Source organism: Vombatus ursinus, unplaced genomic scaffold (genome assembly GCF_900497805.2).
Source record: "Vombatus ursinus unplaced genomic scaffold, bare-nosed wombat genome assembly UNPS02007284.1, whole genome shotgun sequence".
Taxonomy (NCBI): domain Eukaryota; kingdom Metazoa; phylum Chordata; class Mammalia; order Diprotodontia; family Vombatidae; genus Vombatus; species Vombatus ursinus.
Window position 1 is genome coordinate 27909729 of NW_020947062.1, and position 144179 is coordinate 28053907.

General features: G+C 36.5%; 2 protein-coding genes across 2 annotated transcripts in view; both read left to right on the forward strand.

Annotated features, from left to right (window-relative positions):
• The first annotated feature begins 10736 nt into the window (after positions 1–10736).
• Positions 10737–120454, forward strand: SOS2 (SOS Ras/Rho guanine nucleotide exchange factor 2). The gene is made up of 23 exons (XM_027849159.1): positions 10737–10864; positions 40422–40547; positions 43633–43764; positions 45611–45775; positions 50863–51066; positions 54597–54740; positions 56793–56903; positions 65233–65331; positions 69682–69809; positions 70457–71106; positions 79272–79353; positions 83163–83285; positions 84831–84934; positions 85929–86151; positions 89333–89452; positions 89571–89733; positions 91523–91640; positions 93419–93591; positions 100690–100806; positions 108592–108853; positions 113754–113795; positions 115175–115284; positions 118725–120454. Exons 1-23 carry the CDS (start codon positions 10778–10780, stop codon positions 119229–119231), a joined length of 3990 nt encoding a protein of 1329 aa, XP_027704960.1. The 5' UTR covers positions 10737–10777; the 3' UTR covers positions 119232–120454.
• Positions 120455–135816: 15362 nt separating this feature from the next.
• The window catches only part of VCPKMT (valosin containing protein lysine methyltransferase), a 9526-nt gene continuing 1163 nt past the window's right edge, over positions 135817–144179 (forward strand). The window contains exons 1-5 of the mRNA XM_027849338.1: positions 135817–136100; positions 136493–136603; positions 136774–136846; positions 137914–138033; positions 142375–142478. Of these exons, the coding sequence (XP_027705139.1) occupies positions 135832–136100; positions 136493–136603; positions 136774–136846; positions 137914–138033; positions 142375–142478 (677 nt within the window). The 5' untranslated portion in view covers positions 135817–135831. The remainder of the gene's footprint in view (positions 136101–136492; positions 136604–136773; positions 136847–137913; positions 138034–142374; positions 142479–144179) is intronic.

The window sequence follows — 144179 nt, forward strand, 5'->3', positions numbered from 1 at the left end:
CTCCATTTATACCTATGCTTTCTAGTGTTTTTAATAGGAATGGGTGTTGTATTTTTTCAAAAGCTTTTTCTGCATGTATTGAGATGATCATGTGGTTTCTGTTGGTTTTGGTGTTGATATGATGAATTATGCTGATAATTTTCCTTATATTGAACCAGCCCTGCATTCCTGGTATAAATCTTACCTGGTTATAGTGTATTATTCTTATGATAAGTTGCTGTAATCTATTTGCTAATATTTTGTTTAAAATTTTTGCATCTATATTCATTAGAGAAATTGGTCTATAATTTTCTTCCTCTGTCTTGACCTTAGGTATCAGCACCATATTTGTATCATAAAAAGAATTTGGTAAGATTCCTTCTTCACCTATTTTCCCAAATAGTCTATATAGTATTGGAATTGTTTTTTTAAATGTTTGATAGAATTCGCATGTAAATCCATCTGGCCCTGGAGATTTTTTCCTACGGAGTTCATCAATGGCTTGTTCAATTTCTTTTTCTGAGATGGGGTCACTTAAGTATTTTACTTCCTCTTCTGTTAATCTGGGCAATTTATATTTTTGTGAATATCTATTTCACTAAGATTGTCAAATTTGTTGGCATATAGTTGGGCAAAATAATTCCTAATTGTTGTTTTAATTTCCTCTTCCTTGGTGGTAGCTTCACCCTTTTCATTCTTGATACTAGTAATTTGGTTCTCTTCTTTCTTTTTTTAAATTAGATTAACCAAAGGTTTATCTATTTTATTGTTTTTTTCATAAAACCAGCTCTTAGTTTTATTTATTAGTTCAATAGTTTTATTAATTTCAATTTTATTAATTTTTCCTCTGGTTTTCAATATTTCTAATTTGGTGTTTAATTGGGGATTTTTAATTTGTTCTTTTTCTAGTTTTTTTAGTTGTATGCCCAATTCATTGATCTCCTCTTTTTCTATTTTATTTATGTAAGCATTTAAAGATATAAAACTTCCCCTAAGAACTGCCTTTGCTGCATCCCATAAGTTTTGGTATGTTGTCTCATTATTGTCATTCTCTTGAATGAAATTATTGATTGTTTCTATGATTTGTTGTTTGAACTAATCATTTTTTAGGATTAGATTATTTAGTTTCCAATTATTTTTCAGTCTATCTTTCCATGGCTCTTTATTACATATAATTTTTATTGCATCATGATCTGAAAAGGATGCATTTAATATTTCTGCCTTTCTGCACTGGATTGTGAGGTTTTTTTGCCCTAGTACATGGTCAATTTTTGTGTATGTGCCATGTACCACTGAGAAAAAAGTACATTCCTTTCTGTCCCCATTCAGTTTTCTCCAGAGGTCTATCCTACCTAACTTTTCTAATGTTCTATTCACCTCCTTAACTTCTTTCTTGTTTATTTTGTGGTTAGATTTATCTAGTTCAGAGAGGGGGAGGTTGAAGTCTCCTACTAGTATAGTTTTGCTGTCAATTTCTTCCTGTAACTCCCTGAACTTCTCCTCCAAGAATTTGGATGCTATACCATTTGGTGCATATCTGTTTAGTAATGATATTACTTCATTGTCTATGGTGCCTTTTAGCAGGATGTAGTTTCCTTCCTTATCTCTTTTGATAAGATCTATTTTTGCTTTTGCTTTGTTTGAGATTAGGATTGCTACCTTTGCTTTTTTTACTTCAGCTGAAACATAATATATTTTGCTCCAGCCTTTTACCTTTACCCTGTATGTGTCACTCTTTTTCAAATGTGTTTCCTGTAAACAACATATTGTAGGATTATGGTTTTTAATCTACTCGGCTATATGCTTCCATTTTATGGAAGAGTTCATCCCGTTCACATTCACAGTTATGATTACTATCTGTATCTTTTTCTCCATCCTTTTTCCCCCCTGTTTATGCTTTTCTTTCTCCTTTATCCTTCCCTCCCACTAGTGTTTTGCTTTTGACCACCACCTCCTTCAGTCCCACCTCCCTTCTACTATCCCTTTCCCTTTTCTTCCCCTTTACCCTTACTGCTTCTTTCCTCCTTTTATCCCCCCTCCCTTTTCTTTCCCCTTTTCCCTCCTACTGCCTATAGTGCAAGTTAGATTTCTATACCTAACTGATTATGTTAGTCTCTTCCTGAGCCAAATCTGACGAGAGTAAGGTTCAAACAATGCTCATCCCCCTCCCTTCTTTACGTCTGTTCTAATAGGTTTTCCTGTAATATAATTTACCCTTGTCTGCCTCCTCCTTTCTCAGTACACTTTCTTAGCTCAGAGTAATCCACTTATTTGGATCCATTTAACCCACTTGACTAATTTTTTCTTTATCATTACATCAAAGTCAACTTATATCTACCCCCTTTATGTATACTCCTTTAACGTGGTATAATAAAGGTACAATTCTCAAGAGTTGCGAGTGTCATCTTCCCTTGTAGGGATGTAAACATTTTGCCCTTATTAACAATATATTGTATCTTTCTGTCCCATTTACCTTTTTATGTCTCTCTTGAATCTTGTACTTGAAGATCAAATTTTTTGTTGAGCTCTGGTCTTTTTATCAGGAAGGTTTGGAAGTTCCCTATTTCACTGAATATCCATCTCCTTCCCTGAAAAATCATGCTCATTTTTGCTGGGTAGTTAATCCTTGGCTGCATTCCAAGCTCCTTTGCTTTACGGAATATCATGTTCCATGCTCTAAGGTCTTTTAATGTAGAGGCTGCAAGGTCCTGTGTAATCCTGACTGTGGTTCCATGATATTTAAATTGTTTCTTTCTAGCTGCTTGCAGTAATTTCTCTTTAATCTGGTAATTTTGGAATTTAGCTATTATACTCCTTGGCATTTTCAATTTGGGATCTTTTTCAGGCGGGGAGCGGTGGATTCTTTCTATAGTTATTTTGCTTTCTAGTTCTAGGACTTCAGTGCAGTTTTCCTTTATGATTTCCTGAAGGATACTGTCCAGGCTCTTTTTTTCATCATGATTTTCAGGTAGGCCTATAATTTTTAAATTGTCTCTCCTGGATCAATTTTCTAGGTCAGTTGTTTTACCCATGAGATATTTTATGTTTTCACCTATTCTTTCATTTTTTTGTTTCTGTTTCACTGATTCTTGCTCTTTCATAGAGTCATTAGTTTCCATTTGTTCAATTCTAATTTTTAACATATTGTTTTCTTCTGTTAGATTTTGTACATTCTTCTCCAATTGGTCAATTGTGTTTTTAAGGGATTTATTTTCTTCAGTGTACTTTTTTTTCTAGTTGGCCAATTGTATTTTTAAGGAATTTGTTTTCTTCAGTGTACTTTTTTTCCAGTTGGCCAATTGTGCTTTTTAGGGACTTGTTTTCTTCAGTGTACTTTTTTTCCAATTGGCCAATTGTACTTTTTAAGGACTCCTCTACCTCTCTCATTTGCCTTTTAAAATCCTTCTTGAGCTCTTCTAAGAAGGTTTTTTGGGCTTCAGACCAGTTCATATTCCCTTTTGATGTTGCAGATGTGGGTTTGATGACAATGTTGTCCTCTTCAGAATCTCTGTCTTGATCTTTACTCTTCTCATAATATGAATCTATCCTATATTTCTTTTTACTCATGGTGTTTCTTTATTCCCTGGCCTATAAAGAGATTAAGCTCTCCTGCTGGGGAGCAGAGGGCACTGACCCAAGCTTCTTGTGTTGGGAGCCTCAGTCTTGGTCACTGGCTTTGTGTGCTGGGGCCTCTTACGTTGGCAATTGGAGGCTGTAGGATTCTGGCAGCTTACCTGGTGTTGGGCTGGAATCAGCAAGGCTGGATCGTTCAGGCAAATCTAGGTTGCCTGCTGTTCCTTTCCTTTAGCTTTCTTCAGCTCCTTTTAGATGGGTGCTGTAGGGTATTTATCTGCTTGGGGCCCCTGCAGTGCTGTCTCCCTTAGTTCTGTTGAGACCCTGGGAAACTCCTTTGGTGTAGAATGCCAAGGCACTTGGTGGTTTTCTGAGCTGGTTTCCACCAGTTCCCTGCACTCACTGAGGCACTCAGAGGTCCAGCTGTTGGTGTTTGCCTGCTCGACCACTTAGGCTTTGGGATCTCCTCCTGGTTGGCAGTTGGAAGCTGTAGGTTTCTGATAGCTTATCTGGCGTTGGACTGGAATCAACAAGGCTGGAACTTTCGGGCAATTCTAGGTTGCTTTCTTCAGCTCCTTTCAGACAAATGCTGCAGGGTACTTATCTGCCTGGGGCCCTTTGTAGTGCTGCCTCCTTTATTTTTGCTGAGGCACTGGGAGACCCATTTGCTGTAGAATGCCGAGGCACCAGAATCTCTCCTGGTGTGCTAAAGTGGGTCTTTCCACTAGCTGGCTGGGTGGCTCCTGTTCAGTACTGCTACCCTTCCCCCAGGGAAGAGGGGACTTTCCTGTTAATCCATCTAACTACCTGGGCTACTGCACTGCTGCACCCTGCCTTTCTTCTGGTTCAGCTGTTGCAGGGTTTTTTCTGGGATGATATTTTCTGGGTTTTCAGAGGTTGATAGGGGAGGGTGAGAGTGATTACTTTTTTACTCCTCCATCTTGGTAGAAGTCTCCAATTCTGCTTTTTTAAGGCATTCTTCTCCTCACTGGCTTTTTGGACCTCTTTGCCATTTGGGTTAGTTTATTTTTTAAGGTGTTATTTTCTTCAGTATTTTTTTGGATCTCCCTTAGCAAGCTATTGACTTATTTTTCATGATTTTCTTGTACATCACTCTCATTTCTCTTCCCAATTTTTCCTTTACTTCTCTTGCTTGCAGAAGAGAAGGGGGAAAAAAGTGGTTTTGGAGAAAGACAGGCCCTATGGGAGAATAAGGTGACTATTATGCCTTCCTGTTCACCTGCTCTCTGTTACTACTGACTATCCTTTCTTCCAATAAAAACCCTCTTTTGAACTAATTAATATAGTCAAGGAAAATGAATCAAGACACTGGCCACATCTGAAAATGAATGTTTCATTCTATATCTCTAGTCCATGACTTGTTTGTTAACAGGCATCCTCATTAGTCTTCTGAAGTCATGATTGTAAACTTATTTTTCCCTACCTACTAATGAGAAAATGAATGTAAAACATTTTATAAAATATAAAACATTAAATAAAAGAAGCCCAAGGGTCCAGTGAAGTGCCTGTCATGTAGGAGGAACTTTATTAGTACTTGTTGAATGAATAAAATACCATTGTTTTCTGCAGAGTGCACATGATGGTCTGCTCAGATCTTAATCAGGACAGCTAGACTGAAAGAATTAACATGGTAAGAACTGAGGATGACAGTGAAAGATCAAAAAAGAATGATTTAACTGTGTTTATTATTTCCTTTGGTGTTGCTTTGGTCTGATATGGACCAGCTGCATTTGTAGCTTTGAATAAATTAAGTAAATTTGAGGGTGAAAGGGAGAAATCAAGGTCAGCTGTTTCTTTTAAAGTATCTTTTCAATGAGAGAAACATCATGCCAACATTTTCTGGGCACCTGAACAGAACTTGAATTTCAATGTGTATGTACACACTGCTTGCCACAGAGAAATTTGTGGAGAGGAAAAAAAAAACAAAACATTAATTCACAATTCCTTAGGCAACATTTTAAAGAAATTTGGGCCATCCAGATTCATCACTCCAAAACCTTACTTCATTTTAAGGACCTAAACAAAAATTTTAAGTCTTTAATGTTTGTTATAGTTAGCATAGTTTTGTGTTAAATTTAGAACAAATATTGAGATTTCAATGTATATTTAAAAATACCTTGTAAAATCACAACTTATAGTACATTTATACCCCTTTTATAGAACTGAGAATGTTTCAATTTTAAAATGATTTTATATACTTGTATATATTATATATATTATATATATATATACATACATACACACATGCATACGTACATACACACACATACATACATACACTCACAGACACACAGACACAGACACACACACATATACATACATATATACATATATATATGTGTATATATATATATGGAAAGAGAGAGAGAGAGAGAGCCATAGATAGATACATAGGTATATAGGCTCTGGATGTCTTTATCCCAATTCCTACCATTAGTAGAAGGTTGGGTCCCCAGATGAGGGATACTTCTCCTACCTCAGAGTTCTAGGGGGTAGTTCTGGGAGGTTGGGGATATATTTCTCTAGTACCATTGCTTATGAACCCCATCCAGGGAATTTTCCCCAATATATCATACTCAGTTAATATTTTCCCAATATCATTTAACCAGTAATCACTATCCCAATAACAATTGCCCAGTTGCTCCTCACTATCATTAACCAACTGACCAACTGATTTCCCCTCAATGTCAATTAACCAATTAATATCAATTAGCTTTTACAAAGACTTCAAAAACTTCCCCCCCCCAAACTAGGGTATACTCTCTGCTACATACTCTTATGATCCCTGAAAGAGTAGGCTCAAACTTGAAGTAGTTACAACAAAGCACTGTTCCCCACCAAGTTCACTTCTGAGTATGGCATAATTAGTGGATGAGTAGTTTTTTTGCTTTTCAGATATCATATCTGGTCTGCTGGGTTGATCCATTGTTGGGCTGGGTCAAGCAGGTTACACATGCTTGGCTCCTCACTGGTCTTTGCTGTTGTGGGCAGGCAAAATGACATAGACTGCTGTTGCTGGGTGTCTTGGCCACATAATGGTTTGGGCAGAAAGATAGGGCTTCCATAGCAGCTCCTAGCACATTTCTGTTGACACCAACTCTTCACCCAGGAATCTACAACATTTCTTCCTTCTCACTTGAAATCCATCAAGGTGATAGTTCTTCCCTTTGTTTGAGCCTACACACTCAGTTTTGTCTCAGCAATTAAGGGACTTTTTATCATCAAAGAATAAGCTCTGCAATGCTCTGAATTGAAGAAAAAGCCCCTTCAATATGCATGCCCAGAAGCAGGCTCACCAAGCTTCTGTGTGGATTACTAGGCAAAGCATATTGTGCATCATCCTTTAAGGACTGGGCCTTCACTGGCCAGTCACCTTGTTATATTTGCATAGAGGACAGAATGCTGGACTTGGGAGTCAGAAAGATTTGGGTTTGGTGGAAAGAGTTCCCATCCCAAAGAAATAACAGGTCCTTAATTTATTAATGTAGAGAGCAAGGAACTTGGTAATTAGAAGATGGGTTAGAATCCTGGTTTTACTACAAGCTGTATGTTCATGGATCACTAAATCTGGAAGGGTCCTTAGGGATCTCTTAGTTCACATTTTAGAGACAATGAAGACAAAGCCCAGAAAGGAAAGTGACTTTACCAAAGTCACATGATTAGGCAATAGTTGTATGAAGCAGTGGGTGATCACTTTATTTTTATAAGCCTCAATATCTTCTTCAGAGTAATAGGGATAATAATAGCTGTCTTATTATTATTGGTTTGCTGTGGGGTTCAAATAAGACAATGTACGTGAAACAGCTTTTAAAATAGATAGCACAAGGGGCAGCTGGGTGGTGCAGTGGATAGAGATCCGGCCTTGGAGTCAGGAAGACCTGAGTTCAAATCTGGCCTCAGACACTTGACACTTACTAACTGTGTCACTTAACCCCAATTGCCTCACCAAAAAGCAAAAAAAAAAGAAAAAATGGATAGCACAATACAAAAGTAAAGTGATATAGTTAGGAAACTTTATTCTCAACTTTAGCATTGTACCTATGTAAAACTACATTTACAACTGGTTTCCAAGGAAAGTGGCAAGATCTTTCCCCTCAATTTATGTGAGAATGCAATTCCCATATAAATTTAAAAAAAATAAAAAGGACAGTACTTTTGTATAAAATTAGACATGGCTTTTTAGATGTAGACGTGAGTGAGTAACAATTTCCTCTCCTTTCCTCTCAACAACAAATAAGTTACCACTATATTTGTAGTGTCTCTTCCTATCCAAGAGGCAGTCTGGGATGGTGGATAGAATATTGGATTTGGGGACAGGTTCAATTCTGCTCTGACTTTTAAAAAAAGTATGAAAAAGCATTTACTAAGCACACATTATGTGCCAAGTACTGTGTGAGGTACTGGGGATACAAATACAAAAATGAGACAATCCCTGCCCTCAAGAACCTTAACTTTTTAATAGGGGAAGACAACACATGTTGGTGAGTAGTAGCCAGGGAAGGAAGTTTTTGTCTGGAGAGTTATAGGAATGGTGTGTACAGTCATAGGCCAGTTAATTGTCCTGTCCTTTGATGAAACAATAGCAGTACTGATTACTGTTCTCCAAGCAAAAGGTAGAAATGATGGGAGTAAACCAAGCAGCAGAGGAAAGGGCAAGATGTATGCGGTGGATGGACAATAGTGGATAAGATAGCTCAACCCCAGGGTAGAGTGCCAAAACTTAGGTAGATTAATTCCAGGAGTGGGGTAGATGTGGGGGGGTGCATGATTTCCACTGGCCATTGTTTCAAATCAGACCTTCACAATTTGACAGTAGGTAGGGACCTGAGATAGGTTAGACTACAGACAGACTGACAATGGTTGACTGCCGTCACGTGACAAATAGGATTGTGAGCAGTGGTAACCACACATTTTTTGTGGTATACTTGAAAGGACTGCAAGTGGCCTGCTGGCTATATTTTGTGCAGTCCTGTTCCAAGGACTGGAGAAGAGGAGAACATCAGCTGGGTAGATGGCAAGATATTTAGAGTAGGATATAGCTTGTTTAGGCCTAGGAACTTGAACTCAGTGTTGGTAGCTAGCTGTTTTCTAACTTTCTTGGCTTTGGTTTCTATATATTGAAAACCATTTTGATCTTATCTTCAAAGTTCAAAGATGATTCTTTTTTGTTTTCTCTTGAGGCCTGCATTTTTATTTCAAAGTTCCAAGTCAGTTCTAATGTTTTCATCAAGAATTCTTCAAAGTCCTCTATTTCATTAAAGATTCCTTTTTCCCCCCTTCTTGGCTTATGTTCAGTTTTGTAGGGTAAATTATCCTTGGTTATAAGCCTTTATCTTTTACCTTTCGGCATATCAAATTCCAAGATTTTCCCCCCGATTTATAGTAGTTGCAGCATAGTTTTATGAGATGTTCCCTGTGGTTCCTCCTTGTTCAAACTCTTTCTTTTTGGCTAATTGCAGTAATTTTTCTTGGATTGGCTATAAAATTTCTGACTGTTTTTATTTAGGGGTTTCTTTTAGGAGGTTATAGGTGGATTCTTGCTATTATTCATTTTGTCTTCTGGTTCTAATAGATTTAGGCAGTTTTCTTTATGATTTCTTGAAATATGGTATCTGGGATTTTTTTTTTTAGGGGGCAGTAGTCATGGTTTTCAGGGAATCCAATAATTCTTATACTATCTTAACCTGTTTTCCAGGTCAGTTGTTTTTCAAAGTACCTTACATTTCCTAGCTTATTTTTCTATTTTTTCAATCTTTTGACTTTGTCCTAATACTTTTTGCTGTCTTGTAGAGTAAATTTAATTCTGAATGCTCTATTCTATTTTTTCATAAATCTATTATTTGGATACGGTTTTCTATATTCTTTTCTAAATTATTATTCTATTTTTTTCTTCTAAACCTTTAACTTCATTTTTTATTTCTCATTGTAGAGATAAGGAGTAATAAATGTTCCCAGGTAAAGCACCTCCTCTACTTAGGAAGCCTGCAACATTGGTTTGGGTTGGCTCATATTCTTCCCCTGAAGGTAAGTCTTCTGCCTTTGGGATTCCCAAAATAAAATTAGCCCTTGCAACCTCCGAACCTGGAGGATTGGTCTGGGCAGGGATACAAAGAAGGCGCTGAGTAAGAACTGGGCCAAAAAGTCAACCTAAACTTTCTTTCTCCAAAGGGGAGGTGGGATAGTTAGTGCGTGTGTACATTTAACAGGGCGACAATGCTACCTTGCTCAGCAGGAGGAAGCCCGTTAGGATTTTTGCATCGGGCGCCCGCCGGGGGTCTCGCAGTAGAATTCCGACACACACACAACCCCAGGGGCGCGCGCCGCCGCGATCCGTGGTTCCGGGCAGCGCGCGCGCACACCCGCCCGCCGGCTCGCCCCAGCTTCTGCCGAGGCTCCAGCCTCGCGTCTCTGCCACCGCCTCTTCCTTCCTCGTCAGTGCGCATGCTTAGTGCCCGGCCTCGCCGGGGTGAGGGGGAATAATGAGAACCTGGGCAAGGGGAAGGGAGAGCCTAGGATTTGGAGGAAGAGAAGCTCGTCATCGCTGCCGGAGCGCTCTCCGGGCTGGTCTCCTGGGAAGCTGAAGGGGTCGCCGGTGGGGAGGGGGAGGAAAAGGGAGCGTCCCGTCCTGGTGTCGAAAGAAGCCTGCGCATCCCGGCCCGCTCCGTGTCCTCCGTGCCCTCCTCCACACGGAGATGGCTCCGGGGCTGAGCCGGATCGGACTGCGGGGCGCGGAGCGATGAGGAGAGCCCGGGCACCCCCGGCTCTGCCGCTTTGCGTCCGCAGCCGCGATCGTAGCGGGTAGTGGGGGCCTGGCGGGTGGGATGCGGGGCTGGGGCGAGGCCAGCGGCACCACCGCCGGGCAGCTAACCCAAACAAAGGAGGAAGTGCCAGCGGAGGCCCGGGCCGCGGCCCGCACCGGAGGAGGAGGAGGCGGCTGAGGAGAAGGGAGGAGGAGGAGGAGGACCCCGCCGCCGCCGCCACCGCCGCCGCCGCCGGCCCGGGCTCGGGCTCGGGCTCGGGACGCGGAGCCCCCGGCCCGGGGCCCCACGCGCCTGCGGGGAGTAGCGGCCCCTCCCGGCCCGGGCCGCGCCGCGAGCTGTCAGGGAGGGAGCCGCCCGGACTCGAGAGTCGGGCGGCCGCCGTCGCTGACCCGGCCCTGCCCTCGCTCCCCCACCCCCGATGCGGAGGAGCCGCCGCTGGGGCCATGCAGCCGCCGCAACAGCCCTACGACTTCTTCAGCGAAGAGAACCACCCGAAATGGCGGGGCCTCTTCGTCCCGGCCCTGCGGAAGGTCAGTGAAGGAGGGGGGCTGGTGGCGGCTCTGTCACCTTGCGGGCGGGACGCGGCGGCGCGTTCCTGGAAGCCAGGCTGCGGCCCCCCGGGGACAGGTGCCCCTGCCCCGGCTCCTCCGGAGCCAGGGGGCCGGGGGGGCCGACCCCGTGGGAAGAGGGACCCTGGGCTGGGTTTCTCTCCCTTCTTGGAGGTGTCTGTCGTCTAAGAATCCGTGCTGCTTTCCTCCAGAATGGTGACAAGTTTCTTGGCTTTCCCCTTTCTAACCCAGGTAGGGCAAAACTCATCTCGGCCCGTGGCAACCAAAGGAGCGTTTTGTGAATTTGATTTCTCGATTCTGCAAAGTTTATTTATTTTTTTAAATTTAGGATTCTAAAATTGTCTCCCCCGCTCCCCCAACATCCCTAGTAGATTTTCTTTCTGGCAACTTCTGTTGTCCAATTTGTTATTCGAAGAATGCCTTGACAGTTATTAGAAAATTTCTAAAGCAACACATTTATGGGCAAAATGATAACTTTTAATAATGAAGTTTCTTGAAGCTCTTTCCCAGGCTATTTGCTTCTCGAGAGTATCCACTTATTCTGTGGACCAATATTATTATTGTAATAACATGTATGTGTTTCACAGGTTTGTAGTGTCAGTGAGTCAAGTAAAATTCTCATTATCCACTTCTCAAAGTAAATTTAGAGTGGCCCTTCCCCGCTTTTTTCATGTAGTCGTTCCACTTTTTATAAGGGAAATCCATTGTGTTCATAACAGATTTCTCTTACAAAATTTGTTCACTGACTATTAGGTGTGAGTAAAACTTTGAGTCATTCTGGGGGCAAGATGAACATAAGCAGCCTTTGAACCCTACATAACATTTTCCATGTGAATGATGTCAGGCTGTATTTGTGTTTCTAGGTAGGCTTCAGTACTGAGAAGTTCTCATTAATACTTAAGAGCCCTCTACATCTTCCAGAATAACTTAGATCAATTCAAGACCTAAGATAAATTGAGATATAAATTGACCTATAAATTGAGATAGGATAATAAACTCTAGGGTAGGCTTATATGAAATTTTTATGAGTAATTGTCTTAAAGTTAAATATTAAAGCAGTTCTTGTACAAAAATATTATGAAACACTTGAATTACATACACTATTACTTGATAAGTTCATAGTTTCTGATTTTCAATTATCTTAATCCCAGTTTAGATAGATTCCTAGATCAAATTCTGGTCTCACCTCCCTGATAATTCTTGACCTTTCCCTGAACCACTCCATTCAGTGTGGGGATCTCAGTGCTTAATTCTCCCTTCCCTTTACTCCCCCCTCTCTTCTCTTCTCCGTTTCCCCCTTTCCTTTTTTCTCTTCTCTTTTCCCCTACTCTCTTATTTCCACTTCCCTCTCTCGTCTTCTCTACTCTCTCTCTTCTCCCTTCCCTCTCTCCTCTTCCCCTCCTCCCTCTCCTTCTTTCCCCTCCCTGTCCTTTCCTCCCCTCCCTCTCCTTTCCTCCCTCTCTCCTCTTTCTCCCTTTCTCTTTCCCTCTCCCTCTCTACCTGTTATTCATTTACCCTCTCACCTAGCACCTAAGATGCCAGCAGGTTGGGGATTCCCCAGAGGGCTGCCATTGCTCATTACTTTCAGGGTTCTGAGGGTAACTGGTAAGTTCCTTCTATTAACATATAGGAAAAACTGGCTATATCTTGGCATCTGAGATCATTAATGCCCCTTCTCTTCTTCAGTAAACTTTCAAGGTTCACAAATGGGTGTAACTTTTATGGTGTTGAAATGGTTGGGTTTCTCCATGGAGGGGTAGGATTAATTTCTCAAAGGGTACAGTCTCAGGTAAACAGGTTGATTTGTTGGATTGCTTTGCTGCTAGTCCTTTGCTACACTGGGCTCTTCCTCTGTTGTGCTGGGCGTATTCTTACTCTTTGATGGCATTAGTAGTACTTCCAACTCCAGGTCCAGCTGATGCTCTCAGTTAGTATGAAGTATGATCTTTTAGTAAGGACAGAGACCCTTAGTTTAGGATTCCCAGAAGTCTATGCAGTTCTACTTCTTTGGCTGGGCTCTGAGGTTCTTTCTTCTCCACCTCTGGCAGCAGGTAGTAGGATACCAGAGTATTTTTTCTTTTCTTCACCTTCTGGACAATAGGTGACAGTGCAGAGGATCATCTTCTTTCCTCTTATCTACCTCTTGATGAGTATCTTCTCCCCTCTTGTCCACCTTTTAGGTAGTAGGTGGCATTTAGGAAAGTATCTTTACCTTTCTCCTCTACATCCTGTGGCTAGTAGGTGGCGGTGCAGAAAAGTTTCTTTTTTCAATTTCTCCATTTGTGATTTTGCACAGCTCTGATGTTTCCTTTTTAAACCCAGTTCAGAAAGCTGTAGCTTCTCTTTCATACAACTCTGAAATCTATTCTTTTACCTTGTTACTTGGCCTTATTGTGAAATGTATCTTCATGGATTGTTCAGTCTTGAGAAACACCACTCCAACATAAATAGCCAAATTCTCATCTATGCAGGCTGAACCCAGATCAAGCAGAGTACATTTGTCCAGTAAAAGTTTTGTGTTTCAGAGATTTTCATATATGTGAAAACGAGCAACTAAAGCACAAAACACTTAATCTTACCCCCCATTGTCCCTTAGTTCTTCCCTGTGTCCTATGCAGAAGAGTAGTTGAAGCACAGACCCTTGAGGTGAGCCTTGCCTTAGGTAAATGCTTGGTACTTTCTCTGTTTAAGTCTAGTTAACAAGTATTTATTGTCTATTGTGTATCTGGTACTATGCTAACTGTTTTTTCTTTGCTTTGTCTTTTTCTTTTAATCATCAAAATTATCAAAGTCTGAAAGGAGCATCTCTTTATTCTTGTAAGGCTTTAATCCTTCCTGAGGGTAAATACCTTCCTGACCATGCTGCTTAGTTTCATTCATACAGATTATGGTTCTAGTTGGGGAATCTTAAAGAAGCAGCGTGCCAAAGTGCTAAAAGCTCTTAAAGTAAATTGAAGTACCATAGGTAGCATTCTGGGAGGGGAGAAAGGTACAGAATTTTAGGGGCAAACTCTTTTTTGCTTGGATAGCCCATGGAGAGTGGGGTGCTTACCAGACTAAGAACTACCTGTAGGTATGTTTTTTGAGTATGGTCAAATAGTGTGATACAGAAACATTTCTGTATTTTCCTAGGGTCTCCTGGCCCCCTTTTCTCCCTTGTGTACCTTCCAGTGATGCACAGCTTTGCACATTTTTCCAGGTTTTGTTTTTGCTGCACTTCCCTCATAATCCACTTTCCTCCTGAAACTCTTCCATGTAATCTGTAGAGCAGATTAATTATGACTTTCTTTTATCATTGATCCAAACCATACAGATTTCTAAAATATCTGTGTCACCAAATGTTTTATAGAATTAAAAAAGTTAATTTCTGCTTCTGAATTCTTAATATTTAGATAACAAATATAGATCCTTCAGCATGGTTTGTTCAATTGGATTGTATTCATGTTGTGCAAGTCCTTTAAAATTTTTAATTGAAAATCCATCTTTAAGGGGTTTTACTGGCATTGTCAGGATTTATATGTGAAATGGAAACACAATTTTCAGCAGTTCTTGATGATTTTAGTTAGTTTTAAGGCTCATATCTCAAAATATCTTGATTTCATCAGTCTGTGTATTACTTTCACTGATGCAAATTGAAACTCTTAGTAAATGATTTTATTAGTTACAGTAACAAAATAATTTGTTACCTCATGGCCAACCCTCTGAGTTTAGCTAGTTTGAGCCTTTATTCAAGCCTTGCCAGCTTAGTAGAGCCTGCCAGAACTTGTGTTTCACTGGTATAGCCTTTCAGAACCCAGAATCACTTCTACATCATGATAAGGCATAATAATAATAATAACAACAACAACAATAAAGCTAGCATTTATATAGCACTTTATAAATATTATCTCATTTGATCTTCACAACAATCCTTTGAGCTGCTATTATTATCCCCATTTTATAGATGAGGAAACTGAGGCAGACAGTGGTTAAATGACTTTCCAAAGGTCATACAATTAGTAAATGTCTAAGGGAGGATTTTAACTCAGGTCTTCTTGACTCTTCAGTCCAGTACTACATCCACTATACAATCCATCTGCCTCACAGTAGGGCCTTAGTGAGGGTTTAAAGTTAATACAAATTTGAAAATATGTAATACATAGGAGGTTAGAGGAAATTTCTTTTACAGTGGAAGTTACTGCATTTTTTATGTTTTAAATTCAAATTTTGAAGGATAAAAACATGAATAGAAATGGTGTTTTGCTTCTTCATTTTACCCCTATCTCTTAGATTGAATTCTATCTGGAAATTCATTTATAATTAGACTATCAGGCTATATAGTTCTAATCCTTCTAACTAGTGAGACCCTGTCTAAAAATAATTGGATATATACTTGCTTATAATATTGATCACTATAAAAAATGGAATTCTGTGTAAGAATATAGAATCCCAATCTTGAACCTAGAGAGAAGCAGTCAACTATACACTATCCTTTACCTTTGAATCCCTTGCTCCCTTGTCCTTTTGCTATTCATGCCTTACAAAATTGCAACTCTGGATTACCCCAACCATCTACTTTCTCTGTTCTTACATGGTGTTGGAGATAACACATAATTTTCCTGGCCATGTCTACCATTCCAAGGTAATTCTTTTACTTTTTCCTAATTGACTCTCTATCCTTTTCTTCCCATTAGCTGTTCCAAAACTTTTGTTCTCTTCTCAACCTCCAGTACCACCTCTTTGCCTCTCAACAAAAGACCTTGCCTCACGTATTACTAGAAACTATATCTTACTACTCATTTACATCATTTCCTATACTCTCCTCTTTACTCTAGTCTCTGCCTTTGTCCTCATCAAGGACACTGTTTCTACTTGTATCTCTCTTTCTCTTCCAGTAGCTTGTTCTCTTAACTCTTCCCTCTGATTTCCATTCCCTTCCTATCTAATGAATCTTTCTCTGCTGTATACCTTCCCTTCATTCTTAAACCATAACCTGACCTTACTATGTGCTCAAACTATCATTCTGTTGTCTTCACCCTTTCACACTCTCCTAGAAAAATCTGTTTGCAAAAATGTTTCTTCTTCTTCTCTCTTCTCACTCTTCAACACCTTCAAGTCTGACTTTCTTATCACTCAACTGAAACTGCTTTCTTCAAGCTTATCTGTATTCTCCATTGGATTGCCAGATTCAGTGGTCTTTTCTTACCTTTCATCCTTCATGACCTCTTTACAACACTTGACAATGTTAACCACCTCCTCACCCTGGATATTCTGTCCTCCATGGGTTTTCTCAGCATTCCTCTCTCCTGGTTCTCTTATCTGTCTGACTACTCCCCAGTTGCCTTTTCTGGATTCTCATCCATATCCTGCTCTTATATGTAGGTATACATCAGGGTTTTGTCCTGGCATAAATGTTTCTCAATATTCTCTTTCTTTCTGTGACTTTATTAGTTCCAATGGGTTCAGTTATCTCTGTGCATTTCACTTCCAGGTCTACATGTTCATTCCTTGTCCCATACTCCAATCCAATATCATTATCTATTGGACATTTCCAACATAGCATATCCAAAACAGAACTCAACTTTTCCCCCAAATTCTCCTCTGTTATCTAACTTTCCTATTACTGTTGAGGATACCATTCTTCTTTTTGTCATCCAGGTTCTTAATATATATATATATTTTTTTGGTGAGGCAATCTGGGTTAAGTGACTTGCCCATGGTCACACAGCTAGTGTAAAGTAGCATGTGTCTGAGGCTAGATCTGAACTCAGGTTCTTCTGCTTCCAGGGCCGGTGCTCTGTCCAGTGCACCAACCTAGCTGCCCTTAGGTTCTTAATCTTGAAGTAATTCTCATCTCTTCACTCACCCCCATTTGCAATCAGTTGCCAACTCTTTTCACATATTCCTTTCTCTCTACTTATATGGCAGCCACCCTAGTCCAGGTCCTCATCATCTCTTTCTTAAAGTATTGCAATAGTCTCCTGATTGTTCTCCCTGCAAAACTCTCCTCCCTCAAGTCCAGGTTCTTCACAGCAGCCAAAATAATATGACTAAAGCATAGGTCTGACCATGCTGTCTTCAAGAATCACCAGTGGCTCCCAGACTTTTGTTTGGCATTCAAAGCCCTTTACAGTCTGGCTCTGGCTTACCTTGCCAGACAAATTGCACATTACTCCCCCTCCCCTCTTTTTTTGGTGAGGCAATTGGGGTTAAGTGATTTGCCCAGGGTCACACAGCTAGTAAGTGTCAAGTGCCTGGTCTGAGCCGAATTTGAACTCAGGTCCTCCTGCCTCCAGGCCCAGTGCTCTATCTACTGTACCACCTAGCTGCCCCACTACCCTTCTTTAATTCTGTATACCACTTACACTGCCTTATTTGCTCTTTCCCATCCACAAAATTCTGTTTTCTTCCTTCAGGCCTTTGTGCAGGCTGTCTATCTCATAATATTGAATTTAGAAAGAAACTCCTTCCTCACCTGCATCTCCTGATGCATGAAGTTGCTACTCTCCCCCACCAAATTACTTTATATTTATCTTGTGAATATATAGCATGGAGTAGATGCTTAAGAAATGCTTATTGAGTGAGTGATCCATCTTGCATTCCTCCTGAGGGAATTCAGGTAGTGAAATTTCATAAGATCTTGAGAACTGGATCTTAGATTATCTTCTCCAGCCCTCTCATTTTAATACGCAAGGAGACTGAGAGCCAGAGCCAGAGATGAGAAGTGATGCTTGAAGTCGTATAGGTCAGAAGTGGCAGAGTCAAGATTTGAATCCATCTCCTTCTGCTCTACAATCCAATATTTTTTCCTCTATATTAGCTATTTATCAAGTGACATTGCCCAGTATAAAGTGAGCCCATGGCAGGGAACCTGAAGGTAGTCTTAAGAAAAAAAAAGGTTCTTGAGAATTTAACAAAACAAACAAACAAAAAAACAAAAACCCAAAACCCAGCAGAGACAAATGGTTATAAAACCAGTTAATAACTATGACTGTAAATCTTAGAAATATGTATTTAAGAATAAGAACCTGGGGGCACAATGTTATCTTAAATTATTTCTTGCTGTACCTGGATTTAGGTCATGTGTACATATATTCAGTAAAATGCAGTGCCTATGTATATGTTTTTAATTTGGAAAAAATGGTTTAGCTGATAACCATTATAGACATAAAAATGTATTTAATTTTTTTGAATTTTGCTTTTTATTATTAACGTAACAGACATCAATAAACATGGATATTTCCCCATATACAGAACAGAAAAAGAGTACTACGTGTGAAACTATAAATCTCCATTATGTGTAGCTTGTTTTTAAAAATATATTTTAAATTTAACATGTTCTAACACTGTTTTGCTTTTCTGTTTTCCTTTCTGAACTTCGTTCTGCTCTCTTGTATGTATTTTTAAGTGATTCACTTTTTTTCTTGTATCACTGTCACTGCTCCCCTTGAGCTCTATTCCCAACAACTCTCCCTCTCTCCACTCAAAACAAAATATTTCTCTCTTGTAACAAGCATAGTTAAACAAAACAAATCTACATATTGGCCATGTCTGAAAATATAGATCTCATTCTGTATTTTACCTTTCTGTAAAGAGGTAGGAAATATGATTCATCATATTCATCACCTGGAGTTGTACTGGGTCATTTGATTGATCATACTTTTTAAGTCTTTCACAATTGTTTTCCTTTACACTGTCATAGTAAAAATTGTTTCCTTTGTTCTCACTTCACCTCAGTTTTTACAAATCCTCATAAATTTTTCTGAATGTGTTCCTTTTGTCATTACATAGGGCATTATAACATTGATTTCATTAAGTTTTAAATAATTCATTGCACTACCGATAAATGGTAGACCCAGTTTCTAAAGCAACTTTTTTCAATTTGTGGTTGGGTTTTTTGTTTGTTTGTGTTTAAGCAATATCTGGCCTAATGTATCTCATTTTGGCAACGAAGATGCTAAAACATAGAGAACAATGACATTATAACTATCATTCATGGATAATTAACTTTACTATTAATTTTGTATCATTCTTTAAGAGCCAGAAATAAAAACTTCTTCGCCTCTACATGTGCTACTTTGTAACTATTCTATTTTTTGGACAATAAAACAGACCAAACCATAGGAGCTGTGTGTGAATATGTATCTCTGAAACTATAATTGAGTGCCTCATGTCACTGTGTGTAACTTTGCCACTTATGGGTGTTAATATATAGATAAACCATAATCACTTTAGTATTTGAGAATCATGCCTCTAAAGATAATGAAGAGTATTTTAATCAATATGCATGTTTTTCTGTAAAATTGTTGTACTATAAGCAGCTCTTGATAAACATAGCTAGCTGGAAAAGAGAAAATTTAGGGGCTTATGGTCACAGTCCTCAAGTATCTTCAAGCCTGTAGTGTGATGAATTAAACTTGTTCTTTTTAGACTGAAAGGATAGAACTAGGTGGAATTTAGATTTAGTCTTGAGTATAATAACAATTAAAATTTTCAGAAATGAAATGGGCTGCCTTGGGAGGAAATGGATTATTTCCACATTGGAAATCTTCAAGTAAGAGTTGGATCACCACTTGTTGAGAATGTTGTAGAAGGATTTTTTTTAAAGTTATAGGTTGGACTCGATTACCTGTGAGGTCTTTTCCATCTTTGAAATTCTGTGATCTAAATGCATTAAAAAGTTTTTTAGATTATAAATTTTAACAAACATTTCAGTACAAAAAGAACAGAAAAAGAGGATTGTATATGATTCTGAGAAAATAGGGAGACTTGTATGAACTGATAGTGAAGTGAGCAGAACTAGAAAAATAATTTACACAAAGACCACAGTGAAATAAACAAAGGAAAGCAACTTTGAAAGACTTCAGAACTTTGATCAATGACTCATGATGAATTATACCTCCCAACTCTTAACACATGTGCAGAATGGGAGATGTATTTTCAGAGAGTCAATGTGTTGATTTGTTTTGCTAGACTATACTTATTTGCTACAAGAGTGGTGTTCTCAGAGAGAGGGGAAACAAAAGGGATTAATAAATATTGATAATGAGGCAAAAAAGTTAGAAAAAAAAAAAAAAGAGTGTCCATGAAACATTAAAACAGAAGAGAAGGAAACTCATGAAGGGACACAGATTAGCAGGGCATCTTAAAACATTAGAATGCTGTATGTGAAGTTATGACTTTTAATTATTAATAGTGAAAATAGCTGGGTATCTTTGTGGCCCAGTATATATTGGATTTGGACTCAGAAAAACTTAAGTTCAAATCCTGTCTTAGACACTACCTGGGAAAACTGTGACTTGCTCAATCTCAGGCAGTCAATAAACACTTATTAAGCACCTATTTGTGCCTCAATTTTATCATCTGTAAATTAGAGATAATAATAGCATCTACCTCACAGTATTTTGTGAGGCTCAAATGAAATCATATATGTAAAGTGCTTTGCAAACTTTAAAGTGCTATATAAATGTTATAATAATTGTTATTGAATACTGCTGCAATCAATTTTTAGTTCAACAAACACTTTCTACTACTTATTGGAATTATTATTTGTTCTGAGGAAAAGTGCATGATTTTAACTCATGGATTCAGTCTTTCACTGGAGTCCTACTCTGATGCCTCATCATGATGTGGATGTGACCCTGAATTCTCAAATGATCAAACAAGATGAATGTTAAGTACTTTGCAAACCTTAAAAGTGCTATATGAATGCTATAATTAATTATTGTTATTCTTTGCAAAGCCTTTGCCTTTGAAAGCACAAACCAATTTACTTTTGCCAACCTGGAAGAACTTTAAATATGTTCTCCATGGTACATTCTATAATTGTTATTGGAGGACTTCAACAGCTAAGTTCAGAGCAATTCATTTCCAGGTTAATCACAGGATAGAAAAGTTGTGATCTCTCTTTGGAGAGAGTTCTTAGGCTCATGAAATCATAGATCCTTAAAGTATGTAAAACTAGAATAATATTAAATGTGATGCATTTTAAGTGTGTAAGGATAAGGGTACCTCAGTAGTAATGAGACATTTGGAGGTTTTGGAGGCATTTTTATATGGAAAGATGTAGCTCTACCTGGTAGGCTTGACTTGACCTAGGATAGGTAAACCCAGTTAAAATTTGTTGAGGGAGGCGAGTAGTAAAAGGAAGTGCTCACTGCTCAAAATATCTTCTTCACTCAGTATATTAATGATCATATCATTTTAGTTAGCAAGCTTCTCATTTAAAACAGCTTATTAAGTGAACACAATTCACTCAAAACACAGGAATTTACTGAAATGGCATACTTAGAACAGTGGCAACATACCTCTCTCATAAATTTGGGGTGCCCTTTTTCATAAATATACATAGAATCTGCAAAGAGTGGGCATATAGAGTTCATAAGTGGAGAGGCACAAATATAAGGAGTATCTGTTGCCAAAGAATATTATACTTCTGTTGTTATAGGGCTTCCTCTTCTTTTAGCCATGATGACCTTGTATGACTCCTCCCTGGGAGCTTCATATCTTTTGAGTGAGTCACTCAGCTGGGCACCCTGGGTCAATTCCTGGGTTGAGTGTGTGGCTTTAGTACTTGGCTGTGCTGTCTACCACCTTTAATTTGGGGCTTAGATGAAATCCTTGCTAGGTTATTGCAATGCTCTTTTGGAAAGAACATACCCTAGGGCTACCAGGAATTCTCTGCTCTCAGCACTTTAGGCTCTTCTCCTACCACCATTTACTTATACTGTAAGAGTCCATTGCTGATTGGGGGTGGGTGGGTGAAGTGGTGGGAAGATACTGTCTTCTACAAGCCTAATTTAGTTTAGTTTAGTTTTTTTTTTTTTAAGAAAAAAGGGAAGTGTGTTTTCTCATCTCTTCTTTGGGTCCAAGCTTTGTCATTATAAGTGGTCACCCTTTTATTTGAATTATTGCAATAGCCTTCAAATTGGTCTGTCTTCATCTGCCCTTTGTCTAATTTGTCTTCTCCATAGCTATCAAAGTGATATTACTAAAGTATATATCTTGACCTGTTACACCCCAGCTCAAGAAACTTCAGAGATTCCCTATTGCTTCTAGGATAACATATAAACCCTCCCTTGTCTAGCAGTTAAAGGCCTTCATATCCTGGTTTTGGCTTATTTTAACAGACTGCATTTTGCTTCCCTTCTCACATTCTACATTCCATTCAAACTAGACTACTTGCTGGTTTCTGTATAATCCCTTTCCATTTCCTGAGTCTATGCCTCTGCACAGGCTCTATATCAAAGCTGGAAAATATTCCCTCCTTAACTTTGTGTCTTGGAATTACTAACTTCTTTTAAAACTTAGGTGTCATCCACAGGAAGCCTTTCCTGAACCCACCAGTTTCTAGGGCTCACATCATCCTGAAATTACTTTTTATTTACTCTTATTTCATCTTCATATATATTTATCTACATGCATGTTGTTTTCCACTAGAAGAATGTTAATATTTCAAGGATAGGAACTGTTACATTTTCACTTCTCTAAATGTAGGTGCTTAATAAATTCTTATAGAAATGACTTGACAGAGGGTACTTGCACTGCTCCCAGGATGGTTATCGGTGACTATTGTCATATCTTCTGACCTTTTCTCCACCTTTACCTTTCTGCTGTTGTCGATGCGTCCTTGAAACTCTTCTTCCATGGTTTCTGTGATACTGTGCTGTTATTGGATCTCCTCCTACATTTCTTTTGCCAATTCCTTTTCTTACTCTCTGTTACTCACTGTTGTTCAGTTGTTCAAAGCTTAGTCTTTGTTTTTTTTTTTTGGGGGGGGTTCTCTTTACTTTTGAGTTCTATTGTTCTAGACTAGAGGTTTCATTTGTTGTCTTTATGCAGAGGCCTAGCAGATCAATGTTGTCAAACCCACATAGAAATAGTTCTCTATCATTACTGATTGATTTAGAAAACTACAAATTAACATTATCTATGTCGTATTGTATTCTTATTTATTTTGTTAAACATTTCCTAATTACATTTTAATCTGCTTCAGGCTGGAAATTTAAAACTTCTGTTCTAGTTCCATAGCTAATGTTCCATAGCTAGGCTTGTCTAGTCCAATTCATCTCCAGCTTCTCTGACAATCAGATCTCCTAGGAGGGGGAATTTAGATAAGTAGCCATTTCTACTTATGGATGGCTCTAATTGTCTCTTTGCAACTTCCAGTTGTTGCTACTGGGGTTGTCCTATGTCATCAAACTGAAAAAAAAACTAATCTTTTCCATGGGGAGAGACAGACATTCATGTGTCCTCTTAAGTCTAATATGACCCATGATGATGATGATTATAATAGGATTAAGAGGCCCCATTGTAGTCAATGGAGCAATTAATCAATAAGTATTTATTGAGTCTACTTATGAGCCAGGCACTTTGCTAAGGGTTGGGGATACAAAAAGAGTCAAAAGAGCTTCCAATATAATGGGGAGGCTAAATGCAAACAAAAATAGATAAAGCTATATACAAGACAAATAGGAAATAATTAAAAAAAGGAAGGCATTGGAATTAAGAGGGGTTGAGGAAGACTTCCTATAGAAGATGAGATTTGAGTTGGGACTTAAAAGAAACCAGTAAGCTCAGTAGTCAGAGCAGAGGAGGGAGAATGTTCCAGGTGTGGGGGACAGCCAGAGAAAACGTAGGAGCTGAGAGGTGGAGTGTCTTCTTTGTGGAACAGCCAGGAAGCCAGTGAAAGCGTATGTATCAGGGAATAAGGTATAAGAAGACTGGGAAGGTAAGGGGGGAGAGGTTATGAAGGGCTTTGAATGACAAATAAGAGTGTTTTATATTTGTTCCTGGAGGCAATAGGGAGCCACTGGAGTTTATTGAATAAAGGGATGTGTGTGACATGATTAGCCTGTGTTTTAGAATGTAACGGTTTATTCTAGTTCAGTTCCTTAGGACTGTTTACTTGTGTTTGCGTTTTTCGGTTTCTCTTGACTCCTGTGTTTGCACTTCCAAGTCTGTATGAAGCTACCAGTTGAAACCTATAGTCATTCTTGGCTAGACCCTGTCCCCAGTGTCTTCAGAACTCTATCTCCATGGGTCAGCCTGGGCTGGAAAAATGACTCACTGTCATTTTTTTTTTTTAATTTCCTGATTAGGACTTGGTCTGGTGCATTTCCTAGATCTCTGTGGAGGATTTGTGTGGTAGAGCTCAGTCTGCTATCTTCGTAAGCATATTTTCTTGAAACACCATGCTACAGTGACCTTAACTTTTCCTTTTCTTATCCTGTTTCTTTTCAATAAGGTAATGGTTTTCATTCCACCAGGTCCCAGTAATACCTGAGAGATCAGATTTGCCTCCTTGGATTCAGATGTCTAGTTCTTCTTGCTTGTTGACAACTTTCAGTATTTATGTAAGACTCTTGGGGCCATGAGTTTTACTATTAGTTTCTTTCTTGGGTTTTGTTTTCTGTTAAATAGGATGTCTGGATGTCTCAAGAGCTAGTCTTCATTTTAATTACTCTGTGCCGGGTAGCTTTTCTCCTTGTATCTTTTTAAATTTAAAGATCTCTTGATTAGATTTTCAAGATTACCTTTAAGTGTACTCTTTGTAAACCATTCTTTGTTCTAGGTTTAGAGTTGGAAGGTACCTCAAATGACCTCTAGTCTAACCCCCTCATTTTTTAAGTGAAGAAACTGTAAATGTAAATTTACAGTAGGAGGCTACCCCATCCCTGACTAGAAGTCTGTTATTTTTCCATTTTAAATTATGTTCGTAGAGGTCTAAATCTCATGCTCAGACACTATTTTTTCCAGCTGTTCCCTTTCTGAATCATGTTTTCTTTATCCTTTGCCTTTAGCGGACGGTAGTGAAGAAAATATAATCTGTGCCCCTATGATATTTGGATTTTTTCTGTCCAAGACTTTATAATCTTTGACATTACCTTCTAGACAGTGGGGGTTGAGGGATGGGGGTGTGGCAGCAGCAATGAAGCTTTGTATGCAGAGGAGTTCTATTGTCAGACCTCTGTTTTAGGGATTTCAATTTGGTATCTCTGAGGAGAACAGATTGGAATGGGGTTAGATACAGGGCAAGTAGGATGAGACTATTACAAAAATTTTCAGGTGAAGTGTTGAGGTTCTGGGCAAGGGTCATGATTAGGGAGGGTCATGAGTAGGAAGAAGAGAATGGATTGAAAGATATTGAAAAGATAGAATTGATAAGACTTGGCAAATGGTTTGATATAGGTGAGGTGGGGAGAGTGAGGAAGAATAAATACTAGAAAATTAACCTGAGGTTACAAGGCTGAGTGACTAGAATGATGTTGGTGCCCTCAATAGAAAAAGGGAAGTTTGGAAGAAGAGTGGTATAGGGTGGGAAGTGGTGGTGGTGGGGGAGAGATAATGAGATGCCTATGGGACACCATGTTCAATAGGCAGAAGTGGAGCTCAGGAGAAAACTGGGACTGGATATATAGAACTGCATAGAGATAACTGAGGGGCACCTAGGTGGCACAGTGGATAGTGTGCCAGGCCTGGAATTAGGAAAATTCAACTTTCTGAGTTCAAATCCAGCCTCAGACACTTACTACCTGTGTTACCCTGAACAAACCTTGTTTGTCTTGGTTTCCTCATCTGTAAAAATGAGCTGAAGAAGTAAAGTGGCAAACCACTCCAGTATCTTTGCCAAGAAAACTCCAAATGGGGTAATGAAGAGTGGGACACGACTGAAAAATGACCAAACAACAAAAGAGGTAACTGAACCCATAAGAACTGAGTAATTACCTAGAGAGAGGTCACAGAGAAAAAGGAGAGCCCAGCACAGAGTCTTGAGGTATACCTGGTTAAGGAGCAGAACATGGATAATGATCTAGCAAAGGAAACTGAGGAGTAGCCAGACAGGTAGGAGGAGAACCAGAAGAAACCTGTTTTTGAAGGAAAATGGAGATCAGAAGAGCCAGCATGTTAGTATAAAATGCCATACTGACCTCAAACTTTCCCTTTTACATTTAAACTCCTTCATGATCTGTAATGAGCCAACTACTATAGGTTTATTACATATTGTTCCATAGGATCACAAAATTTAAGAAGCCAACTAGTTCAACCTATACATGAGAGGAATCTCCACTGCATCCCATTCCATTTTAAATAGCCATAATTGTTAGGCAGTTATTCCTGTTATCAAACCTAAAGTAGCTCTTTTGTAATTTGCAGTGATTGCTTTTGGTTTGGTCTCCTGAAGCCAGAACAAATCTAACCCCTCCTCCTTATGACCATCCTGCAAATACTTTGACAGCTATCACATCCTCTTTTAAGTCTTTTTTTTTTCCCCACCAGGTTAAATAGACCTAGTTTCTTGAAGTGATCCTTATGACAGGGACTAAAGGCCCTTCACCATCCTGTTTGCCCTCTTCAGGATATTTGCCAGCTTATTAGTGTCTTTTCATAAATCATAGCACTTAGAACTGAACAAAATACTACAGATGAGGTCTTATGAAGGCACAGTACAGTGTAATGATCACTTCCCTGTTTGTAAAAGTCATGTCTTTCTTAATGCAGCCCAAGATTACATTAGCTTTTTTTTTTTTGGCTACCACATTGTATTATTTACTGTTGTTGAGCTTGCAGTTAACCAAAACCTCAAGTTCTTTTTAAAAATAATTCATTTCTAACCATTTTGTCCTTGTGAGGTGATTTTTTAAAAATATTAATTGTAATACATTATATTTTTCCCTATTGGATTTAATCTTACTAGATTCAGTCCAGTGCTCTAGCCTGTCAGGATATTTTTGGGTCCCAGTTGTATAGCCCAGTGTGTTAGCTTTCTATATCACCTGCAAATTTGAAGAGTTATCTATGTCTTTATCCATGTCATTGATAACAATGTTAAGCAGAACAAACAAATCATAGAGGTTTCTAGCCATGTTGACATTGACCCATTAACAATGGATTCTTTGGAGTGAACTGTCTACTGTCTAGTTTTATTCTCTTCTAATATCTATTTCTCTATTTCCTCCCCAAGAATAGTATGAGATACTTTATCAAAAGTTTTGCTAATAACTAAGTAATCTTTATCTTTAGCATTTCCCTCATCTAGTTTAATAATCCTGTCATAAAAGGAAGCAATATAACTCTGATCTGACTTGTTCTACATGAAATCATAATACCTCTTTGTAATCATCTTTTCTCTTTCTAGATAGTTGATGACTATCCTTACTAATCTATTCTAGAATTTTCCCAGTAATCAAAGTGAAGATTACTGGCTTTTAGTTTACAGACTTTACTCTCTCTCTCTTTTTAATCAGTATGACATTTTACCTTCTCCAGTCCCATGTTCAATAATCTTTTAAAAATCACTTAACAGTGGCTCCAGACCTCTCCTACCATGCCTCAGTCCTTCATTGTGAAGTCTCATTGTAACCCTGGAAGTACCCTTTACCTCGGGATGTACTGGAGCCAGCTCAAACCCGCTTATGAGTAGTATCCAGGATGAAATGAAGTGGGGAAAGAGTAATTGTAGAGAGAACATGTGAGATGCCACTGTGACCATAGACAAGTTACAGGCTTCTTTGGGCCTCAGTTTCTTCATCAATAAAATGAGAAGGTTGAACTGAGAGACCTTTAAGATCCTTTCTAGCTTGAATCTGTGAGAATCTTTTTTTTTCTTACTCATATTGCTATTATGCCACTGCATGGAATCTTTCTTCTTTTCACCTTCCAAATTATCCTTCATTTTAGCTACCAGACTTATTTTCCTTATACATAGATCTGGTAATGTCACAAGTCTGGTCAAAACCATTCATTGGTTTCCTGTTATCTACTATGTGAAGGTTGAACTCCTTTAAAGCTTTTGTAGGTGGAGCTTTAAATTTGTGAACTCTTGATTTAGGCTGTCTGTTAGGATGAAATGAGGCATTTGTGAATTATTGAACAAAGGAAGTTTATTTTGTTCAAACACAGCAAGGATATACAGCAAGGATACAGTGGCACTTAGAGAGGCACCAACTCACAAGGCTGGAACCTTTTATGCCCCCAGGCCAGGAAGCTGTCAGGGAAGCTGGGGCCAGTTAGGTTGTAGGGGAGTAGAAAGTCAGGGACACTGAGTCAAGAAAATGCCTGTCCCAGTCACTTCCTTCAGCCCTCTTCTTTCACAGAATAGGAAACTGCAGATTAGAGAGGTTCAGTGACTTGCCCAATGCTGACCCAGTTTTTATGATTCCATATCCACTATACTTTACATATTTTAGATATTTTCATCTAGTAAAAAACTCCAAATTACCATGGTACTTTGAGGTTTACAAATCACTTTTCTTGTGCAACCCTGCAAGGTGACTAATATAAATATTGTGATCCTTGCATTGTCAGTGGGGAATTTGGGGTCCTAGGTGAAATGATTCACATTGCCAAACAGCTAGTGCAGTGTCAGAGCTAGAATTTGAATCCTTTTCATTCTCTTTACAAGATAAAAGTTGCAGTAGTTCATAAAGAAAGAAGATACCTCCATCTTCTCTCTGCTTTCTCTAGCTATGACAGGAAAAGCAAAACCCCAAAACTCTTTAGTTTCTTTTAAGCTATCACTCTAGAGCAAAAGTGTCCAAATACCAAATGGATACATACACATATGTCCCTACTATGGGTACAATAGTATTATGGATGGAAATATAGATTGTGTCTTTTCTCCAAGGTAAGCCTGAACCAGATCAAAATGTCATTGGGAAATATTTATCAAAATAAGAAATACAATAAATAAATATATAAAGTACAATAAAACATGGATAATATTACATTTTAAAGCTAAATCAATATGCAGTCCATTGGGATCCTTATATGTAGATTAATGCCCCCCATTTCTATTTGAGTTTAACATCACTGCTCTGGAGTTGCTCCCCAGACTCAATTTTCATGAAATCCTTTTAATAATGTTTCTTTGTAAAAAGGTAGTTATGACAGTTCTAACTAGAAAAAAAAAGTTTCTTTTCACTTTATCTCTTAGTCTTCTCAAACTTTTCATAGGTCTTCGTAAGTCAGATTTCTTTAAGAAATCACATTGTCCAACCAGTCTGCAGGTTCGTTCTTTATAACACTTTTTTGGATGTATTTGGTTGTTCCTCAGATTCCAGACAGAGAGTTTTACAGGTTCATTTTTTCTCTTGGTTACCTTTCTGTCTTTTTTTGTATTTGGAATCCCAAGATGTCTGATTTGCACGTTATTCTTTTTTATAGAATCATCTAATTCAGCAGCAGATCTAGCTCTTCATCCAGATGGTCCATAGCTGGTTGCAACGAGGGAGTGATTTTCTAACCAACCTCTGAAAAATATAGGCTGAGGGCATCTTTTTCTATGTCCACTAGTTGGTTTGGCAGCATTAGAGTTCACATCAGAGATTGTCCTTGAGAGCTGTCTCATCTATATGCCCAATTCCTTTCCGTCTTTCATTTTCTTTAGTCTCATCTGTGGGTATCTCTAAAAGAGCTGCTGTCTATACTATTACTCAGTAGCCACATTTAGCCAGAATGATAGAGGCAGTTCTTGAAAGGTACTGATGAGTCACAAGCCACATAGAGGACTGAGATCTATTTACTTTGTGAAGCTTCAATATCCCAGCTCTTTTTCTTCTGCAAAACAAGGCTTTGCAGAGTAACTTACAGAACTAAGGATACTAGAACCTCTCCCCTCTCTGTTTTTTTCTACCTTCATTTTTTGCTTCTCTCAACATCTTAATATCCATCTCAGTTAGAGACAATCTTTCGGGATAATTTCCCCATTCATTGTTTTCTTTATTATAGGTTTCTGCATTGTTTTCTCTTTGTCTGCTACCTGGCTTCAACCTACTTTTGCAATTTTATTACACATTATTCCCTTTCACATTCTTTTTGGTCCAGGCAAACTGAGAGTCTTACTGCTCACTGCCCATCATACAAGACACTCCATCTTCCATTTCTACCTGTCCTCCAGTACAGGAATGTACTCTCTTCCCACGGACTTAGTTCAGGAACCATCTACATGAAATCTTTCTTGATTCCCTCTCTACCTTTCACCCCAGAGCTGCTAGTGATCCTCAAAATTGTCTTTTTTTTTTTTTTTATAAACCAATATTTGTATCATAGGGCAGCTAGGTGGCACAATAACTAGAGCATTGGGCCTGGAGTCAGGAAGTCCTGAGTTCAAATCTGGCCTCAGACACTTACTAGCTGTGTGACCCTGGGCAAATCACTTAACGCTGCCTCAGTTTCTTCATCTATAAAATGAACTGGAGAAAGAAATGGCAAACCACTCTAAGTATTTGCCAGGAAAACCCCAAATGGGGTCATAGAGTCCGATACAATTGAAATGACTGAACACCAAATATGTACATAGTTTCTTCCCTGATACAATGTAAACTTTTTCAGGGAAAAGACTCTTTGACTTTTGTTTTCATATCCCTTGAATATAGTAACATATATATAGTAGATGATTAACAAATACTCATTGATTGATTGTTACCTTCTATCAGCTTGCTGGGTCCACTGCCCTAACTGGCCTATGCCCAGCTGCAGCCCTGGTGGGTCCTGCATACCCTGCTACCTTTATGGACACTCCAGCCCAAGCCTCCTGGGCCCTACTATCCTCTATTCCCTTCATCCTTCCCCCCATCCTCTGCTTCTTGCTTCAGCTGTTCATGCCCCACCCTCCCTCCCTATCAGATCTCTTGCCCTTCATTCAGCCCATATCTACCCTAGAGGAAAAAAGTGACAATCCACCTCTGCCTCAACAGCTTCTTAGAAAATCTGCCTTCCTGAGAAACTGGCCATACTGAGAATAGGAAGGCCCAAGCCTACATTTTCCTTTTGTACTTCTATTGAATGTTTTCTACGATGCATGGGGATACTGGCCCCCACTTTGGAAACCATTGTTTTAATCAACATTAAACACTGTGGATTCTTGTATTAATTCTCTACCTTGCAATCAACTGGGTGACTATAAAGATGTTGTCTGCTATAGAAAGATCATTTGCAAAAGTCTGTTTCTTGTTATATTTTCATTGAATATGTTCAATGTGTATGTGAATTGTTTTCATAAATATTTTATAAAGATGAGAAAGGCACATGAGTTGGTAGCTTTTGATAGTCCCTTGATTGATTTTGGAGGAAGAGTGAGTAATAATATTGTCTGTAAGGGTTGTTTTTTTTTCCCCAGAGGAGGGGGGTATCTTCTTTGAAATTGTTTGTGAAGTGATCTGGCAATGCTTTCCTGATTAGGTTGCATCCAGTATGGTTTTCTTCAATATGCTTGGTCTCTTCTAGCCATTCTCCCTGACTTCATCATCTTAAGCGCAATTTCGATTTCTATTTATAGCATTTCCATTTTGCATTTTTTTTTTGCTCCTGCATTTTGTTTTAATAAGACACCTTGAAGCTGTTATTGTTTCCAGTGAATTTTCATTCAATCTTCATTCTAATTGATAAAGTTTTTGACCCTTACATACTTGATGGTGGAGGACTTAATAAATGTAAATTGGGAAAACATTTCTGGAGTATACCATTTTATTTTTGTTTTGACAATCTAATTTTAGGCAAGGTTGACAACAGTTTTATGCCCAAGATATTTAATGGTCACATCAGGTCAATTTCATGTCCTATCTATCTTGTGTAAGTGAAAGGAAACATTTTATTGTAACTTAAAAATGGAGTGACTAGAATAGAGGTCTAACTTGTTAAATGACCATTAAAATTGTAAATTATTTTAATTGTGCTTTTTTCTGATCAGGTTTTTAGGAAACTGATATGAGTTTGTACTGATGAGATAATGTTTATTTTACTATGTCCCTGGGATACTGAGATGTAGCATGCTTAGAGAAGTAAATTGTGTTGTTATCTATCACTGTCATCTTGATTCCCTGCTGGAGTGGCTTACGGGTGGAATTTTCATATTTTTCATTGGTTTTTATTGTTGAAATATAGCACTTAGGATTTTTAAATTATTTAAAATAAAATTTATATTATTAACATAATATTCTTTAATGTTAAAACAGCTTTGGAAATTATTTACTAAAATAATTCTGGAATCATTTTACAAACCACAGTCTTGGCAATGGAAGAAACCTTGTACTTAGATACAAGGACTTGGAGTTCTGGCTCTGTTATTCACCATGTCAGTGTCCTTGGTCAAGTCACTTAACTTCACTAGACCTTAGTTTGCTCATGTGTTAAAATGACAGGGTTGAACTAAATTATTTTTAAGACCCTTCCTCCCAGTTTTAAATTCTAACTACTTATTTAATTGCTCAAGAAAATTGATTGAGAAAGTGATTTTTTTTGATGTTACTTGCACTTTTAGATGCATAATATTTCCATAGTAGTGACCCACCTACAGCAGGACTATAAACTTAAGTGATTCCAGTGAAAATTTAAGTAGGTCATACATTTTGAACTAAAAAGGACCTTTAGCAGTCATCTAGTCCAATATTCTTATTTTATAGTTGATGGAAGCAAGACCTAGTAACTTAAGTAACTTGTTGAAATTCATACAGGTAAAAACTATTAAAAAGATGAAGTGCTTGTTAAATTTCTGTTGAGTTATATTGCCTGATTTCTTGGTCTTGACATATATAAATAAACACATTCATTTGTACAAGTGTTTAATTTTTTGGAAATTTTAAATGCTTCCATAAACTGGTAAAAGCAAGCAATTTAGTTTGCCTTTACATTAATTTTTTTAAAAAGTTCATTCTAATAATTGTAAAGATATGCATAGTAAGCATTATTTTATTTTTGTTCTATTTATGGAGTATTACAATCATGTTGTAGAAATGCTAAGAATTTCCATATTCTTCCTATTAGAGGAATAGTAGGTGTTTCCTTAAAAGCTAGTTGAATGTCAAAAGAAAAATATAAATTATTTAATCTGTCTATCTTACATACATTTCTGAGCCCAAGTGATTTGCTAGTCAGGATAACATTATTTAGTATTTTAGTAATTACCTAGGTAATAGATTGATTCTAAAGATTGACCATTTGGTGCTAGTACTGAATATTTAATTCATCAGGTATTTGTTAATTCTCTCTGTGCCTAGTGCTGTGTTGGACACGCTTCTTCAATACTTCAGAAGACTGATGGCACTTGCTGCTGAAACAGACTGTGACTCTTCCACATCATAGTGGATAGAGTTATTGTTATGGTTATTATCATTCCTATTTTATAGATGAAGACACTGAAACTTAGGAGAAGTTGTGACTTGCCCATGGTCATACTACTTATAAGTGGTAGAAGCAATGGAAGCAGGATCCAAACCTAGGTCTAGGCTTCCTGACTACAAGTTCAGTGTTCTTTCTACTATTATCTCTATTCTATAAAGCAGGCTTGTGAATTTGAATTCGCTTGCATGCTAATGTGAATGACCATCCTCTAATTTGTAAAAAAAAAAAAAGTTTTAAAAAATGTAGCAAAATTCTCTGGAGCTCACACTCTCACTCCCCACTAACAAGCACTAGCAGGTTTGGTCCCTAGAGGGCTACTGGCTACTTTTCCTTCCAGCATTCTAGGGGTAATCCTGAAGGGTTGGGAGTTAATTTCTTTAATACTATCAATCATAAGCCCTCCAGCATTGTGCTTCTCATTGATTATAAGCTGATATTAATTAACCAATCATCCTTAATTAGCCTTACAAATGAGTATGCTAAGATAGTATAATAAGAATAGTTGATACCAAACATTTCCTCAGACTGGAGGCACACTCTCCCACAAACACATATAGAATCCAGGGGAAAGTATTCTTAAGTTTAGAGACCACAAGTGGCAAAGGGGCAATTCATAGCTCCTGGTTTCTGGTAGCTCTTTTCTCCCTTTTGTGGGGTCCTCATGAACTTCCCTTTAGGTATGGTGTAGCTTTCTTCTGAGCTCCTTGTAGAGTGTTAATTACATAAAATTAAAAAGTTTTTGCAGGAACAAAAGCATTGCAGCTAAAGTTAAAATAGAAGCAAATTAATGAGGAGAACCTCTAGACCCTGAAAATCCCTGGTACTGTTGTCTGACCTACTTATGTAACCTAAGAACCACTTGGCCTTGTGTGCTCCCTTTAGAAATTCCATTTCTTTTCAATGGCCCTGAAAATGAATTTTCTTTTGTATTATTTTCTCTAATTAGATTGTGAGGTCCTTGAAACTAGGGACTATCTGTATTTTTTATGTTTGTATCTCCTCTGCTTAGTATAGTGCTTGGCTATACAAGTAAGTGCTTAATAAATATTTTTTAATTAATTTCATTCATAGAGGGAGTTAAAGAAGACAAACATAAATGGATTTGTTCTGTCTGATGATCCTTAGGGGATAAGAAGGGAGACAGAAGGGGATGGAATTGATTATTGCTCAGGAGGAAGGGGTAGGGATGGAGGAATGACCAGGAACCACATGAACCTTACTCTTGTCTGAATCGGATGAAGGATTGTTGGAACACACACATGCATATATTTGTGTACACATACACATACGTAATTTAGCAGGGAAAAGGGACACAGAAGAGAGGTGTAAGGGACATGTAGTACTGGAAATAGTCATAAGCAAAACAAACTTCAGCTTAGGAGGATAGACCATGGAGCGGGGATTAAAAGAAAAAAAGAGGGGATAAGAACCAGTGATTAAGAGTCTGGGCTAGAGAAAAAAAGGATGGAGCAGGAGCACATCACTTCAATTAAAGACATTAATGTTGATAACATTCCTTCTCTTTTCTTTGCAAAGCGTATGTGGGGAGGATAGAATGAATGGAGAAAAAAATATGTTCTTTATACTCATAACCATGAATGTGAGTGGAATTAGTTCACCCATTAAAGCAAAGAGGATAGGGAATAGGTTAGAAAGCAGAATCTGTCTTGTTTATAAGAAACACACTTGAAACAAAAAGGTTCACACTGAGTTAAAATAAGGTGCTAAAGCAGAATTTGTTATGCCTCAGGTGAACCATCAACAGAAGTAGTAATTATGATCTCAGAGAAGGCAACAGTAAAGGTAGACACAGTTAAAAGATAAACAGACCACATTTTGCTTAAAAGAACCACACGATGAAATAGTATCAATATTTAACATATTATTCCCTGAATGCCACAGCATCTGAATACTTAAAGGAAGTCAATTGAATTGACAGAATGAAAGACAGCAAAACTATAATGATTGGATTACCTCAGCATGCCCCTATCAGATTTAAGCATATAAATCAAATAGATTAGCAAGAATAAAATTTCAGAATAGATATGAGAGCTCTCCAGTGATTACTGAATGTAAATAATAAGAATGATAATAATAATAGCTAGCATTTGTATGGCATGTTAATGTTTGTAAAGCACTTTATCCTCACAACAATCTGGGAGGTAGGTGCTATTTTCTGTCATTTTGCAGATGAGGAAACTGAGGCAGACAGAATTAAGTGTCTTGTCTGGGGTCACACAGATAGTAAGTATCTGAGGTCAGATTTGAACTCTGAAAGATGAGTCTTCCTGTCTCTAGGTCTGGAATTCTATCTACTGTGCCCCTCAGCTGCCCTTCTCTAATGAATATACCCGTAAAATGTTTAAGAACAATTAGCAAAGATGTTATAACAATGTATTTAAAAGATTGTACATTAAGACCAGGTTGTGGGGCAGCTAGGTGGCTCAGTGGATAGACCACTGGCCCTGGATTCAGGAGGACCTGAGTTCAAATCTGGCCTCAGACCAAACACTTGATACTTACTAGCTGTGTGATCCTGGGCAAGTTACTTAACCCCAATTGCCTAAAAAAAAAAAAAGACCAGATTGTATTTATATCAGCAAGGCAGGGTTGGTTCAGTGTTAGGAATACTATATATATCATGTTAATTTTAAAAATAATCAAAATCATTTGATTGTATTAATAGATGTATAAAAAGACTTTAAAAAATAGTACAACATATATTTGTGTTAATAAAAAACAAAAAGCTCAAAAATAAATGCACATTTCTCTATGATAAAACCAATAGCCAGCATTATATGTTATGGAGAAAAGCTGGAAGCTTTTCCATTATGATCAGTAATGTCCATAATCACCACTATTATTTAAAACTTCACTAAGACTTTGGAACACTCTACCCACAGCACATGATGAAATTTCCTTGGCCAGTTTTAAGACTGTCAGAATTGGTCTGGTTCATCCAAGGACTTTTTAAACTCAATCGAAAGTCTGATTAAATAGATATTTAGATATTGTTTATCGTTCTCATTTGATTAATATAATCAAGATGTGTTCTCTCCTGATAAATGCATCCTGGCTAAATGGGGTAGGTTGATTTCAATCCTATCTTTACAATGAACTTGACAAACACCAATAAATTTGAACATTTCAATATAAACACAGTAAGAAGCAACATCAAGGTCCTGTGCTCATGGTTGATGTTGACTTTGGTGGGGAGAATAGGCTGCTGGTACTAGTTCTTTCTCTCTACCCAGAACCTTGTAACAGTTTTCTCTCTTCACTCAAATGCATCCAGACAGAAAAGAGGTTTCCATTTGATGGCTAATTAGTACCCTTTAAACACACAGCCAGTTCTAAGTTAGCAGCCAATTAAAAGTCCTCTTCACCACAGGGTAAATTGATAGTTGTAGAATAACTGTATATACTCTGAAGTGGAGAGCAGGACCCTACCTACATCAAGCACTTCTAGAAGCAGGTTACCAACTTTTTCCATATGATTTGGCAGCAAGCAGAGCTCTTAGGGCCAGGTTCTGATTGGTCAGTCTTCAGTTACATTAAAATAATTAAAAAAATTGAAAATTATTTTTAAGAAAGGTTCAATTCTTTCCCTGGAGGTCACAGTATGTTTTTGTACTTCTGCTGTACTCTTATTTCTTTAAAATGAATGAATAAATAAATAAATAAAATGTCCCACGCCTACTCCAATAAAACAAAAGTCATGTGTAGGATTAAAATGGAGAGAGACTAAAGATAAGTTAGCATGTAGCCTGTTGAAGTAGTTTGGATGTGAAGTTATGAGAGTCCAAACTAGTATGTTTGTGGTGGGAATATGAGAGAGAAAAATTGTCAGTATTTTGTGACAGGTGGGATTTGGAGGTTTTGGGAAAGGGGAAAGAAAACTACAAATCGAGGGGGGAAGAAGAATGGTGTTATAATTGATAGTAACGGAAAAATTTGGAATAGATGCCAGTTTGAGGAAATATGAGGAAAGAATAGTGAATTCTTTTTGTTGAAAAACAGGTAATTGTTTTAGGGTTTTTCATATTTGATTTCCTTGGGGAGAGAGGGGCTAGATTTCATTTTATTGAGTATCTTGGATCCTTCAGATGCTTTTCCTATTTGTGTTTGTGAAAATCATTTCACATTCTTAAGTTTTAGGTGAAGGAATCAGCTTTTCAGGTCCCTCCAGTGGGTCTTGTCCTCCGGAACAATCCAGCCTCCTTATATTGCATATATTAAGTTATCAGTAGATAGTTAATTTTAAATTTAAAAATTTTTTTTGCTATTCTGAACAATACAGACACCAATAAACATGAAAGTTTCCATACACAAAGAACAGACAAAGAGGATTGTATATAAAACCGTCAGTCTTGATTACATATAGCTTGGTTTTTTTAAAAGAATATACTAAGTTTAGCACCTTACTTAGTACTATAGTAGTCCTGATTATTTGTGCTTCCCTCTGAACCTGCTTTGATTCTCTTTGGTGCATTTTTAAAAAATGCTTCATGGATGTACTTTCTCTCAAAAAACAAAACAAAACAAAACAAAACAACCCTAAAACCTTTCTTGCAATAAGTAGCATACGTAAGCAAAACATCCACACATTGGCCATATCTGAAAATGTATGTCTCATTCTGTATCTTTTTTCCCATCATTTCTCTGTTAAGAGGTGGGGAAGTATGTGGGATAATTATTTGTCTTTTGGTCTTAGGGATATTGTGTTCTAAGATTTTGTCATCTTTTTTGTAGATGTTGCCAAGTCATATGTATTCCTGACTGTTGTTCAATCGTACTTCAGTTCATTCTTTTTGCTTGCAGTGTTTTTTTCTTTGACTTGCATATTCTAGGTTTTGGCTATGATATTCTTGGGAATTTTTTATTTTGGAGGTTTTTCCCAATATATTACTGGCATATTCATTATCTTTTCTTTTTTTACACTTTGTCATCTGTTGAATCTGTAGTTGTCGTTGATAATTTATTGGAATATTCTATCCAGACTTTAAAAATTTTTGATTATGGTTTTCAGGGAGTCCAGTGATTCTTACATGTTCTCTCCTTCCTGTTTTCTAGGTGAGTTATTTTTTTTGTGGTAGATTCCTTAAATTATCTTACATTTTTCCAATCAGTTATTTTCTTTTTGATATTTACTGTTGTATCATGGAGTTGCTGAGTTCTGTTTGTCCTGTCCTAATTTTCAGGGAGTCTGTGACATGGGTAAAGTTTTCTATCTTCTTTTCTGAACTGTTCTTCCCATTTTTCCTCCAGAGCTCTTATTTTTTAATCTCTTGATTAATTTTATCTACATGTTTTTGTAGCAAAGACTTTGTGGGTTTTTTTTTTTCCTGAGGCTCTGCTTAGGCTTGTGGTTTTACTCTCTTTGTTTTGGATTTACTTTCTGGATATCTTTTGACCCATATTTCTTCACAGCATTTGGTGTCATTTTCTGTTTACATATCTCTAGCCTCAATTCCTTATTTGGGACTTCGTGCCTGGGCCAGGCTCTTCCCCTCCAACCTGCCTCTTGGATTAGGTGGTTAGACCCTATTTGATCCTGGGCTCCTGCCACTTTCTTCTTGTTTTTTTGTTTTTTTTTTTCTTTTTACTTAGAGCACAGTTTATACCTGCTAACTATCATCCTATATCTCCTCTTCATGGCTCAACTCTTGAGAAAACTTTATAATCAATACCTCCATTTCCTTTCTTCATACTGTGTTTTAAACTCTGCAGTCTGGTTTCTGACCTGATCATTCAACTTAAACTGCTCTCTTCAAAGTTATCAATGATCTTTTAATCATCAACTCTATTGCCTGCCCACCCCCAATATTTATCCTTTGCAGCCTTTGAAACACTGTTTTCTTTGAAGCAAGCACCTTCTTCTCCTTGATACTCTCTTCTCTCTAGGGTTTTGTGACACTGTTCTGTTCTGATTCTTCTACTTATCTGACTACTCTTCAGTTTTCTTTGTTGGGTCTTCATCCAGGCCACATCCACCAGCCATGGATGTCCCCCACAGTTCTATCCTGGACCCTCCTCTCTTGTCTCTCTGTACCAGGCATTGTCAAACTACCTGTATAAAACAAGAATGGTTTTTATATTTTTAAATAAAGTTTTATTGCATTTAAAAATATAAAAAAAGAAAACATTCTTAGCTCACAGGATTTGGCTCTCAGGTAGCTTGCTGACCTCTGCAATACTTTTTTTCTTGGTGATCTCATCAGTTCCCATGGTATCATTTCTATGCAAATGATTCTTGGTATCAATTTTTTTTTTTACTTTTCTTTTTTAGGCAATTGGGGTTAAGTGACTTGCCCAGGGTCACACTGCTAGTAAGTGTCAAGTGTTTGGTCTGAGGCCAGATTTGAACTCAGGTCCTCCTGACTTCAAGGCTGGTGTGCTATCCACTGCGCCACCTAGCTGTCCCCAAAGCTTTTTTTTTTTTTGGTTAGGCAATGGGGTTAAGTGACTTGCTCAGGGTCACGCAGCTAGTAGGTGTTATGTGTCTGAGGCCAGATTTGAATTCAGATCCTCATGACTCCAAGGCTGGAGCTCTATCCACTGCGCCACCTAGCTGCCCCTGCAAATGATTCTTAAGATATGTTTTTTCAACCCTAACCTCCTTCCTATCCTCCTGTCTCATATCACTAACTGCCTATTGGACATTTTGAACTAGCTGGACTATCTGTCCCATAGACATCTTAAGATCATCATTTCAACACTCCTCTCCTCCCTCCCCGCACCCCATTTTCTGAACTTCTCAATTACTGTCAAGGGTACTACATCCTCCCAGTCACCCAGGTTTATAACCTAGGTGTCAACCTCAAATCCTCACTCTCTCTCCCCCCTTTCCCCTTATCCAGTCTGTTGCCAAAGTCTTCTTGATTCTGCCTTCATAATATCTGGTATCCCCTTGAGATCATTGCTAACTATGTAATGGAACCGAACTCCACTCTTATGTTTCATGCCATCATATTTACTTCTAGTTCTTCATATGAATTTAATTAACATTATCACCTCACACCTATTTTACGAAAAAAGGAATTTTGCCAGAAGCAGGCAAAAAATAAAGGATAGTTTATTTCTGAGGAGGGTGTTAAAAATTCCTGAATATTTATAATGCGCTTTAAATTGCATCATCTGTTTCCCTGTGATGTTTATCTCTTCTCTTTTCCTGCCTGGCTATCATTTCCTCAGGGCAATTCTACTGTTGTAAAATAATAACCTTTCCCCAACTGATCCTCCATGACAAGAAAAATACCTTCAAGGAAAAATAAGAAGCAATATATTTTTGTTTCATCCTTTTGTCTTAATTTTTAAATAAGGTATTACAAATTGTATATATCTTGTTCTCTTGACTTTTGTTGAATATCCTTTTATTATTTTTCTTTATCAACAAGTAATAAAGTAATTGTTTTTATAGGTTCAGCATCAAGTTCACCCCAATCTCTCAGCAAAAGAAGATTCTCTATATTATATTGAAGAGTTGATCCTTCAACTGCTAAATAAATTATGCATTGCACAGCCAAGAACTGTTCAAGATGTAGAGGTAAGAAAAATATGTTAATTTTATTTCAAATGCTGTGCTGGCTGATTCACCTTGGAAATCATGATAACAAAACATATTCCAGCCATCATTACTCAAAAAATTAAGCTTAAAAAATCTTCGCTGTAAATTAGGTCAGTGCTTGTTTTAAAATAATTATTTTGGCTATCAGTTCAAAGGAAATTAAATCAGAAGCATTTGCTAATATCAGCTCAGCCTTCAAAAAGAATACTTTGGGCTATATCATTTGTTCCTTTTTTTATTTGTTCTAAAATTAGGAGATAGTTCTAATTTAAAAAACACTTTAATTTTCAAGGAGTTTTTTAAGCTAGTAGGATTTTTAAGAATTCATAAAATTAAATCATTTATTTACCATCTATCTCTGCAATTAGATTTGAATATTAAATCTGTACAATAAAAAGGAGTTTGAAAAAGGCACAGTAGTTTTTACCTCTAGTTTGTTAATTGTTTTTAACATGTTATTTTTCAGTTTGTTAAAAGTTTAGAGAGTAATGTCTTAAAATAGAAGAGCTTGATAAAATACATTAAACTAGTTTGTATATGTTTATAAAAATGTAGTTGTTCATACCATAATGTTAATTGGGAAGCTACTGTATTTTTCTGCATGATAGGTCTTTCAAAGGCTATTTTCACCAATAGCCAGCCTAAATCTACCCCTAAAAAAGTCTTAGGATATCATTCCACATAATTCCCTCCATCACCCTTGTTATTGAATCCCCATTATTATCCCTAAGGCTAGCAAGAGAATCTTATTTTGTGCCTGCTAATATGAATGGAAGCTGTTACATTAAGAACCTCATTATAAAATCATCTAGTATGTAATTTCATATAATATGTATAATACCTTTATCCTCTTTCATTTCCATCTTGCTTATTCCTGATGATCTATGTTCAGAACTTTCTCTCAAAGAATTCTTTATTCTTGTAACACCTGTCTCAGAACCCTTTCCTACAGAGATTATAGTTATTATCTCTAAGAAACAGGAAAAAATATGTGAGGAGTGAGATAGGTGACTGACAAAATTATGTTCCTGTCATGACTGGAGAAGACAGAAGATAGCGAGATCTTACTTTATTAAACTTCTGAAACCTTTCTCTTAAGAAAAACAGAAACAGTATGGTATAGTAGAGATCTGACCTTGAAGCCAGACCTGGGTTTAAGTCTCATCTCTGACAAGTATTGGCTATTGCAATGCAAGTCATTCAATCTTAGTGCTCTAGGTAGCTGTTAGAGGTGCTGACTTGAATTGGTAAAGGGAGTTTCGTCACCTAGGAATTCCTTATATGAGTGAAATCATAGGTCAGTTCCTTATCTTTTTCTTGTGTAGAAAATGAAAATGATTCTATGAAGAAACTTTTTAATTTTTTTTTTATTTTTAGGCAGTTGGGGTTAAGTGATTTGCCCAGGGTCACACAGCTAGTAAGGGTCAAATGTTTGGTCTGAGGCCGGATTTGAACTCAGGTCTGCCTGACTCCAGGGCAAGTGCTCTATCCACTGCACCACTTAGCTGCCCCAGAAGAGACTTTTTAAAAAAAAATATTTATTTTTTTGGTTTTCAACATTTACTTTTATAAGATTATAAGTTCCATTTTTTTTCTTCCTCCCTTGCCTCCTTCCTTTTTCCCCTTCCCAAGACGGCAAGCAATCTGATATAGGTTATACGTGCATAATCATACCAAACATATTTCCACATTAGTCATGTTGTGAAAAAAAGAATCAAAACAAAAGGAAAAAACCATAAGAAAAAAAGTGAAAGTAGTGTGCTTTGATCTGCATTCAGATTCCATATAGTTCTTTCTCTGGATGTGGATAGCATTTTCCATCATGAGTCTTTTGGAATTGTCTTAAAATCTTTGTATTGCTGAAAAGAGCTAAGTCAGTTATAGTGGAGCATTGCACAGTGTTGCTATTACTGCATACAATGTTCTTCTGGCTTTGCTGGCTGAGCATCAGTTATGAAGAGACTTTTTAAGGTATCCTGCTTTTGAATGGTGTGGGACTGTTTTTCCTAAAGCAAATCACTCCCATGTTATAGTCATTTTTGAGGTGACTTGGGCTAGATATTTCCATGGTTAAAACATTGTTGATAATTAAAAGTTCACATGGTCTGTGGTTACTCTCTCAACTCCCCACTCACAAAGAGTGAGGCTGAGTCCCTAGAGGGAGGCTACTTCGTCTCTCTTCAGAAGAGACTTGAGGGTTTGGAGGTGGTTTTCTAATAATATTGCTCATGAAACCCTGTTATGTGTCTCCTTCCTCCTCACCATTGCTACTTTATATAAATGCCTTAGGACTTAAAGAAGTTTCTTCTGCTAAGCCAATACACTTCCTATGTAATGTCATCTCACTCATTCAGTGGCCTTCACTATTTCCAAATTTGACCAAGGATTTTTTTTTACCTACTTAAAATGATTCAAAAAGATTGTCTAAGCCTTATTCCTACCTAATTCATGTCTCTGATTCAATCCAGAAGTCCAGGACCTTTGTAATTATTGAGGTGGGAGTGTAGAACACTCCTCTTATAATTATGTCTTTGTTTTATTATTGACTTAATTGTCAATAAATTGTATGTTCAGTAATTTAAATGTTTATTTCTAGGAGATGAGCAGTTGTAATATATAAGCAGATATGATTAGCTATTTATGAGAAAAGAGATTTCCCCAGTTTATCTAATAAATAATATTTGATGAACTGAAGTGGGACCTTTGAGCTTAGTTGGGATGAAGTATGAGAGGTGTTAAAATTTTTGTAATTAATACAGATATCCAAATAAATCTTTAGGTTACGCTAGCATTTGGGATTATGAAATTAACTACAGAAATGAGACAAATAGACTGAGAAGTTACCTACAAGTTAGGTTGGCAACCTCCTTCTTATCTTACTACACTCCTGCAAAAAACACAAACCTATAAAAAATTAGCATTAGAAAGGCTCAGGACCTAATGAGTAAGTATCTTTTGCAAAGTTAAGGATAATGTTAAAGTTGAGTTTTGTTTTTGGTTTTGTATTTATGCACATCTCTGCAAAAACTTAAGAAGTACAAATATGTTTCTGTAATATGAACAGGAACGTGTTCAAAAGACTTTTCCTCATCCAATTGACAAGTGGGCTATCGCTGATGCACAGTCTGCCATAGAAAAACGAAAACGAAGGACCCCTCTCTTGTTACCTGTGGATAAAATTCATCCTTTATTGAAGGTATTAAAAATTAAAAGGAATATTTTTATTGTAAATAATTCTTTATTTGTATACATATTGTATGTTTATTTTAAAATCATTTCTTTAAAATCATTTTCTATTGACCAGAATGTAGAAGTATTACATTGGTAAGACTTTCCATAAATTCAGATACAACTCTTGTAAACTTTGGTAGAGAATTTCATAATAATACTTAATAAATGATCATTCAGTCAATTCTCTGTGTTGGGGTGTATGAGTGTACCGGGTATCCCAAAAGTCTTAGTACAATTTTAAGCTATTGAAGCTTTTGATTTTTGGGATACTCTGTATTTGTAGAGCAGTACTAGCAATCCATACCATTGAGATATTTTCTGGGAAGTACCATTCCTGATTATGTGTCATGCAAGTAGAACATTTGCAGAAAGAAGTAAGGTGCTCAGAGGCAGAGGGCAGTTGCAGTATTTAGAGTTGGATTTTTAGGGTTAACTCCATCTGTAACAGCAGTAAACAGATCATTAAGACCTTAATTGCCTGCCAAATTATTTTCTTAGCTCTTTTCAAGATTCTCTTCTTCCATGTAACTTTTCCAGATTTCATTAACTTATTCTTAACATTTTAACATCTTTTTCATCCTACTGACTTCCCTGTTTCTTAAATTTAGATTAGTTGTTTTGCAGTTTTAGCAATTTTATTATACATTTATATGTTTTCATTACTTGCTGTTTTTTTTAAATAAATTTTTCCTATTTTCTCTGTTTTATAGCAAGTTCCTTAATAACTAGGACTTGACATTTTTTCTTTCTAACTCCTCATGACACTTAATATAATCTTTTATAAATTTAGTAGATAACCAGAATTATTGACTCATATTATTACTTTTTTAAAGAATTCTTTGTTGCTTCATTGCACTGTGCTTTTAGAGACAACCTTTAATTCAAGACTTTAGTAATTCTTTAAAGTTGATGTTGACTCATTATGATGTATTTAGGAATGCTCTTTTTTCTTTGATATGGGATCTTAAAAATATCTTTTTTGTATCCTATATATATATACATACACACACACACACACGCATATATTTATATATATATATAGATGTTTTGAAAACTTCAATAAAATGTTAATTGTATCCATGTCAATTTCATGTTAATGGAAGGAAGAAAAAAAGCCCACAGGCTTTTACTTATTGAAATAATTGTGCTTTCCATTAAAAAAAAAGCCCTGTTTTTCAAGTAAAGGGATTTCATGGGTATTATGTGAAATTGTTTTATACTGCACTGGGTTTCTAATCCTTTTCTTCAAGAATAAGTTTTTGGTTTTTTTTTAGTAATTATTAGAAGGCAAAAGACTTTGCTTTGGCTGTCTATGACCTTATATCAACTGAAAAGTTGTTAATTAGTTTCTGTAGTTCTTAGACAGTAACACCTATTAATTAAAGCTAACATGATAGGTTTCTGGATCTGAAATCAGAATCACCCAGAGAAATCCAGGTTAGGACTTTTTTTGTTCAGAATGGATTGCCAGGCTAGTTTACCATCAAAGGGTGTTAACATAGGTGTGGTGACTGATTTCTGTGGAACAAAGGAGAGAATCTTTGTCTTGTATTACATGTTTGTGGGATATGTATTCTTTCATTGTTCATTTTATGTTGTAATTTATTCTTTAGCTTTTATAATTAATTTCAGTATACTGAAATTTCAAAGGCCATATCATTTTGGATGGTAAATTCATAAAAAGTTCTATTATATTAAATGATTAATAATCATTTAAATAATGATTTTAATTAATTTGTTACCTAGCAGAATGTTATTTTTTTAAAATGAACAATTGCATCTTTTTTCCTTCTATCATTTTTCCCATACAGGAAGTTTTAGGGTATAAAGTAGATTATCATGTCTCTCTTTATATTGTGGCTGTATTGGAGTATATCTCAGCTGATATTCTGAAATTGGCTGGTAATTATGTTTTTAATATCAGACATTATGAAATATCCCAGCAGGACATTAAAGTATCAATGTGTGCAGATAAGGTAAGAATGAACGATTCTTTAAATTTATTTTTAGCATAATTATTATTTCTTTTAATAAATAATAGTATATTTCATTCTTAAATAACAATTTAAAATTTACAAAGTACTCTCCTTATAATAATCCTTTGAGGTGTTTGCCCAACTGAAAGTTTGGTCCTCAGTGGGCAGCTCCTTTTCTACTCATAGAGGTTGCTGTTTGTCCTTCATTCTCGAAGAGGACCATGACATCAGGGAGGTGATGCTGTGACATGCAAGTGAACTGGATTTAAGTGAAGGAGGGCTTTCTTTCTTTCTTTTTCCTTTCCTTCTTTCCTTCCTTGCTCTCTGTCTCTTTCTCTGTCTGTCTCTCTCTCTCCACATAAGGTATCACACTCTTACCTGCGCGTGTTGTGTCCGAAGGGCATGTAAATCCTAATCTCTGAGGCCCTGTAGTCTAACTTCCTCATCTTACAAATGTATAACTGAAGCCCAGAGAGTTTAAGTGGTTTGTCTAAGACTTCAAAGGCATGAAGTAGCAAAGCTCATGTTATAGAGCTATAGTGGAAAGGGTCAACTCTGAGGGCAGTCATTTTATAGGGGAGGACATTGAATTGAAATGAAGAGACTTGCCTATGGTCACACAAGTTCTGTCAAATCAGGATTTTCTTAGGTCCTCTGATTCCAAAGCCAGCACACTTTCCCATGGTATACTTTCCTTTCTTCCTTATTTTGAAGTTTCTTTTTCTTTTCAAACTTCAAACTTTTTTTAAACAAATTTTTATTTATATCTTTTCCTTTTTACATCACCTACGTTTCACAGTATAACATACCTCCTTCCCTTTTACAAAGAGCCATTCCTCATAACAAAAAATAAAACAGAGAGGAAAAAAATAGTTCAACAAACTAACCAACACATTGAAAAAGTCTGATATTAGATACAGGGTTCCTCAACCATAGTCCCTCACCTCTTCAAAGAGTGAAAGAGAGGTGTACTGACACTGGTGTGCTTTCCAAGAGAATTACCATCTCTTCTTTGGAGTCAAGTTTGGTCATTATAATTTTACAACATTCAGTTTTGATTGTTTTATTGTAGTTATTTCCTTTTACATTATTGTAGTCATTGTGTATATTATTTTTCTGGTTCTGCTTTCTTCAATTTATATCAATTCATATAAGTTTTCCTGTGCTTTTCTGTATTTATCATATTCATTTTGCTAACATACCATAAACTCTATTTAGCCATTCCCAAATTAATGGGCACCTACTTTGTTTACAGTTCAGTGTTTACTTTTAATAACATTTTTAAAAATTAAGTTTTACTTTCCCATCAGATTTTGTTTTTCTGTATCTATGAGGGAATGACCTGGCTTTAAGAAATTTAATTTGAATCTGTAAGTGTAGTGTACTATTAGCTTGAAAGTTCCTTTTAAATTTAAAACTTTTCTGATTTCTAATTGTTCTTTAAAAGTTTAGGGCAACCTTATCATACAATACTTAAAAAGATTATACTTGCATGCTATATCACTACATAGACTTGCTGCATGAAATTAATCTGAGCACTAAGGTTCCTACTTTTCTAATGTGTAGTTAATGTTAATGAGACTTTCTGTTCCATAGTTTGTCCAGATTCATGCAGTAATTATAATAAAGTTCTATTCTATAGTTTCAGAAATGATACAGTTTTGATGGTAATGACTCTTGCCCTTTGTTATTGCCATTTTGATCTTTTAAAAGTGTGATTTCATTGATACCTTATTAGCAGATTTTAGAAGAATGGAAAAGAATGTTGGCTTTGAAGTCATAGAACCTGAGTTCAAATCCCACCTCTGTCATTGTTAGCAAGTCACTAACCTCTATAGGACTCAGTTTCTTAATCTGTAAAATGTGTTTAGGGTAGACTAAATGACTTGTAAGATCTCTTCCACTTATAAATTTATGATCCCATTTCAGCATAAGTCCCAGACTTACTTTTCAGCACCCATTCATAGTGGCAGCCTGGGTCCATAGAGCATAAGTTCTGCATCTGTCCTCAAGTTTTAGGGAACCTTGACGGGCAGGAACATGGTTTTCTAGTACTATAATTTGTATGCCAATACTGCTGTGCTTTCAAGTATGCATATCAGTTAGTCAGTTAATTGGCCATTGGAAACAGATATTTAATATGGTGGTATAGTTGTTACAAAATATCCCCCCCAAAATCTGTGACATACTTTCCCACCAGTATACAGAATCCAGGGGAAAAGAGACTCAGGTTTAAAGCACAGGTGTCAAAATAACTCGCAGCTCATGGAATTCCTTTTTTCTCCCTTATGGGAGGACCCCTTTATAGAGTCTTCAAGATGTGCTCCTTAGGAATAGTGTAACTTTCTGCAGGGCTCCTTATAGAGCCTTGAATCCACTTTTCTACAGTGTATCTAGTTTGTTCTTGGCTCCTGATACAGTCACTGCCACTAGCTGTTACTCTTTCCCAGGAACACTTAGGATTTCAATGAAAAGGGTCCATTCTCTGAAGTCATCAAGTTCCTCCTCTGGCCAAGGGTGTGAGGGGAGAGAGGAGACTAAGGCGGACTCTCCCCTCCTACTTCTCTCACTAGTGATCCCTTCTTAAGGGCTTTACTGGAAGCTTCTACCAATAAGCTAATTCTCTTGGGTTATGAATAATGATTGATACTATAGTTATTTTGCTACAGTTAAAAATGACTTAGTCATAGGAATATATCAACTTCTTCCACTGTATATACCAAGACATGCTCCAAGTGGTTACATGATTTAGATATAAAGAGTGGTATCATAAACAAATTATAGGTGCATGGAAGAAATTACCTGCCATAGGGGAAGTGTTTATGACCAAGAGCTAGAAAGAATACCAGGAGGTATGGAGCTGTGAAGTGTCCAGCTTTTTTGGAAAGCAGTTTGTAACTATGCTTGAAAAGCTATTGAACTGTTCATACCCTTTAAGCTAATGATCTTGCCTAGTAAGTCTGTACCTCGAAGAGATCAAGTAAAGAGGAAAAAGACCCGTGTTTACAAAAAAAATTATGGCTGCTCTTTTCTTGGTGGCAGAGAGTTGGAAATTGAGGGGGTGCTTATGAATTAGGGAATTGCTGAACAAGTTATAGTATACACATTTAATGGACTACTCAATTGTGTTGTAAGAAATGATGAAGGAGATGGTTTCAAAGAAACCTGAGAATACTCATATGAACTGAGGCAGAATAAAGAGAATAGGACTGGGAACAATAAAGCGAAATTAACTTTTAAAGACTTAGGATTCTGATCAATACAGCGACCAGCTAGGATTCTAGAGGATTCATAATGAAACCTGCCATTGACCTCCAGATAGAGAGATGATGGATTCTGTGCAGATTGAGGCATTTATTTTTTGGACATGGTTAATGTGGGAATTTATTTTCCTTTACTATATATGTTTTAGGCAGATTTATTTTTCATGCTTTTTCAATGGGTAGGGGTGAGGGAGGCAGGAAGGATGGAATTCAAGCTGAAAATAAAATTAAAAAACAAAAAAGAATGAGATAAACTAGTAAGTATTTAATAAAGGTATTTTTTTCATTCATCCAAACATGACTTGGTAATATATTTGATTGATTATACAGCTGGGCTCTGTCATCTATCTTCATTGTCAGATTTCATGTTGTGATTATTTGAGAGGTCACATTTTACCTAACTTTTCCTCTGTAAAAATCAAAAGCAACAACATTCTGATGTTGTTCAACAAAAATTAAGTACCTATTGTGTGTAGGCAGCACTATATTAGGCATTGGGAATAGTACAACATTTAGGTGCATTACAGTCCCTGCTCTTGTTTATATTCAGTATGGAGGTAAGACATAAACTTATAATGTACAGTATTTAAAAATACATTAGAGAATTTCTATACAAAGTACTGTGGGTGGGGGAGAATGCTGGGGAAGATCTGGGAAATCAGGTTTTGAGATGGATTCTAATGGGGAAGAGAGTGAGCAGAATTATAGAAGTAGGAGAATGAAGTTTGTTTGAAGATGAGAATAGTTTAGTTTGGCTGGAGCATAGAGTAACTAAAGGGGAGTAAGATGAAATCTTGCCAGAAAGGTAGGTTAGAGCCAGATTTTGTGAGAATCTTTCCATCCAAATTCTCCCCTCTTTCCAACTTTTCCTCTTACTATAGAAGAAACCACCATCTTCTCAGTCATCCAAGTTTGTAATGTTTGTGTTTGATCCTCACAATCATTTTGGTTCTTTTTTTTTTGCATTTAAAGTTTTTCATAACCTAATACCTTTCTACCTTTTCAGTCTTCCTACACTTTACTCTCCTCTCACTACTCTATATTCCAGCAACACTGGCCAACTTGCAGCTCCTTAAATGTGACGCTTTGTCTCTGATCTTCATGTCTTTGCACCAGCTATTCCAAATACTTGTAATATCCTACCCCCTTACACTTACTTTTTAGATTCCCTCATATTCCTTCAAGACTTAACTCACATTCTACTTCTTTTTTTTTTTTCACATTCTACTTATTTTGGGAGGCCCTTTCCAATCCCCCAGCTGCTAATGTCCTCTCTTAGAATACCTTCAATTTACTCTGTGTATATCTTGTTTACATGTTGTTTCCCCCATTAGGATGTAAGCTCCTTGAGGTCAAGGAGTGTGTTTTTGCCTTTGTTTGTATCCCTGGTACTTAGGACAGTGCCTGACACATAGTAAGTGCTTAATAAATGCTTATCATGGAGGTGTATGCACTTGGCAGATCATAGGAAACCATAGAAGATTTTATGAGCAGAAGACTGACTTTTACTAGAAAGATTATTCTGTCATCAGTATTTAAGGAATGAATTGAAGAGGGGAGGGAGTATACAATATCTTGCCACAAAATAAATGCTTAATAAATGTTTATTGAATTGAGAGAATGGAGGCAAGATGACTTGGAAAGAGGATATTGCAATAGTCTTGGCTTATGACTTAACCTTTTACTCTTTATTTTCTCATAACAGTTAACTTATATAATTGTACATTCTTATTGCTTATTCATGTGATGATTATGAAGAACATTGAGCTAATTTAAACCAAATTAGTGATAGGCATTTATAATATGCTATTTTGTATTTATCAGGTTTTAATGGACATGTTTGATCAGGATGACATTGGTTTGGTTTCGCTCTGTGAAGATGAACCCTTTTCTTCAGGTGAACTAAATTACTATGATTTAGTCAGAACTGAAATTGCAGAAGAAAGACAATATCTACGGGAATTAAATCTGATAATAAAAGTATTTCGGGAGGCTTTCCTTTCAAACAAAAAGCTGTTTGCATCTTCTGTAAGTACCATTCCTAGATTTGGGATATTCTGTATCTCAAAATGTGTTACAAAACTTAGAATAATTAAATAGCTTTAAAATCCATGTACATAGAACAAAAATGTTCTTTTGAGTAGTCTTAGTATGATTTTAAAAATAGTTGAATTGTTTCACCAACATATTGAAATGCCGCGTAAGATTAGTGAGGCAACTAAAAAGACTGAAAGCTTTCTCAAATATCTGATGTCTAAAGTGATCAGGGTAATTTCCTGGGAGCCTATGAGAAAATAAAATGTATGTTATGCTAAAGGAATGCCCCAAACATGAGTTCTACAGGAAAGAATCTCATGAATTGAGATGTTTTTCTGGAAAGAATAGGATGTAATAGACTGGGAATGTCTTTGTCTCAGAATAAATGTTATGATGGAAAGGAGAAGTTTTTTTCCCCCTTTACCTTCTGGCACCCATTGTCTTTTTCTTTTAAAGATCTAGTCTTCTACCTTTCTTGTATTCAGTGTCATCCATTGCTTTCTTTGCTGCTCTACCTGTTTATTGTTTCCTTCAAAATATGTATTTCATTTATGAGAAGGGAGTGGTACTTAGATAGTGTTGGCTAAATAAACACTAGAGAATAAAAACTTAAATTTTCTCAGTCTTTTTCTTAAGCTCTAAAATCAAGCAGATGGTATTCTAAGGTGTTTTGGTAGACTTTATTTTTTCTGTAATGCATTTGCTTAGTTTAAGAATGTTTCTATAACTCCCCACCAGATACTATACTGATATTTTACATGCGAAGTTAAAGGATATGACAACCAAAGACAAATTAGTTTAGAGTATAAACTCATTTGTAAAAACTTAGAAGGATAGTAAATCATTGTGAGCAACATTGTCTCATAAAACAAAGAGAAATACTAGAGAGTAAAGCTAGTTTAAAGAAAGATTGACAAACTAAGCATACTTATCCTGCAGGCATTTAAGGATGAAATTGTAAGAAGAAGAAATAAGCAAAAGATGGAAGAGATTTTAAGACATTCTATAACATCCTTTTTACTATCAAGGACAGTGGAATTCTATCTTTACAACCTCAGCTATGCTAATAAAGGAGGTGGAAATGTCACTGAAAAGAACAAAGATAGGAAAAGCAACCAAACTTGACCAATTACTAGAATAGTTCTGTGCTGGAGGTAGCAAAATGGAAAGTGCATTGAGAGAATGATTCTCAACATATCTGAAGCAGGGGAAGACACCAAAGGTGTGGGGAAAGAATCTTGAACTTTGAGAATAATTTGTGTCAGGGCTATCTTGTTGAAGATATTATAAGGAAACAGGCAGACTTTTTCAAGCTATAGATGACATTTTATTATCATACACTTGACTAAATGATGCAAAGAACATCAAATTCCAGCATTTGTTGTTGTTGTTTTCATCAGTATAGGAAATTCCCAGTGAGGAACTAACTCTACCAGGACAGATTGACCCCCGATCTACAATTTATAATCTCACCGAGCTTCTTGGGGGCACTGAGAGGTTAAGTGATTTGCTCTTAGTCACATATCCTGCATGTGTGTCAGTTAAACCCAGGTTTTCCCAACTCCCAATTAGCATTCTTATCCATTTTGCCAGACTGGCTCTTGGCCACTTGTTTGCTGACTGTAAAAAATATTTGATTCAGTAGAGCAAAATGCTGTGTTAAAAGCTGTCTTCTAATGGCTACATCAAAATTATCAAGATTTCTTGAAAAAATTTAACATTAAAAGTTTGATTTTCTGATCATTAATATCAGACAGGACATAAAACAGGGGGGATTTATGCTTGCCAAAGATTTTTTCCGTTGTCAAAGATGGGTTCCAAAACACAATCCAAGTTGTAGACATATTTCCTGTAAATGGTGAGGTCCTCTTCATGTTCCTATTTGCAGAAGACATTGTGCAGATTGTACTGAGTCCTCAAACATTCCGAAGCAGAGGAAGAATGCCTGATGTCCTGACTGTTAGGCAGTTATCTTAGTCAGACACTACAGGCTGGTGGTGAGTCAGGCCCAGAGCTAAATAGGAGGAAAGCAAGCAAGCTGAATTGCCTTTGAGAAATTGAAAACTTCTTTTAATGACCATAAAATTTTCCCAGAAACAAAGGCCTATTTTTAGAACACCAATATTTTATCAGAGTTTTATGATTACAAATTATGGAACACCAGTTTCCAAACAGTGAAAAACGATTATCACTTATATGGCGGTATAGAGGTGCATGGTAGATATGAACAGGCTGCAACACATTAATTATAAACAGGGAACTACAAAGGAGAACTAGAGAAAAAGTTTTCAACAAAAAAATGAACAAAAACAATGATGGGCTGGTTATGTGGTAAGAGCACAGGAAAACTGATAAACAATTTTCAATGTCATGTGAAATTGAGGAAAGCTCTCAGAATGTTGGTTGGATTCTCTGTAGTAAACTTTTCAAAGAGTGTGGACAAGAGTTGCCTAGGTTGCACAGATTACAGTCTACATCATTGGAGGGAATACCCACAACTGTGAAATCACAGCTTCATTTATTATACATACATAATTTATTATAATACATAATAATTATTATACATACAATATTATACATAATTTATTATAATACATAATATTATATTATGTATTTTCAAAATTTCAGAATACTCATATCTATTATTTGCTATGATTTTCATAAAGCAGGTTTTATTTTTATAGATGAAGAACATGAGACATAAAAATTGTGACTTTAAGTTACTGCAAGAGCTTGGACTAGAACCCAGGCCTCTGGATCAAAAGTCTATTATATTTTTTATTTATACAAAATACAATGGATTGTATGTACAATAGTATCTAGGAAAATAAGGAGATAATTTCATTTGCTCAGGTCATCAGTTTTACCTTTTTTTACCATTAGCATTTATAAAGCACTTGATTTTTTTCCCCATAGGTGATGGCATTGATTTGTCATATAAAGGGATTGAAATCTTGAGCAAAATTGATCCCAGTTTGCCATTTTGAGGGTCCTATTTTACCTGGGTAAATGTATTACACTTATGTCTCCAGAGTAAATAGTTTGTCCATTACCTTAATAAATAAAGGTAAATCTTATTTTGTTGTACGGAGACCTTGGGACCAAAAATTTATCTATTCGTTATGAAAGCCAACCATTGGCTCACAATTAAAGCTCTTGATATATAGTACAGTGCGTATTTAAGATGAACTACCTAGAATTTCTATTTTTCTAATCTGCTTTTCTATCTTGTGACCCAGAGTATTATGTTTTCCTTCTTACTGATTGACTTCAGTTTTGTATGTTTTATCGCTACCTTCTCCCCACCCCCCACACTTCTCTCCTTTCTTGTGTTTCTTTAATATAACCTCTTTTATGTAGAATTTCAAGACTTGTCTTGTGGGAACTTTGTTTCTTGTGAAATATTAACATGACTTCTTAGATGTGAATTATTTTTCATCTTTATCTTATGTATGAGTATTTTTAATTCAATAACATTAGCATATTTTTAGCTTCAGATGCTTTCATTTTTATTTCTTTAGGATATTGAAGGGATATTCAGCAACATTTTAGATATTCATGAATTGACTGTAAAGCTTTTAGGCTTGATTGAAGACACAGTTGAAATGACTGATGAAAGCAGTCCTCATCCCTTAGCTGGCAGCTGTTTTGAAGATCTAGCAGAAGTAAGTTTATAAAACTATATTTATATTCTCATTAAAATATTTAAGTTGGTTGCTAAGCTGCATATTATTTGGTTAATTTTTCTGTCAAAACTGAGAAGACATTTTCTACTATAAAGATACTTAGTTTTCTTTAAATCAGTAAGCTGAAATCATTGCATATTTTACTACTGCACTGTGTTCTATATTTCTGCTTAACAGTTTATTTCAAATTACTTCAAATTAATTTTATGTGAATGGCTTTTTGAAGTAATGTGTTCATTGCAGCTATATAGTGTGCTAATAAAGTTATTGGAGTTCATTTCTGGAATCTGTAAAGTATCATATGCTTAATGTAAAAGATATTGCTCAGGTATCTGTCTTCATTCAACATTAGTCTGATAAAATGGATCACTTTCATTTACTCACTTTTTAGTTAAGGAAACTAACACTGTTAATTGTTTGCTGGCTATCTGAAATTCTCAGTCCTGTTCTTATTAGCATATTTGCTTATCTTGAACTCCTGTATATTTATGGCTTAGTTGTCAAACATATTAACAGATTGTAGTTTTAAAAGATATTAATGTAGACTTAAAGTGGTTCAAGTAACCATTTCAGGTGATGAAATTACAAATTGACCAGAAACCATCCTTGAAGTTTGAAAGGAATAAGCATTGAACACTTATCTTAAACCAACATACTTTATTAGGGGACAAAAATTTGGTAATACACTTTTTTTATTTGAATGTAGACTGTCTACGTAGCCTGTCTTATTAATGCTCATTCATATCTACTTGTCTTAACATTTTTGAAAAGTATGTCATAGATAAAGCACTGCTATTTCATGTAACTACTTAAGAAAATTTCTTTCTCCTTTCCTTCTTTCCCTTGTTCCTTCCTTCCTTCCTCCCTCCCTTCCTTCCAAGGGCAATTGGGGTTAAATGACTTGCCTAGGGTCATACAACTAGTAAGTTCTGTAGCCAGACTTTAACTCAAGTCTTCCTGACTTAGGGATGGTGCTCTATCCATTGTGCTACCTAGCTGTCCTTAAGAAAATTTATTCCACCTAAGGGTTAGAATTTAACTTGAAATATAGTATATATATTTTTTAACATCTTCAGACCAAAACTACAAAAGTTACTTTCTTTTTGATTATTGGCACTCACTCCTTTTCATTTGCCTCTCCCTCTAACATAGTTGTGTGTGTGTCTGTGTGTGTGTGTGTGTGTTTATGCACATATACCTACACATGTATACATATGGTATATAGGGGTAGCTAGGTGGTACAGTAGATAGAGCACCTGGCCTGGAGTTGGGAAGACCTGAGTTCAAATTCGGCCTCAGACTCTTACTAATTGTGTGGCCCTGGGCAAGTCACTTAACTCTGTTTGCCTCAAGTTTCCTCATCTGTAAAGTGAGTTGTAAGATGAGAAGGAAATGGCAAACCACTCCAGTATCTTTGCCAAGAAAACTCCAAATGGGTTCACAAAGAGTCAGACACAACTGAACGCCAACTTTCATAGACACATACATATATAAACACATATAAATCACAGTTTGCTATTTGTGGCCACAGTGTTAGTGACTTATTTTGAGATGACAATGGTCAAGACAATGTGAACTCCATGGCTTAAAGGCACTGTATAAATTCCTTTGAAAGTATATACTTGCAGTCACAGGTAAGTTATATTTGGTACTTACCTTTGCATTGTAGAGAGCAAAAAAAATCAAAATCTAGTTGAGGACTTAATAATAGTTAACATTATATAACACCTACTATACTAAGCATATTTATAAATATTGTCTCATTTGATCTTCACAGCAACCCTGGGAGGTAGGTGCTATTATTATCATTATCCCCATTTTACAGATGAAGAAACAGACAAACAGAGGTTAAGTGTGTGAGGCTGGATTTGAACTCAGGTCTTCCTGATTCTAGGCCCAGCACCATTATCTACTGTACCAACTAGTCTGAGGAGCAAATTGTACCTATGTTATACTGAGAATGAAAGTACTTATATCTATGACTATGTAGGCTAAACTTATTTTACTTTCCAAAAACTTTTTTTTTTTAAGGAACAAGCATTTGATCCATATGAAACCTTGTCACAGGATATTCTTTCACCACAATTTCATGAACGTTTCAATACTTTGATGGCCAAACCTGCTGTTTCTCTACATTTTCAGGTAAGTTTAAATTTAAAAACATTACTCTTTTGTACTCAGTGGCATGATAATTGGCCTTCCAAATTCGTTTGATGAGAAAATGAATGAGGTGCACAGTATTCCTATTCTAGAAACTAGTCACATCTAAGAGAGAAAAAGTTGCCATAGTAGTAATGTTGACCTTTTTTAAGTGATTTCCTTGACTATTTTTTATTTGCAAAAAAGTTTCTTAGCCATCTTACTTGTTACAGATGAATATTTCCCAAATTAAGCAAGTAATTTTTCCCCATAGGCTAAAGTTTTTGCTTTCTGTAACATTTGTTTATGTAAGTATTCTAATACTTTTGAAAATTGTATCACTTTAACTTGGCAAATTTGTTGTTCAGAAAATGCTTTTTGATTATGTTTTCCTTGCTGTAGCACACTTTTTAAAATCACTGTCACATTTTATCATTTATTTTTATTATTGTGTAGGTTGACTCTACTTTACATAAAGTGAAAATAAATTTATTTAATTTAAACATCCATTTTCTTTCTTTTTTTCTGTCTTTTTTTTTTTTTTTTTTTGGTGAGGCAATTGGGGTTAAGTGACTTGCCCAGAGTCACACAGCTAGTGAGTGTTATGTGTCTGAGGCCGGATTTGAACTCAGGTCTTCCTGACTCCAGGACTGGTGCTCTATCCATTGTGTCACCTAGCTGCCCACTACACATTCATTTTCATTCTAATGTCAAACATGTATTTTCACAAAAATAATAAATTCACATTATCATTTATTTCAGTGAGAACTCTGCCTTCATCAAAGAATAATCTTTGTGAATATACACATCATAAACGAAAATAGTCAGATGGATAATATGTTATGATCTTGACAGTCATTAAAAATATACAGATAGTGAAAATGCCAACACATTTTCTCTTCTTTTTGTTAAGAATTTTCAACCTTTTTATCTAGCATATTTGAATATTTAAACTTTTTCCACAGATAATACCATTGATATAGTAAAATTTTGTAGCTAGAAGAGATACACATCCAAAACGGAACTTACTGTCTTTCCCCAAAACCCATCCTTCCTCTTAACTTTATTATTTTTGTCTAGGGCACTAGTCCATCCTTTTAGTCATCCAGGTTCCCAACCTTGGAGTCATCCTCAACTTTTCACTTTCTGTAGCTCTCTATGAGCCTGTCAGTTGCCAAGTTTTTTAATTCTGCTTCCACAACATATCTCTTATTTGTCCCTTTCTCACTATTCATATGACTACCACCTTAATTTAGGCCTTTATCACCTATCTGTTTCATCACCCAGACTGTTGCAGTAACTTCTCATTTGGTTTTGCTGTATCTAGCTTTTCCCCTCTCTAGTCCTAATCTTTCACAAAACTGCCAAACTGATATTCCTAAAGCACAGTTCTGTCCATTTCTCTTCCTTGTTCAATAAGAGTCATTGGTGCCCTATTGCATCTAAGGATCAAATACAAACTCCTCTGTTAGGCAGTTAAATATATGACCATTTATCTCTAGCCAGTCTTTCCAGTGTGATAACCTCCCCTCTTCCCCCCACTGCCATGCATTCTTTGATTGAGCCAAACTGAACTACTTCCTGTTCCCCATACATAATGTTCCATTTTCTATGTCCTTGCCTTTGTATGAGCTGTTACTCATGCCTGGGGAATAGCCCATTCATTACTTTCCCTCCTCACCCTCTATCTTTTGGAACCCTTAACTCCTTTTACTGCTAACTGAAAAGCTATGTCCTCCAAGAGATATTTGCTGATTTCCTTAGTTGTTAACACTCTCATCCTTCTGTTACTTATTTTGTATTTATACAAAATTTAGATATGATTTTTTCCCCCTGTAGTAGAATATAAACTCCTTGAGGACAGGGATCCTTCCTTCCTTCCTTCTTTCCTTCATTCCTCCCTTAGTCCCTCCCTCCCTCCCTCCCTTTTTCCAGCACTCAAAAATAGCTATGGTACACAGCTGAATTTAAGTAGCATCATAAAAGAAACACAAAGTATTATAAGACTTCCAAGGAGGAAAAGATCATGTCATGTTCTAACTCCTACTACCTTTTCAATCTTATTTCATTTTATTCCCCTTTCTGTATTCTCATCAAACTGACTTACTAGCTTGCTTCTTTATATAATGTTCCATCTTTTGCTTTTGTGCCTTTGTATCTCTGGGATACATACCCTCTTCACATTTTCTTCTTTGAAATCTTAGTTCCTTGAGGGCAAGTGATGTTTCACTTTTCTTTTTGTAACCTTAACACTTAGATTAGTGCTTTGTCTTTAGGAAGCTCTTAATTAATGTGTATTGAATTTATTTCAATTGAAAATGGAAAGGAGAAGATGTATTTTAGAAGGATTGTGAAGGTAGAATCAATAGGAATTGACTGATCGAATTTGGGGGTCCAAGGTGATGGAGTACCTCAATAAGAAAACGATCTTTCTTTCTCTTCAGATCTCCAATAAAACTTGATGAAGAACAAGTTCAGTACAAATGAAGGAGTGGGAGACTTGGTGGATAAGAGATTTTAATCAGATACGGAAATTTGAGCTCAGGATATTAGAGTAGTTTCTAAAGACGGCGACATCTAATAAACAACAGCACTGCTAGATTGCTATTGTAGAATAGAGATAGAGGTTTGGGGAGTTAAGAAGCCATGAGTGTGGATGTTGATGTCTCTGAGGTTTAGAGCTTATGCAATCTAGTCCAGTTGCTTGATTGTACACTTGAAGGAACTGAGATTCAGAAATGTTAACGATCTGCTCGGGGTCACACGGATCAAAATCAAAGCTGGGATTTGACTCAGGGGCCTCTGACTCCAAATCCAAAGCTCTTTCAGGGAGTAAGCTAGATGCTGAAATCATCGAGAAATGAGAAAGTGTATTCTAGAACAGAGATGTCAAGCAAAAAAAACAAAACACTCCTGAGTATGGCCTGAACATAATTAAAATGCAACTTGAAAATATCTAACAGAATAAAAATGCAATAAAACATAGAAATATTTTAAAACTAAGTCAATATGTGGCCCACAGTGCTATATGTATTGCTTAGTGTCCTGTGTTTCTAATTGAGTTTGATACTACCATTCTATTTTTTGGGGGGGGGAGGGATTTCATTTTTCCCCAATTACACGTAAAGACAATTTTTAACATTCATTTTGAAAAATTTTGAGTTACAAATTTTCTCTCTCCCTCCTTTAGCTCCCTGTAATGGTAAGCTATTTGATATAGGTTATACATGTTCAATCATGCAAAACATATTACCATATTAGTCATGTTGTGAAAGAAGGCACAGACCCAAAGGAAAAAAAAACCACAAGTGAAAAAATAGTATGCTTTGATCTGCATTTAGGCTCCCTCAGTACTTTCTCTCTAAGTGAATAACATTTTTTATCGTGAGTCCTTTAGAATTGTTGGATCATTGTATTACTGAAAATAGCTAAGTCATTCACAGTTGATCATTATACAGTATTACTATTACCGTGTACAATGTTCTCTTGGTTCTGCTTGCTTCACTCTGCCTCAGTTCATATACATCTTTCCAGGTTTTTCTAAAAGCAGCCTGCTAATCATTTCTTTTAGCACACTAATATTCCATTACAATCATATACCACAACTTGTTCAGCATTCCCTAATTGATAAGCATCCCCTCAATTTCCAATTGTTTGCTACTACAAAAAGAGCTGCTATGAATATCTTTGTACAAATTGGTCCTTTCCTTTTTTTCTTTTTATCTTTTTGGGGTACAGACCTAGTAGTGGTATAGCTGGACCAAAGGGTATCACAGTTTAATTGCCCTTTGGGTATGGTTCCAAATTGCTTTCCAGAATCATTGGATCAGTTCATAACTCTACCAACACTGCATTAGTATCCAAATTTTCCAACATTTACTATTTTTTTTTTTTACTATTTTCCTTTTCTGTCATATTAACCAATCTGAAAGGTGTGGCATAGTAACTCAGAGTTATTTTAATTTGCATTTCTCTAATCAATGACTGCTATTCTAGAGGATCATAGACAATGGTAATATAAACAAATAAAGTTAACTTTAAAAGAGGAGGATCTTTTTTGGATGGTGGTATTGGAAGAACAGTACAGTAATGTGAATAGTGAGATGTGATTCAAAAGAGACTAAGGAAAGATTACATAGCACTTAGCTGCTGTAACATTAAAGGATCAGAGGTCATGGAACAAGATCTTCTGGAAGGTAAAGGAGGTAGGACCACAACCAAGAATCACCTACTCAGCAAAATTAAACATAATACTTCAAGGGGAAAAAATGGCCATTCAGTGAAACAGAAGTATTTCAAACTTTCATAAGGAGAAAAAATTGAACAAAATTGAACAAAAAATTTGATCTCCAATATCAAGACCCAATAGAAGCCTAAAAAAGTAAAAAGGGAAAAGAAAACATAAGGGATTCAATAGAGATGAACCATTTAGATCTCTACTTGGGAAGATGATACTTGTAATTCTTAAAGATTGTACCACTAATAGTACAGCTAGAAGGAATACATATAGACAGAAGGTATGAGTATAAGGTGAATTTGAGGGAATGACATAAAAAATAAATAAGGGTTGAGAAAAAGGAGTATACTGTGTGCAGAAGGAAGGGAGAGGTAGAATCAGGTAAATAGGGTAAATTATTTCACATGAAGAGGTGCGAAAAACCTATTACAGTAGAAGGGAGGATGGAAAGGTGGGTGATAGGCATTGCTTGAACCTTACTCTCATTAGAATTGGCTGAAAGGGGGTGTAATATACACGCTCAGTTGAATATAGGAATCTATCTTACCTGACAAGAAAGCAGGAGGGGAAAAGTTTAAGTAAAGGGGGGAGACTGACAGAAAAGAGGGCAGGCTGGAGGAAGTGGTAGACAGAAGCAAAACACTGGTAAGAAGGGAATGGGTGAATGGAGAGAGAGGAAAAACAGGAGGAAAAATAGGATGGAGGGAAATATGCAGTTGGTAATCATAACTGTGAATGTGAATGGGATGAACTCTCCCATAAAATGTATTTAGATAGTGGAGCGGATCAAAAACTAGAATCCTACAATATGTTGTTTACAACAGACACACACAGAGTAAAGGTAAATGACTGGAGCAGAGTCTATTCTTCTTCAGCTGAAGTGAAAAACAAAACAAAACAGGGGTAACGGTCCTGATCTCAGACAAACAAAAGCAAAAGTAGACCTAATTAAAAGAGATAAGGAAGGAAACTAAATTTTGCTAAAAGGTACCATAGACAATGAATCAATACTAAATCATCCAAATTCTTAAAGGAAACGTTAAGTGAGTTATGGGTGCATGACTAAATGAGATAGAAAGCATTATGAAATGTAAAACAGGTAATTTTGATTATGTTAAATTAAAAAGCTTTTGCACAAACAAAACCAACGCAAGCAAGATTAGAAAGAAAGCAGAAACCCGGGAAACAATCTTTACAGCAAGTGTCTCTAATAAAGGCCTCATTTCTCAAATATATAGAGAACTGAATTTATAAGAATATAAGCCATTCCTCAATTTATAAATGGTCAAAGGATATGAAAGGCAGTTTTCAGTTAAAGAAATCAAAGCTATCTATAGGCATTTGAAGAAATGCTCTAAACCACTTTTGATTAGAGAAATGCAAATTAAAACAACTCTGAGGTACCACTTCACACCTATCAGATTGGCTAATATGACAAAAAAGGAAAATGATAAATGTTGGAGAGGATGTGGGAAAATTGTGACAGTAATGCACTATTTGTGTAATTGTGAACTGATCCAGCCATTCTGGAGAACAATTTGGAACTATGCCCAAAGGGCCACCAAACTGCATGTCCTTTGATCCAGCAATAGCACTACTGTCTCAAAGAAATATTATATATCTTATATCTCAAAGAGATCATAGAAAAGGGAAGGAACCTTCATGTACAAAAATATTTATATCAGCCCTTTTTGTGGTGGCAAAATATTGGAATTGAGGGGATGCCTATCAACTGGGGAATGGCTGAGTATATGGCTGTAGCATATGAATGTAATGGAATACTGTTGTGCAATAAGAAATGATGAATAGGCAGCTTTCAGAAAAACCTGGAGAGACATGTACGAACTGAGAACCAGGAAAACACTGTACATAGTATCAGCAACATTGTATGATGATCAACTGTGATAGACTTAGCTCCCCCTTGCTTCCCCGCCTCTTCCCCTCCATTGTAAAAGCTTTTTCTTGCCTCTTTTATGTGAGATAATTCACCCTATTCTACCTCTCCCTTTCTCTTTCTCCCAGTGTATTCCTCTCTCACCCCTTAATTTTATGTTTTTTAGTTGTCATCCCTTCATATTCAACTCACACCTGTGCCCCCTGGCTATATATACTCCTTCTAACTACCCCAATAATGAGTAAGGTCTTATGATTTAGAAATATTATCTTCCCATGGAGGAATATAAACAGTTTGACCTTATTAAGTCCCTTATGATTTCCCTTTTCTGTTTACCTTTTTATGTTCTCTCGAGTCTTGTATTTGAAAGTCAAATTTTCTATTCACTCTGGTCTTTTCATCAAGAATGTTTGAAAGTCCTTTCTTGGTTGTAATCCTAGCTCTTTTGACTTCCAGAATATCATATTCCAAGTCCTCTGATCCTTTAATATAGAAACTGCTAAATCTTCTGTTATTCTGACTGTGGCTCCATCATACTTGAGTTGTTTCTTTCTGACTACTTGGAATACTTTCTTCTTGACCTGGGAGCTCTGGAATTTGTCTATAATATTTCTGGAAGTTTTCATTTTGGGATCTCTTTCAGAAGGTGATTGGTGGATTCTTTCCATTTCTATTTTACCCTCTGGTTCTAGAATATCAGGACAATTTTCCTTGATAATTTCTTGAAAGATGATGTCTAGGCTCTTTTTTTTCATCATGGCTTTCAGGTAGTCCAATAATTTGTAAATTCTCTCTCCTGAATCTATTTTCCATGTCTGTTGTTTTTCCAATGAGATATTTCACATTGTCTTCCATTTTTTCATTCTTTTGTTTTTGTTTTAATTGTTTCTTGATTTCATAAAGTCATTAGTTTTCATTTGCTCCATTTTAATTTTTAAGGAATTATTTTCTTCAGTGAGCCTTTGGACCTTCTTTTCCATTTGGCCAATTCTTCTTTTTAAGGCATTCTTCTGCTCACTGGCTTTTTGGACCTCTTTTACCATTTTTCCTAGTCTATTTTTTAAGGTGTTATTTTCTTCAGTATTTTTTTTTTGGGTTTCCTTTACCAAACTGTTGACTTGTTTTGCATGATTTTCTTTCATCACTCTCATTTCTTTTCCCAACTTTTCCTCCATCTCTCATACTTGATTTTCAAAATCCCTTTTGAGCTCTTCCATGGCCTGAGACCAATTCATATTTTTCTTGGTTCTACTTCACTTTTTATCAGTTCATATAAGTCTTCCCATACTTCTCTCAGTTCTCTATTTTTAATCTTAGGGTTTTTTGTTTCATCTTGCTTGCTTGTTATTTTTGTTGGAAGTCACAATTTATATTTTAAAAACAAAAAAAAATCTATCTAATTTAGAAGTTTCCTTATGAGTTCCCATTAAAATTTGAGTATACTTTGTACACATGAAAATTAAAATGTGCATATAAGTAAAGTTGCTATTATAGTACCTGCTTGTGTTAATAATGGCTCATTTATATAATGCTTTAAAGTTTTATAATATACTTTACTTTATATCTGTGAGATAGGAATGCATGTTTTATTATCTACTTTTTATAGAGGAAGAGCCTGAGGTTAGTGTGTTATCTGACTTAGTCATATGATTATTAAGTGACAAAGCTATGACTTTAACCCAGGTCTTCTAACTCCGAGTCTAAGTACCTGTGTTCTACATTCTGACTGTTCCCACAGGAAGTATTAGATAAAAAATTCTCCACTTTTGAAACTTATTAGAGTTTTATTTTGGTCTCAATATGATTTGGTCCCAACATGACTTGAATGTAGAAAAAAATTAAGTCTTATAGTTTGACTTTAGATAACAATACAGTGTAAAACATTGTAATAAATGTTTAACACTCCACTCTCTTTTTATGAGAAAATGTATTTTTATAGCCCTCAAGATTGTCCATTCCCCTCTTCTTTATAGTGAGAAAAAATGTCAATTTAGGAAATCATTATTTTAAAAAGAATAAAATATTATGTTTGTAGCTACAGAAAATTATTTTGTCCTCAGGAAAACAAAAGTCCATTTTACCTTTTAGATCTTCAGTTTTAATTTTTATTTCTTTTTGATAAGTTTATTTTCTTTTATGGTTTTGCCATATTCTGTACATTTCACACGTGGAAATTCAGATAAATTCTTTTTGCTTTCCAGTCCATTGCTGATGGCTTTAAGGAGGCTGTACGGTATGTTCTTCCACGCCTTATGCTAGTGCCAGTTTACCATTGTTCACACTATTTTGAATTATTAGAGGTAAGAATAAAAGCTTATATAAATAAACCTTTCCTTATTTATTTAAGTTTGAAAATTGATCTTAGTTCTAAATTATATCATTACTGTGAACATTATCGTGATTATTGTTTGAACAAAACAAATAAAAAATGTCTTATGTAAATGACTTCCAGGAGCTCAGAAAAAATTATGTACTGCTTTATTTTGATTTATGTTATTTCTTTAAAGGTAAGTATAGAAAAGTTTATTTTGAAAAGGTTTTTTTTGAGACTGTGTTTCCCTGTTTTGCTCAGCCTAGAGGTAAACCCACCACTCATGGGCTCAATGCCACCACAACTGATCTACATGGGAACTTTGACCTGCTACATTTCAAATGAGGGCAGGTTCACCCCTCCTTAAGTTGACTAGTGGCCCCCCCTCACTCCTGGGGACCTACTTGTGGTGCCAGATTTTAGTGGAGACACACACCTGAAGCCCCACTGCAGCTCAGAACTTCTGAGCTCAAGCAATCTTATTAACCTCAGCCTTCCTGGAAGCAGGCATGTCCCTCTGCTCCAACGTAAAAGTTTATTCTCATCTTAGACTTAGTAATATTGAACCTGAAGTGTCATCTGACTATCTGAATGTTTTTCATACTAAGTTTCTCTTCCAACTCATGTTTAAAGATGTAGTGATCTATAACTTCACTGATATGACTACTTCCTCTGTTAGTACAAATAATAGTTCCTCTATACTGTAGTAAACCCTCTTTTAGAGTTGCTATGGCCAAAACTGGGGCAGCAAGGCAGTGCAGTAGACTGTCTCCAATTGCATCTGAGGTGTCATGGTAGTCAAAGTGGTGGTTTGGTTTGATTTGCGTGGCACATATTGCCTCATATCTCTTCCTCAGGGTGTCTTGCTGCTGAACTAGGCTAAGCAAGCATTTATTAAATGCTTGCTATGTGTTCAGTGCTAAGTACTAGGGACAAGAAAGGTAAAAATGTTCCTTGGCACCAAGGAGCTCACATTCTGGTGGGAGGAAAGGAAATTTGTTTTTGTTTGCAAACAACAGAGTTTATACAAGATATATACAGGGTAAATTGGAGATAATCTCAGAAGGAAAGAAATAGCATTAAGGAGAACTGGGAAGGACCTTTTGCAGAGGTGAGCTAAGACTGGAAGGAGGCCAAGGAAATGAGGAGGGAGCATTCTTGATATGAGAACAACTTAATGAAAATGTACTGAGTTGGTATATGGAGCTTTGTGTATGAGGAACAGTAGAGAGGCAAGTGCTTCTGAATTGTAGAGTACATGGAGGGAAGTAAAGTATAAGAAAACTGGAAAGGTAAAAAGGGAGGAAGTTATGAAGGGCTTTAGAAACCAAACAGTGAATCTTAAGTTTAATTATGGAAGTATTAGGGAGCCACTGGAATATAATTCAGTAGGAGGGCTTACATGGTCATATACCCTCTTTAGGAAGCTAACTTTAGCAGCTCAGAGGAGGATGGTCTGAACTGAGAAGATATTTGGGGCTGGCAGACCACCCAGAAGATTCCTGCTATAGTCCTGTGTGAGGGCTTGTACCTATGTGGCGCAATGTCAGAGAAGAGAAAGGGGACATGTATAAGAGATGTGGCAAAGATAGAATCAACAAGACTTAGCAATAGATTGGATATCAGGGTGAGAGAGTGTGCTTAGCAGTCTGTCTTTATTTTTAATGGATTTTTACTGATGTCTTTTCTTTTTACATTATGTAGATTCTGCCCCCCCCTGCATCCTAACCTATTCCCAGAGAGCTATCTTCCATAACAGTTTTTTTTTTAAATTGGCAAAACCAACATATGACATTATATGTAATGTTGCGTATCTATGACCCGCCCCCCAACTTTTCAATGGAATAGGGGGAGATATCTTTTTATAGCTTGTCTTTGGGATCAAGTTTGAGCTTTATAATTTTATAGCATTCAGTTTTGATTATTTTATTTGTGTTGTTCATTACACTGACATTATAGTGGTTGTATATATTGTTTCCTTACTCTGCTTACTTCACTTTGCTTCTTTGTATTTATTACATTCATCATTTCTTATAGCCAGTAATATTGTATTACATTCATGTACCATGATTTGTCTAGTCATTCCTAAATCTCCTTTGTTTCCAGTTATTTGCTGCCACAATAGTGCTTATTATAATGGTACTTAATCTGGACTTTGTGGTATTGTTTATCAAAGATATTAGAACTGACATGCAGAAAGAGCCATTCCAGTTTGTTATGAACCATAGGACTAAATACATTTCTTGTTGGTATACTTTGTCTCTTGTATTGACAATAACTAGTAGAAATGAATTAATATTGTTTTGTATTTTCTGGCACCTTACTTTAAAAACAACAACACAGCTTTGTGCTTGTGGAAAGTAATATTAAATCTCTCCCACGTTTAGTCTTTTCTCACGATTTTGAATATGAAATATATTTATAGTGGTTGGGCTCAAGAAAGAGGGACTCTAGAAAAGTTGTCTTGTAATAAGTATGTTTGTGTACGTAATTTTTTCTGTTTTCTCTGGAAAGGAGACTGACTTTCATAGTAGAAATGACCATAAAAATGACTAACTGGAACTCAAACCCAAAATAAGTAACGAGATAGTGAAGAGTAGCACTTAGCTACCAAAACACTGGTGCCACATCCTCAGGTTCTGAAAGAACAGGTGGATATATGATTGTTGAGCCATTGTCAGTGATATTTGAAAGTTCATGGAAAACTGGAGGGTTATCATTAGATTGGAGAAGAGCTATGTTCCAATTTTCCAAAAGAAAAAAAGTCTATAAACTACAACTTAGTGAGTTTGGTTCTTGGGAAAATTCTAAAAGTGATTATTAAAGAGATGATTAGCCAACATCTAGAAAGGGAAATAATAATTACAAAGAGCCTACCTGGCTTTATTAAGAACAGGTCATGCCAGACTAACTTCATTTTCTTTTTTGACATGATTGCTAAACTAAAATATGGGGAGAATGCTGTGGTTATGGTTTACCTGGATTTTGGCAATGCTTTTGATAAAGTATCTCCTTCTATTCTTGTGGAGAAACATAGTCTTATGTACTAAATCAGGGTCTGGCAATTCCAGCCCTCTAGCCAAATGCTGTGCTGCCTATTGTTTGTACAACTAGTAAGCGAAGAATGGTATTATATTTCTAAATAAGGTTTTATTGTACTTAAAAATGTAAAAACCATTCTCAGCTCTCTGGTCATACAAAAAAAACAGGCAAAAGACTAGATTTGGCCCTCAGGCCATAATATGCCAACCATGGATTAAATGATAATAAAATTAAATCACTTCAGAATTGATTGAATGAACAGACTCAAATTGTAGCTGTTTAATGTTTTGTGATAAGTCTCCAGTGGAAGGTCTTAGGCCTTTGGTCTCTGTGCTTAGCCTTATGTTGTTTAACATTTTTATCAGTGATTTGGATAAAGGCATAAATCATATGCTCATCTGATCTGGAGACAATGCAATGCTGGGAGGGACAGCTAATACAATATAATATGAGCAGGGAGAGTCATGGATAGAAAGCAGTTATTCTGAAAAAGATCCTTGGGATTTTAGTGGAATGCAAGCTTAATATAAGTCAGCAATGTTGATGTGACAGCCAAAAAAAGATAATGAATTGTGGGGCTATGTTAAGAGATGAACGTATTCCAGGAATAAGAAGGTGATAATCCCACTGTACTCTGCCCTTGTCAGACCTCATTGGGAATATTGTGATTGCATACAGTTGATAAGTTGCATAGAGTGTTCAGATGAGGGCAACCAGGGTGATGAAAGATCTTGAGTCTGTGTCATATAAGAGTCAATTAAAGGAACTGGGTATGTTTAGTCTGGAGAAGAGGAAGCTCAGGGGGATAGCACAGCTGTGTTCAAGTATTTGAAGGACTGTCATGTAGAGGAGAGACTAGACTTGTTCCATTTGGTCCCAGAGGGCAGAATAAGGAGCAGAGGGTGGAAGTTGCAAAAAGGCAAATTTAGGCTTGATGTCAAGAAAAACTTCCTAATGATTAGAGCTATCCAAGAGTGGAATGGTTTACCTTTGAGAATGGATGGGTTCCCCTCCTTGGAAGTCTTTAAAGTTAAGGCTGGATGACTACTTGTCAGGTTTGTTATTTTGGAGTTTCCTTTTGTGTATGGCTTGGGCTGGATGGCTGCTGAGGTCTTTTCCAACTCTTAAATTCTGTATGTTGTGTATATTCTGTTCTCTTGTGGTTTAAAAAAAAATCCCTTTAGTTTGTTGATAGTTTTTTCTTTTGTCTTTGCTTTTTTATGGTTTTGCTATTCTTAAAGTTGAGGATAGAAAACCAAAATACACGTTTTATTTTGGGTTCTCCCATTTTTCTTAGCAATTGCAAGAATGCAGTGAAGAGCAAGAAGACAGAGAATGTTTGAAACAAGCTATTACTGCTCTTCTGAATTTCCGTTGTAGCATGGAACGGATTTGCAACAAGCATTCACCTAGACGGCGACCTGTGTGAGTTCAGATTATAAAAAGCATGAGGGATCCACAAACTATACTTGGATTTAATTTCTAGATTTCTGACCAAGTATGATTAGTAATGATAGTTTTTTTTTTGTTTCAATTCTGATACTGAACATGTATCATTTCCTCAGGTGGTGGTACATATATACAGCAATTTAAAAAATCAGACTGTCATTGTTGAGAATTAAATGCATTGGTATGGCTTATGTTTTTAAACTGACTTTGCATGTCTTTTCCAGATACTGAAAATGATTTAAATATTTGCCTTTAAATTGTACTAGAAAAGCTACATCATTATTCTGTAGGGTATATGTTACAATTTTCTGTAGCTGATGTGTAAGAAGCTCACTGTTCTTTACCTCTTCAATTATGGCATTAGGTATGTGATGCATAATAGGTGATTTTTCTCATCTCACAAATAAGGCATAGTGGAAATGACTTGTTAGAGTTACCTATGAGTTAATGAAATAACTGAAAGGTAATATTGTATTTCATTTTATTTGGTAAATTGAATTAATGTGAATTGATAATGTGTAACTTTTGTAACTTGATATGAGCTCTTATGGTATTAGTTTTTTATTTGTTTTAATTATGATTTAATAATAACTGGAAAAACTTTTTTTGGCTGTGTTTTATAGGGATCCTGTTTGTCGATTTTATAATCGTCAATTACGGAGCAAGCATCTGGCCATAAAGAAAATGAATGAAATTCAAAAAAATATTGATGGATGGGAAGGCAAAGATATTGGCCAATGTTGTAATGAATTTATAATGGAAGGCCCATTGATAAGAATAGGAGCTAAACATGAACGCCATATTTTTCTTTTTGATGGCTTAATGATTAGTTGTAAAACTAATCATGGACAGTCCCGGATTCCAGGTTATAGCAATGCAGAATACAGGTTGAAAGAAAAATTTATCATGAGGAAAATACAAATTTGTGATAAAGATGACACTTCTGAATACAAGCATGCCTTTGAGTTGATTTCCAAAGATGAAAACAGCATTATATTTGCTGCCAAGTCCATTGAAGAGAAAAACAGTTGGATGGCAGCCTTGATTTCTCTTCAGTATCGTAGTACACTAGATCGAATGCTAGATTCAGTATTATTAAAGGAAGAAAATGAGCAACCACTGAGGTTGCCAAGTCCAGAAGTATATCGCTTTGTTGTGAAAGACTCGGAAGAAAACATTGTTTTTGAAGACAATTTGCAAAGTGGAATCCCTGTCATTAAAGGAGGAACTGTGGTGAAATTGATTGAAAGGCTAACATACCACATGTATGCAGGTGTGTGTCTATATTTATAAAAGGAAAGGGAAGGACAGTTGTAATTACAGTACTGGGCCTGGAATCATGAGGATTCATCTTCTATGAATTCAAATCTGGCCTCAGACACTAGCTCTGTGATTGAGGGAAAGTCACTTAACCCTGTTTGCCTCAGTTTCCTCATCTGTAAAATGAGATGGAAAAAGAAATGGCAAACCATTACGGTATCTTTGCCAAGGAAACCCCATATGGGTCACAGAGTAAGACAGGACTGAACAATTGAGCACTGTGCAATGCACTGAATATACAAAACCAAAATAATATGGTTTCTGATCTCAATCACCTTACATTCTATTAGGGGAAACATATATCATATATCAGAATATACAATATATGTGAAAAATAAATGCAAGGTAATTTCGGATAGGGAGACACTGGCAACCAAAGGATTGTGAAAGGCATCTTGTGGTGCTTGAACTGAATTTTGAAAGAGCTAGGGCTTCTAAGAGGTGAAGTTGAGGAGGGGAGTGCATGAGTCTGTGAAGTATGAAGAGGAGTAAAGGTAGGTTTGCTACAGGGCATTTAAATGGTGCAGTGGATGGAGTGCTGGGCCTGAAGTCAGGAAGACTAATCTTTCTGAGTATAAATCTGGCCTTAGTTACTTATTAGCTGTGGAACCCTGGGCAAGTCATTTAATCCTCTCAGTTTCCTCATCTGTAAATGAGTTGGAGAAGGAAATGGTAAACCACTCCAGTATCTTTGCCCAGAAAACCCCAAATAGGGCCACAGAGAGTTGGCTACAGCTGGATAGTGATTAAGCAACAACAGCGAAGACAGGTTGGATTCAAGTTGTAAAGAACTTTAAATGCCAAATAGAGTTTTTTGCATTTTATCCTGTATTTAGCAACTGGAGTTTATTGAACAAGACAGGGACATGGTCAAACATGCTTTAGGAATATCACTTTGGATTTGGAAGATAAATTGAAAAGGCAAAAGACTTGAGAAAGGAAGCTGTTACAGTAGTGTAGGAAAGAGGTAATAAAGGCCTGAGCTACCATGGGAGCCATATGAGTATAACCTATATATCTTTTCCCTTTCTTGGCCCAACTCCTAGAAAAAGCTATCTTTATTCACTGCCTCTACTTCCTCTCTTCTCACTCCTCAACCCTTTGTAGTGTGGCTTCTGATCTCATCGCTACTGAAACTACTCTCTCCAGAGTTACCAATGATTTCCTAATTTCCATACTTGAGAGTCCTTTCTCAGACCTCATTCTTCTCAACCTATCTGCTGCATTTACCACTCTTGACCACTCTCTTCCTGGATACTGTCTCCTTTCTGGGTTTTCATGATACTATTCTCTCCTAGTTTTCTTTCTACCTGTCTGATCGTTCTTTGCTGCCCTCACTGTGGGTGTTCCCAAAGGTTCTATCCTAGTCCCCTTATTCTTCCCTCTTTCTCTTTTTTGGTGACCTTATTAGCTTCATTATCTTCTCTGTCAAGATCTGTATATCTAGCCCATCTTGCTTCTGAGTTTCATTCCCAAATAGCCAACTTCCCATTGGACAGGCATTCAAATTCAATTTTTCTGCCCCTCTTCCGAAACTTTCTAATTTCTGTGAGAGGAACTGCCAGCCTTTGTGTCCCCCAGGTTTATAGCATTGCTGTCATCCTGGACCTCTCATTTTCCCTCACCGCACAACATCTCTCACATCCAACTTCTCTCAACTTCTATAACTTCCACCTTAGTTCAGGCCTCATCATCCCTCATCTGTATTTTTTCAACCTCCTAATTGATCTCCCTGCCTCAAGTTTTTCCTCATTTACATCCTTCACAGTTGCCAAAGTAATTATGTTTAGGCATAGATTTGAATGTGTTATTTCCCTATTTGATAAAACCCAAATTTTCTATTACCTCCAAAATCAATATAAACTCCTGTGTAGTTTTTAAAGCCTCAACTTATCTTTCCAGCCTCATTGTACATTGTTCCCCCCATATTCTGGAGTACAGCTAAATTGACCTTTTCTCTCTTCCTCACACATGACCCTGTCTGTCATCATCATGCCTCTAGTACCACTGTTATCCATTTCTGTAAATGTACTACCTCTTATTTCTGCTTCATACAATCTCTCTTATTTCAGTATCTAGTTCAGGTACTACCTTCTAAATGAAGCATTTCCTAACCCCTTCATGGGCTAGCACCCCCTCTCTCAGATTATGTTGTATTTAACTACTTTGTACTCTCTTTATACAAATTATTCTATTCATTCTTAAATATGTCTTTATTGTTTCTCCCATTACAATATAAGTTCCTTGTAAGTAGTGATTGTTTCATTCATTTTCTTTTTCTCCCCATTGCCTAGTACAGTTCCTGGTCCATAGTAGGTGCTTAATAAATACCTGTTTATTGGTTGATTAGAGAGAAGAAGGATACTGATCAGAAATACTATGGAGGATAAAATCTATAAGACTTGGCAGCTGACTTGATGTGTAGAGTAGGGGTGAGTGAGGACTACTCCAAAGTGTTTGAACCTTGGTAGTAGTACTCCACAGAAATAGGGAAATCCAAAAGAAGGGAAGACTTGGGGTAAAGGATAATGTGTTTTCTTTTGGACATACTGAATTTCAGGTGCCTGTGGGACATCCATTTTGAAATGTCCCATAGGCAGTTTGTGTTAAAATTGTATCTTGATCAGGCCTCCCTGACTACCCTCTCCCTCTTTCTAGTCAGTATATTAAGTAAGTTTATAAGAAACCAGTAGAAAATAGCAATAACAAGGAAGTAAGATTACAAAGGGGCACGTAGACATTACCTACAAACTGTCCCAAAGATCAGAAGAGCATAATTTATCAATTATATCATATATTAACCAAAAATCACATCCAGGGGAAGCCATCTAAACTTTGCTGTCAGGGCCTTTTGGTCCTATGATGTGTAAATCTCAGACAAGTTCTGGACATCCACAGTTAAGACCAGTAGAACACCAGATGTTACTGATAACTTTAAGATGATGTGGATATGTTAACTTCAAAATTTTGCCAACAACTTTTGAGATATGTTAATGAACTAATCCCAAGATGGCATAGATAAAAGTTAATATGTTGCCATCTAAAACATTATAAAAATGAGACCTATTCCTCCACCCCCTCCCCCCCATACCCTTGGCTCCCAAGCATTCTTCCACCTCCATTGAGTCCATGCTTCTGAGTACTCCTAATTCACATGGTTACATGAGTGATACTCTATGCCTCTCTCCTTCCCCATCCTGCTCCCCACTGCTAGCTTTCCTTCACCACCCTCTCCTTTCTCCCCATGCCATCTGCCTCTGTTCTCCTTTTTGCTACATCTCTACCTACTTACTGTGCCATTTGCCCCTATACCCTCCCTCTGTGCCTTATTAGAGTGTGATTACATCCCTGTTTCCTGCTACCATCATGATCTTTCCTGACAAGTACCCAAAGAAGCAGGTATGCCTGTTCCATTTCATAAATTAATAATCAATTCATAGTTGATGACTAGGGAATGGATCTCAGGAGAGCAATCAGGACTAGACATATAGCTTGTTGAAGGAACTGGAAATGTTTAGCCTAGAGAAGACTTAGGTATGACATGATAGCTGTCTTGGGAACAATGGATGAAAATTACAAAAAAGCAAGTTTTTATATAAGGAAAAACTTTAACCTTAAAACTTTCAGTACTTTATAGGAAGCTTGGGCTAGAGACCATCCATTAAGCCATGTTGTGTCACCTCTAAATTTAGCACGTGTAAAGTTCTGGACCTAAATATTATCAGAGAAACTGAAGAATCTACCAGCATATGTCTGTGATGTGATATGCACAGTTACTTCAATCGATGCAGGATCTTACCAGTATGGGCACTCGTAGAGAAAGATCCTCAGTGAAGTGAAGCAATAGGGAAGAGTGATGGACTTGGAGCCAGGAAGACCTGAATTTAAATCCCATCTCAGATACTTATTAGTTGTGTGACCCAGGGCAAGTCACATAACCTCTCTCAGCCTCAATTTCCTTATCTGCAAAATGGGGATAATGGCACCACCTACCTTACAGGATCGTTGTGGGGATCAAATAAGATGATGTGTACAGTGTTTTGTATTTACACTGTATAAATGCAAGCCATTATTATTGTTGTTATTATTATTGTTATAGTATTATTTAGGTAATAAATTTAGAACTAGAAGGAACTTTAGAAATAGAGTTTAGCCCCCTTATTTTGCAAATGAGGAAATTTAGGGAGACCCAGGATCACACATCTAGCAGATCTCTGAGCCAGGACTGAAATTTAGGTTTTGGAGGCTGGGATTGATTCCAACTGGTCATCAACAAAAAGATGGTTATTTAAACCATAGCATGAAATGGATATTCCACAAGGATATGGCATTTTGCTCACTTCCCAGAGGGGTAGGGTGTGGTTACTCTGATGGCCTTGGGATATCTACTAAGTCTGAAGAGGTCCCACCTCCTTGCCTACAGGCCCGTATGTGTCCCTCCGTGACCAGGAAGCCTTATCAATATGGCCACTAGGAAGCTGTGTCAAACAGCTAGGCAGCTTAAACCTAAGCTCCCTGGCCCAATCAAGTCTTGGGGACAACTTCTTGCATTTTATTTTATTTTTTTCCCATTTATTCATTTATTTATTTAAAATTTTAACCAGTTACATATAAAAACAATTTTTAAAACTTTGAATTCCAAATTATCTCACTTCCTCTCTCCCCACACCCCTCATTGAGAAGACAAGCAGTTTGATATAGGTTATACATGTTTAGTCATGTAATACATAATCATAATAGTTATGTTATGAAACAAAACATAGACAAAAAAAACCTCAAGAAAAATAAAGTTAAAAAAAGTATGTTAAGATCTGTATTCTAACACCGTCAGTTCTTTCTCTAGGCATAGATAGTATTTTTCATCACAAGTCCTTCAAAGTTGTCTTGGATCATTGTATTGCTGAGAATAGCTAAGTCATTCACAGCTGATCATCTTACAATAATGCTGTTACTTTGTACACAGTACATTTCACTTTGCATCAGCCCATGCAAGTCTTTTCAGGTTTTTCTGAGAGCATCCTGCTTATCATTTCTTATAGTACAATAGTATTCCATCATAATCACATACTTATTCAGCCGTTCCCCAAATGATGGGCATCCCCTCAATTTCTAATTCTTTGCCCCAGAAATGAACTGCTATAAATACTTTTATACATAAGTCCTTTTTTGTTTTTGTTTTTGTTTTTTTTAATCTCTTTTGGGATTTGAGTAGTGGTATTGCTAGGTCAAATGGTATGCATAGTTTTATAACCCTTTGAGCACAGTTCCAGATTGCTCTATAGAATGGTTGAATCAGTGCACAACTCCACCAGCATCCCCTCTAACATTTGTCATTTACCTTTTCTATCCTATTAGCCAATCTAATAGGTATGAAACAGTATCTCAGAATTGTTTTAATTTGAATTTCTGCGAGTATTTTTTTCCATATGGTTATAGATAGCTTTGATTATTTCACCTGAAAACTGGTTATATCTTTTGATTATTTCTCAATTGGGGAAACAGCTCTTATTTTTATAAATTTGACCCAGTTCTCTATATGTTTGAGAAATGAGACCTTTATCACAGAAACTTGCTTCAAAATTTTTCAGTTTCTATTGCTAACTATTTCCCTCCATCCCATGCCACCCCATCCTCAGTTTATTCTATTCTCTCTCTCCTTTTACCTTGTCCCTCCTTAAAAATGTTTTGCTTCTGTTTTGTAATTTGCCCTCCCTTCTATCATTCCCCTCTTCTCTTATCCCTTTCCCCATCTATTTTCCTGTAGGGTTAGATAGATTTCTATGCCCGATTTATTTTGTTTGAGCCAATTCTGATGAGAGTAAGGTTCACTCACTCCCCCTCAATTCCTCCCCTCCTCCCTGCCTTGCGTTTTAGACAAGAACTAGTTTAACTCACATGATGGGGAAGAGGTGGAAGCCTAGTAGATATTGATCCTATCATAACTGCTCTTCCTGACTCTCAAGTCCAGTGCTTTCTCTTCTTCATCATGTTGCCTCTTCTTTTCAGAACTTATAACTATAAAACTTTAATGTGACTTTTGTTAGTATATTTATGCTAGATAAATATTAGCAAGACACTAGTCTCAAGTACTAAACATTTCACCAAATATTTGCACTTTAAATGCAAAACTAAATTTATATTAACATTTACTTACTTAGAAAGTTATTTTAAAGGTGATAGCATGAATGACAGGAACATACACAGTATCAAGGCATATTAAGATGATTTCACTGAGAATTTTGATTCATTTTTTAATATAAGCATAAAACATTAAATATTCTGGCTTTGGTAGTTTTATAAAAGCCTTAGGCAATGAGTTATAGAATGTGAAGTTGAAAGGGACTTCATAGATCATATAATAGAGGCTTCTTAAACTTTTTCCACTTGCAACCCCTTCATTGCTTCTTAAACTGTGGGTCATGACCCCATATAGGGATAGAACCTATCCTTGAATAGAATTCCCCCCTACAGTAACACAGTTATGGTATAAGTTTTAATAATTCTTAACATTTTAAAAATAACACTTAATCATATATTTCAGATTAAGTGAGACAGCCCCAACTTTTGACTGCTTGTCTTGTATTTGCCCTCATTAGGATCCCAAAATATCAGTTCAAATGTAGGCCACCAGTAAATACAGATTTCCCTCCCCTCTTAAAATAAAAGGAAAAAATGGTATATACCAAAACCCCTCAAATTATCTCCTTACAAATAAAGTTATTCAGTGTTTTTACATTTCTTTCAAATACTTGACTGTTATGATGGATCCTTTGATGTTGGTGCATATTGTAGCTGATCTATGCCTGCCCATTTTGTGCCAATCTTGGCCATGTCTTCCAATAAATCCTTCACAAGGGGTTCATTAGTATGCTAGGGAGTTAGGGGGACTTCCTCTAAAGCTCTTGACATGGCTTAGATATCAGCCCATGTACATTCCCTCAACTATCTTTTTTGACAACCTAGCTCCACTCCACCTTCCTAATCATACTAATAATTTCATTCATTGTATTTGTATCCCTAGCACTCAGCATAGTACCTCGTAACATAGTGAATAATAAACAATTGTTGCTTTATTACATATCACTTTCCTTCCTGCACCAAAAGGTCTAGCTAAAACCATCTTATTACTATTCTTCTACATTCCATTTCATCTCTCGTCTCCATACCTTTGTTCAGGTTATCCCTTATGTTTGGAATGGATTCTCTTCTCACTTCTTCCTCTTATAATCCCTGTTACTCTCCGGGCTTAGCTCAGGCACCATAGACTGCTCTAAGGTTTTGTGCAAGTTAAATGAAAAGAGAAAAATGCCAACTATATGCTGACTATTGTGGAATGGATTTCATATCCACTTTTTCTCCATTCTCTTGGGTTTCATAATAATGAGGTTTTACTATGTTTAATGCACAGTTATTTATAGCTTTTTCTCGCGGCCCCTACATGAGTTTTAAAATGAAGATTAACTATCACATTAGTGAACAAATTGGCTTTAAAATTCTATACCAGATGGAGGAAGAGTTGAAGATGCAAATGGGGCTATTATGGTGAGAGGATTAAATTTTTTTCATAATAATTATCAACAAAGACAACCAACTATATGAAATATGGAATAAAATTGTATGAGTCCCTATAGAATAAACATTAACAACCTCAATTCTTCAAATAATTAAAAAATAAAAAGTATGTATGGTCTTTGTCCTCTTCTAAGTCTGTCTGAAGTTCCACTACCTTTGTTTTTAAGAGAAGTTAAAAACCAATTTTTTTTTTAAGCTGATGGTGGACTAGTGGGAGAAGAAGGGAGAGAAGGGAAAGGGAATAAACATTTATATAGTGTCAACTCAAATGTTATCTCATTTGATCCTTACAATAACTCTGTGAAGTAGGTATTGTTATCCCCATTTTTACAGTAGAGAAAACTGAGGTAAACAGGATAAGTGACTTGCCCAGGGTCACACAGTTATTAAGTGTCAGAGTCTGGATTTAAACTCAGGTCTTTCTGACTCCAGGCCCAGCCCTCTATTCATTGTGCCACCTAACTTCCTCTAGGGGAGACATCATTGTATTCTACTTTTAATTAGACTGGAGAAAATTTATAAATAATCTTTATTTTACCTTTACAGATCCCAATTTTGTGCGTACTTTTCTTACAACCTATCGTTCATTTTGTAAACCACAGGAATTGTTGAAGTTATTGATTGAACGGTAAGAAAAATACATACATTTCATTTACAACATCCACTGAAAAAGTTTAATTCCCATTATATAGATTTTCATATCCATATTTCCTAAGATCTTAGATTTAGAATTAGAAGGGACTTCACAGGTTCTTTCATTCAACCCCCAAGTTTTATAGTATTTTACTTGTGTATATGTTAATTTAATATTAAATATACAGTTAAATAACTAACAATTCATTTTAAGGGGTAGAACTTGTCAAAATTTATAATCTCCAACCCTTTTAAAAACATAAAACAAATAATTTCTCAATAGATAAATGGTTAAAGGACATGAACAGTTCTCAAAAGAATTGTAAATCATTAAGAACTGTATAAAAGAATGCTCTTAATTACTAATAATAAGAAACATGCACATCAAGTCAACCCTAAGGTTTAATATCACATCTAGCAAATTCGCAAAAATGACCAAAAATTCATAATAGTTAATACCTGAAGGATTGTAGAAGGGCAGACATTATTGAATTGTTGGTAGAGCTGTAAATTGGTACAAACACTTTGGAAAACAATTTAGAATTATACAAATAAAGTGACTAAAATGTCCATACTCTTTGACCTTGACATTCTGGTGTTAGGCATATACCTCAAGGAGGTCAGTGACAAAAAGAAAGGCTTCATGAACACCAAAATATTGTGGCAGCCATTTTTGTGATAGATAAGACCTAGAATCAAAGTAGATGCTCATCATCTGGGGAATGGATAAACAAATTGTGGCACGTAAATATAATATTATTGGGATATAAGGAATGATGAAATGATGAATACAGAAGCACAGTAAAAAGATTTATATGAATTGATGTAAAGTGAAGTAAGCAGAGCCAAGTAAATGACATACAAAACGACTTCAATAATGTAAATGAAAAGAACCACCAAAACAATGGAAATTTATATGGGGTTTAAGTGTCCTTGTCCAGGTCATTTAGTCATTAAGCATTTATTAAGTACCACTAGAGTGTATTGAGCCAGGGGAGTGACATAATCAGACTTGTTCTTTATGAATATTATCTTGGCAGGTATGTGGAGGATAGATGAGGAGAGAGACTTGAGTAAGGGGACCAATTAAGAAACTATTGAAATAGTCCAGGAGAGAGATGATGAGGGCCTGGTCCATGGTGGTGGCCATGTAAGTGGAGAAAAGGGGATGGATACAAGAAGTAGAAGTAACAAAACTTGACAACTGATTGGATATATTGAGTGGGCTAGAGTGAAGAAGTTTGCAAGTTTGCAAATATGATTCACTGCAAAATGGTAGTGTTCTTAGAGGAAGTTTGGAAGAGAGGTGAGTTTTTAAAAAAAATATAATAAATTCTGTGTGAGTCATGGTATATTTGAGAAACTTTAGGGACAGCATTTGAAATGTCCAATAGATTTTTGGTGATGCAGTATTGGAGCCTGAGAGAGACACTAAAGTTGGATATATAGATCTGAGAAGAGAGATTTGAAGTTGGTAGGGAATGATTTTTGAGGATAGTCTGACAATGGAGATGGAAGAGGAGATAGGATCAAGGAAACAGGTAGAGGAATTGGCCTTGGTTTGGAAAAAGACACCTATTTATCAGAGACTAGAATAAAAAAATGGGGATGATGTCAAGCAGTTTTAAGCTTCAGAGTAAGGAGAAGAGGAGACTCATGGCTAATGACCTCTTATTTCTTAGGAAAGTATAATGAGACCCCTTGTTGTAGTGTGAGGGGAAGGAGTGCTGTGGGAGCCTTGAGAAAAGGGAATGTTAGCAACATCCAGAGAGCTTGGAAAGAATCAATTAGTTAGGAATAAAAGGATTGTGTTGTTGCAGTGAGGTTCAGTTGAGGCTAGATAGGATGGTTGCATAACTTCCTCCAGAACCATCCAGCAGCACTTGAGTAGGAGTTGAGAAGGTAGATGGTGGGTTGGGTTCAGGGTTGGGATTTGGCAGAGCATGAGAGGACAGGATGGGTAAGGAATTGAAGAGTGGAAGACAATGTAAAATTGAACTGGTTCTTTGAAAATTACTGTGGTTAAAAATTTTTTTTACCCTGAGATCCAGCTGGAGCGCCCACAATTAGCCAGGCTCATTTTTAGACAACAAAAAATGTAGTCTGTCACCTCCATGCTATAATGAGATGTCAGTAGAGAAATTTATTTCAAAACAAAACTATACTTTATTTTCTTGTTAAAAGATATTACTTCCTTTACTTAGAATTTCCAAAAATGAGAAAGCATTTAGCCAGATAATATCAGAAATGGAAAGGAAAATGATCAATTAAAAAAAATGACGGAAGATATGAATAATTGGATTGAAATATTTTTTTCCATCCAAATTTAGCTCTAGAGAAAGTGACCTTGAATTCTAGGTGGAGACAGATAACTGTTGCCTTTCAGTGAAAGTCACTTCTAGAGAATGTGATACTTAGACATTTAAAAAAATTAAGAAAAACTTTTCTGAAAAAAATTGTCTTCATCTCTTTGAGAAGGAAAAATAACTAGTACTATTTGACTCCCCTTTATTATTTATCCCCTTTATCATCCCCCCTCCCTTCTCTCTGTTGTTTTTTTAAAATGGTGCCCTTTTTACATTACAACAACTTTCCAGTGAGTGTTCCCTCCTCCATAAAACCTTCCCTTGTAACTGAGAAGTGTGGTGGAGCAAGACAGGTCAGCATACTAGCCACAATCTGACATCTGGATGCCTTGTTCCACACCTGCCATACTTTAGTTCTCTGAAGTCATGGTTGGTTATTACATTGATTAGAGTTCTGATTTTTTTCTTTTTTAGTTTTAAAAATGCTTTATTATTGTTCTTTTTTCCTTTCACTACCCACTAATCTGCCTCTCCTTGCCCCCAATTATTCATTATAACAAATATGTATAATGTATAAAAAATATGTATAACAAATATGTGTAATACATATAAATATATATAACAAATATGTGTAATGTATCAAGATATTGGTCCCATCTTAAAATGCATGCCTTCTTCTCTAGCTTTAGTCCATCATCTCTCCACCAAGAGGTAGAAGACATGCTTTATCATTAGTCTTTTGAAATCATGATAAGTCATTGCTTTATTCAAAGTTTTGAGTTCTTTCAGAATTTTTTGTCTTTATATTATTGTGGTCATGGGGCAAATTGGTTACTTGGTTCTGGTCACTTTACTCTGCATCACTTTATACAAATTTTCCCATAGTTCTTTTGTTCTAGAATATTCCTTATCTCTTATGGTGCTACAAAATTCCATTGCATTACACAATTTGTTCAGCCATTCCCCAGTTAATGGACACCTGTTTTGTTTCCATTTCTTTACTTTCATTGTTATATTGCTGTAGAGCCACCTGGAAACCTTGAAGTGCTGTATAACCATCAGATATTTTATTAGTTTTGCAATATTTTTTATTATTTTTACCAGATGGAAGTGGGTGGAGGATAAGGCATATCTAGTTGTCTAGATTTTTCTTTCTAGCACAGTATTTGAAGCAAAGGTACACTTTTAAATCTATGGTGCAAACACACTCTACTCATTTCCATTGAAGTTAACAAATATATCTTCTAATGAAGAAAGGACCCTTGTGGCCGGAATGTTGAATTAGTCAAATAACTATCTAATTGCTTACTCTGAATTGTCTGATATTTCTTTATATCTACTTGACTTTTTTAAAAGTTGATTTTGTTTGAAAGGGGTGGGGTGGAGGTTAAAGAGGCTGTGGTTGGCAAATTAGAGAGTATTTGAACTTTCCCATCCATTGTAATTCTCACCTACAAAAATAACTAAGCGTTTGTCTTTAATTTTCCTCTCTCCTTAGATTTGAAATCCCTGAGCCAGAACCTACAGAAGCAGATAAATTGGCAGTAGAGAAAGGAGAGCAACCAATCAGTGCAGATCTGAAACGGTTTCGCAAAGAATATGTCCAACCAGTACAACTTAGGTTTGACGCCCAGTATTGTATTCCTCACGTTCGACCCAATTTTTCTTTTCCATATAGCACAGACTTGTCCCCTCTGATGTCAGATGCAGGTGTTGCTGTTGTCTTTCTTTATGTTTGCTTTATGTGTGATTATATTGTCAAACACAGTGAAGCTTCAAGTGGCAAAGTATGCTCTGGTTATTTACAATTACATGATTTTTCTCTACAAATGGGTTCTTATTCCTATAAACTAGTGTCCTAGTATTTATTTTCAAGTATAATTAAGCTCTATAAAATTATATATAAATATAATAGGTATATCTCTATTTCTTTATCAAGATATATCTTTGCCTACATCTATCTGTATGTATGTATGTATGTATGTATACATATGTATATATATATATATGTATATTGGTATTCGTGTCTTAAGAGGTTGTGGTGGCATAGTGAATAGAGAACAGGTCTTTGATCCTCAACAAGTCACTTAATATCTTAATTCCTCAGGCAGCTTTCTTTTTTTTTTTCTTTTTATTTCTTTTTTTATTTTTTTTAAATTTTTTTCCTTAGGCAGCTTTCTAAGATTATGTTGCAGAATAGTTGCCTATATTTGACACAGATTCCTCACTAGGAATTCCCTATAACAATGAAATAAGTCTAGGACAAAAAGTAGACTTAAATTGACTGTTGTTGAACTTAACTTTTCTTTTTTATTTTTTTTCTTATCTAATTATCTTGAATTTTTATATAACTTTATTTTTATAGGAGCTCTAGAGCTTTTCACAAAAAAAATCTACAGAGATTAGTTTTTAGCAAGAAAATTATCTTACTAATTGATAAAAATTAACTTAAGAGAAATAAGATAAAAATATGTAGAAAGAAACAGCAATGCTTTGGCTAAACCTAATGCACAATTTATAATAAATAACTAACATTTATATAGTATTTACTATGTGCGAAGTACTGTGCTAAACACTTTACAAGTATTATCTCATTTGATCTCACAACATTGGGAGGGAGGTGCTGTTATTATCCCTGTTTTACAGATGAGGAAACTAAGGCAAATGGAAGTTAAAGATTCATATGAATAAGGAAAATTTTCTTCTTGAGATAACTAGCTAATTAATCATAGGAAAAATAATATATTTTTGTTTTAAGGTAAAAGGATTTTAAAAGTTTTTTAAATATTAAATATTTTGAGGTTTTTTGTTTTTTTTCTTTTTTAAATTTTAATTAATTTATTTTGAGTTATCAACAATCACTTCCATAAGCTTTTGAGTTTTAAATTTTTCTCCCCATTCTTCCCCACCTTCTTCCCTAAGGCGGTACACAATCTTATATAGACTATACATATATATTCCTATTAAGAAGTTTTTTTTTAATTTTGTCTTGACATTGTCAAAATTTTAAAGATATTATACTTATTTTATTGGGAGTAGCTATTTTTTCCCTTTATTTTGTATTGACCGTTGCACTTAGGGCTGTCATCATGGTATTGAGAAATGTAAAAAATAATATCTGAGTGCTTGGATTAAATGTGTTCTTTATTATCTTCCATTTTATTAGGATACTAAATGTATTTCGCCACTGGGTAGAACATCATTTTTATGATTTTGAGAGAGATCTGGAGTTACTTGAAAAATTAGAATCCTTTATTTCAAGTGTAAAAGGTATGTCATTTCAAGGTCTGATTGTAACTTAAATTTGAATTGGTTACTTTCAAAATCTGTGTGATTTCTGAAAAAGATAATGCTTTTTTATTGTTTTGCCCAAACATCTAATTTTAAAGTAAATGGAACAACAATTAGGACAATATAGAGTTTTGCAGTCTTTATCAGATGACTCATGTTTAGAATCACCTGGAGTCATTTCAAAATTATTTTAAACTTGTTATTTGGGCTTCTGAGTTCTTGTGGTCATTCTATATTTAAAGTAGTTAGGGGGTTTGTCCAGATGATCCTATATGTTTTATCTTTCAGCTATCATACTTTTAACCTGAAGAAAATATGTGGAAAATAGATATCTGTTAATACTCATTTCCTAGGTTATTGGATGATTTGCAGTTTACATATAATATTTTTCTTCCTTCTGTGATAAACAGAAAATGCACTTCTAGGCATATTAAGAGAGTGAAATAGCAATAGGGTTTACTTCTTGACATTTCAGAGCAGAATATTACATCATTAAATCAAAAAAATACAAGTTTAGACAAATGGACAAATTCTTTGCTTCACTGAGTGAATCATTAAGTTTTGCCCAAAAACAATACTAAGCATTGATTAAACACACCAGATTTAAGCCTGGCTTAATTTCCTCTCCTTTGTTCTTAAAAGATTTTGGTTTAAAGTAGTCATTTTGAAGTGTTTGTTCCACTTTTAAAACATGCCTTCTTTGTTGGTTTATCTTTTTTACTTTCATGATTAATATAACTGATTAATATAAAACTGATTAACTAATTAATTAATAAGAACTGATTAATATAAAATCTAAACCCAGACATTTTAAAATTTCTGTATATGTTGTCTGTCATCTAGAAAGCTGCATATTCTATGATTTGAGTAGTTCCTAAAATAGCATAAAGTAAATGTTTTGGCAAAATTATTTGACCAGAATGTTAATATACTTGCATATGAGTTCTTCCTACAGATCTTTTTTATTTTTCAGGAAAAACCATGAAGAAGTGGGTAGAATCAATTGTTAAAATCATCAAGAGGAAAAAACAAGCTCAGGCAAATGGAATTAGCCATAATATTACTTTCGAAAGCCCACCACCATCAATTGAGTGGCATATTAGCAGACCAGGACAATATGAAACATTTGATCTCATGACCCTTCATCCAATAGAAATTGCACGTCAACTAACACTTCTGGAATCTGACCTCTACAGGTAATTCAATACTGCCACAGGTAGAGAATTTAAAATTATCTATTACTCTGCTTTCAAGGGTCTACAGACACAGTGGTATTTTATCTGTTTTATAAATCATAAGCTATTTATGTAAGCTATTTATGCTTATATTATAGAGGTAACTCACATTTATATCTCACTCTAAGGTTAATGGAGTACTTTCCTTTAAAAAAAAATTTAAAGGCAGTTTAAGTATTGTCTCTATTTTACAGATTAGGAAACTGAGGCTTAGAGGAGTGATTTGACCCCATGGTCATGTAGCTTATAAGAATCAGAGCTGGGCTCTGAAACTTTAAAGTATGGAATTTGACTACTACAAGTAAAATTTCAAATGGCATACCATGTAGACTTTCAGAATTATATTGTCACCATACATTTTTATTAAAGTGAAATCATATTACCAGATTCCATGACCTAGAGAGAAAACAAAGCTGACACTTAGTCTCCTTCAGTGAAGTAGCAATTCAATTTTATTCGTTTCACTAATCAGATATATCAAGCTCCTGTTATTATTTTGTTGTTTTGGTTTTTTTTTTTTGCTTTTTGGTAAGTTAATTGGGGTTAAGTGACTTGCCCAGGGTCACACAGCTAGTAGGTGTCAAGTGTCTGAGGCTGGATTTGAACTCAGGTTCTCCTGACTCCAAGGCCAGAACTCTGTCCACTGTGCCACCTAGTTGCCCCTAAGCTCTTATTATTTTCAGAACATTCTAGGTGATGAGAGATATAAAAAAGCTTTAGCAAGTAAAAACAGAATTTTAAACTCTTTCTTCCATGAAATGAAAGGCATGAGTATTAGAAAACTATTCATGTGTAGGTTACCCTTTTTTCTACTGTTGCCATAACCCCCCATTCCCCCCCAAAAAACCCTTCAAATCTAGCCAAACCTGTGAGTAGAATATTTGTAAATATTTATTGATTTTATATAAGTTGGTTATGTTGGCATATGGTTGGGCAAAATTATATGTCTTATATTTTCTTCTATTTTTACATTTTAACATTTTCTTCTATCTTTTCAATCTTTTCACTTTATTCTAATATTTCTCACTATGGAGTGAGTTCTGTTTGCTCCATCCTAATTTTCCATGAAGTATACTATTTGAGTAGGGTTTCCACCTTCTTTTCCAAGCTATTAATTACCCTTTTGGTCTTTTTTTTTCTTCCCAAATTCCTAGTTCACTCCTAATTTGATCTTGAAGCTGTTGTCCCAGGACTGAGTTGATTCTGTCTCCTAATTGCGCTCCAGAACTTCCAGCTTCATTCTCCCTTCAGTAACCTCTAAAGTGCTTGTTCTGTCTCCACTTCTGGTCTGCCAGGCCAAGACTGGGATCTGGCTTGGTTATTGGAGCTGACACTCCCTTACTGTGACACCATCTAAGTAATGTGATTTGAGAAGGGAAGAAGAGGGATTTCTCAATTAGTTTTTTTTCAGTGAGATATGAGTCAAGATGAAGGGGGAGGGGAAGCTAAGAAGTTGAGGGAAGGGGAAGTCAATTGGGGTTTGAGGAGGGATGGAAAGGTTTGGAAAAGACATTATGGTGAAAGGTATAATAAGTCAGAGAGGTATAAAAGGATTGCCTTGCTGCAGTGAGGGTCTAGTTCAGATTATCAACTTGCAGAGACCCTAGTTAGCATGGTTTTGTGATTTTCTCAAGTTCAGTAGCACATGAGTAGGAGTAAAGCAGTAGATGATGGGAGTAAAATTCAAGATTGAGGCTTGGCAGGGGAAAGATTGGTGATAGAATAAGGGAGCAAGGAATTTGAGAGGAGAGTATGGTGTAGTTGAACTGATTTACCAAGGGGTCAAGATGGGGAAAGGAGAGTGAAAGGGTGATGACCTGTTAAAAGAATCAAGGAGTCAAAAAATTGGAGGTCACAAAAAAGATGAACAGTGTTTGGGGTTGCAAGGCAGAGGGAGAGGTAAAATGACAGATTGTGATTAAATAAGGTAATTTCAGAATTCCTGAACATGAAAGTGGAGCATTTGTGGATGATGGCAAGATCAACAGTAATGACCATCTCTGTAGTGGGGTGGGGGGCAACTAGGTGGAAAAGTGAATTGAGGCCTGGGCCTGGAGTCAGGAAGACTCATCTTCCTGAGTTCAAATCTAGTCTCAGACACTTACTAGCTGTGTGACCCTGGGCAAGTCACTTAATCCTGTTGATCTCAGTTTCCTCATCTGTAAAATGAGCTGGAGAAGGAAATGGCAAACCACTCCAGTATCTTTGTCAAGAAAACTCCAAATGGGATCACAAAGAGTTGGACATGACTGAACAATAACAACAAAATGGTGGGGTGGAGGAATGGGTGGAGGAATAGGTCATGTAAAACAAGTAAGTTGGGAGTGTAAACAAGTAAGTGTGGGAGTTTAGAATGTTTAAGGAAATATCATTATGTATGTTGAAATCCCCTAGTATGAAGGCAGGAGTTGAGTGGGGGGGGGGAGGGGGGGGAGGGGAGAAGAAAGATTGTGAGTTGGAATGGAGAAGACATGGAGGGGACTAATAAGACAAACTAGAAAGGTAGCTAGGAGACATATTGTGGAGGGCTTTAAGGGTTAGGCTGAAAATTTTCTATTTTATCTTAAAGGTGGTAGGGAACTATTCAAGATCTTAGTAGGAGAGGGATAGAATCCAATCTATGTTTTAGAAATATCGTTTTGGTAGCTATCTAACAATGCATTAGTGAGAGGACAGATTGAAAGCGGGAAGTCTATTGCAGTAGTCTACGTAAGAGATGATGAAGGTATAAACTTAGGGTAGAGGCTGTTAAGTGGAGAAAAAGCAGGTTAGATGCTATATTATTAAGGTAGAACTGACCAAGACTTGGTGACTGAGTCAGTGTGGAACGAAATATCTACTGAAATTCTTGTTCTTGTTGCCTTTGGGCATGTGAAATGTAATCTGCTCCACCAACTTCTTCATTTGCCTCTCCAGAGAGAACCTGTGAACCTTCCTTCTGTCTATCCTAGATGTGGTCACTGAGAATAATTTCTATGAAACCAAAAGGCCTGAGGGATCAATAAATTATTTGCTGTGTGTGTACATGTCATTTTTTTTAATGCACAGTTCAGAATTTACTAATACTGACTATTTCTACTTCTACTTATTATAAATATTAATTTAATCTTTTCTTCCTTCTCATTGACCTTTGGCTCAACAGGGCAGTGCAGCCTTCTGAACTTGTGGGAAGTGTGTGGACTAAAGAAGATAAGGAAATAAATTCCCCAAATTTATTGAAAATGATTCGGCATACTACAAATCTTACTCTCTGGTTTGAAAAGTAAGTGTATGTGTGGTATAGTTCTAATGTCAAAATCGAAGTTAAGTAATTAAAAAACAATTCTTAAAACTCATGCAAATTTTCTAAGCCGTATTTCCTTCTATCTCTTTTTGACCAGGTGCATAGTAGAAGCAGAAAACTTTGAAGAGCGAGTGGCAGTATTAAGTAGGATTATAGAAATTTTGCAAGTTTTTCAAGACTTGAACAATTTCAATGGTGTATTAGAGATAGTCAGTGCAGTGAATTCAGTACCTGTGTACAGATTGGACCACACATTTGAAGTAAGTCTTAGACCATAAATATTTCCTTCTTCCAAAAGAAGAAGAAACAATATATATATAGAAAGATCTAAATCTATATATGTGTGTGTATGTGTATATATATTTATATATGTATATTATATACCTGCATTAAATGTGGTAAGGAGGCTGTATAGCATTGATGGAGAGTCAGATTCAAGCCAACAAGGCTTGTATTCAAGTCCCACCTCTAATATATCGACACTGTGTGACCCTGAGCAAATCACTTAACCTCTCTGTGTGGTAGGCAACCTTTTGGTCAATAAACATTTATTAAGCACCTACTATGCCCCAAGCACTGTGTTTAAGTGCTAGGAATAAAAATAAGAAAAAAGAAAGACAGGCCCTGCCCTCAAGGAAGCTGCTGTGATGGGAGAAGAGAGGGAGAAAAGGTTCCTGATGAGGGGGTGTGGTGGAGAAGTCAGTCTGAGAAGTCCTAAAGTAGTACAGCTGGATGAGAGATACCTGAGCTGAGGTTTTTCTTTAAATGGGGGTTTGGAGTTTGTGGCCCCAGTCTCCAATCAAAGAGGCAGAGTGTAGTGATAAGGTAGAATTCCAAGGCTGATGAGATCTTAAAGGATGCTGAAGTTATCCTCATATAATGAGCTTCCCAGGAGAAGTTAGTCACAGAAATCCAAAGTAGTTAATCTCCAAGTAAGAAATGGGTTATAGAAAAGGTGCCAACCTGCCTTGTTACAGGGAGTGTCTGCACCTGTTTCCTATATCTGTGAAGTCATAGGTCCAGTTGTAAATTATATAATGTATCATATGTCATATATAAAATGTATAATTACATTTTTAGAAAATCTCTTTAGTATGATAAATTTAGTATTATTGCAGACAAAAATGGAAAATTGAAACTAGATCATTTAAGGTTAGTGGTATATAGTATACAGGATGTATAGATTTTTTCTAGTATGCCTTAGTACAAAGGCGTAACAAGTGAATGAGCTTTGTTACTGTGCCACATGTGACCATTTTGACTGACCAAAGAAGATTATAGCTTGAGAATATGGTTGAAGAAGGAATAATATAGGGAAATTTGTATTTCTGTTTTCTGGACTATGAAAACAGCTGTAAAAAAATTCAGTCCAGTACCCTTTTTAAATTTTAAATTCACTTTAAAAAATTTATTTAAGGATAAGTTAAAAAAAAACAACACAGAAATTTGCACCAATACGGGAAATACTTGGGAAAAGTACTTGATCTGTTGACTAGAACTGATTGATTTTTGAGAACTTTAGGTTGGCTTAGTTATCTCAAGAGGTGTTATAAAAACTTTAGTTTCAGAAAAAGTTAAATATATGTAACACTTAGGAGCAGGGTGACCTGACACGAAATCAAACATGAAAGATGGCAGAGCTTCAAAAACAATGCAATCTTTAGGTTTCATCTTTTAATTTATCATTTAAGTGGGGAAAAGAGGTGTGTGTGTGTGTGTGTGTGTGTGTGTGTGTGTTAAATGTGTTTGGGCTTTGTGTTCATGAGCAAATGAAAATATTCCTTATTTTATGTGGTATGTGTTTCTGAAAAGTTGTGTGTAAATCAAGTTCTTACATATCATTTAGAATGCATTAATGGAATCGTTTTGTTAAGTAAAAAATCCTTTTAGGTATTGTCATTGGCTTTTCGTAAAAGGAGGTATATTGGTAGTTTTTAAAAAATATACATGGCATTAACCTGAACTTAATTAAATATGATCCATTTATAGCAACAAGATTAAAAGGGAGTGGCAACCTGCACCTTTGACAGAATTTATACTTGTTTTAAGGCATTACAGGAAAGAAAACGCAAGATTTTAGATGAAGCTGTAGAATTAAGCCAAGATCACTTTAAAAAATACCTAGCAAAACTTAAATCAATCAACCCACCTTGTGTGCCTTTTTTTGGTAAGTCACCAGATACTCATTTTATAATACTGTCAATATATATTTATATATTTTTTTCTTTCCTTTCAACATATTGCAATATGTGTCTAGTAGGCAAGGTTTTTGCTTTGAAAAAAAATCTCTTTAGAATGGCCTTGCATTTCCTCTCTTAGGTGTTTTTCTTCAGTGCTGTTAAAGAATGATTTACATAAACCAATATTTGAGCAGTTACAAACTGCTACTGTATACTTACGTGGAAACAAAGAAGAATAATTTATTTTGATATCTGAATTGTATAGGTTTTGAGAGAAACATTCAAATAAATTGTGATCTGGTAAATTTATTAGTTTCGTGAAAATACATCATCAGGCAAAATAATTAATAGTGACAATTCTTTAAGAGCAGTGTATATTGGGTAATTGACCCAATGTTATTATATCGGGGTTTAGTATTAATGACAAGCTCCAGCTAAACTGGATGATTTACCATGCCCCATGTTTTCTTAATTCTGATTCCCACTAACCAGCATTGACTATTTTCCCTCTTGAAATTCCCACTTACTTTGGTACTTCTCAAGCATTTATCATGGTCTTTGCAGTTGTTATGGTTGTTAGTGTATGAACCATATCCCTAGCAGTGTGTTGGTAAACTGACTCTCTCGGGGGAAGGTACACACAACACACTTTTAAGTTTAATCTGCTTTATTAACATTTTACCATGACTTTCTGAAGTCTAGACAGTCCAGAAAACCAATCAATCCCTGGTTTGCAGTGTTTGCTGATTTCTATGGTGTAAAATCTCACTATGAAAATTTAACAAATCATCTCTCACAAGCCAATTTGAGCAGGCTCCAGTACATCCCTGCATGTCTTCCTACTCCACTTTAAGCTCTCAAATATGTCTTTCTACCAGTGCCTACCACAGTAGGCGCTTAATAAAGATTTGTTGGATTGAATGAGTTTGAAGGGTGACCAAGTGGAAAGAACACTGGCTTTGAAGGGAGCAGACCTGGCAAAGATCCCACCTCTATCTTGGGCAAGTCACTTAACTTTCCTGGACCTCAGATTCATCACATGTAAAACTTAGTGGTTGGACTAGATAATTTTTAACATTTCTTCTAGTGACAAATCCTTTGATTGTATGAATCATTACAAAACTGTTGGTCAGGGGTAAAAAAATTAATTTTCTTAATCTAGAATGTAGAATTTGTAGGTTCTTCCCTTTTTACTCCTATCTTTTTATTCAAATAAAGTAAAAAAAGGTAAAATGCTTTATTTTAAAATTTTTTTATGATAAGAGTCTTTTTTAATGGCATATTCACCACTAAATAAATTAGGATTTACCTGTTAAGTTGCCCACACTATATATTTAAAACATTGCTTTCAAAGTCCCATAGTTAATCCTTGATTACCTTTATATATTATATACCTTGTAATGCTTGTGCCCTTTGGAGGCAAAAATATGTAATTAATAACATTTAACGCAAGGGGGCATGGCATAGTGGGTAGAGAGCCAGCTGAGAAGACTTGCCTCTGATGTACAGGCTGTATTTCCCTGGGCAAATCAGTTCTCCTATTAGGAATCTGGGCAACTCTCTAAGACTATAAAATCACAGAGAAGGTGCCAATTTAACACTGGTAGAAGGAGGTTTCTCGCCAAGGAATTCCCTATGATATAGGGGATTTAAACTGATAGTTTAAATTATAGATCTAGTCCTAGACCCTATCCTCATCTCCTAATAACATTGACTATCATGTAAAATGAAAATGGAATAATGAATTTTTTCTTTTTTTTTATAGGAATATATTTAACAAATATTCTGAAAACTGAAGAAGGGAATAATGATTTCCTTAAAAAACAAGGGAAAGAACTAATCAACTTTAGTAAAAGAAGGAAAGTAGCTGAAATTACTGGAGAGATTCAGCAGTATCAGAATCAGCCTTATTGTTTACGGATAGAATCAGAAATAAGGGTAAAATTTTTCTTTTACTAAATTTTAAAGAGAACATTTCAAATGTTGATATGTTATAATTAATTATAATAGTATTTATTTTGCCATAATATTATTTTGAGAGGTCATGTGGGTAGAGAACTAGACTTGTTCAAGTCCTGTCTCTAATACATACTAGTTGTGTGACCCTGGACAAATAATTTAATCTCTCAGTGCTTCAGAAAGTTCTCTAAAGATTGACTGTCTTCATGAGTCAAGGGAGTTTACACATTGGCCACTGATGAATCTTTCCCACCAAAAAGTAACATTTTGTGTGAGATCACAAAAACCAATGCTTAACAGTCCATAGAGTTATAAAATCTTAGAGTTATAGCTGGAAGAGACCCTGGAGAAATTATGTAATTCAACCTCCTCCTTTTACAGGTGAGGAGACTAAGGTCTCTAGGCTGACTTACCCAGTGTAGTGTACTATAGTAAATAGCTGGACTTAGGGTATGGAAGATGTGGGTTCATGATGCTGAGTGAAATGAGCAGAACCAGGAGAGTGTTGTATGAAGTAACAGCAACATTGTGCAGTGACCAACTTTGATATAATTTCTTCTCAGCAATACAAGAATCTAAGACAATTCTAAAAGGTTTTTTTTAATTTATGTAAAAAATTTAAATTTTAATGGAGTAGTAAACAAGATTAAACGATTTTCTGTAAGAACAAGGATATACATACATACATGCAATTGGTTTCTAATGGACTATACAGGTTTTGATTATGTTTTAGTAATAAATTCTCAAATTTGGATTAAAGAGTTTACATATAAAATTTCATTTTTTAATTAATTTTTATTCAAGGCTCAGGGCCATTTTTCCTAGAACTTTTGGTTAACTAAAAGCCTGTTTTCTGTTAATATTAAGTGTCTTCTCCCTTAATCAACCCATTGTGAACCCTCTAAATGTAGTTTAATCTGTAACATGACTTAGTTTACCTATAAAATCTGTTTAACTAGGTTTGTTTCCTTAGGGGATATTTGAAATCATAACTCTGGTTAATTAAGTTTGTTCAACTTTTATGACATTAAAGGAATCACTGGATTATGAATCTTTCTTTTTAAAAAACTTTGTTGTGGTACTTATGACCATATGTGTTTTCTTTTCTATTGCTTTCAATGCCTGGGAAATCTCCCTGTATTGTGCAGTGCATTTATTTCCTGATGCAAGTGTAAGCCTCATGACTTATAGCCCCTGATGCTTACTTAGTTTGATCTCTTTGAATATGGTCCCCCTGAATTTTGTTCCATTGCTTTTTGGTTGTCTGACTCTTCATGACCTCATGTAGAGTTTTCTTGGAAGTAAAGGGGAAGGCCTCCATTTCCTTTTAAATCTTAACCTTATTGTCTGCTTCTGTAGTTGTGCTCGCACTAGTATGAGCATGTTGGACTTTAGAAACCTATTTTTGGTTGTAAATCTGCATCTTTTGCCTTTTGGAAAATTATATTTCAAAATCTCCTTTACAATAGTAGCTATTAAGTTTTGTGGGATTATGACTGTTTCTTTTGTACTTGAATTTTTTTTCTGACTGTTTCTTTTGTACTTGAATTTTTTTTCTTGCTTACTTATTGTAGTATTTTTTCTTTGATCTGGAAACTGGATTTTGACTATGACATTTCTAGCTGTTTTCCTTTGGGGATTCCTTTCCTAAGGTGACCTGGGTATTATTTGGGTTTTCATCTTCCCTTCTGGTTCTAATAGATCTGGGAAGTTTTGATGTATGTGTGATATCCAGGCTTTGTGGAGGAGTTGGGTAGGACGGTATCATAATTTTCGGGTAATCTCATCCTCAGATTATCTGTCCTTGGCCTGTTTTCCAGGTCAGTTGTTTTTTTTTTTTTTAATTTTTAATTAATTTATTTTGAATTATCAACAATCACTTCCATAAACTATTGAGTTTTAAATTTTTCTCCCCCTCCCTTCCACCTCCCTCCCCAAGATGGTGCACAATGTGATATAGGCTATACATATATATTCCTATTAAGCATATTTTCATATTCATGATGTTGTAGGTAAGAATTAGAACCAATAGGAGGAACTACCAGAGAGAGGAAACAAAATGCAACAGAAGAAAAAAATTAGCAAATAGCATGCTTCGATCTGTATTCAAACTCCATAGTTCTTTCTTTGGATGTGGATAGCATTTTCTATCATGAGGCCTTTGGAGATGTCTTAGATCCTTGTATTGCTGAGAAGGGTTAAGTCTATCAATATTAGTCATCACACATTGTGGCTGTTACTGTATACAGTGTTCTCCTGGTTCTGCTCATTTCACTCAGCCTCAGACCATACAAGTCTTTCCAGGTTTTTCTGAAGTCAGCCTGTTCATCATTTCTTATAGCACAATAGTATGCCATTGTATTCATGTACCACAACTTGTTCAGCCATTCCCCAAGTGATGGCCATCCCCTCAATTTCCAATTCTTTGCCACCACAAAAAGATCTGCTATAAATATTTTTGTACATGTGGGTTCTTTTCCCATTTTTATGATCTCTTTGAGATAACAGATCTAGAAGTGCTATTGCTGGGTCAAAGGGTATGCACATTTTTATAGCCCTTTGGGCATAGTTCCAAATTGCTCTCCAAAATGGTCGGATCATTTCACAACTCCACTAACAATGCATTAGTGTTCCAATTTTCCCACATCTTCTCCAACATTTATCATTTTCCTGTTTCATCATGTTGGCCAATCTGATAGGTATGATGTGGTACCTCAGAGTGTTTAATTTGCATTTCTCTAATCAATGGTGATTTAGAGCATTTTTTCATATGACTATAAATGGTTTTAATTTCTTCATCTGAGAACTGCCTGTCCATATCCTTTGCAGGTCAGTTTTTGTTGATACATATTTTCTTCTTTTTTTAATCTTCTGACTTTTCAAAATATTTATTGTAGTCTCATAGAGTCATTACTTTCTGTTTAGCCCATTCTAGTTTTCAGGGAGTCCTTTTATTAGATAAAGTTTACCATGTTCTTTTCTAAGCTATTTCTCTTTTCCCCATAGTCCTTATTTCATTTAACATTACATTTTGTTGCTTTTGCTTCATTTCTTCTAGGTACTTTGTAGTTCCTGTGGCCAAGCCATTCTTTTCTATAGACTCTATTTGGATTTGCTATAGAATAACTCTTCTTCTTTGCTCTTTATTAATATCTCTAGCTTTGATTTCTGGATTGGGACTTTGTGCTTTAGTGAGATTCTATTCCCTCCTGTGCTCTTGAATAGCATGGGCTAGCCCTGCTTCTTTCTGGATGTAATGGCTAAGGCGAGGCCCTGTTTTCTGTAGGAAATCTTTGGTTTTGATTCAGTTGCATGGTAAGTTTACTTGTCCCCTTCTCTATCTCTTTCTGGCACAGTCACATACCCAATGTTCATCCATTGCTGTGATGATGACAAGCTCCAATTGGATGTTATTGATTTTGCTTGCAGAAAGCCTATTGCAAGGTCCTGGTCTTCATCACTGAATGTTGCCTTGCCTCAGTCAAACTGAGACCTTAGCATAAAAGATCTAAGGTCCCCAGGGCCACTTCCAGTAGTCCTGATCTCTATCTTGCCACTGGACTCACATGGCTCCTGAGAAGAAAGTGAAGCTGGTGACTTTGCACAGCCCTCCCTCACTTAAATCCAATTCACTTGCATGTTAGAAAAAAAACAAGGCATCATTCCTGCACTTAGAATATACAGTATAGCCAATGGGGGAGGTAAGACAGAGAGACAAATGTTGTAGAAGGAGCTAAGAGTGTCCCTGAAAGATTCACGATGGAAAATGCTATCCACATCCAGAGAAAGAACTATGGAGTCTGAATGCAGATTGAAGCATACTATTTTCTTTTTTTTTTCTTCTTTCTTGTAAATTTTCCCTTTGGTTTTAATTCTTTACAACATGACTAATGTGGAAATATGTTTAATATGATTGTTAAAAAAAAAAGATGTGGGTTCAAATCTCAACTCTTCACAATACTTAGAGTGACCCTGGACAAGTCATTTAACTTATGTGCCTTGAGCAGTTCCTAGTAGTGGTGTGCTTTGGAGTAGGGAGCTCCTCTACTGGAAGTTTGTTATCCTGATGAAATTAGAGATCCTTTGCATATTCCCACATAATAGTTTTAAACAGTATTATAGTTTTTATATTACCCTAGTGGATAAGTAGTCAAAAGACATGAAGAAACTGTTCTCAAAAGAATTGGAATCTTTTATAAAAGATATATAAAAAATTGTTCCAAATTGCTAATGACAAAAGTGCAAGTGAAAACAATTTTAAAGTTTAACCTTTATATCCAGAAAATGGATAAAGATGACAAAAGATGAAATAGTTTCATCCAGGAGGGACTACAAGAAGACAGACACAAGGCATTAAGACACTATCAGCAGAACTGTGAATTGGTCCAACCATCCTTGACAGTAATTTGGAATCCTACTTTAAAAAAAAAAAGATCAAGGAAGAAAAGACAATATGCTTCTTGGAATATATTTTTACTGATCTTTTTTATATGCTTCCTGATCACATATTAATATTGCTAACTATTTTGGATGCTTTACATTATATAAATATAATTAGGTAGAGAGGTATAATGGAAATAGTGTTAGAATTGGGGTCAGGAAATCTGAATTCAACTCCACCTGTGAAATGATCTGGTATGACCAAAGGCAAGTTATTTAACTTCTCAGAGCCTCAGTTTCCTCATCTATAAAATAAAGATAACTTTTGCCCTACATAACTCATTGGGTTGTTTTCAATGAAAGCATTTTGCAAACCTTAAAGCACTGTATAAATGAATTAATGTAATTGTTAAATTTACTTGTTTTTAATAGGGAGTAAAATTTTGTGTTATGGTAAGGTAATATATTTATATATACACACAGTAAAAACTGGTTTACCTAGAATTCTGTCAGCTAGAACTTTTAACTAGCACTTCTCTAAAGTGTGGTGATGATGATGATTTACTTTGATAATTATCCTAAAGATGTATATATATAATTATCTGAATCAATATTTAAATGTATTATTTGACTGTTAAGTAGATTTTATTGTATTCTAATTTTTTAAAAAAAAATAGTAACATGTATAGCAGATGTGTTAACTTTCCACTAACCAGAATGCCTACATTCCTACTCACTCATACCAGGAACATCATAGATTATAGAGCTCAAAGGAGCTTAGAGATCACTTAATTTAACCCTGTCATTTTACAAGGGAGGAAGCTTGTGACCAGGGTCACAAAGGTAGTAAGTATCAGAGGTGCAATTTGAACCCAGGTCTTCTTTTTCTGCTGTACAGAAGCAGTATGCTTCCTTTTTTTTTTTTTTTTTTCAGTGAACCTGGTTTAGTGAGTCCATACAGGTAGTCTTTGACTATAGAATATTTACATGGACAAAGGGGATCCTCTCTGCAAAAGTTCCTACTCAGTTAACAAGATCTCAGTAATGATTGACCTAGATACCTGCTTTCTTTTTTGCAAAATTATCATTACTGTTATCTGGGAGTATGTACCGTCATCAGAATCAGTTCTTCACAGATTATTGTTGAGTTGTTTTTCAGTAGTCTGACTCTTTATGACCTTATTTGGGGTTTTCCTGGCAAAGAGACTTCTTCATTTTCACTTTCTCCCTCAGTTAGTACCCAGCCCCCTCCCCCTCCCCACTTACCTGTGTACGTGGTGTGTCCTCCCAGTAGAACATAAGCTTCTTGACCAGGGGCTGTTTCTTTTCTGTCTTTATGTCCTTACAACTAGGACAGTGCCTTGTACAGAAGAGGGACTTCATAAATTCTTATTGAATTAGGTTAGATTTTTGATCACCTTCCCACTGTATTGGCATGAGGTGCTTTTCACGACTTATATTGATGGTTGGAATGTGTTTTCCCATAGAAACAATGTTAAATTATGATAAGAAATATAATTACTAATTTTAAGTACATTTTAGGACAAGTAGGTATTCATGAGTTAGTCTAGAAACTTTTAACTACCATTTTTAACATTTTTTTCTATGGGTAAATACATTGTGAGTTACAAACAGTGATACAAACAAGTGTCTGGGACACAAACTACCTGTAGGCTCTTTCAGAAAACAGGAAGACTTAGGTTTGTACCCTGCCTCTACCATTTACTTGTGTGGCCTTATACAAGTTAGGTAACTTCTCTGCTAGGTATCAACTAAGATCTCTTCTAAGTCTAAATTTATGATCCTGTGATCCTGATTTATTGCTTATTACTGATAGGCTTAAGCTGTGGTATCAGTGTTGCTTATTAGAAATAATAGTTTTGCTGTTAGCTTTATAACTTTGAGCAAGTCATATTTTTTCTTACATTTCATTCACCTGCCAAATAAAAAAAATACCTACTGACAGTTATCATGAGGATCAAATAAGAATAATGTAAATTAAAGTACTTTGAAAACTGTAACGCGCTATAGTATTAGATATATATGTATGTATACACATAAAAATACATGTGTATCTATACATAATATATGTATTTCTTAGTCTAACACACATATATACATACATACTTATATACACATACACATGCTTAGCATAGTGCTTGGCACATGGTAGGTGTTTAAATGCATATAACACAGTTGTATACCTGTGTGTAAACTCTTAATGCCTGCCATTGAAGTAGTTTTTAGTCTATTTCAAACAATAACTTGTTTATAAAATATGGCTAACAAAATAACAAGACTGATTTTTATTTTATTGAGTATAAAATTAGTCAAGTTATTTTATAATTATAGCTTGTAGAGCATTGAGTTTATTGTGGGTTAGCTTTAGAAAATGATGTTTATTGAACATGGCAAAATGATCTTTGATCTTGAGCCTTCTTCTTGGTCTTCAAGGCTATGTTTGTTCATCCAAAGACATGTTTGTTCAACCAAAGACTTGTTTGTTATTAATGACCACTTTTGCTTGAGAGGTAGGCAGTTGTTACTTGAAAAATAAAAGAAATGAAAAAAAGGGAAAACAAATGAATAAATAGTCTTGGATAGGGCTTCATTTCAGGATTTTTCTTGAAAGAACGAATGCAATTTATGCTCATGTTGAAGATCATAAAAATTACTCATATCTATATTTTATTTCAGAGGTTCTTTGAAAATCTCAACCCTATGGGAAATGCATCAGACAAAGAATTTACAGATTATTTATTCAATAAATCACAAGAAATTGAACCCCGAAACTGTAAACAACCACCTCGATTTGTAAGTACTTTTACTTGTGTCCTACAACTAATAAAATAGTATGCTAGGTTTCATAAGAAAATGGAGGAAATTGGAAGAAAAAAAGGAATTTTCTATTTCTAAAAATATTAATCTCTTCGGTAGTTTGCAGCTTAGGACAAAGTAAAATAATTAAATGTATTGACTTATATACTTGACTCTTCAACTTTGTATGTCTTTAAAATATTATTAATATGCAACTATTTGCCACAATCACTTGTATGTGTTTTAGCATTGAATTCACAAGGATTATTTTGTTCTTTAGTTTCTTTGGTTCTTTTAAATTGACATAGATTTTTCAGTTCATTTTGAAACCACACTTTTATCATATTGGATACTTTTGGATACATCTTTTGAAAAGTAGACCATTTTTCTTAGTCTAGCCTTTGATAATAGCATTTTAGCTATTAATAGCATTAAACTCTATTTTCAATAGAGTTTAAATCAGGTAAGTTCCCAGGCCACTAAAGTTTGCTTATCTCCACAGGTTATATAATAGTATTCAATCTCTGTTTGGAAATATCCATAATTTTAGAACAGTTTTGTTTCTTAGTATAGTAATGTATTTATCAGAGTTCATCATTCCCTCAGTGGGGACAAGACTTCCTACTGGAAGTAAAAAATCCTCCAAACATTTTTGAAAGGTAGATACTTTACCCATTTGATGAAGAAACTCCAGACCTTATAAGCTCACTTGAATTTCTTTTGCTAATACTTTTGGTATGGTTTTGAATGAAAAAGTGAATTTCATCAGTAAAAATTTTGTCCAATCTTTAGTATTCCAGTCTTTTTATTGACTTGTCTATGGCAAGTGTTTTTTCTTCATAGCAGTGGTTATCAGCTATTTATGTTTTTGGTGGTGGTGGTATGGTGAAGTTTGTTTTTTTTTTAATTGATCTTCTCACTATTTTTCCAGTGCCCCAGTACAGAGGAAATAATAACAATCCTTCTATCTTCCAGGTCTCTTGAAAGGTCTATAATTACCACCTGAGGATTAATTAGGCTGACTTGCAGCAATAATTTCTCAGTTTTGGTTTTATTATTCCTTGTTAACCATACTTTTCTTTGTGCTTTGGTGCAACTGATCTTTTTTCATTGTTTTTTTTTGTTTTGTTTTTAGGCAATTGGGGTTAAGTGACCTGCCCAGGGTCACACAGCTAGTAAGTGTCAAGTGTTTGGTCTGAGGCCGGATTTGAACTCAGGTCCTCCTGACTTCAGGGCCGGTGCTCTATCCACTGCGCCACCTAGCTGCCCCGATCTTTTTTCATTATGAGCTTAAATGATCCTTGAAATGTTTTATGTCTCCACATCAACAACCAGTGCAATATCCCTAACAGTCATTGAGGTGTGCTCTTTAGGAACTACAGCTTTTGCACATTTCCTTGGGGTTAGTATCCATATAAAAATATTGCTTGTCATAAGTACTTCAAGCACCACGTACCACATTGATTTTTTTTACATTGACAAATTTTTTATTTTCACAACTTTCATTAGTTATCTGAGTAAGTTCAATTATCTCAACATTAAATATTTATTAGCCTGTTTCCTAAATAATTGTTCGATTATATTACCATTGTTCATGTTCTGCAAAACTACAATACTATATTTCTTTTTTTTTTTTGTTTATTTTTTTGGGGTGAGGCAATCGGGGTTAAGTGACTTGCCCAAGGTCACACAGCTAGTATGTGTCAAGTGTTTGGTCTGAGGCCGGATTTGAACTCAGGTCCTCCTGACTTCAGGGCCAGTGCTCTATCCACTGCGCCACTTAGCTGCCCAGACAATACTGTATTTCCAAAATGGTTTCTGTATCATTAGGAGGAAAATAAAACTCTTTGTCCTTGTGATAAAATCCACTCCATGCTATTCAATTCAGCATACTTTTAAGTGCCTACTTTGTGCGAGACACTTTACTAGACAGGGAAAATGTAAAGTAGAAATCAATCAAGAGTAGGAATGAGATGGAACTAAAATGATGAGAAAGATAAGCAGATTGAAACTAGGAAGATAAGCAGTAATAGAAAGGAATAGGATGAATAAAATTTCAGTGATTTCAGTGGTTCTGTTTTTCCTTATCTCCTACATGAAACAGGCCTAGTGATTCTAGGATGCCAACAGAGCCTCTCTGTAACTGGTTGACCCCTAGTCATCCCTTACTCTTGCCATGTTCTCAGTCCATCTTCTATTCCTATCCTACAATTGCTTGAGGATGTCTTTTACTCTTGTTCTTTGGAATTTCTCATTAGTTATGTGTTTGACTTCTCAGTGACATGCACTTTACTGGTATTGAAAGAATTTACTAGAATTGAAAAGGTGGGCTTTTGTTTTCATGAGAAGCTTCAGCTTAGTAAAAGAGATGTGTGGCTTCCTAAAATTTGTCCAGCTTACTCTCCTTCACCTTGGAGCCTAACTCATTGTCCATCTACACTGTCTGTGCTAGATATACATAGAAGCTCTATAGGGTATCTGTCCAAATTCTTGTTGAAGTTTGGGCAATAGATATTCTTTGTTAATTTAGCCCTTCCTGTGTGGATGGATAGACTAAACTCCTTTGAATAATTATAGATCTCTTCCAGGAGGCTCTGCACTATTTGGGGGCTTGATGAAATCAACACAATGTCATCTACAATCAAGAGCATCTGAAGGATCTTGTCATCTTCATCTACAGGAAATCTCTTCTCAGCCAGAATTCTGCACTGGGTTTCTTCTATTATAGTGGCAAATACTTTTGGCAAGCATGCCTATCCCTATTTTATGCTTTGCCTGAGGCAAGGTCATTAAATAGAGTTATTTCTCTTATTTCTTCCCAAGGAGTCCCGAATGATCTTGATGTATGGATGGGAGACACCTTGCTGTAAAAGAGTCTATAAGGCAGTTTGTTTTCCTACTGAATCAGATGGCTTTTTTTTTTCAATCAACAAACACTAAATACAACAAGAGCTTAAATTCCCTACATCTTTCAGTTAGTTGTGATATGGTAACATTGTGGTCCATTGTTCAATATAACTTTCAAGCCTACTGCCTAATGGGAGAGTAGGCCTGTGAGTGGTAACTATTATTGTTTTCTCAGTTACCCTTTTTTTTTGTGGTATTGATAAGATCTGGGAATATTTCCATGCCATTAATAGCTCCCTCTCCTTCAAAAACGTTATATGTTGGTCTTTCAGTATTTTCAGTGATAGCATCTTTAGTAGAGATCTCTTCTATATATATTTTGTCCAACTTCTTTTCCTGTCTTTGTTCTCTAGGTCCTTGATGTTAGGGTCTACATGTGAAGATTTCCTTAACCTTTATGGAGAAAACAACTTATTGGAATGTTTTTTGCAAATCTCTTATATGTTTTTTCTATTTGTAGTTCTCTTTCCATTTTTATCATGTTTATCTTTGGGACAAGTTTGCTTAGATATCTTGCGCAGGTCTCTTTAAAATTAGTTCCTCACAAATATACAACAAAGATGGTAGAGTAGGCAGAAGCAGTGCAACTTAGTCCTCTCCTACAACTGCTCAAGCAATGATCAAGGAAAGAAGGAGGAAGGGTGAGCAGCTCACACCAGCCCTGAGAGCCTGTTGTTAAATTTCCACTGTAAACATTTACATCTCAGAGACTGTCAGATCAGGGTTTGATTTATTGTTTTGTTTGTTGTCTAGACTTAAGAGAATGATGATGGAGAAAATGCAGATTAAGCTTAAAAGTTTGTTGTACATATGATTTCTTTTTTTCTGAGAGACAGATGTTGAATACTTACTAGCACACTGTGAGTAGAGGGAACCTATTTCCTCACAGAATTAGAGTGTTCAAGAAGACAACCATACAGACAAGGAGGAAGTAGGGAAATAGGTGTCATTTGAACCTCATGTTCATCAAACTAAAGCTTGATAGAACACACACACACACACACACACACTAATATACTCACACAGTTTGGCATAAAAATACATTCAACTCAATGGGGAAATCAGAAGAAATTGGGAAAAGGGAAAGAGGAATAGGAAGGAATGTAGTCTCAGGGAGGGGAAAATACCTCCCCCAAAAAACCCTTTCAATCTCAGAGTGGATTATGAAAAGGATTTAAAAAGAAAGAGTAAGAATCTGTGATTGGTATCTAGGCAAAGAGAAGGAAAGAGGAGAGGGAAGTAGAAATAGATTGCATCAAGAATATAACACTAGTGCTGTGCATCCTCCTCTATCACCACCCTCTTCTTTATAGAAAGAGAGAAGGGTAGCAAAGAGAGGAGAAGGCATAAGAGAAGAGAATGGAAGGAAATCAACAAATATTACCATGAATACAATGAATTCTCTCATAAATGGAAGTGTAGCAGAATGAATTAGAAAGCATAATTGATTGTTTAGAGGAAACACACTTAAAACATAAAGATTCACACACAGAGTTAAAACAAGGGGTTGAAGTAAAAATCTGTTATGCTTCAGATGAATTCAAAAAATTGTGGGTAGTGATCAAGATCTTGGGGAAGATGAAAGCAGAAATAGACTTGGTTAAAAGAGATAAATAGGGAAATTCATTCTGCCAAAAAACACTACAGATAATTAATTCATATCAATACTTACATGTACCAGTTGGCATAGCATCTAATTTATTAAGGAAAAGTTAAATTATGGATAGAATTAGACAGTAAAACTATAATAGTTGGGAACCTCTATGCACCCCCTTTTATTCCCAAATAAATCTAACAAAAATAAAATAAGAAAGAAATTAAGAACTTGAATAGAATTTTAGAAAAGTTAGATATAATAGGTCTTTGGTGATTGATTACTGAATGAGAATAGAAAGGTGTTATATATCTCAGCTGTAGATGGCACTTTCTTTGTCCATGTATTAAAATCTCATAAACATATGCAGAAAAGCTGAAATATTAAACCCATCCTTTTTTTTTTTTTTTTTTTTTAGTGAGGCAGTTGGGGTTAAGTGACTTGCCCAGAGTCACACAGCTAGTGAGTGTTATGTGTTTCAGTCTGGATTTGAACTCAGGTACTCCTGACTTCAGGGCCGGTGCTCTATCCACTGTACCACCTAACTGGCCCCTGATCCTTTACTAATCACAATTCAATGAAAATTATTTTTAGCAAATAACTGGAGAAAGGAGTAAAAACTAATTGGAGGCTTAACTTAATCCTGAAAACTGATGAGTCAGAAATGAAATCATTTCATCAAAGGATGACATATATCTGAATCTCAGAGGCCTGAGTTCAACCCTGAACCTGGATCCTTTGATTCTAGAGCCCGTGCTCTTTCCTTTGTACCACTTCCAGCTATTCCTTAGGAATTTGAGGGAATAAGCATAGGCAAAGAAGAAAGGAAATTAGCATTTTGTGAGGCGATATGGTTTACTGAGAGAACCCTTAGGATTTGACTAAAAAGTTATTGAAACAACATTGTCAGTAAAGGAGCAGAATATAAAATAAATCTATACAAATCTCTGCACTTTTTATATATTACCAACAAATTCAGAAGGGAGAAAAAGGAAATCCTTTCAGATATATAGAGAATGTTTAAAATAACAGGGATGCTACCTATAAAGATACATAAAGGAAGTATATATGAGTATAATTCCAAAACACTTTACATAAATGAATACAAGTAATTGGAGTTTTTCTGGTGTTTGGGTTGTGCCAATAAAATAAAATTACAAGGCTATCTACATTAATTTACAGAGTTAGTGCCATACCTTTCAAATTACCAAGGGATTATTTTATGGAACTAGACCAAATAATAACAAAGTTCATCTAGAAGAAGAAAAGACCAAGGATCTCAAGGGAAATAATGAAAAAAAATGAGAATAAAGAATGCCAGGTCCCAAATTATACTATAGAGAAGTAATTATTTAAGCTATATGACACTGATTTTTTTAAAAATAGACAGTTTGGTCAGTGGAACAGGTTAGGGGCAGAAGCAATTGAACATAGTAGCATAGTATTTGATATATTGAGGGACTCCAACTACTTAGGTAAGGATTCATAATTCAAGGAAAACTGGAAAGCAGTCTGATAGAAATTAGGTTTAGACTACCATCTCACCATCTACTACAATATAGAAAGTCATGTCATAATCAAATTAGAGGAATAGAGGAGAACTTGTACAATTTCAGATAAGAGCTTTGACCAATCAAGGGATAGAAAGAGGATTACAGGAGATAAAATAGATAATTTTGATTACATAAAATTGAAAAATTTAAAAACAATGTAGTTAGAATTAGAAGGGAAACAGTTAAATCGGGGAAATATTTGTAGCAAAATTTTCTGAAAAAGATGTTATCCAAAATATCTTAGATATAGGGAATTTAAAAACAAGAACCATCAACCAAGCAGTAAATGGACATAGGATATGAACATGTAGTTCTCAAATTTGTTCAACAACTATAAGAAGAAACACTCCAAATCACTAAAAATAACAGATGCAAATTAAAATGACTTTCCACCTCAGTGCTATCAAATTGACAAGGATAACCAAAAAAGGAAAGGGACAGTTGATGGATGGACTATGGGAAGAAAGGCACACTAATAAATACATTGCTGGTGGAGCAGTGAATTGGTCCAATAATTTCTGGAAAGCAATTTGGCACAACACTCAAAAATCACTTAACTCTGTCAACTTTTTAATCCAGCAATACTATTCCTAGGCGTATACCCCAAAGAGATCCTTCCAAAAAAAGGGAAGGACTCATTTTTAAAAATTATAGTAACAATTTTTCCTTCTTTATACAGTCGCTACTCTAGTTAAGTACAACTGGTGAATGGTTGAACAAATGATGATATATTAATGTAATGGAATACAATTAAAATAGCTAATTTTCATATAGCACTTTAAGGTTTGCTAAGTTCTTTACAAATATTCCATTTGATCCTCACAACATCCCTGGGAGGTAGGTGCTATTATTATCATCCCCATTTTATAAACTGAGGCAGAGAGAAATTAAATGACTTGCCCAGGGTCACATAGCTAGTAAGTATCTGATGCTGAATTCGAACTTGGGTTTTCCTGACTCCGTGCCTAACAAACACTATTTCCACTTTGCCACGTCCTTCACCCTCATGTAACTCTTTCTACATCAAAAGATTTCTTTCATGTTAGCTCTAATATCGCTTTCAATGAATCAACAAGCATTCCATCTGACTTTGTACTCTAGCCATCCCCTTACCATCTGCTGCTATACACACATCTTACTGCCCCCATCCCTCTTGCTTTCCACCTCTTGTTCAGGTAATATTAAGTGCTTCTGGAAAGGGCACATCAATTAATTCACCATTCCTGGGACTTCCCAAACCAAAATACTGTTCCCTGGCCACCATGCCTTTATATGTGTTGTCTCCCTCAACTGAAATATAAGTTCTTTGAGTGTGAGAACTGTCTTGTATTGGTGATCCTAGAACAGTGTTTGACAGATGATAAATGCTTAATGAATTCATTCCATTAGGTTTTTTTCCACATGAACTACTATAAAACTATGTTTCCCCCATCTTGTACTTGTATGTTTAGATGATGTTACAGAGAAACTTAGGTTCAAGATCTAATAGTGTGAGAGCAATTTTGTTCACAAAACTTGAGAGAATTTTATTTTGGTGATGTGAAAAATATGATAGCCTTATATTCGGTCCCACATTGAATTTCAACTAAGGGCATTGAGAGAAATTTCAAATGTAGTATTACATTGTCTTCAAGTTGGGATGGCAGCATGCTCTCCACTCATTTTTTATGCTGTTTATTTTTTGAAAAATAAGTGCTTAGTAATGTTAATTATGTTTGCTTTTCCTAGCCTAGGAAAACAACTTTCTCCTTAAAATCTCCTGGTATAAGGCCACATGCTGGCAGACATGGCTCTACTTCAGGCACTTTACGAGGTCACCCAACACCATTAGAAAGAGAACCATGTAAAATAAGCTTCAGTCGGATAAATGAGGCTGAGCATGAATCAGCAGCATCAGCACCAACCTCTCCAAACACACCATCTACTCCACCAGTCTCTGCTTCTTCAGAACTCAGTGTATTTTTAGATATAGATCTTAACAGTTCTTGTGGTAAGTATTGATAACAGATCCTTGGAAAGAGATTCTTTTACCAATGACTTTACATATTCCATTTTATTTAGAAACTAAAAGGTGAATATAGTATTTTGAAAAGTAGAATCAGAATGTTAAAAGTTAGTAATTATTATAAGAGTGGAAAACTTGATTTTGTAATTAAGTTTATGCATTTTAGAAAATTTAAATCGAGGAAATCAAATGTTTATGAAAATATCTTATAAAATTTCAATGTAGTTTGAGCTAATCTTATAATTTAGTACATTATTTGTCTAAAATTTATATAAATTACTATATGTGTATATAATGTAAAAGTGAAGTATCTATATTATACTCCTTAACTGTGGTTATACTCCAGAGCACTGTCTTAAATCCTGTTCTCTTCTCCACTTGGGAACCTTGTCAGCTTTAATGAGTTGAATTATCTATTCCTAGATCTATATATCCTGTCTTATAGTCTCTCCTGAGCTCTAATCCCACATCACCAATTGCTTAGTGAACATTATAAACTGGATATACTCTATGCATATCAAACTCAGCATGTGCAAAACAGAATTCGTTGTCTCTCCCCCAACTAAACCCAACCCTCTGCTGAACTTCCCTATTACTGTTAAAGGACTAACTATCACCTCGGTTATCCAGTTGACAACTCCATTGCATACTCAGCTGCTTACTCTCACTCACCCCACATATCCAGTCACTTGCCAAATTCTGCTACTTAATGCCTTCACACAGTCCCTCAAATAAATCTCTCCTTTCTTTATAAAGACAGCCACTGCCTTAATTCAATCAGTTAATTAATGATTTATTTAGCAGTTACTATACCAGGCACTGTACTAAATACTGCGAATACAAACAAAAAGCAAAAATAATCCCTGCAAGAAATTAAAATCACATTAAAATTGCAAAGACAATGGATACATATAAAATACATCCAGATTAGATGGAAGGTAAGGGAGGCACTCTGTGACACTGGGGACATTGATCTTCTGCATAAGGTTGCACTTGAGCTGAGTCCTAAAGGAAGCTTTGGAGCAGTGAGGAGAGAATACATTCCAGGCATGAGGGACAGTCAGTCCAAAGACACTGGGATGGAGTGTCATGTATGAAGAACCACACGGAGGAGAATATGGCTAGACTGTAGAGGGTATGGACAGGAATAATGAATGAGGATTGTAAAGGTAGGGAAAGGCCAGATGGTGAAGGACTTTAAAAGCAAAACATAGGATTTTGTATTTGATCCTGGGAGTAACAGAGACACTGAAGTTTATTGCTTTAGGAAAATTACTATGGCACCTTTGTGGTAGATGGGTTGGAGTGGAGAGAGAATTGAGAAAGGAGACCATTTAGACGTTTATTGCAATGTTCCAATTTAAACTTCCAATTTACTTCCAATTTAAAAGTAAAAAGAACTTGAACTAGGGTGGTAGTTGTGTGAGTGGGGAGAATGAGGCAGATATGAGAGATGTGGAAAAAGAAAGGTCAAGATTTGGCAACTGATTGGATGTGTGAGATAAGTGAAAGTGAGGAGTCAAGGAAGACACTGAGGTGGTGAACCTAGGTCCAGAGCATGGTGGGCCCCTAAACAGTAAAAGAGAAGTTCAGCAGAAGGATGTTTTTTTTTTGAGGGGGGGAAGATGGGGGTGGAAAGTAAACAATCATAGTTGTTTCTCAATGATGTTGAGTTTGGAATGCCAATGTAACATCCAGTTTGTAATGATATCAATTAGTTAGTGAGACTTGATTAACTTTTAGAAATAAGTGTTTACTAAGGTGGTATAGTGAAAAATGGTTGGTACAAAATGTCCCCAAAGTGAGAACATACTCTCTCACAAGTATGGACAAAGTCCAGGGGAAAGTGATCTCAAACTTAGAGCACATGGAAAAGGGGGAAACCACAGCTCCTGGAAGTCCTTTTTCTCTCCTTTATGGGGCCTTCATGTTGTTCTCCTTTGGTATGGTATAGCGAGTGAGAAGAGAGGGAATAGAGGCACCAAATAAATATGACTTTTTCAAGGCCTTTAGCTGAGAAGGAGAGGACAGAAATAGGATGATAGATAATGGAAATCATAGGTTCTAGTGAGACTTTTTTAAAGGATAGGGGAAACTTGGGCATGATTGTAAGCAGCAGGAAAGAAACCAGTGGATAGGGAAAGCCAGAAGACTAGAGAATGAAGATGATAGTCAGGTCAGTGTGCTAAAGGAGGGGATGGGATCAAGGGTACATATAGGGGGATTGGTCTTGGCCAGAAAGGCCACCTCTTCTTCAGAGGCTGAAGTGAAGTAGGAGTTAATTGGGTATTAATGTTAGAGCAGAGGTTCTTAATCTTTTTTTGTGTCATGATCCCCTTTGACAGTCCAGTGAAGCCTATGGATCCCTTCTTAGAATAATATTTTTAAATGCATAAAATAAAATATATAACAATTATGTTCTGGCTTAGTCTCCTAGAGCTAGGCAGGTCACATCTGCCCCTTAGGTTTCTAAGGCACCCTGAGTACTTCCCAGGAAGAAGGGTGTTGCTCCTATAATGTCGTTGGCTCAAGTCCCCACTGGCTACGTTCTCCTCATTTTTAGGTACCAGTGAGTAGCACCAGGGTTTCATTTAGCCATCAAATTAACTTTTAGAGAGGGATATTTATTTTGAACATATAATAAGAACAAAAGTTTCCCTCCAGCATCGCAGGGACATATTCTCCTCTGTACCACTTTCAGAAGAGCAGGCTTATTCTTTTTTTTTCACTTAATTTTCACTTTTTTTCCCCATTACTTGTAAAGATAGTTTTCGACATTCATTTTTGTAAGATTTTGAGTTTCAAATTTTTCTTCCTCCCTGCCTTCCCTCCTTTCTCCCCAAGACAACAAGCAATCTGATATACGTTACACATGTACAGTCATGTTAAAGATTTCCACATTAGTCATGTTGTGAAAGAAGAATTAGAACAAAAGGGAAAAACCGTGAGAAAGAAAAAAAAAGTGAAAATAGTATGCTTCGATTTGCCTTCTGACTCCATAGTTCTTTCTCTGGATATGGATAGCATTTTCCATCATGAGTCTGTTGGAATTGTTTTGGATCATTGTATCACTCAGAATAGCTAAGTCTATCATAGTTTATCAATGCACAATGTTGCTGTTACTGTGTACAATGTTCTTCTGGTTCTGCTCACTTCACTCAGCCTCAGTTCATGTAAATCTTTCCAGGTTTTTCTGAAATCTACTGAGCAGGCTTACTCTTAACACAGTTCTTCCATAACTTTGGTTCCACCAAGTTCACATTTATATGTGACATAACTACCAGTTGAGTCCTTACATCAGTTCCCCAGGGGCTGAATCTCTCCATGCTCCTTAGAACATTAATGACGTACAAAACTGGAGTATTCTCCCAACCTTTTAAAACTCACCAGATCGGAACCTCTAGTCCCTTTATCTAAAATAGAGATGAACAAACACAGAGGCTTTTCATAGGGCCATATGGCCTCAGAAAGAAGAAAAGCCCAAGGCCTCTCCCTTTACAGTATTGCTTCTCATTGGATGCCATGAATGAAGGAGGAATAGAGATTGCCCAAAAATGCAGCTGAAACGAATGATTGAAGAAAGGTGACAGAAGGCAGCTAGTTCCTTTTGAATGTTTCCATAGCCAGAGTTTCCCATTCGCCACATAGTAAGCCTACCAGAACTAGTTTCTGTGCTTACTTCACTCCCCTTACACATCTTCATGACTCTCCCACAAGCAGACTCCCTTACTTCTCAATTTGAACAGGCCATGTGAGGCACTCAGTACCTGTGCCAGACCCCCATAATAAATAAATAGAACTACAAAGGAAACTAATTACATTAAAGTACAATTATCAAAACATTTAAAAAACAAATTCACAGACTCAAGGATGAGAACCTTTTTATTAGAGGAATGTAAAATGAAGATGAGGAGAGAAGAGGGAGCTAGCAATGAATGACCTCAAATTTTTTCTGTGAAATATGACACAAGGTTCTAAGCTAAAAGGGTGGGGGAAGGATTGCCCTGGAATGGTTGAGGAGAGAAGAATTGGAACAGTTGCTATAGTGAATGGGATAGTTGTTGCCCTTCTCACCTTTCATCTGGACTATTGAAATAGTGTCCTAATTAATTGATTTCTCTCCCTCAAGTCTTCCCATGCTCTACGTTGTCCTCCACACACTTGCTAAGTTATTTTCCTAAATTATAGTTCTGACCATGTCTGTCCTACTTAGTAAACTCCCTGTCACCTCTAGAGCAAATAAATCTCCTTTGTCATTCAAAGTGTTCCACATAAGGCACACTACTCCCCTTCACATGATCTAAGCTCTGACCATCCCGGAATTTTTACTGTTGATCATATACAAACTCTCATCTCTGTGCCTGTGCACATTGCTATTCCCTGGATACCTGGGATAACTTCCCCCCCTCTTCTCATCCCCTTTGTTGTTTCTTCCAGTCCCAGCTAACGCACCACCTTCTATTTGATGCCTTTTTTGATTTCCCCTCAAAAATTACCTTGTCTTTATTTTTTGTGTGTGCACGTGTATATTACCACATACATGTGTGTACACACAGTTATATGCACATTTATATGTACGTGTGTGTTCACATATATACACGTGTATGTATGACATACATGTGGATATACGTGGGCATATATGTGCATACATATATATGTATATATACATATATGCAGATATATATGCATTGTGTTTGTGTAACTTGTCTCTCTAGTAGAATGTGAACGCATTTTTGTTTTCATATCTTCAGTGCTTAGCATAGTGTCTAGCATGTTATAGGTCCTGAATAAATGCTTTTTGATGCCTGTTGTTCATCTGATATATTAAACTCCCTAAAGATATATCTATTTTTCTGTTTTCAATTTTTTTTCCTCATTCTAATAGGAAGCAACAGCATCTTTGCCCCAGTGGTCTTACCACATTCAAGTGAGTATATACGTGTTCATACCTCTGCCATATTCTTGAGTAATCTAAAGATTTTCATATTTTAAATGTTTTTACATACCCTAAAAGGTTAAATCAGTGTGGTTATTGAAAGAAATCTATTCATTTGGATTATAGAAAAACAAGTAAAAAATGAATGTAGACTCACTGCGTACAACTAACTGTACACCATTCATGTACTGATAGATTTTATGTTCATGATAAATTTTCCTAGGATTATATGAACTATGAGTTGCATAAAAGTAGAATCAAACATATCCACAAGGAGATATAAGATTAGAAAAGAAAATGGGCCAGGTGGTTAGCCAGCAAGAGGAAAAACCAGATGGCCAGCTGGAATTGTGTACTGGTACCAATAAATTGTGTCCTAGAGGTACCACATCAGGTATATCCTCTTTGGAACACTTATGGAAAGGGGCAGGTAGGTGGCGCAGTGGATAGAGTACCGGCCCTGGATTCAGGAGGACCTGAGTTCAAATCCAGCCTCAGACACATAACACTTACTAGCTGCGTGATCCTGGGCAAGTCACTTAACCCCATTGCCTAGCCCCCCCCCCAAAAAAAAACACTTATGGAAAGACATGGAAAAAAATTTTACAGAATGAGAAGGAATGGATGGTTTGCAGTCTGCACTGGTGAAAGGAATATTAACATGTATGAGAACTGTCAAAGTACCAACGTATGCTTAATTCATAGATACATTCTAGTGTTCATTTATAAATTGGTTGTTTTGGAACTCAGAATATGTTTATCCACAGCAGAAACATTTTAAATGATGGCTAAGTTTTATCCCATTTGTCCACAAATGCTTATTTTATTGGGATCATATAATTGTAGCTGAAATGGAGACTTCAGAGTCTGCTTGTGGGAGAGTCATGAAGATGTGTAAGGGGAGTGAAGTAACCTCACCACCATTTATGACATTGTTTCTATGGGGAAATCTCTTCAGAGGCCAGCTTCTTGTATTTGGAAACTCACTGTCTTCCAGAGATTTTATGGGTACCTGTGAAGTACGACTACCCCCTACCCAATGGGAGTGACTGACAAGCAAAAAATGAACCCAAGAAATAATACTTATTTTCTGGAAAGAATCTGATGTCTCCATTATTGAAGGGCTTTTTGGATATAACTTATTATGAGAAAATGACAATCTCTTAAATGTATAATCAGTGTTACACAGCACTATTTTGAATTGTGTAAATATATGCTAAATTTTTTACATCATGGTAAATAAAACTTTTGATATATCTTCATTAACAAATAGTAGTATATTTCAAGCTTTTTTAATTTAAAATTAGTCTTTTAAGAAGATAATTTTTCTCTTATTATTTGTGGCTAAGTTGATATTTTCCTTTTTTCAGAATCTTTCTTCAGTTCATGTGGTAGTTTACATAAATTAACTGAAGAGCCACTGGTTCCTCCTCCTCTTCCTCCTCGTAAAAAGTTTGATCAAGATGTTTCAGCTTCTAAGGTATTCAACATCATTTTGGTTTTCAATACACTGCTAATACAGACAGCTAATACAGAGCTTCTCTAGACCTCTTCTTTTCTCTTCAAGCTTTCCATACCATCCCCTCTCTCCTTCCCTTTCAGCTGAAGACCTTGCTTCAGAACTTACTCAGAAAATAGAGACCATTTCCCATGAACTCTCTTTGCATCATCTCACCATCTTATAACCCCTTGATGTTAGCCCTCATTTTCTGCTTTTTTACTTAAGTCTCTGTTTTGAAAAAGTGAATCTTCTCCCCACTAAGACTAACATTGTTTCTGTCTTTTCTCAAGCAGATTGCCCCCACAGTAGTCATTTTTTCTTTTCTCTTCTCTTTTCTTCTTCTTCTTCTTCTTCTTCTTCTTCTTCTTTTCTCTCTCTCTCACATACATACACCAACACATTTATATATATATATATATATTTATAAATACATAAATCTCCAGTCCCTCTGTATATACTGTTTTTTTTTTTTTTCCCTGCTGCCTACAAATATGCCTAAGACTCTTGAATTTCTTAAGGGAAAACAACACCACAAACATTTGCTAGACCATTCTGCACCTTCAAGCTACCTTTTTGTCTCTCTTCCCTATCAAAGACAGAATACTAGAAAAAGTTATCTATAACTGTTATTTTCACTTCCTCTCCTCTCCCCTCACTCACTTTTCAACTCTTTGCAATCTGGCTTCTATCTTACCTGGCTCAGGTAAGAATTCCTCTCTCCAAAGTTACCAGTGGTTTCTTACTTGTCAAATCTGATGTCCTTTTTTCAAAAAACATCTAATCCTTTTTGACACCTCTGCAACATTTGACACAGTTGACTGACTACCTCTTCCTGTATAACTTTGTCCTTTCTGGATATTCATGTTCTATTGGCTCTCTTCCTTTCTCAGTCTTCTTTTTTTTTTTCTAATTTGTTTTATTTTTTTTTTCTCAGCTCCTTTCCTCGTTCACCATCAATTTCATGCCCAAAACTGAGGGTATAGCCACAAGCTCTGTCCTGCATCCTATTCTATTATTTCTCTATATTCTTATTCTTTGTGCCATCTTGGCTGTAGAGTATGGGAAAGGGGGGCATTGTATAAAGTTGAAAAAGGTTGATTTAGGCTAGCTTATGAAAGGCTTGAGAAGCTAAAGTGATAAGTCTATATTTTATGGCAGCTCGTACCATCAACTATTGTGGATTCAGTTATCATCTCTATGAAAATAACTCTGAAAACTATATATCTAGCCCTTGCCTATCTCCTGAGCTTCAGTCTCACACCTCCGATTGCCCATTGGATATTTCAAACTGGATGTGCCAAGAGAAGACCAGCTCAACAGCACTGATAATCTTAAACTCAGAAAGTCCAAACTGGAACTCATTATTTTTCTTCTCAAACCCACCCCACTTCCAAGCTTCCCTATTTCTTTTAAGGGTATCATCATTTGTCCAACAAAACCTTGGTGTCATCTTCAATTCCTCATTTTTATTCACCCACATATTCATCCAATTGGCAGATTTGGTTGGTACTTCCTCCACAATATTTCTTGCATCTTTTCCTTTCTTCCTACTAACATTGCCACCACTGTGGTTCAAGGCCTCCTTACTATTGGACTCTTGGACTATTGCAATAACTTCCTTATCATTCTCCCTGCCTCAGTTCTCTCACCTCTCCTAAAGACTAACCATAGCACTTCTCCTTTCCATAAACTCCAGAGACTCTAGCTTCTAAAGCCCTTTGGAACTTAGCCCCCCCTGACCTGTGCAAGTCACTGAACAGCCAAGGTAGGCTTTTGGCTATTTTCCTTCCATTTCCCAGCTCTGTGTCTTTGCACAGGTTGTCGCCTTATTCCTAGACTGCATCCCCACCTCACCTCTTTTGTTTCTTTCAAAACTTTACTCAGTTATCATTTACTCTATCAGAGGTGTCAGACACTTGGCTCATGGGCCACATATAGCCCATGGTATTCCCTAATGCCACGTGAACCAGATTAAACTGTAATTGAGAAATATATGTGACAAAATAAAAATACAATAAAGCATAGAGAACATTACCTTTCAAAACTAAGTCACTACAAAACTAAGTGACCACAGGAATGCTTATGTATAGATTAGTGGCACCCATTTCTATTTGAGTTTGACTCCACTGTTATATAAGCTGATCCCTAATCCCTTCAGCTATAAGCTCTGCTTCAGAAATATTTACTTTATATTCTTTTTGTATTTTGTGTATATAGTTATTTATGTACAAGTTATTTCCCCAATAAGACATAAGCTCCTCAAGATTTCATTTTTGTTTTCGTACCTTTTCTCTGACTGTCCCTCACACCTGGAACGCTCTCTGTCCTTGTCTCTGGCTTCCTTTGAGACTGAACTCAAACGACACCTTCTACAAGAGGTCTTTTCCTCTCCCCACTGGTACCTTTCCTTTGAAACTACCTCCAATTTATCCTGTATGTCTTGTATGTACATAATTCTTTGCATATTTTCTCCCCCCTTAGAATATGAGCTCCTTGAGGGCAAGGGCAGTGTTTTTGCCTTTCACTGTTTATCCCCAATGCTTAGCACAGTGCCTCACATTATAGTAAGCACATAATAAATGTCTGTCGACTGCCTGACTCTTTGTATGTTGTCAGTTATGGTTTTGAATTTTTTTTATTAACCCTTAGAATCTGTTGGTTGTAAGCTTAAAGTCTTTGAGTTTGGCTAAGAACCACTGTTCATATGTGCCCCTCCTCACCCTCCACCAGAATTGCCAACTACAACCCAGCTCCCTTCCCAGACATATCTGAAGACGTAGTCACTTCTGCAGAGTTCATTGGCTACAATTTGGCGATTCCAGCTGACAATCCCCTGACTCCCAAAAGGATGTTACTCCTCTAGGTTAGAGAGATAAAGAGGGTTTGAATTATAAATTTAAAAAATCTCAAAATTTTAACTCATAATAATAGGAGATAACTAGTATCAGGACCCTGGATTTTGTCATCTCTTAAGACCCTTTCCTTTTCTTGAATTCTGTGTATTATGTTTATTCATGTGCTGGTTCTGTGATAACAGTTACCTAGAACTAAATTCACATTAATTCAGTCTTCCTACATAAGTCAATATAGTTAGACATGAAGTTATATATTATAAGATTTGTAATGCCACATAGAAAAATCTGTTATTTTTATCCTAAAGGGCAATCATAAATCTGATGTTTAAACCACGTTTTGGGAAGGGGGAAGGAAGGCTAGGAAATGACTAGAAGTCCAGACCTGTGATTTCATTGGATAAAACCACGTTCTATCATTTTAATTTTTGAGACATAATAGAAATTATCTTTTGAAGTTTTTTTTCCTATATAGTAAAGATATCATTAATACTCTAATCAACAAATATAATGACTTTACAAATGAATGGTATGATTTATCAGTTTGGTTTTTTTTCAACTTTTAAGGGAAACTTGAAATATGATGATGATCCTCCTGCTATTCCACCAAGGCAGCCACCACCTCCAAAGATAAGACCTCGAGTTCCTGCTTACAGTGGTCCATTTGAAGGGCCTTTGCCTAGCCCACCACCACCACCTCCACGAGACCCTCTTCCTGAGACTCCTCCACCAGTACCCTTTCGGCCTCCTGAACATTTCATAAACTATCCATTTAATCTTCAGCCACCACCAATGGGACATACTCACAGAGATCCAGATTGGTTCCGGGAAGCCAGTACATGCCCAAACTCACCGAATACTCCTCCAAGCACACCCTCCCCAAGGGTGCCACGTCGCTGCGTGCTCAGTTCTAGTCAAAATAATCTTGCTCATTCTCAAGCTCCCCCTATCCCACCAAGACAGAATTCAAGCCCTCACTTACCAAAACTGCCACCAAAGACTTACAAAAGAGATCTTTGTCAACCTCCTATGTACAGATTGTCATTGTTAGAAAATGCAGAAACTCCTCAGTGACCTTAGCCATATTTAGTCATTGACACTGGAATAGTATTTGTAAAGTTCCTTTTTTATTTATTCAAAACAAGGCAAGGTATTTTAGTAGTTTTGCAAGTAATTCTCATATAATTGCTTACTGATGAAATAAGCTTTTAAAAATTGGGGAAATAAAATTGTTTTAAAGCACACAAGTCCTTCAGCATTGCCCTCAGGTGATAGTAGCATTACTGTGTGTTGGATCCTCAGTGCTACCAGTGATTAGGCCAGTATAAAAAATTTGTATTTTGCAATGAATTTACATTAAATTAGTTTAACCATTGTTTGCACTGGAAAGAAAGAGACAGTGCATTTATGGAATTTTTCAAATTTGACTTCTAGAGGCCTTTTTAAGAAAATGAATTTACACAAGTATAGGGATGTAGTGTTACTCCTTTTTAAACTTTTTGGCTACTCACTTTCTAGTTTTATCTTCATCTAGGAAAGTTGTGTTCTCAAACTCTTGAATGTCATGTCTTAAAAGGCATTTTTGCTGTTGATGACTAAAAAGAAAAATGGAATGAAAATCAAAACAAAGATATCAGAATGCACTGTTTTTATTGTTTTGGCAGAATGTAAACAAAGATTACCCAGCCCATTGTGGGGTTGGGAAGGGAGGGTATAAAGCCTGTGTATCTTTAGCATGAATCTTTTTCAGATGTGCCTTTTTGTTTTGTCAGGCAGATGTCTTTAGATAATGTTGCCTGCTGTTTTGGAGAACAAAGCTAATATGCTATGTATGTACAATTTTGTTTATATTGTATATTTACAGACAATGCTAATAACCTATATAAATTTAAGTGACTCAAGGCCTATAATTCAGTCTGCTACTTTGCAAATTCATACCATTCAAAGGAAAGTTTTCAGTGGAATAGCAACCATGTCTTGCTTTCAAATCCTAATGACCTACTCTCTGAATATCATTGCATTTATTGTAATTTTTAAAAATCCTTTTTGAAGATTGGTAGTATTTAAGTCACCTTTATTAAACTTTTAAAACAGAAAAGTACACAAAACTTTTCTTTTACTGTTTTGACTACCTTGTTCAAATTGGTGAATGAATCTGTTTTAATGGTAGTACTACTGTAGCAGCACTTGTAAAGTGGCCAAAAGCCACTTTTTATTTACTGATCTGTGGTCTTTTACTGTGCTTTGTATCAGAGTTCTTAACAAGATTAATAAATCACCTCAGTCTTAATTTTTCAGAGATTTTAAAAATGTCTTTTCTTCATAAAGATGAATGGGTGAGACAAAAGGGAGAATAGTTATGTAACTATTATAATATATGTAAGAAGTTGGTCATCAGTAATTTTGTTATTCAGATTACATAAAATTGGTGAAATTAATGATATTTTTATTTGACAGAAAGTCTTTTTTTTTTCAAGATGGAAAGTTCCAATATCCAGGTTTGTTTTTGTTTTAGCAAACAGAATCAAATGCACTGTTTAGCAAAGTGTGTAAACAAATGGGGATGGATGGATGATTATAAATTCCCTTTGGTAGGACACTGATGGTAAGACAGAAGGAGATTTAGGTTTGGAGTCAAAGAACTTCAGTTCCAATTGCAGTTTTCCCCCATCTGTATAACCCTTAGTATATCACTTAATTTATCTGGGCCTCAGTTTCCTCACCTGTCAAAGTGAGGAAGCTATACTACATGGTGCTCCAGTTCCTCTTCTTGCCGTACATATAATCTTAGAAATGTTGCACTTAAAGAGAGAAATTACTTTCATAGTATCTTAGATCTGAGTCAGGTCAGCCCTTGCCAATCAATCAGTGAGTATTAAGCTACTTACTATGCTAAGTGACAGAGATACAAAGACAGAAAAAAACCAGTCTCTGCCCTGAAGGAGCTAATATTCTGTCAACAGAGACAACATATATAAGTATATACAACATATATAAGTATATACAAAAGTACATATATACTTTTTTTATATATGTATATATACAGTATATATAAGTATATACAATATATATAAGTATATACAAAAGGAATAAATAAATACAAGGATGGATAGTAGGAGTTGGGATCAGAAAAGGTCTTATATAGAAAATAACATTTAAGCTGAACTTTGAAGGAAACTAGGGGTTCTAGGAAGTGGAGGTGAGGAAGGTGTATATTCCAGACCTAGGAAAGTCACATACAAACTCAGAGATTGGGAGATGGAGTATATGAATAATAGCAAGAAGATCAGTTTGGCTGGATTGTAGAATGTGGGAAGTTGAGTAGAGTATAAAAAGACTATGAAGGCAGATTGGAATGAGATTGTGAAGGAGGCTTTAAATGTCCAGAAAGTTTTATTTAACAAGATACCACTGGAGTTTATTGAACAGGGCAGTGAACTTGGCAGCTGTTTAGAAGATGGATTAGAAACGTGAAAGACATGAGTCAAGGACCAATTAGGAGACTACTGGAATAGTTCAGGAGAGAAGTGATGAGGTTATGAACTAAAGTGGTGGCCATGAAAGCAAAGAGAAGGGAATAGATGAAAGGGATATTTTGAAGATAGAAATGGTAAGATTTACCAAGTAGAAATGCTTAACAAAATTCTTACAAATTCAAGTCAAGGAAATATTAGCTTTATATCATGTACTCACTTCCAGGTTGTGATCCCATCTTTTTTCAATGACTTTAGTATCTGACTCCTGGTCCTCTTCTTGGCACCCTAGTCTGTCATCTTCTTAGGGGATTTCAGTAGGCAAGTTGATGCCCTCACTGCATAATTCTGAAACTTTCTTTACTCCATTGACATTCTTCTTTATTACACATTAGCTACACACCGCCATGATCATACTTTATACCTGGACTATCTCTTCTTTTGATCATGGCATTTAGGTTGTCCAATAATTCTTAAATTATCTCTCCTTGATCTATTTTCCAGGTCAGTTGTTTTTCTTAAGATATTTCACATTTTCTTTTTTTTTCATTCTTTTGATTTTGTTTTATTATTTCTTGATGTCTCATGGAATCATTAACTTCCACTTGACCAGTTCTAATTTTTAAGGAAATATTTTCTTCAGTGAGGGTTTTACCTCTTTTTCCACTTGGCCAATTATGCTTTTTGAGGAGTTATTCAGTTCTTTTTGTGCCTTTCTTACCAAGCTGTTAATTCTTTTTCACATAATTTTCTTGCATATTTTCATTCCCCCCCACAACTTCCCCCCTACTTTTCTTATTTGATTTTTAAAATCTTTTTGTTTTGCTCTTTTAAAAATCTCTTTCTCTAGCTCTTCCAGGAATTCTTTTTTGGGGCTCGTGTTCAATCTGCATTTTTCTGTGAGGCTTTGCTTGTAGATGTTTTTACATCATTATTGTCTTCTGAATTTATGCCCTGTTACCATAGTAGCTTTTGTTTGCTCATTTTTCCACCTTATTTCTTGACTTCGAACTTTACGTTAGAGTTGGGATCTGCTTACTTCTGTTGGGGGAAAGGGTCACTGTCCCAAGCTTCAGGCCTTTTCACCCTGCTGTTTTCACAGCTAGTTATGGGGGTCTGTAGGTTTTCAATGCTTCTGAAGTACTGTGATCTGGGGAGAGATGTGGTCACTGCTCTCCTAGTCTGTGTTATGGTCCTCACCCAAGAAGGGCCCCTGCTCCTTTGCAACCACAAACAACTGGCACTTCTACAACTGCTACCAGAAACTAGGGCCCCTGCTCTCTCTGTGCCCTGAAACTGGGTAATGGGTAATGGAGTCGCAAGCAACATCTGGTTCTGTACCCTGTAGCCAACTTTGTTTTAATATTTATTGCTTTCTCATGGAATCATTAACTTCTATTTCGTTCATTCTAATTTTCAAGGAGTCTGTTACTTAGGTAAAGTTTTGTACCTCTTCTAAGTTGTTAATTCTCCTTCCAAGTTTTTCCTCCAAAGCTATTTCTTTTCCTATTTTAAATTATTTCTTCTAGCATTCTCATTTTGTTTATAAACTCATTTTAAACCTTTAAAAACAATAACAACCACCTCTTCATTTCTTCTAGGAATACTATTGACCTTATGGCCAAGTTTTTTTGTTTGTTTTGTTTTGTTTTTTATTAAGGCTTTGCTTATAGGTATATTGGAGCTATTCTTCTTTTCTAGATTTGTATCTTCCATGTTCTTGGTTCGGTAATAGCTCTTTATCATGGAAGTCTTTTTTTTTTTTTTTTAACTCATTCTTCCAGCCTTTACTTCCCAAATTGGGACTTTGTGTTAGAACAAAGCTCTGTGTACTTCTGGAGAATATTGGGCATTATGTGGCCCTGGTCTGTATTATCTGGAGTCCTGCTACTCTGTTTGCTTGTATTGAGTGTTGTATTCTTTAAGGATCTTGGGGTGGTTCAGGCCAGAGAGCAGCAAACTTTCAGTAGGCCCTAAGTGGTTTGACCTGGGGCCTGGTCTTCTCGCTTCCTTCCTGGAATTTTTGGTTCCAGACTCCAGTTATGGCTATAAGCGACATAACTGCAGATTTGCCCCTAAGTGGACCCCTAGCAGACAGTGGTGGCCCCAGCCCCTGCCATTCAGAGTGACAGAACTTTAAGTTAAACTCTAGTCTCATAGCTCCTTCTTTGGTCATTCACCTCTGAGCCAAGTCCTAGATGTTGTTTTGAGGTAAGAGGGATAGAGCTGCTGGCCCACTTCTTATCAAAGTCTGGGGGTTAAATCTGCAATCCCACTCTGAGACTGGCAGGACATTACAGCTGGCCTACCCCTATTTCACAGTTCCTTCTTTGGTCACTTCCCTGGGCCAAATTTGTAATCTTGAGAAAATAACTGGTTTCTCCTTAGATTTTCCCATCATTCCTTGGTCTAGCACTCTTAGATTGTTGTTGGATTGGTTGTGAGTAGAACTGAATTGAGCTATATAGTTTTCTCCTATTCAGCCTTCTTTGCTGTTCCTCTGCAAGTTCCATTGTTAGAGAGGACAGTTTCGGTTGAATGATGAGGTCAGTAGTACTTCTCCCATCCCAGTACCTCTACTGCTTTTATTGGGAGATTACAGAAAATGACTCTCCCTTCATTTATGGACAGGTCATTTCATCCTGTTTGCCTCAGTTTCCTCATCTGTAAAATGAGCTGGAGAAGGAAAGGGCAAACCACTCTAGTATCTTTGCCAAGAAAACCCCAAATGGGGTCACAAAAAGACCGAAAAATGATAATACACAGAGGAAAAAAAATAATAGCTTAGAACAGATTTAAGTAAGCTCTAACCAAGAATTGAACTCCCTGAAGCTCAAAATGAGACAAAATAAAAATCGAAACCTCCATGAGACAATATGAAATATTAAAGCAAAATTTCTTTAAAATTTTGTCAAAACAGAAGAAATGGAACTGAAGAACATCAAGAAATCATGCTGTGGGCCAACTACAAGTTTATGTTACATAAATATGTTACATAAAGTGGGCCCTCACTACAGGAAGACAGTACTTCTACATTTGCCTAATCAATTCACAATTTCATTCACCACAGTGACTTTTTTAAACTTTTCATCCATCCATTGCATCTTTCCCCAATGCTCTCAGATAAGGACTTGCCTCACACTTCACTGAAAAAAAATTGAGGCCATTGGCCAAGAGTTCCCTCTTCAACTCTTTTTCATCTCATGTAACTCAAAATGCCTTCCCCCCACTATCTCCTCCTTCACCCATCTCACATGAAGAGGTAGCCCTCCCTCCTTGCAAAGGCAGACCTCTCTACATGTACAAGCAATTCTAGCAGATTGTCCCTTGTATCATCCCCACCTAATCTCTCCCTTTGGCTATTTCCCTTTTGCCTACAAATGTATCTATGTCTTCCCCATATCTTTAAAGCCCTAACTTGGTCCAACCATTCTCTCCAGGTATTGTCCTCTCTCCCCTCCCTTTCAAGGTGAAACTTGAGTCATTACAATTGCTGCCTCCACTTCCTGTCCTCTCACTCTCTTGTCAAATGTCTACAATCTGACTTCCAATGTCATCATTCAACTGCCACTAATCCTCTTCAAAGTTACTAATGATTTTTTAAATGTCAAATCTAATGTTCTTTTCTCATTCCTCAACCTTCTTGACCTTTCTACAGCCTTTGATACTATCAGTCACCTTCCGAATACTCTCTCCTCTGGGTTTTGATGACACTGCTCTCTCCTGGTTTATTTCCTACCAAATTACTCTTCAGTCTCTTTTTCTGGATCTTCTGTTACTACCACTAAATATGGGCCCTCTTCTCTTCTCTCTCCATACTGCCAGTGATCTCATCAGCTCCCTTGGGTTCCATTATCATCTCTCTGCAGATTATCACATCTATTTGTCAAGCATTAACCTCTCTCTTGACTTCCAGTCACATTATCAACTGTTTAAGGGATGCCTTATACTGATGTTGCTGGCTAGTAAGCTAGGCTCATCTGTTCCTTTGTGGAGGAATGGCTTTCAGTTTATTCTTCCCTTAAGGACAAAGCCACCAGTATTTGGGGGAGGGGGGGTGTGAGGGATTGTCTGATGTTGACTACTGCCAAGTGGGGGTTGTGGCAACTTGGGGCGGGAACTGGGTATTAGGAAGTAACCGGAGCTCACGCTCCCGAGGCAGTGGGCAGTGCTATGTGGAGCTGTGATAAGCTGGAGAAGGAACAGGATACAAGGAAGTAGCCGGAGCACATGCTCCTGAGGCAGGGGGCTGTGCCACGTGGGAGTGGGATGGCAGAGAACGAGTTCCTTTGTCTAGTCTTCTTCCCTAGGTGCAATGCTAACCCCAGACGCCTCCTTCCTGTGTCCAAACCTGACTTCCTGGGTCACGTCCTCTCCCTAGGTGCAGCTCTAACCCAGACGCCTCCTTCCTGTATCCGGTCCTAGCCTCCTGTGTCACTTCCTCTCCCTTGGTGCGCTAAACCCAGACATCCCCTTCCGGTATCTGACCCTACAATCAATGACTAGTAGGCGGGCTGAGGAGGAGGGGCTAAGTAGGTACTTAAGGAATAGTAGGGATCGGAGCTCGCTCTCTTTTGCTCCTGCTCTCTTGCTCTGGCCTTCCTGCTTGGCCTTGCTGTGATGGCCTCTGAATAAAGCTCGAGTGTTGGCACCTCCTGATCGGCTCGTCTCTGTGTTTATCCGGGTGGGCACCGAAGACTGGTAAGTAGTATGACCTTGGCAGCCTGCTCCTTATAGGAGGAGAGTGCACGGCGCAGCCGGCACGGGGGGGAAGTAAGATCACCCAGACTTTGCCCTTTTCGGGCATAGGGCTTCTTATTAACTCATATCTTGGAAGGAATCTGGGAGACTTGTTCTCTTTCCCCTTCTAATATACTGTAATTTCAGCTAAAATGCAGCTTAACCTTGTCCCTCCTTCCTCCCCACCTCTCCCCAGCCACTTTGCAATGATAAAATCCAAATCGTATGAATTTTTAAATCCAATTAAAATATTACACTGGTGTTCTGTGCCTTCTTGTGTAAAGAAGGAGGCTAAAATGCCCAGTCCCATGAAGAACCTCGCATCGGGAGCTCTAAAAGCTTATCACAATAAGAAATGATGGGCAGGATAGTATCAGAAATGCCTGGGAAAACTTATATGTGTGCAAAGTGAAGTGAAAAGAACGTTGTACACAGTAACAGCAATATTACACAATGATCAATTGTGAAACACTTAGCCATCCTGATCAAGAACATGATCCAAGACAATTCCAAAAGGACCCATGACAAAAAAATGCCATCCACCTTCAGAAAGAGAACTGATGAACTTTGAATGCAGATTGAAGCATACTTTTTTAAAACTTTTTCTTGTTCTTTTTGTCTGAGTTTTATTTTGCAACATAACTAATATGAAAATATGTTCTGCAAGTCTTCGGACGTATAATTGATATCAAATTGCTTGCCTTCTCAAGGAGGGGGGGAAGAGTGGGAGAGATGGAAAAAATTTGGAACACAGAATTTTAAAAAAATGAATGTTAAATTTTTTCACATGTAATGGGGAAATACTAATGAAATAAAAATATATTGAATAAAATAAAATAAAAGCCATGGAACAGCAGGGGGAATGGATCCATAGGCAAAGCCAAGAGGGAATCTAACCTTGTATCACTTTAGAATGGGAGTTACAGCTCAAGTAGCTTCAGAGAAGGGAAACCAGGTACCCAGTTAATGAGGTCCAGTGCTGTGATCTCTCCTCTCATTATCTTCCTGTACTTACAATATCAGGCTCATGTCTAAAGATTCATGGTTAGGTTGTATACTAAGTCATTACTGCTGGTCTTTATTTCTCCCATTTATAAACTTGGGCTAGGAAGGGACTCCCTGTTTAAGTGCTGGAGAGGAGCAGTTCATTAACAACTTCCCACTCTAATCTGAGCCACAGGGAGAGGGGAAGTGTCTTTAAGGAAACCTTTTCACCCAAACCAGATGAAGTCCCCGGAGTATTAGAACAACTTCTATGGCCACCACAGGGAGTTCCTGTAGTCAAAATCCAAGAATTGTTTTCTTCCTCACTGTGGTGAATGCCTCTACTCTTCTCAAACACCATACCTATCGCTCATTTTGGAGGGATTTATTTGTTTTTGAGACTGGATCTCCTGCAGGCTGGAAATGCAGAGGCTTCTCACAGGAACGTTGGCATGGAAGCTTTGACCTACTCCTTTTTTGACCCCATCTGGTTTTTCCAGGGGTATGCTGGGACCTGCTCAAATAGATTCAGGAGAGCCAATTGTAAAATTTTCAGTGTGAACATTTCTACTTCAGCTACAAATAAGGGCTTGATTTGTTTTGATTATTTAAAGAAAGTGATGGAGAAAATGTTAATATAGATTAAACTTAAAAGTCTGTCATGAAAACTTCTCCCTGCCCACATTAAAGCACTGAGGAAGTTTCCAATACTGTCTACTAACAACCCCACAACAAGCATTTACTAAATGCTTGCCAAGGGCCAGACACTGTGCTAAGCACTAGACATACATAGAAAGGCAAAAACATGCTACCTGCCCTCAAGGAGCTTACATTCTTCTTATTTTTTTTAATATTGTTTACAGTTATTTTATTTTTTTCACATTAAACATTTTCACATTAGTCATGTTGTAAAGAAGAATTAGGACCAATGGAAGGAACCACGAGAAAAAAAGAAACTAAACAAAAACAACAAAAGAGAGCAAATAGCATATTTCCATATGCATTCAGCCTCCATTGTTCTTTTTCTGGATGTGGATAGCATTTTCCATCATGAGTCTTTTGGAGTTGTCTTAGATCCTTGCATTGCTGAGAAGAGTCAAGTCTATGAAAGTGAGTCATTGTACAATGTTTGCTGTTACTGTGTACCATGTTCTCCTGGTTCTGCTCATCAAGCTTACATTCTAATGGGGGAGACCACATGCAAGCAATGATACACATACAAGGGTAAAGAGGAGGTAATCTGAGTAAAGGCACTAGCATTAAGAGGGATTGGGAAAAATCCCTTGGATTTGAGCTGAGATTTCAAGGAAGCCAGGGAATCTCTGAGATGGAGATGAGGAAGAAAAGCATTTCAGGTATAGGGGACAGACTGTGGAAAGGCATGGAGTCAAGAGATAGAGTATCACTAGATTGAAAAATATGTGGAGGGGAGCAAAGAGTAAGAAGACTGGAAAAATAGTAAAGGTCCAGGTTGTGAAGGGCATTAAAAGTCAAACACAGGATTTTATCTTTGATTTTCAAGATAATAGGGAGCCACTACAGTTTACTGAGTAGGGGAGTAACATGATCAGACTCTGCACTGAGATCACCTTGGAGGTTGAGTAGATGGCTAGGAATGGGAAGGGATCTGAGGCAGAGTGACCAACCAGGAAACTATTGCAAAAGTCCAAGTATGACCCCAATTGATAAATGGTCAAAGGATATGAAAAAGCAGTTTTCAGAGGAAGAAATTGAAGCTATCCATAGTCATATGAAAAAATGCTCTAAATCACTATTGCTTAGAGAAATGCAAATCAAAACGACTCTGAGGTACCACATCACACCTATCAGATTGGCTAACATGACAAAACAGGAAAATGATAAACACTGGAGAAGATGTAGGAAAATTGGAACACTAATGCATTGTTGGTGGAGTTGTGATCTGACCCAACCATTCTGGAGGGAACTGCCCAAAGGGTTATAAAGTTGTGCATAACCTTTGACCCAGCAATACTACTTCTAGGTCTGTATCCCAAAGAGATCATAAAAATGGGAAAAGAACCCACATGTACAAAAATATTTATAGCAGCTCTTCTTGTGGTAGCAAAGAATTGGAAATTGAGGGGATGCCCATCAATTGGAAAATGGCTAAACAAGTTGTGTGAATGTAATGGAATGCTATTGTGCTATAAGAAATGATGACCAGGCAGACTTCAGAAAAACCTGGAAAGACTTATATGACCTGATGCTGAGTGAAATGAGCAGAAGTAAAACATTATACACAGTAACGGCCACACTGTGTGATGACTGACTTTGATAGCCTTGGCTCTACTCAGTTATGCAAGGATCTAAGACAACTCCAAAAGACTCCTGATGGAAAATGCTATCCACATCCAGAGAATGAAATATGGAGTCTGAATGCAGATGGAAGCATACTATTTGCTCTCCTTTTCTTTTCTTGTTTAACTGCTTCATTCTCATGGTTCCTCCCATCAGTGCTAATTCTTCTTTGTATCATGACTAATGGAAAATATGCTTAATATGAATGCATAAGTAGAGCCTTTATCAGATTGCATGCCATCTTGGGGAGGGGAGAAAATTTAAAACTCAAAATCTTATGGAAATGAATGTTGAAAACTAAACATAAATAATTTTAAAAAAATAGTCCAAGTATGAGGTGGCAAGGGCCTGCATTACAGTGCTGTTATGTCACAGAAGAAAGAATACAAGAGAAATAATTTGAAGGTAAAATCAACCTGGATCCCTATAGCTTATCCTTGTCATTGGGGACCACTGAACAAGATGGTCCTCAGCTCAAATCAAGATGGCAAAATTCAGCATATAGAATTCTTTTGGGGTACTGCTCTGGCTCAAATCTCTGCTATTCTCTACTTAAGGCCTCTGCTCCTGCCTGCTTTCTCCTGCACATCTTGCCCTTGCTATGCTTCTGCATGTCCTACGCATAAGTCTTCTCTTCAAAGTGGCATGGTCAGTGGCACTCTGGGTAGTTTGGGACAAACTCAGAATTTATGGAACACTAGTGTTCTAAGAAGGTGTTGTATGGGTGCTATTTTGTTATTACCTATGTGGGTCATGTGTGTCCCTATGGGTCTGTCTAGATAGGGCACACTGGGAGGCAACAACAGGTATCTCTAGCACCTCCTCCCCCTCTTCTTCTCCAAGGGAGATTTTGATTCCTGACAGAAAAGAAAGCAGGAGGTTGGGGCCAGAAGCTAACCACTCTCCTCTCTTCAGGGAGAGGGGTACTGGACTAGAATAATATCTTAACTGATACCTTAAATAATAGTATAGAGGAAGTAATTTCAGGTTTAAACTAAACTCCTGATTTATAGCTCCAAGCTATAAATTCAAGGTTTAATCCCCTTCCTACCAGATTCAAGTTCCACAATGAATACACATAGCAAATAGTAAAGAAATTCAATCACCCAGGTTGATAGCAAAACAGAAATTAGCATACACAGGATTTATAGCAGAAATACAGAATGAAGCTTTCCCATTGGGAGTAAGATATTTATCTCACCTAAGGTGAAATTCCCTGAAGTCTTTAATGTAACAAATTGAGAATAAAGGACATCATCAAAATTCTACATGTTGGATTTTTCCCAGAGTTTTTCTCACTTTGTGGACCTGAAGAGAGATTAAATACCACATCTTCTCTCTTGAAGCTGCAAGCCAAAAAACTACCCAAATCTCTCTTCTCTTTCACTCTTACCAACTCCACCTTGGCTCCCTATCTAATTTTCCACCCACAGGTATGGGGCATTGAGTAATCTGGCTCCATTCTATCTCCATCAACAACTGGCCCTTTGAGCTAAGGGTTACACTAGAAAAAAACCGTCTGCCCTGTAAACAATAATCCCCCCAACCCTTGCTCTGTGTCCAACCCTTCTGACTGGGCTCTAAAAGGTAAGTTATATTCATAAACTAGACTAGGGTGAAAATTTGATTCTTGGAGGGGAAAGTGATCAGAACTCAGGTCAAAATTCCTTTTCTGATGCTGAAGCTAACAAGGGCATTTCTGTAACCAAGGTATTGAAAGGCAATCCAACTCAAGCGGGCAGGACCTCAGATGTAAAGAAGATAATAGAGGTGAACAGTTAAATAAGAAAATAGTAAGACAAGATGAACCTACCACTAGGAATGTACCTCAAGGAGACTAGTGACAATTAACAGAGGTCCTATATACAATATTATTACTTATACAATTCTTTGGGAAGCAACACCACCCCCCAACCCTAAAACTAAAAACAAAATGGATGTATATCAAATGAAAACAAGATGGGAAATGGCTGAATTGTGCCACATGAATGCAATGGAATGTCACAGTACTATAAGAAACTATGAATATGAGGAAGTCAGAGAATCATATGAAAAAAGTGTCACTGGCGTATAATACAGCTACCTTGAGCAGAATGAAGAAATAGAGATCACAAGGCATCCAAATTCTTAGAGGAGAAGTTGAGGGAGTTATTGGAAAATGCTATCCACATCCAAAGGAAGAACCATGGAGTTTGAATGCAGATCGAAGCATACTATTTGCTATTTTTTTTCCTTCTGTTGTGTTTTGTTTCCTCCTTCTGGTGGTTCCTCCTATTAGTTCTAATTCTTACTTACAACATCACTAATGTGAAAATATGTTTAATAGGAATGTATATGTATAGTTTATATCAGATTGTGTACCGTCTTGGGGAGGGAGATGGGAAAGGAGGGGGAGAAAAATTTAACACTCAAAACCTTATGAAAGTTAGTGTTGATAAACCAAAATAATTTTTTAAAAAAAGAGATTACAAGGTTAATATAAAAGCATGATACAGTATCAAAGGAGGACTTCAGTTATCCAGACATCTGCTAAAGCTCTCTCCCTGCCAAAAGCAGATCATCTAATAAAGTCTTAACTTGCCTTAATAATAATTTCACAGTAAGAAATATCCTGGATCTGATTCTCACCAGTAGAGAGAACCTGGTTACTGGGATGGAAATGATAGGAACTTTAGGAAGAAGTGACCAGAGTTTGGGATAGAGGAGAGAAAATCTGGATATAGTCTGACACGCAGATTAAATCTTGGAGAGCACATTTTAAAAAGTTCAGAGGAAGGACAGATAAGATCCCCTGGACTAAATTTCTACAGAGGAAGTTAGCTTAGGAGTGATGGGAAACTTATGGATGAAATTCTGACGACCCAGTGGGAAATGATGAGGGTAAATGCCAGTTGTCTGAAGAGGGCATTGTTGATGCACAGAGAATTCACCTGCCACCTTTGATTTTTAAATGATACACAGAAAATCTAGGAGTAAGGGCAGGTAACAGGATGAATGTGTTAAGAATAGTATCAGAAGTGCTAAACCTCAGAATGAGCTAATGCTAGGGAGAACCGCTTACAACAACAAAAAGGAATTGTTGTTTTAGCTATACTGTGGGAAGAGGAGGACCAAAGAGGGGACAGAACTACTGTTCAAAGGGGATGGGTGGATGAAAAAAGAAAAAGCAGATTTACATCTTCTTTTCATTTTTACCTTGTCAAGAAGAATGACCCGTTCTGAAAAAGTCAGGACTAAAATGGCTAACAGTTGACATCCAAAATAAGTAAGGTCATGAAATCAATCCAACAAAAAGCATCAAAAAGCACCTATTGTGTTAGGCACTGGGAATACAAAGACAAAACTGAAAGAGTTGCTGCCCTTGAGGAGCTTATTATCTTGTTGGGGCAGACATGTATGTATAAGTGGGTACAAAATACATACAAGGTAATGATAGGGTAGGCACTACCAACTAGAAGACAGAAGATCAGGAAGGAAGGTTAGGGATTCTAAAAAGCAGAAATAAGGAGGGAGTACATTTCAAGCATTGCGGATAGCCAAAGCCAAAGACAGGAGATGGAACATCATATTTGAGGAACAGTAAAGTGTTAGGCTAGATAGACTGTGTGAAGTACAAATAAAGAATAATCTATAATGACGGAAAGGCAAATTGGGTTAGGTCATGAATTTCTTTAAATTGCAAAAAGAGTTTATATTTGTTCTTTAAGGTACTAGGGAGTCACTGAAGTTTACAAAATAGAAGAGAGACATGGTTAGACCAGTATTTTAGGTAAATTACTTTGACAGTAGTGACGAAGATGGCCTGGGGAGAGACTTAAGGCACGGAGGTCATTTAAGAGGTCATTACAATAGTCCAGTTGAGAGCTGATGAGGCCTAAACTAGGGTGATGGCTATCCTTCTAGTGGTGAGGGGAGGAAAACAGACAGATCTGAAAGATGGGAAGAATCACAAGATATGACAATTGGTTGGATATGCAAGATGAGGAAGAGTTAGTTGAGGATGACATCAAGTTTGTGAACCTGGGTGACTTACAAGGATGGTGGAACCTATTTGCCATATCTTAAGTTATCTGCTCAACCTGTTGGTATCCAAATAACCAGCAAATATGACTACTGAACTTACTGGCAATGTTACTGAAAAGATCATGGAGAACAGGGAAGGTACCACAGGATTGGAGAAGGGCAAATGTTCTGATTTTAAAAAAGGGGGGGGGAGATAAAATCCAGAATATCAGCCAACGAATTTTGACTTCAATTTCCAAAAGATATTTAGAATGTACAATTCAATATATGGTCAGTGAACAACTAGAAAAGGAAGCAGCAATCACAAGCCAACAAAGCTTCAAGAATAAGTCACGCCAGAATATTACTATGTTTTGGGAGGACAAGATTACTAAACTAATCAGGGAAGTGCTACAGATATTATTTCCATAGATATTAGCAAAGTATTTAATAATTTGTTATGATATTCCTATGGAAAAGATGGGGAAATGTGGGCCAGGTAATAACACAGTTTCATAACTATTTGAGTGAACAGAGTCAACATTAATGGTTCGATGCTAACGTGGATGGAGAGATCCAGTGGAGTGCCCTAGGGATATGTACTTGGTACTATACTGCTTACCATTTTTATCAGTGACTTGGATAAAGAGATAGGTGGCATACATATCAGATTTGCAGATGACACAAAGTAGGAGGAAGAGCAGGTTGAAGAATCAGGATCTATTAAAAAAAATCTGACAGGCTAGAAAATTTGACTTAAAGGATAAAATTGAATGAGGATCAATGTAAAGTCTTACATTTTGGTCAAAAAATCAACTTCACAATTACAAGGTGGAAAGCATAGCTAGATTAACAGTTCATCTGAAAAAAACTGGGGGATTTTAGTGAACTCCAAACTTAATATGATAGCAGCATGATATTACATTTTAGTGCATTACATTTTAGGAAGGGCATATATAAATTGGAGAGTGTCCAAGGCAATCAGAATGGTGAAGAATCTTGAGTCTGTGTCATACAAGATTCTGTTGAAATGCAGATAGATGCTTAACCTAGAAGGCTAGAAGCAAAGGACAGCTATCTTCCAAGAACATGAAGGGGTACCATATGCAAGAGGGAGAAATGGGCATAAGATGTAAAAAGACACACTTAGACCTAAGAAAAAGGTAAAGGGAGATTATGCCAACTTCCCTGTGCCTAACTATAGTTAATTATGGTATATACATTTCTCCTCCATTAGAATGTAAGGTAAGGGAGAAACTGTTTTCAATTTTGTCTTTGGATACTCAGGACTTAGATACTCAGCACATGGCCAAGCACACAGTAGGAACCTGTTGACTGATTGGCCAGGGATGTCATAGACAGATAGCTTGTCATAAACTCCTCTGGCAGTCTCCTTCCAATTAATCAATAAATGCTTAATAAGCACTACCTGCCAAGTGCTGGGGATACAAAAAGTAGCAAAGGATAGTCCCTACCTTCAAGGTGAAGTCTGTCGACCCCTTCTTGGAACAATGTTTTTTAATATACAAAGTAATAAACATTGGTTTACAAAGGAAACCAATTATATTGGCAGTCAACAGCATTTACTTAAGCTGCCAGCAGGTTCGGTGGACAGACTTGAAGACTAGGTTCAAATTTGATCTCATACATTTACTACTTGTGAGACCCTTGGTTAGTCACTTAACTTCTGCCTGCCTCGGTTTCCTCATCTGTAAAGTGGGGATAATAGCAGCACCTACCTCCCAAAGTTATTGTAAGGATCAAATAATAATTGCAAAAAGCTCCTGGCATATGGTAAGCGCCATATAAATGCTAGCTATTATTATTATCACTATTGCGAGGCACCACGTTAAACGCTGGGAAAAAAAAATAAGCGAAGAAGAATGACAGACCCTGCCCTCAAGGAGCTTACATTCTAATCGGAGAAGGCAACAATTTTTTTTTTCATCCAAGTTCAATAGCCTCCTGCAATCTGCCCAGGGAGCTCATAACCACACCGGGAGGGCGGCTTCGTTGCTCTGGTAACAAGCCCTTCCCCCGCCGCGGGGCGCCGGGCGACACGCACTGGACGCGCATGCGCTGGGGCGCAGCACGGTGGGAGTCTCGCCAGGGTGTGGGTTCCGTTTGCCGGCCACAGACCGTACGCCGGGACAGCCATGGCGGCGGCGGCGGGGGAGGCGGAGGAGGCGCTGTGTAGTTTCGTGCGCCCGCTTGAAAAGCGGGACGGCACGGTGCTGCGGCTGCAGCAGTACGGTTCAGGCGGCGTGGGCTGTGTGGTGTGGGACGCCGCCATCGTCCTGGCCAAGTATCTGGAGACGCAGCATTTCTCGGGCGCCACCGCTGGGACACACGCGCTGCGCCAGAGATCCGTGCTGGAGCTGGGAGCCGGCACGGGCGCCGTGGGGCTCATGGCGGCCACTCTCGGGTACGGGCTGGGTTGCCTCTGGGGATCGCAGGAGGAGTCAGGGGGGGGGTGGGGATGGGGGGGGAAGGTGGGCGGGAGGGAGGCCGGGCCACGGCGCCTATGGGCTGGGAACCTGCGCACGCGCACGCACGCAAGCCCAGTCACGAGCTCTTTGGACCAGACATGGCATCCCGCCCCCTACGCTTACGCAGCTCGCTCTCGCCTTCTCCCAGGACTGGGCGTGGCCTGCAGCACTCGACCCGCCCCCTCCCCGCGGTGGGGGGGGCTGGCTAGACGGCTGGACTGTACCCACTCCTCGCCCCCCCCCACCGCCGGCCATACACGCACATACACACACACAGACTCACTCAGTCATTTAGACTCACATACGTGTGTTTGTACTTCCTTTGTAGGGCAGATGTTATAGTCACAGATCTGGAGGAACTACAGGACTTGCTTAAATTGAATATTAAAATGAACGAGCATCTCATTACTGGTTCTGTACAAGCCAAGGTACTGAAATGGTTTGTATACTCTTTTAACTTGAGTTTAAGAATTGTGCAAATGTAGCTTTATTTAAAGGGTGTCTGTGCTGAAAAATACTTACTCCCTGAGGAAATTGTCTAGTTTTCTAAACTGTGAACTTTTTTAAATTAGAGAAATAAATCTTGATAAATGTATGTCTCTTTTTAAGGGGTGAAGAAAGAAAAGACTATTTCTCTCCACCTGATTACATATTGATGGCCGATTGTATATACTATGAAGAGGTAACTATTCAGTAACCATGAAGCCAGTTTCCAGTTCATTACAGTTCTTTATACAATAGCTTTTTTTTTAAGAAAGTGAATTTCGGGTGTGTGCTACATGTAGTTAGATAACCTGTTTCCAGAAACAAGTATTTGTTTATTTATTTTAAATTTTGTATTTTATTTTCCCCCAATTACACGTAAAAACAATTTTCAACATTTGTTTTTAAAATTGAGTTCGAAATTCTCTCCTTTCTTCCCCACCCCCTCATTGAAAAGGCAAGCAGTTTGATATAGGTTATATATGTGGAAACAAGTATTTATTGATTCTTTGTTGGGTTCCTCCCCTTGTCCCTCATGGAGCCAACAGACTAGTTGGGGAAACAAAACCATTTGTTCAGTACAAACTATATAAAAGTTCAGGGAAAGGAGAGATAACTGGGAGTTGTAAGATAGTGAAAATATATAGCTGTGTATCAAGGCTAATAAGTAAGTGGTGGATCTGTTTTGAAACATTAAGAACTGAATTATCTTTGAAAATGTGATTTATGAATTTTTTGGCTATTCAGAATGAATTAGAATTTTTTAAAATGACATTTAAAGAGCTAAATGTCTATGGAAAAATGATAAATTAGTTTTTTTGAGCCTAGAGTCATGCAGTATTTTTCTTTAAATGGTAGCATAAGGTTTTGTGAGATGCTTATCCTCTGCTTATCCACTAAACGTAGAGCTAACTTGTGATTAAAGTTAAGGAAATGCTTGAATTTGGTGCTATTTTTTAAGGATGAGAGTCAAGAGAAACATGAGCAGATCATGTTTTTTTTTAATCATTTGCTTCTTTCAGTATAAAGAACAACTTTCTTTATTTTTCATTCTTTCCATTTTGACCCCTTAACTAAAGTCATTCAGAATTCTATTTTATAATCAGTGAAACTGAGGCCAATTCACTAATTAGTGAAGTTTGGAGCTTTTATAAGATTTGAGCATATACTGTTACAAAACATACTAGGTAGTTTGGGGAATATAAAGAAGAAAACTCATTTCAGTTATAATTATTTCCAGTTGTAACATTATTTCCTTTTAAACAGTCTTTGGAGCCATTGCTAAAGACTCTAAAAGATCTCAGTGGGCCTAAGACCTGCATCATATGTTGTTATGAGCAACGAACTATGGGGAAAAATCCAGAAATAGAGAAGAAGTATTTTGAGGTAAGTACCTCATTATAGCTGATGACTATAGACTGTGTTGTCATTTATTTTCAAAGCTTGATATTCTCTGAAAAAAAGTGGACAGAATTGTTGTTTTCCAAAAGAGTGAACAGTTAGATTGCTATTCTCAGTATTCATAAATGGTTTGTGGCAGCTAGGCTTAATGATTAGAGCTTGGAATTAAGATGATTTAATTCAAATTCTGCCTTAGACACTTAGTAGTCGTCTCATCCTGGGCAAGTGACTTAACCTGCGCTTTTAATTTTGTTATCTATAAAACAGAAATAATAAAAACACTTAGGTATAGATTGTTGAGAGGTCAAAATGACATAATTTATGTACGATACCCTGCCAATCTTTAAAGTGTTATATAAATGTATTTTTTGAATGTCCTTATATAATTATATAATGTCCTTATAATCTTTCTTGGATTCTTTAACTGAAAAAATGGGGTTACTTTTTTCTTTTGAAAAAATTAATTTCTTAATGGCCTTATGTGTAAAAAAATGATTATTCAAGTTTGTCCAATGCTTGATTAGTAAATATAATGATATCCTCAAAATGAACTTAGTATCTCCAAGAAACAAATTATTGCCAGGAAATTGTTAGTATTGTTGCTGAAAAATGAGAGAGAAAAATCTATTCAAGTAGTCAGCTCAATTCATATTTTATCTCACTTAAAAAACAGTAGTAAACCCATATTTAGTTTCAACTGAACAGGAAATATAAAATTGTGTAAGACGTAGTGTGTTTCTCCTTTTATCCTCTGGGGGGCATATGTGACATGTCTCCTGATTTTTAAAAGAAAGTTTTGTAGATTTCTCTGTTCAAAACAGGTGGGTTTGAGGGGAGCTTTCTACTTCATATCTGGAACAGATTTCTGCAGCTGTTTAAACAAATTTTTCTTACACTGCTGTAAAAGTAGCATTAAACTTGTATAATGGGGTCTGTGTGTATGTAGGCCGAGCACACTCTGAAATTGTATATGATCAAAAAATAATTCAGTGATACATGAGTTCATCCATGTGTGTCTCCTCCACAAATGAATCGTAACCCCCTCAGTACCTTGCTAGATAAGCCCAGATAATTTTTTTTTTCCTGCCAGAGCAACTCATTAAGTTGCTCTGGCAGAAAAGAAGAAGAATTATCTGGGTCCAATCCTCTATGCTGGGTCTTGGAAGAGAGATTTATAGACCATTACCAGTTTTTCCAGATCAGTAGGACCTGCCAGAGCTCATAACCATTTTGCATAGTATTCGAGAGCTCAGGGTCACCTCCATGCCACAATGAAGCTTTGGAACATGACTTTTTATAGGTAACCAGAAAATATCTGATGGTCACATATGTTTCCTGGCTCTCTACGTGGGCGCACACTCATGGAAACTCTCATACACCATACATTAGCTTAAGAAATGAGAAAATTTGCTGTGGTTCTCAAGTTTGAGGCACTCCAAAGTACCATTACCCAAATACATAAATGGACCTGTGATCTGAACATTTCAGAAGTTTTTTTCCAATAAGGCATATCACAGCCCATCAATGCCTGCCCATGCTGTGTGACTGTCCATGTTCTCCCAGAAGTTCACCATGGTGGGGAGGGTAGCACACAACACAGCTGAAGATCAACCAGCAACACCAGGGTACCAGTGAAGTACTTCATTCTTGTCATAGGACCAGTCTGTCTTTTCTTCCTGTCTTATAATTCCTTGATGATGGTCTTTACTCTTCTTCTTAGGAGATCTTCATTGGATATGTATGCCACCCTGATACTCACCATATATACCTGCATTGACCTTTGCGTGGTACTCATCGTTAGTTTCTCAGAGGCAGTAGTTTACAAGCAAACACTGACAGAATAATTTAAACAAACATTAGTATTAGCTACTGTTTTATTCCCTAGGGAAGTTGAGACTTAAATATCAGAACATGAAGCTGTTTATGGGACTGCCCTCTGAATAGGCATTTTATATTTAATCTTGCTTTGTACTTGAGTATATCCCCTATTTGGTGGCTGTCCTCTCTAAATCGTAAATTCCCTTTGCTACCAGTCAGTTCCAAACAGTGAAATCAGAATATCTAACATCTCAAATTTAGGAGGTTGCCTCCAAGACGGAACCTCTGTGTCTCATGATCACTGTTCATAGTCAACTGTAATAAGGCAAAGAAACATAAAACAGAAGAGTCAACTTTCTTGAGCTTGGCTATTTGAGTTCCCCCTGCTTTAGCTGCCATGTGGGAATGGTTGGCATGTTGTCAGAAGCAGGGCAAGGGTGATCTTCTTCCCCATTACCGCCATGGATAGACTTGAATAGTCCTGTCTGCGGCTTGGGAGAAATTGAGGATTGGTTACTCCCTTTTAAAGGTGCCCAGTAAGTCAGTGGCTCTTCCTGCTCAACAATCAATAAGGGGATTGTTTTGTCATTTCCTAAATTTCTGTGTCCTTAAGTCCTGAGTGGCACATGGCTTGTTGGATGCATTTATAGCTTTTATCTCACTCAAGTGCAGAGCTGGTAAACATGGTTGTTAGGAAGCAAGCAGGGCAGTGCTAGTCATGCCCTAATAGACCATCATCAAGAATGTCCTTGATTTGTGTATAGAGGATTCATAAAGATTCTTTATAGAGGGAAGACCAGGCATATAGGTTGATGTTATTGATGTACTCTTGACCATTTTTTTTTTCAGTATTAACAAAGGCCAAGATTTTTTCCTTTACACTTTCATATTTTCTTCTCCTTCACATACCTTGTTTATTAGTCCCCTAGCACCCCCATAGAAATATCACTTCTGCCATAAGTCTGCTCTTTATATATTTGATCTTATCAGGTTGCCTTTTCTGACTCTTTTCTTTAGTAACATTTCTGTCACCACTAATAGGCACCTCAGGGAGTGATTCTTTAAGGTCCAAATGTGGTGGTTCTATTATTCTTAGTGGAGAAAACAGTCTATTAAAATGGATTTTGCAAATCTTGGATTTTTCTTCTCTTTGAAATACTCCTGTTTTTATCCTTGAATGCCTTTGTGATGACTTTGCTTAGTTGGATATCTTGCCAAGCTTTCTTGAAATTGGTTTTACCCTCTGTCTTATTAGATGATACTGTTCATAATTGTCCATCATCCTTCTTCATAAGGTTTTACAGATGAGTTTATATTCTAACCTGGTGTTGCCTTTGGCAACCATCTCTGCATTTGCCAAGTAAGCTAGATATTTGCTGACTAAGGTGCTTTTTGGATTCTTTTGATCTCCTTGTTTTGGCAGGTAATTTTTGGGTGAAATTATTATACATTTCTGTCACTCATTTCCCATTTTTGGTTTTCAGTAACTTAAATAATTCAAGGTTAAAACATTTTAATCGTAAGCAATATCTTTTTTCTCATTCTCATAGTTTACTAATTCTGATTTAAACTCTGACAAGTTGATGATCTGACTGTACACAGACAACTGATTTCAGGAATGATTCCTGCATCAATAAGAGGTCTTATCCTGTCTGCTAAAATAGGATCTGTTTAATAATCATTTACTTACTGCTTTAAAGTTTGCAGAATGCTTTCCATATGTTACTTCATTTGATCACTTTATCATGTTATTTGGTACATACCATGTTTAAACTATTATTTTTTTGAAAGAAAGTCTTGGTACTATGGAGGCAAGAGGCTATGTAATTCACAAGTAATTGGTCTCTGTTCTGGTTTTTTTTTTTTCCTGAACTATGCGTTCATAAAATTTTTGCCTCATCCTTACATTTTTCTGCCTTTGCATTGAAGTAACCAAGTATCAGTGTGTATGTTAGTTTGATTCGGAAGGTCTTAACAACTTCTTCAAAGAATTTCTCTGCTACTTTGTTTTCAAAAATTGGTATTGGTAAACTGCAAATATTTTTATGGTGGTCTTTTTGCAAATATTGATCGTTATTATAATGTTAATGATAAGTAAAGCTGCATCATGTAATATAAATAGTAATCCCTCATTGGAGAGAGGCCCTTATGACTATTTCCTCTAGTTCTATATTTGCTTAGCGTTTGTCTAAGGAGACTGTCTTCCTACACAAAGTAAAAGAGTGCATATCACACTTCTTCAGTTTTATATAGCAGATGAGAATTAAGTACAATGCAGCTAAGAACTCTTGAGGAATCTACGTGTTGGTGGTATATAACTAAAGGGTCAGGCTCTGTTTATGAAAGAACCAGTGCTTTAGACTGCCTTAAATTAGGATATATGGTCATATTGTTTAATTCTCATGTTTTTCTGTAATGTTAAGATGAAAGTTAATTGGCTTTTTTGAAGTCACTGTTTTCAAAGTGTGTATATATATATATATATATATATTTGTAATTCTATAATAGCTCCTCCAGTTGGATTTTGACTTGGAAAAGATTCCTTTGGAGAAACATGATGAAGAATACCGGAGTGAAGATATTCATATTTTATACATCAGAAAGAAAAAATGGTAACTTTAAAGAGTGGTTCTCGTTTCTTTGCAGAGCTCACTTTTTATAGAGTAATTTTTGTTTTGAGGGGAATATATTTTTGCCACATTTTTGACATGTGCATAAATGAGGTGGTATCGTACTTAATTTTATTTCTTAACGTGTTTTTACTTAGTTGACTAAATGAAACTAAATAAACCTCATTTGCTTTGTAGTTAAGATAACTGTTTTACATAGAATATATTGAGAAATTGTTCAATGGCCATTTTCTCCTGTAACACAAAGTTTTGTAAAGAAAGAAGCATGATTAGTGGGGAGGTAGCCTGTTGCTATTGCTTTCAAAGTCTGAGAAAAGAAAATCTCTTCCTTTTCTGTCCTGGGATTCTTGGTCTTTGTTGATGGTGGTACTTCCCAGCTAGTATATTCTTCTGAATTGTTAGCAGGAGTTTACAAAATGTCTAGATGTCAGTTAAATTTTGTTTTTTGTAAACATTATTGAATACTTGTTCTTTGTAAAAACTGTGTGGAAGTGGATAACTTGAAGTATTTGTAAAATTTCCCCATAAACAATAGTCTTGGAAAAAATAGTTTCCTGGCAAAACCAAATATAAAATGTTAGCCTTTCTCTGTAACCTTTTTCCATCTGAAAACTTGAGGAGGTTTTGATGACTTTTCCATATTAGGTGATGGATTTAAGATTAAGCAGCTTATTCCAAAGGGAATATCTGGAGCCTACTATCAGAAGGACCTTTTTCTTTCATTTGCCCTCAGGCTTCTTCATTAGGTCTTAGCTGACACTCACTATCATTGCTTAGTCCCACTTGTGCTACTCAGGATAAAGAGCTTGGTAATCCCTAGTTAAGGGGTTTGAAGTGAAGATTGAACCATTTTTTTAAATGATATTTTTAAATATAGTCAACTCTTGCCTTCTACCCATGAGTTATTCTTGGAACGTTTTTAATCCTGAATGTATTTACCTCTGTCATTGTATATCTGCTCCTTAGCTGCCACTTTCAGTTGGTTTGTGGACAGTGCAATAAATAAAGCACCTACTGTAGTCAAAACACTATGCCAATGAATTTAAATAGTCTAAATAAAACATAATCAGAAGGCAACTCTTTTGCCCAAAAATGCATTACAGAATCAAATATAAAATGTTCAGATTATCTCTTGTTATATTATCTGCAAGTTGCCTGTATAAGGTGTATAAAGCACTTAGAGCAAATAAAACAGTCTTCTTATTTGGAAACACCTAGGTGGCTCAGTGGATGGAGCACTGGACCTGGAGTCAGGAAGACCCGAGTTCAAATTTGGCCAAATACTTACTAGCTGTTATTAACAGTCAAACACTTACTGGCTCTTTGCCTTAATTCACTGGAGAAGGAAATGGCAAACCACTCCAGTATCTTTGCCAAGAAAACTCCATGGACAGCATTGCATGCTGTGATCCATAGAGTCACAAAGAGCTGGACATGACTGAACAGCAACATGTTGGTCTGTATTAATGTTGCCATAACCTAATGGTTTTTTTTTTTCCTCTGAGCAAGATATCATTTATTAGCAGAGACATTAACAGATAATAATTGTTAATAAAGGGTCAATGGCTTGCCTGTTTTCACCAAAGACCCAGAACTGAAGATGCAACTCACTTTTATAAGCATAGAACAAAGAACAGAAAAGATATCATATAATTAGCCAGCATCATGGGGGTGAAGGATCAT

Coding starts and splice junctions, on each gene's coding strand:
- SOS2 (XM_027849159.1), top strand. CDS start 10,778: ATGCAGCCGCCGCAACAGCCCTACGACTTCTTCAGCGAAGAGAACCAC. Junction 45,776..50,862: donor TATCAATGTGTGCAGATAAG/GTAAGAATGAAC, acceptor TGTATTTATCAG/GTTTTAATGGACATGTTTGA. Junction 108,854..113,753: donor AGATCTTAACAGTTCTTGTG/GTAAGTATTGAT, acceptor TCATTCTAATAG/GAAGCAACAGCATCTTTGCC.